Source organism: Lathamus discolor, chromosome 2, assembly GCF_037157495.1.
Source record: "Lathamus discolor isolate bLatDis1 chromosome 2, bLatDis1.hap1, whole genome shotgun sequence".
NCBI classification, from domain to species: domain Eukaryota; kingdom Metazoa; phylum Chordata; class Aves; order Psittaciformes; family Psittacidae; genus Lathamus; species Lathamus discolor.
Genome location: NC_088885.1, coordinates 51,154,217 through 51,298,395, shown reverse-complemented (window position 1 = coordinate 51,298,395; position 144,179 = coordinate 51,154,217).

Below are 144,179 nucleotides of genomic sequence, written 5' to 3'. Positions count from 1 at the left end.
ACACAACACAGCAGAGCACAGCAATGTATTTTGGGGGCACAGTTTAAAAAATCAATCTCACAGACAATGTCAGGACAAAGTTCCTTTCATCTTTCTACAACTGTCTTATGAATATTCCTTTATCTGTTGAAGGAAGTGGTTTTTATTTGTGCAAGTTAAGATGGGTCAGTATTTTTCTTTAAACTTCACAGTTTTACCTTCAAAATCAGTAATTACAGTGAGCATAACCTACCATAACACCTATGAACCAGACACTAAAATCTAGTCTGAGGCTAATTAATAGAATATTCTATTTTCAAAAGAAATCTTCATTTGACAATGACGTCTTAGAGCTTGATCTCATTTCTTTTGCCAGGTCGATGACAGTAGCATGGCTATACATTGGATTGTTGAACCTTGCAATGCCAAAGTCGTGGTTTTAGTCAGGGCTTCAGTCCTCACCCATGGAAGAACACAATGGGCAGATATGGAGACAAAAAGTTCAGAGAGGTTTTGAAAGAGAAGCAATATAATTTCTTTCTATGAATGAAATTGCTCTAAAAATGGTGAGAGACTTACAGGGCTCATTTGAAGATCAGACGTATTTGCTTCTCATTCATGAAATGTAATTTATGCCTAAAAAGACCCCTGAACACCACAAATCCTGAAAGAGAGAAATCACCTCTGAACATAACAGTCTTCAACAGATGTCATTTCAGTTCAATGCGATACAAAATAGTTTTTTTTTCACGTATTATCATAAAATTTAAATAGGCGCTACTGCTGCTGTAAATCTATCTTCATCACAAAATCAAAGTTCCCTTTGCATGCACAAGAGATCTTGAAAACTGCCTGAAAGTTTGACAGATCTTTCCCAAAATATGCAGTCTTAGTCGAGGTTATTCTCAGAGCATATTAGTGACTTGAAACCCAAATATACTTTCTAAATCTTAATGCGGCAGACAAAAAAATATCCATCCAAGGATCTCTCACAGACCTGAGATAGCTCTGTGTAAGTTGCAGGTAGGTGTTACATTCTTTAGTATGCCATCTGTCAAGTGACAGACATTAGCAGAGATTGCTTCTTTATTCAGCTTTCCTTCCCTCAAGAAGTTAGTTTCAGATTTTTCCTAGGTATTTGTAGGAGACAAACAAGCTGCTGTGGATTAATGCTTTGGTTTATACTGTTAGAGCTTTGTCACCATTTTTACTTCAGTCTCAGGCACTAGTGGTGGCCATATCTTGCCAGATTGGGAATGATGGGTCTGAGGGAGTGCAATGTCTCTGAAATGCAATCAGTGAAGAACGGACAGTTTAATAAACCATGACACTATGGAGCTATGTCAAGCCTTGTAAGATCTGACTGTAGACAAAGTGTTCAGGTTGAAGGTCTTTAAGTGACTGAAACAAGCAAGAGAAAATTTCAGGATTTGCAGTCCTTGCAGACTGGCCACTTAGTATTGCATTAAAACATTGCCATATGCAGAAGCATAGAGTGACTCCTCTCTGCTATGGGTCAATATTTGCCATGAAAAATCCCCTTGTGACAGTACAGAATTTCCATTATAGTGCAAAATTTCTTCTGCCTGATAAGTTTGATTTAAGCAGGTTGCCTGAAATGCTCAGGCTCTGTTGCGTATCTGCAGTAGGTTATATTGGAACAGATTCATATGGCAAAAACAAGCTAACATTTTGTCTCTGACCTCCAGTCTCCAGACCAAGCAGACTGGATCTTATCACTGTGTGTGAAACCAAATGAGGGCACAACTAACTGATGGTGACACCCTGCTTAGACTGTAAGGCCTTATGTGTTGTGAGGTTCTTTTGCCCACAATACTTGGTCATAGAAAATGTTGACCAGCGGTGTATTTCTAGTAATATTTGGCACATATTTGCAAAAAGGATCTGTCAAAAAATTGGTTCTGCCAGATATCTGTAGACTGTCACCGGTACTGCAAGAGGACATATCAGAACCAGCACCACTGCAGCATGTGGGTAAAATCTACCTAGTTCCAAGAACGTAAAGGAGGCTGAAAATATTAGCATACATTTGAATACTTTCCTATTTAGGAACGCTTTTTTCAGCTTGACCTTTGAAGATAATTATGAAAGCAGGAATCATATAATTTTTGATAAGGAAATGTACTCATTATGAATATCACCAGTACATTCTTTGTGACTAACATGATTTGCACGTAAGCCCTTTGATGATGTTTGTTACAATACAGAATGTACTTCTTTACATGACACCGGATATCGCAGGGCTTGATTGCTGTGGCTGAGGGCTTAAGGCATTTTATAATGAAGGAGTTATGATTTCAAAAATCCCCCAAATTATGAACAGAGTATCCTGGCTCCTGGTTTGCCTTTGAAGGGGATAAAATTGTTTTGCTTACATAAGCCACTAGGAGTAGCTCCCCTGTCAGACTTCGTCTGTTCTCATATTCACCTGTGTCTATGTGGCCCCCTTTTCGCATTCATATATGTCTGTTTTGGCACTGTGCCCTTCCCTGTGTTAGCATCAGCTCTGGCAACAGCAGCGTACTCGGGAGCACTGTCCTGTCCCCAGAGTCTACACAACCTCTCCAGGAGAGCTGATGGACCTAGCATCATTTCTGTGCATCTCCAGGAGCCAAGTTTGTACAGCTTTCATGAGGCTCATGAGCTGCTCTTTTAGTTTTCCCAATTAGGACTTTAGAAGAGCTACAAGGCTGAATCCCTTTAGTCAAAGTGAAGGGTGTGAGGCATGAAGCCCACATTTGGATCTGAGTTCCCACACTGCCTGTGAGGTTTTGGGTCCTGTTAATCAGCACGTGTCTGAAACAAAACAGGAGTGCTTGCCACCCTTCTCTGCATCCAGGCTACTTTCTCAAATCCCTCTTTTTTAAGAAGTGACACCACAATAATCAGCTGATTCACAGCTTCCAAAGGCAGTGGCGATGCACCAGATAAGAAAAATTGTATTTAAAGTGTCTTATTAGTTTAGTTGACTCCCATTATATATCCTCATAAGACTACTGTCCTGTTTTGGCTGTCTCTTTGTCTGGTGGTGCAATTAGAAAAATGAGCTTGGTTCTGGACACACAACACTGACAGAAGGGAAAGAGGAGCAAAAGAGCATTTCAGGGGAATGAACACATATGAGTAAGCACTAGAATGATTGATTTATGATGAAAGATTAAAAGAACTGAATATGTATAGCTAAAGGGAGACATGCTGAGCACCTATGAGTGAGTGGAGGGTGTAAACACCAGGGAAGAAAGGAGGTGGTTGCAGGGGTCTATGAAGGATCATGAAGGAAAATCTGAAACAAAGGATATGCTGGTGTTTATGGGGAAAAAATTATCAGGGAGTGACCTGGGAGAGACTACAAAACCATTGCTGCAGTGTATTTGTGGACAGTGACACTCAGAGAATATTTTTAATCTTTGATGTGGATTTGTTTAAAAGCTTGACAAAAAAAAAATCTTCCCAGTTGTGAAGAAAGAAAAAAAAAAAACAACAACAAAACCAAACCCAGACCCAACATCTTCCCCATAATTCAAAAGAAATTGCAAATTTGCTACTGTGAGAAAGCTGTATTTGGAAGATGCCACCGGTTAATCTCACATCCTTTGCATAAATCTTGCATCATCTTGCAAAAGCTTTGATAATTCCTTTGCTATAAATGCTCTTTCTTGGGGACACCTGAAGAAAAGGTCAGAAGTCTTGAGCTTAGAGTGTCTGAAAATGTTCTGTCTAAGAGAGGCGTGCAGCTAAACCCTGGAAATAAATTCTTCCCATTTACCATCTTGTTAGCATTTGAAAATGAAAGTACAAAGTCATCCAAAATGTATTTTTGTTGTTCAATACGTAATAAATGTATCTGAGAAAGGATGATGCACTGCTCACCTTCCGAGCTCTGGAGGGCCTCCTTTTTTCCTTTATTAAAACAAAATAATCCAGGAAATTAACAACTCTGTAAACAGACTTCAGTACTACACACTTTCATATGCCAAAAGGTATTGGAGTCAGAATTAAGGTCAAAAATGAACTTATCTGCACCCAGGAGTGAATAGCCAAAAAGGGCATATGGATTATAAAATACGATAACATATTGTCTCTGAACTAATATTTTTTCTGTATCTTTAGGTACACATGAGTAGTAACTTGTGGTTGTTCTTACTGTTTCTCAGATTAAGGGCAAATAGAGCTAGGGAATGTCCTTTGCACGATAGTTACACAGTAAAATTCTACTTCAACTACAAACTACAAGTGACGCCTGTAACACAGTAGTGAGTGAAACATTTCTGGGAAAACTATTTACCCAAGTTGCACAGAGAAGAGAGAGCTTATCATGTAAAAACATCTTGCTTTGATATGCTAGAACATGAGGACAATGAAATTAATTCAAATATACTAATATGGGAGGAGGCACGGTGGGGCTAACAAGGGATACAGACGTTAATCTACAGTTTAAAAAAAAGAAAAAAAGCAACAATACAATGGAAAAAAGGATTCAGTGCCATGCGTGAAGGAGGCAAAGATTTGCTTGTCTATTGCTTAACCTTAATGTTCTTTTAAGGTCATTTTTATATGTCATAATAAGAGAGGAGATAAGCAGCACCTACAAAAACAGATGCAAGCACCGCACTCCTCTGCCTATACTCTGAGCTGGCTGGACATGAGTTGGCACCAACCCACATGCTACATTAAAGTGTGGGCAGCAAGGCATGGACTGAATCAGGACTGTCAAATCCCAACCAAGGAGTCACAGACAGGCTGCCCAGAGCCATATGTCACCTTACCTCTGCTTTTGTCTTTCTCTAAAGTGACCCTTTAAAGGTTCTGAGGGAATACCACTGGGCATGAGCAAACCATGTGGCAAGGAGAACTTTGTGCCTCTAGCCCTTTAGTTTCCCCAGCTGTGAAAGAAAAATACTGCCCCTGTTGCTCAAGCACCTTGTGCAGGTTCTGTAACTTGCATTTTGGAAGCTGGCAGAAGTCAGGGTGGAGGAAACCTTTCGCAGAGCTGAAAAATATCTTTAACTAGAAGTTATAATACTCTGTGCAACCTGAGTAACAGCTTTGCGACCACATCTATTTTTGCCTGGAATAAAAGTAGTCAGGAAAAAATGAGGAGCTTGTTTACAAAAAAATGTTCGTGATATGGGGTAAGATGTTCTTCATTTTCATTTTCTCTATAAAAGCAGAAATTCTATTCTCTAAGAAATGAATTCAGAATGACATCACGTGCTGGCAGGCAAACTTATCAGCCTCCCCACACTGCACTGGCAGTGAAACTGACACATCTGTTGGTGTTTTGCTCGAAACATTTGTTATCCCAGTTATTTGCACAATATAAATGTGTGTTAGCTATGATTTTGGTTTGTGTCTAACAAACAAGTGTACAGTTTGGGGTCTGCTGTCTGTATGGAGGATTATGTCAAAGAAACAAATGGCAAAACTGAATGATTCTCCTTTGTAACAAGCACAATCATGGGGAGGGAAGGAAAAAGGTTTGACAGGTACAAAAGCCGTCAGTGATGAGGCATAGATATGTTTAACTATGCAGCAGTACCTACCTGACAATGACTACAACCTTTTCACAGCAGTTGCCTTTATGTGTCAAGTAGACAATACTGGAAAATGCATGATAAGACACATAAGACGTGGACAGCTGCCAGGCCTCTGAACAGCTGTGTGGTGTATAAGGATTACTGCAGCTGTATTTAAACTAGATATTATTTTTTTATTACTATTATTTAATGTGTTCAGGCTTTTTACTGATCCAAAAGGAAGTATTAGCAATTATGAATTGTTTATTTCCCCACAAGACGTGTTGTTTTTGTTTCTGCTGTCTGTGAGCTCTGATGTTCAGGAGATAGCACTGTTCATTCTTAAGACTGTGTATGTGGAGAAGGGGGGATATTTTCTTTACGTGCTTTGGTTAGTGGGAGCAAGGCATTCAATCTGAGCTTTACACCACTTTAGTAGCAGCTTGAAAAGGAATAAGAAATCAGGTCTCTTCCGGTGTTTTCGAAACATAGGAAAAGAGTCATATATCAGTGTGTGTTCAGGATCTTTAAGAGTCCACGTACTTTCAAGTTAGGTTCACGCAGCATGACTGATCCTCTGAGCTTGGTGGGTGTGCAGGAGGTGGAGCACTTTTTCTACAGCTTTGGAGATGCTTCCCTCACACTTGTGAATATAGTTTGCTCAGATGAAATGAACTGATCACAGCAGAGTTGGGCTAGATGCAGTTTTGCTTGGTTTCCAGTCACAGAGATTCCTTTTTATTTTATTTTCTTTTTGGTAAAAAAAAAAATAGAGAAGCACACGAAGTCAGGAGGAAATACCTCATCTTGAACTTTCTCTCCCCTTCTCTATAATTCTGCACAGAAAACTGGGGCACATGTATGTGATTTGTTTCTAAAGAAGAAGATAGAACAGCCCCATGAATTACATAAATTACTGGGAGTATGAGGTTCCTCAAGGGACAAGTTGTGACAAATTTGGCTATTCATTAAGGCCAGCTGATGAATGGGATATTAAAGGTCTTCCACAGTGTGGACATAGAGTTGCTGGTTCCCATGCAAGCTGTCAGTTTTATTGCTGGTAGAGCTAAACAAGATAGCAGTAGGTACCTGTGGTTTTGGAATGAAAATTCCTGGGTTCTCCCTACAAAGCCACATCTACGGTGTGTGGTTTGGCTGGCAACCCATGGGTTCTGATTTGTATGCAACCTTGTGGACACTTCTAATTTAATGTTTGTCTGAAAGGCTAACTCTGTGGCCACTTTTAATTAAGGGAGATTTCCGGTAAAGTCAATCAACACCTTCTGTTACTGGAGGGAGAATACAGAAAGAATTTTTGGAGAACTGCTGGGATAATAAACGGTATAATATTTGGGAGCAACTGTGAAAATGTGTGAAATTCATATGGTGTTTTATTGTAAGAACTAAATTCAGAAATTTTCATTTGATGTGAATTCTCAAACTTTCTTTTTCTGTTTTTCATTATTCTCTTGTTTATTAAGGTTAGATCCACTGGAAGGGAGAGGAAGAGGGGTAGAGACGTTACAGCCCTAGGCTTGCGAAACATCACAGTCATTGTCAGGTCACACCTTGAGTCTACATAAAATTTTGATGCCATAACATCTATGGTGAGGAGATTCCAAGTTCACTGCTTCCTGCATAGAGAACCTTGGGTTTTTGCTTGATTTAAACACATCTCCTGCTAGATTCCAGTAGGGATGTCATACTTTGTTGCTGGTACACTTTCCTGTCTGAAATCCTAAACAGTTCTTTTGATGAAGGCTCATCACTGGACAACTAAATCTAATTCTTCACCCATGATAATATTTATACCTTGCAAATGAAGCATGATACATTTCTTATGATCTAGTAGACATCAGTCTGTTCTGCAGAGCGGTAAATGGTGTCAAAAGAAGAATGTAAAGGGAAGGCAAAGTTAGTCTTTGGGTTCACAATTAATCATCTGAAAGTTTTTACAGTCTAAATTAAAAACAAAACTCTCACTTTGGTCAGCTGCAAATCAGAGACAGAGCAGAAGCAAAAGGGAACATTTAATCTGGAGTGGCACTTGATTTTCTAGATTAAAAATATTGAAATTTTGAATAATGTCTAAAAATAATGCCTAGTGAGTCAGGAAGAATGGCAAAAAATCATGTATTTTAACAAGAATAGAGAACCTATAAAAAATTACATTTCAATAAATAAAATAAATTTCTTTTGATAATTTCAAAGTGCTTTGTTACAGCTCTAATAACTTCTTTTTTCTCCTACTGTAATTAGCTGATCTTAAGGATGTGCAAACAAGTTGCCACAAGTGTTAGGCTACTTAGTAATAACTGTACACCTTTTTACCCACCAGTAAATGTAAGATCATTTACTTCCAAGAGGGGGAATTCAGAAGAGGGATAGGCAACCTCAAATTACCACACATTTATAACCATGTAAAAGTCTCCCCACAGGCAGTTACCACAGATGAGCTAAATTACTGCAAATTCAGACTCAGCTTACATCATATTAACCGCATTATGTGCCTATCTTTACATTTTAAAACAAAACATAATTTCTACCCAGAAGACATCCAGTTCTCATATAGTTATGTTAAACTGAATTGCTCAGACAGATGGAAACAAATAAAGCATCGATTTTTTTGTGAATTTAAGAAATTTGTTGATTCCACTTCTTTTCTGCAGAAAGTTTCAGCTTCAATCACTCTTTCATTTCCTTCTGTCAGATATTTATTTTCTTTCCTCCCAAGTGATTATTTGCCATGTCAAAGTGAAATCTTTATTATTTTTTTTTTCCATGCAAGTCAATGGAAGAATATCCATTATTTTTGTCAGGAATTCCTGACATCAGGATGTAGATTTTCTCATTCGTCTTCTGATAAATACTCGTGCTAGAAATCCTAAAGAGTTTTGGTTTGTTTTTTGGGTTGGGTTTTTTTCTGTGACTCTAAGGTGTGTGGAATTTAGAAACCTTCACTGAAAAGTCTGTAAAAATTCAGCTTACTAAAAAATCAACATAAAGACAAGAATCTGAAGAAAGAGGAGAATTCTGATAATTTATGAAAAAAGACTTAAACCATTAAGGCATCCTTAAGAATACTCAGCATTCTTTGTACCAAAGAAATCTGAAACTGGAAAAAACTCCAGAGTCCTGTGTCATTACTGAACCAGATGCTATTAGAAGATCATCCACATTCATTTTCCAGTGCTTCACCTTCCAGGGTGAGCAAAAGAAGAGGTGAAGTAGAGACCAAATCTCACAACTCAGAAGTGTGAGATCAATTAGGTTGGAGCAATCCCAGGCACGGCTACATGTTGGGCAGAGAAGAGATTCAGAGCAGCCCTGCAGAGAAGGACTTGGGGGTGCTGGTCGATGAGAAAATGAACATGAACCGGCTTCAGTGTGTGCTCGCAGGCCAGAAAGCCAACCATATCCTGGGCTGCATCAAGAGGAGCATGACCAGCAGGTCGAAGGAGGTGATCCTGCCCATCTATTCTGCTCTTGTGAGACCTCACTTGCAGTACTGTGTGCAGTTATGGTGTCCTCAACATAAAAAGGACATGGAACTGTTGGAACAAGTGCAGAGGAGGGCCACGAGGATGATCAGGGAACTGGAGCACCTCCTGTATGAAGACAGGCTGAGGAAATTGGGGCTGTTCAGCCTGGAGAAGAGAAGGCTGCGTGGAGACCTAGTAGCAGCCTTCCAGTATCTGAAGGGGGCCTATAGGGATGTTGGGGATGGACTCTTCATCAGGGACTGTAGTGATAGGACAAGGGGTAACGGGTTAAAACTTAAACAGGGGAAGTTTCGATTGGATATAAAGAAGTTCTTTACTGTGAGGGTGGTGCGGCACTGGAATGCGCTGCCCAGGGAGGCTGTGAATGCTCCATCCCTTGTGGTTTTCAAAGCCAGGTTGGACAGAGCCTTGGGTGGCATGGTTTAGTGTGAGGTGTCCCTGCCCATGGGAGGGGGGTTGGAACTTGATGATCTTAAGGTCCTTTCCAACCCTAACTATTCTATGATTCTATGATTCTGTAATTAGGGATGCACATTATATCATTTTTGTTCTGTAAGCCATGTCATCTTCATCTGAATCTTTTGATTTCTTCCTGGCCATGACTATAGCTTCTAACTGCAAATCCATCCTTCAATCAGGGAATACCTGTGGGACACTGCTGGGAGAGGGTCAATCCACTGGCACAACTAAGGCCATTCACTCCTTCAACTGTTAAAACACGAATCATAGGTTTTCACAGTCCACCCCTAAAATGAGTTTTGTACTGTTCACTTTGTTAGTCTTTACCAGCAGGTAGCCTATCATCCTGATTCAAAACGCTGGACAGCAGACTTCTCAGGTACTGCTTGGTTGTTACTGCTTGCCCCATGCTGACTGATGAAAAGTAGATCTTCACCAAATTACTCCCCCATACACCTAGATGACTGTGAATTGTTTACTTTTGTCCCCTCAGTTAAATGCATTCTTGGTTACTATTTTTAAGACTTTGATGTATGTGGGAACTCTGCAATTCTAGTGTCCACATTCACTTTTTATTGTGTGAGACATAGAATCATAGAACAGTTAGGGTTGGAAAGGACCTTAAGATCATCTAGTTCCAACCCCCCTGCCATGGGCAGGGACACCTCACACTAAACCATCTCACCCAAGGCTCTGTCCAACCTGGCCTTGAACACCTCCAAAGTTCTTTTCTACTACGTACTTTTTCACTCCCAGGAGAGGCAATGTATATTTTTTAAACAGGAAGCATTAGTCAAAGAGTCATTTGGGCTGGACACAAGCTCAAGAGGTCTCTCCTCCAGTCGCCTGATCAGAGCAAAGTGAAACCAGCATTCAGATCTCCACAAAGCTGTATGAATCCAGAGACTTAGAGTGAAAGTTACAAAATTCAGGAAACTTTGGGGATTTACTGGCATCTCCATATAGTCATTGCCTGGCTAATGGCGTTTGAAAAATAATACAGGCGCATGAATCATAGATAATCTACCCATGTACTTGCCAATCCGTTTGTTACTTTGATTCACTTTAATAACACCCATTTTTTCTCCAGTTTTTGTATTTTACTGTTCACCTGCTGTCTCCCTCACATACAGGGAAAGAAAGAAATGAATTAAGTAGAATCAGTCTGTGCAATCAGAGCTGAAGCCTCCTGAGCTGAAAAATGACTCACATATATCTGCTGGCATCTCTCCTCACAAATCTCCTGCAGCAACATCTCTCAAAGTCTCTACTAATTGAGCCATTTTCTGAACGCTAGCAGCGAATGGGAGTTAGTGAGATGGAGACCAACCAGCATATGAAATTTGTCATTAGTGGGAATGGCAGTTTTCCTAGAAGATTTTTGACAAAATTGTATTGAAAGTGCAGTTGAAAAAGTGTAATTTACTGCAAGCCTGCATTAAACACTGACCTTCGTGCTACTCAGTAGTAAGCCAAGAAGCAAAGATGTTAAAATGCAATGGAGGGCTTAAATAGAAGTGACTGTGATTAAAAATATATACTGGATTTGGGAAATGCCTGGGTATGGTTTTAGTAAAAACACTACTGTGTTGCTGATATAAAGATTTAAATCCCTCTGAAAGAAATCACAGACATACACATATGAGCTAGTTCTCTAGATAGCTGAAATTACAAGCTCCTGCTCTTTTTCTCCTTCATTATGTATCCAGATGCATTGTCTTTCTTATTTGGTGACAGCCAATATGATTTCATTAAGGGCAAATTGTGCCTGACAAATTTGGTGGCCTGGGCCACAGTGTTAGTGGATAAGGGAAGAGCATCTAACATCATCTACCTGGACTTGTGCAAAGCATTTGACACTGCCCTGCATGGAATCCCTGGGTATCAGCCCAAACTGGGGAGATATGGGCTGGCTGGATGGATCACTTTGGATAAAAAGTTGGCTGGACGGTCTCACTCAAAGCACTATGGTAAACAGCTTGATGTCCAAGTGGAGACTAGTAATGAATGACGTTCCTCAGGGGTTGGTGTCAGGGCTGGTGCTGTTCAACATCTTTGTCAGTGATATGGACAGTGGGATCAAGCACCCCCAGCAAGTTTGCTGATGACACCAAGCTGTGTGGTGCAGTTGACATGCAGGAAGGAAGGGATGCCATACAGAGTGACCTTGACAGGCTGGAGAGGTGGGACAATGCAAACCCTGAGAAGTTCAACAAGGCCAAATACAAGGTCCTGCACCTGGGCTGGGGCAGTCCCAAGCACAAATACAGGATGGGAAGAGAACGGATTAAAAGCAGCCCCGAGGGAAGGACCTGGGGGTGTTGGTTGACAAGAAGCTCAACATGAGCAGTCTTCAGTGTGTGCTCTCAGCCCGAAAAGTCAGCAGTGTCCTGGGCTGCATCAAAAAAAGAGTGTCCAGCAGGTTGAGGGAGAGGATTCTTCACTCTCCTCTCTTGAGACCCCACCTGGAGCATTGTGTTCAGATCTGAGATCCCTAACGCAAAAGGAATGTGCTAGTGAGATGAAAAGGGGTAACGGCTTTAAACTGAAAGAGGGTTAATTTAGATCAGACATTAAGAAATACTCTACTATGAGAGCAGTGGGACATTGGAACAGGTTTCCTAAAGCAGTTCTGGCTGTCCCATCCCTGGCAGTGTTCAAGGCCAGGTTGGATGAGCTTTTGAGAAACCTTGTCTAGTGGAAGGTGTCCTTGCCCATGGCAGGAAGGTTGGAAATATATGATCTTTAAGATCCCTTCAAACCCTATACGTTGTATGATTCTCTGGTTCATTTTTGTAAATAGTTTAATTCTACAGCCCCATTTTTTATGGTCTATTAATATGAAGCAGCAGGTGCTCATCAAAACCTCTTTGTGTCACTGACAGCACTCATGACATACTCAAAACTGTGAAAGACCAATGCATGTATAACAAGGCTGTTTCTCACTTGTGTCCAGCAAAAATCCCCCTGCCCTGACAGCTAAAAGAGCTCTAGGAATGCCAAATGGCAACCAGTACCTTTTCTGCTAGAAGAAAAATATCAGTACTGGAAGGAGTGTGAAAATCAAATTGTACTGAAGAAGAATACAAAAATCATTCTGCCAGGTTAAAGAAAATGCCTGTTTTGCCCAGAGCTATGCTTGGTATCAGTAGCTGGCTGTTGGTGTCTGCAGAAAGCGAATAAGAACTGTACCCTCCCAGCTCTACTAATCTGCATTTTAGAGACTTCCTGAGCCAGAGGATTTTCCTGTTTCTTGGTGTTTGAGCGACTTGGTTAATTGCCCCCTTTTTTAGCTGTTTTATACATTTTGCATACAGAAAATCCTGCAGCACTGTGTTCCACAGTGTAACAATTTGGTAAGTGGAAAAAATCCTTCATTTTCTTTGTTTCGAATCTTCTGATTACTGATTGCTGTGTGTGCCCATTAATTTCTCTTTTGCCAGTAAATCGTTCTGATTTACTTTTCTCGTGCAAGGTTTAGAAAGTTGTGTAAACTTTGCAGTTGGATTCAATGAACTTGAAGGCCTTTTCCAACCTAAGCTATTCTGTGAGTCTATGAAAGCTTTATTTTTGCTTTTCTTCTTAGTGTAGGCAGAAAAGCTCCTACTCTAACTAACTGCCATGAATTTTATGGGCAAATACGTTTATACACATTCTGATAAGAATAATTTTTTTCTTCAATCACACCATGGTATCTTAGAAGAAGGTAACAAACTTATGGAAGTAAAGTCAGTGAAGAAAGTGGCCTGTACTCTCAGCAGCTTTCTATGCTCATCTGATCCATATCTCTGATCAAGCTGCAATTTACCACACAGTAGCTGCGAGTTTTTTTTTCTACATTGCTTTTAATACTGAAGGAAAAAGTCCTGACTTGTTTTTAAACATACTTCACCTTTCTTTTAATGAGTATTTGTATATATTTACGCAGCTAAACACTCCCACAAACTGAAAAAGAAAATAGATTTTTTTTTTCCTCTTTCTTCACAGTTTGTCTATGATGTGTTCATTCTATGTCTTTGCATCTCAGTTTTGCAATTGAATCTCATAGAGGAGATGATCTTGGATTCTGCAGGTGGATGGATTTTGGATTGATGTGAATAGGAGCAGATTGCACAATGAAACAATCAGTCTTAGAAGCATATATTGGATGTACAGTGAAAACTTTACCTAGTCTGTGAAAGCTTCCTCAGACGTTGTCACTGCAGTTTTCTTGTGACTGGAGCCATCCTTTTAACTATGCAAACTCCTGTACTGGTGGAAGCTTGCCATGCAGTGATGCTGTGTCACAGTGCCATAGAGGATATGGGGCACTCAGCTGCAGGGAGGATAAAGTTAAGGCTCTGAAAAAGCTATAACATTTTTCTAGTTAATCAGCAGCTAGGTTTGACAGTTCGATGGTTTTGGGGTTTTTTCCAATCTTGTGGAAATGACGGTGCTCCTTACAGACTATCACATAACTTCATTCTTTTTCCTGTTCCAAGAAACAATTTAATCTCTATTTAGAGGTAAATAAAAGAAAACTGTGATGAACTGAGAGTTTGGAGATGGTCATCAGTTTCATTTGTGGTTTCAGTTTGTATTATTTGCATCTGTCACTGATATATATATAGATAACTAAGAGTAGGGCTAGAAACCCATCTGTGTATTGGTCCTCCAAACCTGCAGCTCAGGGGACTGTATAGAGGTGTGGATCTCAGCTGCTCATTGTTGCCCACATATCTTCCCCCCAGCCAGGCACTTCGGGCTTTTCCACTAGGTTCTTTGTCTCTTGAAGGTCACAAAAAATCACCCCACTCATCTCCTACAAGCACCGCAGGCTGCACTGATGCCTCTATAACCTGTGATCCAGGTAGGATCCAGGCTGCAGTTGAGTGATAGGCTTGTCTTTGCATGGTGATAGCAAACTATCTACATCTCTTGGGTTTCTTTGAGGAACAGCTTTTCAAGCTCACCAAATGTATACCTGGCATGAATAGAGGTTTGGTGCTTGGTTTTGTAACAAAAGGCATTTATTGTTGATGCACAGCAGAGATGAAGGACTTTCTGCTACCTCATGCACTTCATAGAAATTCTGGTATTGCAGATTGAATTTTTGTTGGTGAAAGTGACATTCTCTGCTAATACATTACATAACAGAGCACATTCTGCCTTCATTCCCATCGGCTGCACTGATGGTTGGATGCTTTCTCTAGAGATCAAACTAAGACCTACATGAATTTTGTTATCCAGACTACATGCGTAACATGATTTTGAAGGGCTTGGAACATTTGAAAGAGGATAAGTAAGTTAAGGACTGTATTATTTGCCCACATTCAGTGGACTATTCTTGTCAAAATTGGTTGAATATCCAAATTCAGTTGAAGCTAATCCCTGGACAAGCCTATAAAAGCTTGTTTCTAACAAGCCTTCATAACAAATTCTTTGTACCAGGAAATATGAATTAAATTGTTTTAAAGCAATAATGTTTAGGTAAGTAAAAAAAAAGTTTCCCACTGAGAGATATTTTATGAACAAAATTAAATATTATAAAACCATATTATTAAATTCTGTCAAAAAGGTATTAATCTTGTTACCCTGGCATTGGTACCTCAGCTCTCCATAATTATGGATTATGACTTAGAACAAAAATATAGTGTTAAAGGCAGTTGTCAAAGTTCCTGAAAAAGAAAATAAAACTTGATAGTATAAACCTTTATACTCACAATATGTCATTCTATCATTATTATTAACTTAGTAAGTGCTGACTTTCTGATCAGCACTGTATAAAGCTCAGCAGGAATACAGTCCCTGCACAAATGAAGACACATTTAATAATTTCAGATGGCACAATACAGGGATATCTCTGTGTGCTGAGGTTAAAGAAAACTCCATTAATTTCTGTAACTTGCATGTGGCTCCTTTGTTCCTCTTGATCTCATTGTAGGGGATCCTTCTACTAGACCAGGTTGCTCAAAACTCCGTCCAACCTGGCCTTTTTTCTTGTTTTAGTAAGATTTTAGTAATTTGAGTGAAATTTTCATTTAAAAATTATTTTCGTCAACATCCTGTTTTGTACCTTTAATGAGAATGCACTAGAACAGTGAAGATACTTCACAGACAATAAAATATCTTTAAACTTTCAACACAGAAATATAAAAACCTATTCCATTTTCACTGGGATCTTGGACAAGTTTAGTGTATGGTCTTCACTGTAATATAAAAAACTGTCAGCCTAAGGCCTAGGGTTGACTGCAGCCTTTCCGTTCAAGGGTGAACTGTTCTAATTTATTACTTCTTCCTGTTGTTTATTTCAAATGCCAGGCACCTCTTTGCCCAACCTCATAATTTAGATTACAGGATGATAAACCATTTGTACTCAGACTTAACGTGGTGAACTTCAGAGAGGACAAATGGAAAGGAATGATTTGAGTGTCAGTGAATCAGTGAAATTCTTTGACCTCTGATGTAGCTACCAAATCTTTGACACCATCTAGAACATATTTTACTTGATTTTTTCCTGGTAGAAACACACACACACACACAAAAAAAGAGACCTGTCTCTAAAGCAGAAGCATTGGCTCTTTCATAAATAATGTGTCTCTGGATATTTTATACAGAGAGAGGACTGGATCGATAATGGTTTAAAATTTATCTGTGTTGCCCCAGCTTGAATACACAGTTTGACATTGTTCAGATCAAACCACAGTAACATTTCTTTTTATTTCTTGTAAGTGCCGCTAAAGGGTGTTTGGCTTTATTCACATTTGTTTGAGTTTTATTCCTTTGGAAAAAAATGGTGTCTTTCAATGAAAAGAAATGTTTTTTTCTGAAGGCCTTACATCATCTCATATTTTAGCAGTTGTTCATAGTGGTCAGAGATCAGTCAGTAACTCAACAGGAAAAAGTGAATTGACTCTGCCCATTTTTTTTCACTCATATCTTTTGGGAAAATCAGTTTGGTGGGAATGGCTGAATGTGACAGCATCTTAAAAAAAAAAACAAAACACACTTTAAAATACATCCAAAAGTCAGCAAGTAATGAAAGTCAAGCAAATTCCAGAAGAAATGTTCACTCCATAAAATGGCGTAGAACTCTTGTATGCAGAACTCTTTTCTGTCTAGAAGATCAAAAGTAGTAACATAGCTGGGATATAGACTATAGTTTTACTGGCTGTGTTCCTTCTAAAGGAACTCTGAGTGCCAAATACCTGACAGTGGGATCTGGATGGGTAAAATCAAAGAGGCAAAAAATCACTTCAGATATTAAAATCATATTGTCAGGACAATTTGTTGAAAATTTATTCCTGAGCCACTGGGTATCAATTTGGTATAGAGTATGTTTGCTTCACTAACACCTTCTTTAAAAATGCTCCAGTCTTTAATAAATGAAAACTGAATGCCTATGCCACCTTGTGATTACCTCCCTGTCCTGTTCAAGCATCCACTTATGCTGACAGAGAAACAGACAGAGGGGAGATGTGGGGCAGTCTACAGACATGTATGACCTAACTGTTGAAAACAGATGATTTAAAAGTTTTGTCAGACAGAGTATATATTAGTTATGGATAAAATTTAGCAAAATATGTATTAATTGTTTGAATCCTTAGAAAAAATTATTGTGCTTACTATTTTTGCAGGAAACCTTTTTAATTTTGCATTGAAAATTTGAGAGAATAGAATCCTCTGTACTGGAAAACAATTAAAAAATTGTTTAAGGCAAAGCTATTTTCTGAATTACCAAGAAGCAGAGAAAGTGTTTGGATTTATATTTTGAACCAGCTTTCACCAGTTTACATTTGCAGTGACAAAAGACCTTACTTGAGTTTTCGTTCTCCATACCTCATCTTTGCCTTCATCTCAATAACTTCATTTTCCAGTCTTTTTATCTCTGCAATTGCACTTCTCTGGCCTTGCTCTTTTAGTCACTCCAAGTCATATTGTGTTTTCTTGTTCCTGGATTTTGCATTGTCAGGAATTCTCCCACCTTACTGGCCTTTCATTTTTCCGGACCATTGAAACAGAAAATTAATACAAGTCAATTGCTGTGCTCATCTGCATGGTGCTGTGATTCTCGGCTGCGGCGGGCCACTGTTTTTCAAGGCAGGACTCACGGGCCTCTGAGCTCTCCCAGGAGAGATTCTATGCGTACATCTACACAACTGCATCAGACAATGCCAATGAACAGTTCAAGCAGTGAAATCTGGTAATCTATACTGTGAAACAGTCATCAAATCTCAGAAAAATTGAGGTTGTGGGGGAGCCCCTTTGGTCACCTTGCCCAACTTCTGCTCAGTTCACAGGTGTGGTTTTCTCCTAAGCTAACGAACATTTTCCCAAACAAGTCCTGAATATGACTTGTGGACCAGAAACTGCTTCCAGTAAGGGGCTTGCATGCAGTCACTCCACTCTGGAGGGTAAGAGAGATTAACAGTGTGAATATTTGCCCTTCCATGGAAGCTAAACTTCATGCTGGGGGTTTGTGTCAAGGCCGTTTAATTTATTAGTATGAAAGTAACCTCTGTTAACTGTGTCAACAACGAACACTTGCCATCTACAAAAATATGTTGTTTAACATCTGTGCTGGCTTTACAGTATTACGTCACCAGTCATCTTCCATCTTCTACACTGCTTGAAAAAGGAAATTATAGTCATAGAGGAGCTTCAATGAGGCACTGTGTTTAAAATAAAACTTTCTGATAAAGGTTTAAACTCTCCAATACCTTGTCTTCCTAACATGAGAAAAGAAAGTATAACGAATGGCACCTCAGGACCACATTAGCACATCTTGCTCCTGTGTTTGCGTTAAAACCATTGCCAGATTTGGAGGGAATTTCTCTGCTCCCCAGGCAGACCTGGCAAAGAATGACAAGGGTTTTCATGGTCTTCTTCTCAGTGGAGAGTGTGGTCATTCAGATCACTAGGCTGATTTAAACCCCGAGGTTTTTTTCTGATCCATCTTAACAGCATCAATCTTTGTGGCATGGATTATCTTTAAACTAGCTTTAGGTGGTTAAGAAGTGATTGTATCTAGGCATGCAAAACCAACAGACAAACCACATCACGGCCTGGATTTGGCATGCAGGTTGATTGGCTGTGTAATCCCTGGTCTGTGTATTCCTCTTTTTCTGTTCCCCAGATACCCTAACTCTGTCATTGCCAGCAGAAATTAGAATGCAAACTCTTAAGAGCAGCTACCATATTTTTTCTTTCTCCAAGATTTATACTTATGTATAACCCTCTATATGATTTTTTTTAATAGTATACCTCTGTAAGATTTTTTTTAATAGATTTTTTTAAAAGCAGAGAACCTAAGTTTGACTTGTTGAAAATACAATTTCTTGTGGTAATTTTTTTAATATATTTTTCCTTTTTTCTTTTTCCAGGGAAAATCTTTCCTTTTCAGCAGTGGCAGGGTTTCTGTTAATGCATTTCACCTTGGGAATGTTTTGGGGAAGGAAACAACAATTTAGGTGAAGAGTATTTTCAATTAGAAAAACTTTGAATAGCTGGAATTGATAAAAAAGCTAGACACGATTGAGAACAGGAATGCACAGTGACATTTCAGTAGAAACCCATAACTCCTAGATCTGCTGTGCCAAAATTCAAGATCTGCTTAAGTCCAGATGTTGGGAAAAGAAATTCAGCAATTCATTTCATGTACAAACTGATGGACTTCTCTCAGGAGTGATGCTTTTTTGATATTGCTGCTACTGACAATTGCCACTATGAGAAGTGAGTGCATTAGCATTTTTCTGTATCATTCGTCATGATAATTTCTAGAAACAGTTCTAGGTAGCAAAATATGCCAGGATGATGCCACGCTAATTACGGTATTGCTCAGTGTAGTACCATGTAGAAATGCCCAGCTGACTTTCAATCTTTCAATAAGCCTGTAAAAGATTAAAACAGATAAGGCAGAGCAACGTGCTAGCATGGCTTAACTGCCTTGAACAGAAAGAATCATTTAGCGCAAATTTGGGTATCACTACATGAAATTGCATAATATGGTGCGCAGACATACCCTAGGAGTTTTAGTGGCCTAGTTAAGGTGGTACAGCAATACCAGCAGAGTTATGCAACCAAACTGGGAATGCAGACAGCTCCCGCAGCACCGTTTCTCCCAAAACATGCAGATGCTCCTTCCTATGTATAACCTACCCTCTTCGAGGCATGTTAAGCAAAATATGTTACCCCTGCAACCCCATGCAGGTTGACAGTTGAAGCAACGCTGCATTTTTCTCATAGGGAAGCCTGTTTTTGTGATCTATCCATCTTAAATGTGAATGGTGAGGCAGATCTGAACCTGGTGGCTTCAAACTGATCTCCTTGGAATTCATGTCCTTTACACCAGCACAAGCACCTGCATTCTGCTGCTAGGCAATTTCTTTTTCTGAGAAAAATTATTCTTTTTGGTATAAATGGCAGGGTTCTGTACTTGCAACTTTTGCCCTTTTAATGTTCACTGTATTCTCTTTAATAAAACATTTACCATATTGGGAGTAAAGAATTTCTCCCGTCTAATCTAATTAAAAGTAATGTATGCCTGAATGTCAATGTATGTTTCCTTTTTTCCTGTAGTCAAGCAATTAATATGAGATTGACAATGGTTACTGATTTCTATAAAGCTTGTCCTTGAAATTACTGCAAGAATCCATTTCTGTGATATGAATTTGTTTTAAATAACCTGGAAACTGTCAAGAAAAGTGATCAAATCTTGTATGTACAGTTTTTTCTCTCCTTCTGTTAAAAGTTAATTAATTAATACTTGGGTTTGTAGTGCTAAGAATTTTCAGGTTGTCATTTGCTAATTATTGCTCTTACATATTTAAAATTTTTAATTTTTTTCCCCGTCTGCATTAGTACTCTTATTTTTGGCATTTTAAGCATCTGATTGCATGTCTGGTAGAAACTTTTGTTGTTATGATTTTATAAAATAACTTTGCTCCACAGGTTCTGTTGAGCCTTGAATTCAACTGCAATGAAACAACAATCTCCCAGGTACTGAGAGGCATTTTCCAAAATGGGTGACTCCAGGACCAGTGTGTTCAGTGTTCTTTAGTCATAAACATGACTACATATGTTTGTACGCATAATACGCACTACTGGAGAAATCTTGAACCCACTGAAGTGAATGGGAATTCAGAGAGAAATGTTCATTAATACTTTTGTGGGGTTTTCAAAAAACTAGGATAATTTACCAAAGACAGATAGGCATACACTCACGATGACAGAGTATTATAAAATAGTTGTGTCACAGCGTAGAATTTATAGAATATATGAAGCATACAAAACATTTATACAGCAAATGGACAGCTGTAGAGAATGCCTTATGTTTTAGAAACTATTTATCTTCTGATATACGAACTACACACTAGGAGATACTGGGGTTTGGAGCTTGGCCATCCTGCAGTGAACAACGAAAAGGCATTATTGAATGGTTAGTTTATATTAAAAATACCTACAACAAAAAAAAAAAAACAACACAAAAAGAAATAGTTCTGTGGGATAGCGCTGGGATTCAAATCTCTTTCTACAAATACACAGTCTCACACCAGTTTGGCTATAAAATTTCCCAGACTTTACTGTACTTGCTGGTACACGTCTGCTTGGACTTTCACTCGTGACATCCAGTATCCTGGACTTCCATCAGTCAGCTGGAGAGATGTGCCTATCCAGACATGCCTAGGAAGACAAGGACATGAGCAAGCTTTGTGATCTGGTCTAAATCTAATGTAGTCCAATAGAGAGATAATTCAAGGCTGACTTAAACATCCTTCTCTTACTCTTGCTCTAAGGGTATCATAGGCATCTTACTCTAATTACAAGGCATTTAATCACCTCAGGTTCTACCTCAGGTGTTTAGCACATTATGATTCTTACAAGGGGCCATATCATGAGGTGTCATTCAATGAGAGTTTCAGTTATTCTTTTCGTCTTTTTTCTGCTGAGTTATTTCATCTATCAAATGGAAGTCTTTTTTTTACTTTGAGTTGCCTCTGAGTCCCGCTGAGTCTAATAGCGTATGAGACTGAAAGATGGATTTATGGCACAACGCAGGTCTCTTAACCCTAAAACTGATGCAGGAAAAAACTGCTCTGTTGGGGGGCTGAAGACAGATACAAGTTGCTATGCCTATAGTCTGCAGGTGCACAGCTGGGCCTGGGCAGCCAGCAGTACCCGTAACACTTTATTTCCCAAAAAAAAGCCTGGCCAAGCCACATCATCAATCTTTTTAGTCCACTGGCTTTCTTCCCATGGAAAATAAGCAGAGAAGACGCAGGGGGATGTGTCACTATATTTGTCCAACAGGCACTCTAGTGACAGCCAGAATATGAATCCAGGCTAAAAGCCAGTCAGGCCAGTTCTAGAAATTCAGAACTAGTGGTGATCTTTTTGATGAGGACTCGTGTCTCTTGGCACAATTGCTTTATAAGATCATGTTCTGTAATCACACCTTTATCTTTCCTTGTAGGTTACATGATTCAAATTCTAGACCTTTAGGACAATGGTTTATGGTTTGCAAACTACTGTAGCAGGAGCTCTGCCCTTCTGAGGCATGTATGTAAATTCCTCCAATTCTGCTAAGAGAAGATCAAGAATAAACCTTCTGCCTATGTGGTCTGAAACAGCAGAAGTTGTAAGGTTAAGTTTTCAAGGCACCCAAGTGACTGGATTTAGAAAACCTTGCAATGAAAATGTATATACATACTATTAATTTTTATCTATACATATACATTAATGTGCACTCCAACCCATAGACACAGAGTCTTTGCCCACCTGAGATATGTTGTTAGCTGCAAATATTTTGTAAGTTATACTTAAAACTAAGCATAGGAGAGAAACAGTGAGAAAGAGGAAAAAGCGAGGCTGGATTTCTATGTTCATTCAGCCAATCAGCTTTTTAAGAAAATATCTTTAATACATGACAAACATACAGTTTGTTAGTTTTCCCCACAGATTACTCAGAGCACATGGGCTTTAATCTGATTTGACAGCCTTGTGATATTTTCTGCCATTCTTGTTCTTAGCAAAGTGCTCTAAAAATGCATCCATAATTTATTTATGGGACCTTCTTTAACCCTTGAGTAACTAGAATATACACCATACCTTTCATCCTTGAACTGTCAGTACTGATTGCTGTAAGTGCCATCAGACACCTCTGAGGTTAAATGGCTGAATGTTACTCTTTCTTTCTAAACAATAAATAGCAAAGAATCTATCATTTTCTTCTCCAAATGCTGAAGAATTATCAGAAACCTCTACCACACTAAATCTCCATAGAAAAATTCACTAACACCAAGAAGACACACAGCTATTAATAATTTTGTGAGATACTTTAATTTCTAACAAAGGAAAATCCCAAGCCAATTTATTTTTGTCTGTACCAAGAGCCATTTTTTCCACTAGAAACATACTGAAGTCCTTTTAACATGAATATACCATTACAAATTCTATACAGAAAGCTCTTCATAATAGACATGCCATATTTCTTGCAAAGCTCTTAACTTCCCTTGTATTATACGCCTCCCACTATATTTAGATTTGTTGTAATTATTTAATATCAACTAAATCTTCTATTTCTGTGATGCCAGAAGGAACTATTTGGTGGAAAGTTTTCAATTACTAAACCAACTGAACCATTGCTATGGCAATATGAGGAATCGCCCTAACTTCTACACATTTTTCTGGATTTGGCTTCACCATCTCTTGTGAAATGATAGGGTATAATTTCCCTTCCCTTCAGGCTGAGAAATATTAGCAGATTAGCACTGTGCCATGCATTCCTGTTTGTACTACATTCCTATCCCAGTGCTGGGTGGAGTCCTAATGCAAACTTGGATTTCATAGACTCACAGAATAGTTGAGGCTTAAAGGAATCTTTCTAAATCATCCAATCCAACCTCCTCCATAAAGTCCCATCAGATCAGGTTATTCAGGACCTTGTCAAGTCAAATTGTGAATATCTCCAAAGCTGGAGATATCACAACTTTCCTGGATCCTCTTCTAATGTTCAACTGCCCTCAATGTAAGCATTTTTTTCCTGCTATTATCTAATCAGTATTTCCCCTATTGCAATGTGTCTTCATTGCCTCCTGCCCTCTTGCTATGTACCACTAAAAAGAATCTATCTCCTTTTTTGAATTCCAGGAAATGTGTCTTTATAGCCATACAGAAATGGCTGGGACTATTCATAGCTCTGAACATTCTCATGCACGGCTGGTAATCATCAACCAGCCCTGCAGGTGAGGAGATGGTTGTGACACCTTGGCTATATGGTTTTGCAGTGTCTTTCACATAAGTGATGCTAGCCTGTGGGCATTCCCATTCTGTGCCAACTAATGATGTTTCCCATCAGAAATCAAAGAGCCCAGCTAAGATTCAGGATGCTCAAAACATCTTGTATGCTGTGCAAGCATAGGTGCTGGGACAATGATTCTGCATGATTTGGGAAATCTTCCTCCTCTACATGAGAGAGATGTTTTGAGCTGACATTCTCAGCAGTCACATCAAGTTATATACCAAGGATTGTGCAGACTATGCAGTTTTAAATGCAGGAAAAGATTTGATCCCAAGAAATGTATCTACTAACATCCATTAAAGCAACACATTTGTCTTCTTTTTCCCATGGTTGGCACATTTTGAACTTATGGCTAGTGGGCAGTGCAAGTGCTCCTGGAAACCATAATTTTGGAAACTACAAAGTGGGGAGTAGTCAGCATGGATTTGTGAAGGGGAAATCACACTTGAACGACCTGATAGCCCTCTATGCTGAAAAGACTAGTGTAGTGGATTGGAAATTGACTGGCTGACCTGCTGGGCTCAGAGAGGTGTGATCAGCATCATGAAAGTCAGCTGAAAGCTAGCTGCTGGTTGTGTGCCCCAGCTGATTCTAGGGCCAATATAGTTTCATACCTCCATTAATGACCTGGACAATGGGACAGAATACACATTCAACAAGTTTGCAGACTACATGAAGCTGAGAGGGGTGGCTGATGCATGCAGTTTTGCTACCATTCAGAGGAGCCTTGGTGGGCTGAAGAAAAGGACTGCCAAGAACCTCATGAAGATCAACAAAGGCAAAATCCAAGTCCAGCCCTGGGAAGGATCAATGCCTGCAACAGCACAGGCTGGAGGTCAATCAGCTGGAAAGCAGCTTTACAGAGAAGGAACTGAGTGAGGGTTCTGGTGGACAAGTTGAAGATGAGCCAGTAATGTGCCCTTGACACACAGGAGTCCAACAGCATCTTGGCCTGCACCAGGTAGAACTTGAACTTGGGAAAAAAAGGGAATTTATCACCTGTGGAAGAAAGGAGAGTCATCCCATGAAAAGTACAAGGATGTTGTTAGGTTATGTAGAGATTAAGTTTGAGAGGCAAAGGCATAGATGGAACTAAATCTGGCTACTGTAAAGTACCTTTACAAATGTATTAGCAATAAAGGAGGGCCAAGGAGAACCTCCATCCTCTATTGTGCACTAGGGGAAACCTAGTGACTGAGGATAAGGCTGAGGTACTTAATGCTGCCTTTGCCTCAGTCTTTAATAGTCACACTTGCCATCCTCAGGGTATTCAGTTCCCTGAGTTGGATGTCAGAGATGAGGAGCAGATTGGAGTCCCCGTAGTTCAGGAAGAAATGGTTAGTGACCTCCTGCTCCACTTGGACATACAAAAGTCTATGGGGCCAGACAGGTTCCACCCAAGAATGTTAAAGGAACTGGCAGAGGAACTTGCTAAGCCGCTCTCCATTGTCTATCAGCAGTCCTGATCTAGTGTGCAGGTCCCAGAGGATTGGAGGTTGGCCAACACGACACCTCTTTACAAAAAGGGCAGGAAGGAAGACCCTGGGAGCTACAGGCCTGTCAGCCTGACCTCAGTGGTGACCTTGGCAGTCTTGGGGTAAAGGTTGGACTTGGTGATCTTAAAAGGTCTTTTCCAACCTAGTTAATTCTATGATTCTATGATTACCAGCCATAAAGTAACACCAAAAGGTAGTCCTTTTCCACTGCACAGTACTGGTGAGGTACATCTGGAGTGCTGGGTCGTGTGGGGCTCCCAGTGCAACACAGATGGGACATGGTGGAGTGTGTCCAGTGCAGTGCAGGACCACAAAAATGGTGAAGGTTTTGTAGTAACTTTCGTGCAATGAGAAGCTATAAGAATTGGGGTTATTTAGCCTGTGAAGGAGGTTCCGGGACGCTCTTATCAATGTGTATAAACAGCCGAGTAAAGAATGTGGAGTCAGTCTTTTTTAGTAGTGCCCAGGGACAGGACAAAAGGCAATGGACACAAACTGAAACACAGGAAATTTCACTGAAACATAGGATTTTTTTTCTACTGCTGTAGGGGTGGTCAAACACAATAGACTGCACAGAGAGGTGGTGGAGTGTCCATCCCTGAGAAAATCTGAATCCAGGTTTCTCCAGGAGAAAACCTGAATGGACACAGCCTTGATCAACCTATATTAGATGATCCTGCTGTGAGCAGGAAATTTGAACTAGATGACCTCCAAAGGTGCCGTCCAACCTCAGCCATTCTGATTCTGTGATAATTTCCCTCAATTTTGGGACAATATTTTTGGTGTGTTAACTTTTTAAAATTAGTTATGCTTTCTGTGCTTTGGAGAGTTAACACCTTTCTAACATTTCATTAGTTAGTACCGTTCTAACCTTTCAGTATCTTAGCATACCTCTGCTTGAAAATATTTCTCACAATCATGTAGAAGTGACAGATTCTCCTTATTTGCCTTTTCACCTTTTTTTTTTTTTGAATCTACAGCATATTTTTATGCAGCTGTGTGATGAAAACCAGTGCTGTAATTCATTGTAAAATGTGCACTACAAATAACAATATATGCTTTAAACTATAATTACTTATCAGGTGCTTATTTGAGTAGTGCATATCGGTTACAGGTTATCTAGTAGTATTGACTAGCTTTCTAGATTACCTGGAGCCAAAACAGGAAGATAGTTCCTTTGATATTAAGTTATTATCCTGATTTTGTAATAGATCTTGAGCAATCCTGTCCCTAAGCAGTAGAGGAAATTACCATCTTGGTACTCTATCAGATACAGAACTACCCAGGTGAGCAAAAATTAAGAGCTTTGGTTATTTCAGCAGTACACTGTCCACACCCCTAACGATTTGTCACCTCTCAGTTCAATCTTCATGTGGGGATTTTGTCAAACAAAGATTTAAAGACTTATATTCACCTCTCCCCACCTCTGCCTCCATCTTCCTGTCTTCTGATTATGAAGCAGGATTAGTGTTTCACTATCTAGCATGGAGGCAGCATCTTCGGAAGACCCTCATGCCATGGGTGAGTATGTGTATTTGCCTAGACAGACACAAGCTCAGGGCCAGGCTGGCCGAGCATGAATTAACCCCTTACAGAAGTTCTGTAGGTAGAGGAGCACAAGAAAATGTTCACAAAGCCAATCAATCTCTGAGGTTGGCCCCACAATGCAAGTATATAGGTAGCGCTTCAAACTGTCCATGTCTAATGGGCAAGGTGCACCCCAGACTCAGTGCTCCTACCCAGCTGCTCAGTTCAGTGTCAGTAGTTAAGGCAGCCCCAAGTCTGCAGCAGCAGCCACAGCTGTTTTGGGGATTTGAAAGGAGGAGCCAGGAATTCCCCATCACAGCCCTGATGCCAACTCTTCTATAGCCCTGGGCAAGTCATTTAACTTCTCTGACTCAATTTCCCCATCTGCTAAATGTGGATAATAGCAGAGGAGTATTGTAAGGATTAATTAATTAGCTAATGTTTGTAAAGTGCTTTGAAGATCAAAAGCACGAAGTACTATTGTTGTTATCAAGGGTGTTGAATTAACTTTCCTCATTTTGGCACACAAAACCCCAGCACTTGGACCATTGCCACAGGGCATGTGCTGGCATTAGGAACATAATGATGATCATCTGCTCATAAGGAAAGATATCAAAGCAGTCTTGGAGGTGCTGGTAGTCACTAAAACACAAACTCCCCAGACAGATAGGCCGTGCTGCCAAGCAGCAGTTGGAGAGTGACCTCTCCAGGCCTTCAGTAGGTCAGGATATGTGTCAGCAAATGCTTCTCACTGCTCCTCCTGCTTGTGCAAATACATCTATGATGAGTTTGGACTTTTTTCACAGCCCATCAGGTTTCTGGGGTCTCTGGTCCTTCCATATTTCTCTATCCTTCTTTCAGCCTACCCCTGAGTGTCTGATTTGTGGGTTAGATTGTCTCTGTCAGCTCTCGTTTCTTTTGGGCTGGTTGGCACCTCACAAGAGTGGAAGCACATCCTACTTTCCTGGCACTAGTGGGAGGGATCTGTCACTATCATAATACAGCTTACATGCATATACTCTTGTCTCCAAATGCCAAAATAGTGAGTGCACCACCAGGTTTATTGACTGTCTCAGCTTGGGCTGAGGACACTATGAAGTCTCTTCCATTGCTGGACTTGTGCACTCATTAGCACAGGATCTGCCTTCTGGTGCTTAGGATCAGGCACCTGAGATATGGGTGTTCTACGACCCCTAGGGAAGCGCACTGCTAGAGCCAGCTGAACTGCAAATGCTGTTCCTCCTGAAGAGGAAACTTATATCATCTTTGCAAAGCCCCCAGAATAGATTAAGAATATACAAGGGTTGTGATAATTACACAAAGTGAATATAAGGCAAACGTTGGTTGATAATGGAGAGAGTTATTGTCAAAGTGCCATTTTAACTTGTTCATCAACAGAACAAGCTCAGTTATTATTAACAGCTAAGGACTGTGAACTCCAAAAAATCATTCATTTCCCAGAAAACAACCATTTAAATGACTGCAGTGACATTTTAATACCACCTTTTATTACTGCTGAAAAAATCATTCACACCAACACACAACAGTCTCCCTCCCCCTAGCCTCTATAAAGACAGCAATTATAAAGTGCCACAGATAAGATTTTTCTTGGGTGCTTCTAGGGAAAAAATGCACCATTTCTGGTAATACAATGATGTGAAATACTTCTACATATGGCCTTGCCTACATTTGCTCTGTAATGGGCTGTGGGTTTTTTCCATAAACTTTATTGAGGGGTTATTTTAAAAATGAGGTCTTTGAAACAAAATGGCATGCTGGTTCTCAGTATAGATGAAGAACAAGGGAATCTGGGAACAGATAAAGGTGCTGAGTTCATCAAAGCTCTAATTCAGTTTGTAATGTTCTTTGTATTAAAGGTGCCCACTCAGTCTGGCACAAAATATATGGTTTTGAAGTTTCCTAAACACACTTGAATTACTGGGATCAGTCCTATAAAATTGTAATACTAAAACAAACACCTGCATTGATAGTTTTGCACCCTTTAATGTTTGCAGAATATACTATAAAAATAAGAGGTTGGAAGACTTATTAGATTGAATTGCAACCAGATTAGATGTTGATAAAAGAACTTTTTATCTTTCATTTTGTTTTTACAAACTCATGAAAAGAGATAAAATTTTGCTCTATCTGTCTACTAAACACACCCTGAAATAGCTTCAAAAAAGTAATTTCTTCATTTGACAATGAAGAACGCTGTTAGACATCTCTGTTTAGAGAGGGAGTATTTTTAGAGGACGGTTTTGGTACTTACTTCCAGGAAACTCCAACAGACAAGTGCAAAGCAATTACTGATGAAACTTAGCTCAGCTCAGCAACCTGGCAAGTTTTTCTCCAGGCTTAAAAGGGTGGATGTGCACTTTGTCTTCTATGTTCTCTAAATAAGTGGTCCTGAAAAAAATACATATCTCCTAGGAATATCTATGTGCATTTCTAACAGGAAGTGTGAGATGAGGCATCTAACATGATTGGAAATTGTATCAGGAAATGCTGTGGCATAAGATCCCTCATAAAAGAGTGAGCTGCACCATAGCAACTCCGTCAAAACTCTGGACCTGTATCTTACAGTGTATTTGTAGACTCCTAGGAAAAAGGAGTCAGCTCCTTATATTTAAACAATAATTCATCACTATACATATCATACAGCCCTAAGGCCACATGTTCACAGGTTAACTATAATTTCAGTGATGTGCAGATTTTTGTGTCAACCACCTGCAGAGGGATAATATTCATCCTACAGCAAATAACAAAACATAAATTTAGGCAGGCAGCAAGATTTGGGTGTTTTGCCCTTTTCCTTGCAGAAGGGTTAGCATGATTCGTCTTCTCCTGTAGTTTCCCAAGTAAGCCTACAGCAGGCTGTGTATATAAATACACCTGTTGAAGCATCTGTACTTTGCTCAGGCTCATAGAAAGGTTATATATAATTTGTGGTCCACAGAGTTAAGGGTGACAAAGAAGCGTAGAAAGTCAAGGTAAGGACTTCTGTCAAAATAGAGACACTGTGGGAGGATGTAACTTTAGTCTGACCAGGACAGATGGGCAGGGATTGTGGACGTGTAGCAGACGTGCATCTAGGAGTGGAATAGGTGTGTTGTATTAATATTAATTCTTTGTTTGTACTGTGGTAGTATCAAAAAGCCTGTATTTGGTTATCAGCCCCTGGTGCTGAGCTCTGTATGAACACATAGGTAGGCAGAATCCCCGTCCCAAAGATTATACCATCTAATTATAGTAAATGTTTCTACTATCCCTGAGGGATCATGATTGCAGAGTTCAGGCCCCCGAAACCTTGAGACTGGCACAAAAATAATGAAAATGAAAAAAATAATAATACTGCAACTGGGATTATTTTTATTTGCCTTCTGGTATCTATGCCTTTTCAATACACCTGAGTCATGTTTTCTGCACAGCCCTAAAGCCAAAAAATGTAGGTCTTGCCTACATAGGATTATTTTTTTTTTGGCTTAACCTTACATGTGAATTTAAAATGATATTGTTAGATCAGTATAACCCTATCTTCCAGCTGGCCACTCACACTGGGACCTAGATGATGTAGTTTAGGCAAAGTTACAATTTAACTCACTGCCAAAAAGCAGCCCAAACACTGCCTTGTAATGGAGTCCCTATCCCAGGATAGTTCTATCAGTACCATTTTGTGTATTCCGACTGCCATGAAATACAGCTGTGAGGACCTTTTGCAAAACAAGGTGCTACTTAAACACCCCCAAGAAACCCAAGTCATGAAAAACACATGACTCCAGGAGGTGAATGCTAAATGCTGAAGAAAAAGACTTCATGCGAGCCTCAGGAGAGAAATCTCAGATGTCGGCAGTGCCGCTGCTGAAGGCAGAAAATGAGTAGGAAGGAGGACAACATGAACTGCGATTAAATCCAGCTAGGACAGAAGCCAAACTGTTCTGGGTCACTCACACTTAGCCTATTTATAATTTTAGTACAATACAGATCATGAACAATATCAAAAGAAGTAACATGTGCTTTGATGACCTCTTCTTGTCCCTGAATTCTCTAATTCTCTGCCTACTGTCAACCTCACGTTTAATTGCTTTTACACCCTGCCCTTAACTACAACTCTGTCTACCATAGTGGTATATAGATTTAAATGTTCACATTTTCACTACATTTAATTCTAGCAATACGTAGAACTTAAATTATCCTCAACTGGCAAAACAAAATACTGATACAAGCTGACAAAGACTTTACATTTCTTGCTGGGTTCTGAAACAAAAGGATTTCTAATTCATCAGACTTACACTTTACATTTGGCTTTAAGATCATGAATGCTCTTTCCCTTTGTGACACCCCATTCCTCCCTAGCAACTGTGGATAAAAGTTGGTTGTTTTTCTGTTTCATCCCTCTAATCCTGTGCTAGTATAACCCAACTGATTGCAGTTGGATGAACCTAGAGGCAGAGCGTGGAAAAGCAAGCACAATGTATTTCAGAGAGAAATCCTAAGGTTCTGAGTGTGACCAGGGTTCACTGACGATTTGCTATTTCTTTCTTTGTCACCTCATACCATCATTTACCTCCACATGTGGATGCCACACTCCCTTGTTCTTATCACTCTGTTAAGATGCTGTAGAGACATATTTTTTATGAGTTTTTTCACGTGTTATTTTCTTCTATTCTCAAAGTGGCTGCATTGCTTTTTTGGAATTTAGAGTCCAGTAACAGTGATTCTTGCCCTGTGAAGTTAACATACCCCATAAGCCTGCCTAGAAAACAGCTAGGGTTCGCAACAAACCCCAAGGTCATTTTTCTAATAAGCCAGATATTGTTTGATAGATGGGTAAACAATAGATATTTATAGTTAGGTTTTCTTTCAGGTTACTTACCTAAACCTCATTCAAATCTCCTGGCACTAATTGAAACAGGCCAGAAACCTTGCAAAAATTTCTTTCATATTTCTTTTGATGGCAAATACAGCCAATACAAGCCTGAGGTTTTTTGGATATTGCATTCAGGCATGGGGTTTCGAGTAACACAATATCAGGAGAAGATAAACTGGAGGCCAAAATCCTCAGGTGTCCTCACCTTGCAGCAAAAGTTTGTTCTACATGTTGCTACATGAGACTTTCTCCCTTCGGTCATCTACCTGTCTTATTTCTCCTTTCTACTTTTTTTTGTGTGGTATTTTATTTTGTAATTTACATATTTATTTAGGCATTTTTTGTTTTCTGATGGGTAAATGTGCTTCTTACAAATGCTGTAAAATAACATGATGTTTACATAAGAAGAACATGTGAAATAATGTAGAAAGAATAGGTGCTTACAATAAGAAGTCTGTTAGAAATGTTAAAGTCCACTATGTTAAAGTTTGTTACCTATTTCTTAGCTGTCACACAGAGATGACAGGTGAGTGCATGGATCTCAGCCAGCCCTTGTAAGTGACCTAACGCCCTCTATCAATGCCTACCCTGTAATATTGCTCCCACATAATGAGTATTTGTTAATACTTCAACACTTGTACCAATGTGCCTCTAGCATAGCTTACAGCTGCGAACAAACCAGGGCTACACTTGGAAGCACTAACTCTCAGCGTTTAATAATACTGGATACAAACTTAGTAAGAAAGGTAAAACACTAGAACTTAGTTACTTGTCTTCTGAATTTCCCCCCCCCCCCCCCCTTTTTTTTTTTTCCTGGAGTTAAGTTGCAGGATGGCTTAACTTTGCTCACAATTTGTCTGGGCATGTGAAGATGGAAAAAGCAAAAGCATTCGTTGTCTGATCATGAAAACAAATTACTTTCATTTAGTATTTGGGTTCTACAGGAGCTCAACTGATCTGACAGAATTTTACTGTAAGAGAAGCTGCAAATATCATAACCTCTGCAGGGGAAAAAAACCCCAACAACAAACTGCAAAGCCTGGGCAAATGATTAGATATATTCAGTGAGGTTTGAATTTTTCAGTGTCTCAACAGAAAATGAAGTGGTTTAAAAATAATAAAAGAAATCTGAAAATAAACCCCTATCAAAAGTGATCAGACTGCATTGCACAAGTAAGACTGGGTACTCCTCTCCTAGTGAGCTCCCACCACCACCACCTAAGAAGTCTAAGGATCTAAACATTCAATTTCCAAAAGAAGAGATCTCCAATGACTGGTTATCTAGATCTGAAACTGCTTCTAGTGATTCTGTGGCAGCCTTAGAGCAGATCAAAAGTTCTGTTTGCAAAGAATAATAATTCCACCCTGCTTAGTTATGAATCTTAAAATTAGGAATGAATGCAAGTAGTTCCCTGTTGTCCTGATATTTTTAACTTGCTGAAGCTGGTTGGAGCTCTTCACCTCCCTCTCACAAGTCACACGAAGGATGTATCTAAATATGAGTAAGCACTGAGGCTCTCAGATTTGGCTTTTAAATGTTTTGGGGTTTGGGGTTTTTATTCCAGATCAGTGAGACTGTGATAACCTATTACTTTCCTAGGCTCCCCATACACATACAAAAGAGGATTTCAGTTCATTTGTTTAAGACTAGGCAACCCTCTGTCTAACAGCATTAAAACCCACAAGTTTCTACAAGAGGGTGTGACAAAGGAAGGATGTGGATAGCATCCTATCTGGCCACCTGTGACTCTCAGATGAGACCATTTACCTGTAGGAGGAATAGCAGCCACTGCAAGACAGCAAAGCTGAAATGCACATGCTGAGAGCAGCAGCAGGGCATCTCATGCTCTGCACTGGACCCTGCATTCAAAGCTTGTAAATCTTCTTCACTGTTTTATAAAGGTTCTCTCCTATTTAGTACTACAGAGATAAAGGAAATTAAATGTGTGTGTGTTATTATCAAACAAAAAGGTCAGATTAAGTTTCTTCATGTATCAGAATATGATTTCAGCATCAGAATCTCTCGTCTTTTATCCGAATTATTCTTTCAGGAAGACAGAGGGGTCCTTAACTCAAGCAGTCATCATTACATGCTTCAAATATTCTCATGCCTGCCTGCTTTGTCTACCTGAAGAGAACACTCTAATGTTAGATTGGCATCAAGATTTCCCGTAAGATCTGCAAACTTCTGTGGAAAAACAGGGCAGCGGCTATGGGACTTAATGAAAGACACTAAACTCATTCTGCTCTCAGAGAAGGGGAGTCTGAGAGGATGTGCACATTGCCAAATTATTCCACTTGCTATTCAAACACATGAAGAAAAAATGGGCTTAATGTTTGGAGAAAGGGGCTGAAAAATACGAAAGCAAAATTGAGCACAGAAAGAACAAATCACAAGCTAGTTTACTTATTACAATGATGTAAATCAGCATTTAGAATAATGCTGGGGAAAAAGAAAAAGAAAATAACAACACAAAAAAATCTAGTGCAAAAGGACCTGTGCTATAGAACAGAAAGAAGCAGCTGAACGCTACACTGCAGCTCTCCTAATATCTGTGGGGACTTTCTTACACATTTATATAATTTATTGTGCTGTACGTGACCAGACACAAGTGAAAAGAAAGACTCAACAAAGGACACTGCACAGGGGTTGATGGGCAGGAAGAAAGTCCAGCAGGGCTGCACGGTGTCACAGCATCAGCTCTGTCTGTGCGCTGAAATGCAAATGTGCGTCGTTGTCAGCTACAGTGGCAAGACTGAAATTGGAGGAAGCAGATGCTCTAATCTGATGATGATGTTGTTCTTGCTGAGTCTGAAGAATCACTTCAAGAGCTAGTAATGAGAGTCGCTGAAGCTAGTGTTGATTACAGACTACATCAGAATGTAAAAAGATAAAGGTGATGACACTTCTGAAATGGCGTATTGCAGCCACAATATAAAGAAAGAAGTTGAGCAATGAAGGAAATTCTGTTTCTAACAGACAGTGAATAAAAATGGAGAGTCACAGCTCTTGAAGAAGACGTCTCGTTCTATATTCATGCATATGAACATTTGACTATTAAGGATCCCCAAAGGGGATGGTGAACACAAGACCAGGTGAATCTCTTCACCTATTTACTCTGCTCTAGAAGGGAAGAATATGAATGTAATAGGAACAAAGCAGTTGTTAGAAAAACTGTGAGGATTTGTAATCTCAGGCTCCCTCCAAATGCCATCGGAGTGGACTCAGGGGTAAAGAATACTTTAAAATGCTTTTATAGTATTTAATACTTTAAAACACTTTAAATACTTAAAAAAATACTTTTAAAAGGTTGTCTTCACAAGGGGGCAGAAAGAAGCAATGCAAGAAGGAAGCAAAGGGGAAGTCAAGCGCTGTTTTGAAATGTCTACATGTTAGCTGGTTTAAGCTGAACAGTGATCTCAGATGGAGGCTGAAGCTGTTTCTAAAAAGGCTCTTGGACAGGTTTTACAACCAGAAAACCCCTTCCCTCATGGACACATGAATTTTTCAGACAGATCCAACTTTAACAAAAGCATATTCCCAAGGATCAATGGACAATCCTGACAAATCACCTGCTTTTCCAGGGACCTAAGATGCTGCTGATGCCCTGATGTCTCCAGTCTTTCCTGTGACAGAGATGCGCACACTTTTTTCCTTTGCCATAGGTTAAACAGGAGGTTGTTGAAAGCATGGAAGTGCTTGGGTTGCTACAAGGTAGACATGGGAGACTGGAGGAACATATAAAGAAAAATAGTAAAAGCTAAGCAAAGGATTATGGGGGGCACCTGCTTCAAGAGGACACTTGAGGAAGTGGTCAAAAGGCACCAAAATCCACAACACCACAACCAGTGACTGGAGTAGCTGAATATTTGGGCATTAGGATTGCTCCTGCTGTCCAACCTTGATAGTGCTTTGTGCCTCACCTTTTTTATTTTGTCACTTGGATTCTTGTTCTCAGTGAGGGCTGTACATGGGCACCATTGCCAGCAAGAGTGGGTTTTCTGCTTCTTTAGCTGTGAAAGATTAAGCCTCTACACTGTAACATTTTATCATATTCCACATTGGCCAATAGCCACATAATTTCCAGTTCATAAATGCACCACCATCAATCAGACATGAGTGCTGGGGAGGTGAAAGAGCTTTTGCAAAATTAAAGGGATTCCAAAGTCCTTGTACAATAAGTGACTCCTTGTTTCTACTTGACCACTCGTGAAATGAGGATTCTCTGGGAAAGCTCTAGAACATGAGTTCTAGAAGAGCCGATGGCCTGGCTCGTGTCCCTTTAAATGTCACTGCTGTGTCACACTACTTCTGACACATTATGTCATGTGTGGTGTGATTTCAGAGAGCTGGCAGTATCTGAGCCAAGCACATAGCAGATGTTGAAGAGACCAGGTGCCATAAGAAATGGGTAATTTTAGATCTCTTCAAATAGTTCAACAGTCAGGCTTCTTCACTGCTTGTGTATCTCCAGTCCAAATCTCTGACAGCAGACAGCAACTTTGATTTCCCAATGAGCACCATCAAACACATTTAATTGTCTCTTGATCCTTAGGGTTTATCCACTTGGGTTCATAGCAGAAGAATAGGTGAGGAACTAGCAAGGTGGGTAATAACAGCACAAGTACCTCTTAGCTAGCTACTTGTTAGGTTAAATGCTGTCACAATTGCCAACCTGCATCTGTTGTTCCAGCGAGGCTGATTTAGCTAACTTTGCCAGCTTCCCACTCTCCACCCTCTCCAATACAAGCAATTTCGATATTGCCTCTACTCCCACCTTCCTGCAGCTCAGTCATTTCTTATTCTCAACTCTAGTAGGTTTCAGGGCAAGACACTGCTGACCATTTCACTCCCATCTTGGTGCTATAACAGCTATGCTTATCCATACTAGATTTGTTGCATGAAATCTCTAGTATGAGTGGAGTTCAGCTCATGTAACTGCAGCCATCTAAAAGTCGGGGGTTTGCTGTAAGCAAGCTGACAAAGCTCCCTCTGTAGTCCACAGAAAGAGATGTTTTAAATTTTCACCCCACTTATCCCAAATATCTAGTTTAGGAGATGAAAATTATCTCTCGCCTCCATAGAGAGACTATAGAAGGAGCCTAGATGATAAGCACAAATTCAAAGCCTAATTTTTAGAAGTGCAGTAGGATAAATCCTGCTGCATCCTGTCCTTCATAATAATAGTTTCCATGCTGCACTCTCTTGTTGATTGTGCAAGTAAAGCATGTGCAGAAATGACTTCATATCTAGCTTCTACTGGCAAGGGGTTTGTTAATAGTCACAGCCAAATAAGAACCACCAATTAGGTACTGATCTTTAGTTGGCTGAACCAGTTTTCAGCAATCAGAGTAGCAACTGCTCCCAGAGAATGTTTCTCCCCTTTCCTACTCAACGACCATACAGCATGGCAGAAGCAAAGATTCAGAAAGTTGGGCAAGTTGATGGTTCTGCAATGCTCAATAAATCTGAATTGTACATGTGTTGATTTAAGCAAAGCTCCCTGGATTTGCAGGAAATAGATTGGGCTGCACCAAGGTCTATCTACACATTTGCTACCAAGAGCAGAACTCCTTTTCATCTATAAATTTCAGCTGCTTTAAGTTGTTCACATCCCTGCCCAACTTCTGTAGTTATAGAGGTATTGCTTTACTTTTTCTTGTATCCTGGAGCCCAGGAGTTCATTTTAGGTAATAAATCCTGCATAACGGTAGTATCATCCAAGGAAGCAGTAACTGCAGTGATAGAGAAAAGGTACTATTTTTCCCAGTCATGATTTAGGTCACAGCTTCATCAGATTGGTTATTGCTATAGCAACCACAGCTTTTGCTTTTGTACAGAGACTTCTAACAGTATTCCACAAGGTAAAAGAAACATTCTGAAACACAGGAGATAAACCAAAGACATAAAGGCATACAGGCATCAAGGTAAAAAAACAAAACAACAAACCAAAACAAAACCAATCTACTCTTTCCTTAAAGATGAAGTAACGCTTCATTGCAAAAGAGAAAGAATGGCAGTAATAAAAATAAATATAACAAGTGTTTCATGGACTCTGGCAGAAATGAAACCATGGTAAGGCTATTAGAGCTCAGAACACAAAGGACTCTTTCCTCTGGTACAGAAGGTCATAGACTTAGCTCCTGTGAAGGGAAAATCCAAGCATACTTCATTTACAGAGCTAGTACACTGGAATAAGTACCTTTAATTATTTTAGTCTCTCTCTCTCTCTGCTTTCTAGACAATGACAAAGCCTTGTGAAGGCAGGGTTTTTATTTATTACCTCTCTCCTGTGGGACGCTTTATTTAACCAGCCTTGTCAACACAATGATTTCCTTAGGAAACTTTGTCCCTCACAGCAAATTACAACCTATTAATTTAAAGGAGCAGAGACAAAAATTAGCTTTCTGCCCTTTTTGACATCAACTTCTTACAGACCATGAAAAATATACCAACTGTACTTGCTAAATATACTTTAAATTGGCTGGTTTAAATTGGCAAACCCCTGCCTATAATGGAAAAGTTTTTTAAATGCTTGTTAGTTGGGCTAAGGTATGAAAAGCAAGAGAGGACCTAATACAAGCTAGTGGTGATCCTTTACATAGTAGAGGAATTTTCTTCCCTGCAGTGCTTTTCAATATTAATTAACTAAATTTAACCCACTCCTGGAAGGGGGACATTACGAATTTTTTATAGAGCAGATAAATGATGGTAAAGGTTTGAATGGTTTAATCCCTGAAGTCAGGTAAAACCAGTGAGAGCCAAGGCTCTGCAGTGACTTATAAGATGTTCTCAACATCTCAGGTTCATCCCTTCCTAAGGTGGTAACTAGTGAGAGACCTCAATGGCTCCCTTGGGCACTTAAACAATGGGAAAATACAAGTTTGTTAAAAATTGCTACTGAGAAGTTTTGTTTTGCAGACAATGAGGCCACAATCCAGCAACGAAATCTGAGTACTGTATTTATCCTGTAAAGTCTGCGCTGAAAACTTAGCACTTGGCAGAGTGCTGCCTGTGTCATACAACCCTAACAAAGTACAGGAAGCATACCGCTTAGCAATGAATATCAAGGGATGAGTCCTACTCTAGTCATTTCATATAAAAATATATTTCTGCAAACATTGACTGAGGTCTGGGCTGAAATAATTGTTCCTCAGTATGCCATCATTTGCAGCCATACTTTCATTCCTTTGGCCAGCTGACATTTATTCAGATTTCATAATATTTACTTACTCATGTTTCCTTTACTGGCTGTATTTGCTGAACTACACAACTTTTATCTGTAGATGTAACTGTATGCATTGCTGCAAATAGGTAGATAATCTAAATGTACCCACAGCTCTAAAATCTTCCAGCTGTTACCTCAACTAGATAAGAATTAAAATAGTTATATTAAACTGTTTAAGTATTTTTCCAGTACAATAATTCTCAGGAAGTGCCCCAGGACTGTCCCAGCTTGTTTGCTGAAACTATCACAAGCTCATGTTTGTATTACACCCAGAAACTAGATTTTTTGCTTTATTTAATGCACTGTTGTCTGTCAGCCCACTTGTACTGTATCCACTGTAATTACCTGCCTTCCTGACACAGATGCATCAACGTATATTTTCAGTCTACATACCAGTCTCTGACTGCAGTGGTCAGACATCACCCTGATTCCACAGATTTAGACTGTTGTAGGAACTGCCATGAAACACAATTTCCATTTAATTAAAGGCAGTACAAACATTCCAGTCTCTATGGCTACATATATCCTACTACATAAAACGGGCCAGGGCCCGTTCTTTGCCCTGATTGCAAGTGGCAAGGCATGGCTTGTAACTGTATGGTTGCATCCTCCTTTTTCCATCCTGCCTACTGGGAACAGTCCCTGGCTAGGGCTTTTGACTGCATTGCGTCTGGGCATCATGTGGAAGTGTGATGGCATGGGGCAAGAATGTGCCAGGGAAGTTGCTAATAATTAAACAGTATGGACCACAGCAGAAAAGTGCTTGAATCCCTGCCCTGCCCCTCTTAACTGTACGAGTATAGACATGGGCTGTGGCTACATCTGAGTAAATAAAACAAACTGGAGTTCAGAGAGTGACTCTCATCCCCACAGCAAAACCCTCCAGGTCAACCAGGAAGGGCTGCTAACCCATGCAAGTCCCCCGTCATGCCCAGACATCGAATAACAGTGTGGATCATCAGCACCTGGCCTCCATCAGCCATGTTCAGTTTACTTCTACAGATGCAGCCTATGTGTCTTTTCAGGCCACAAGACAGAATGGCTGATTTCAAAATAAGGAAAATTTTATGACAAGTTTAAGACAAACATAATGCGCTTTAAGCAATAAACACATGTGTGTTGCCAAAGTTGTATCTAGGCTCCTTGGACAACAGTCTGAGAGATGACAGACAGGACATCACATTTTGGTTTGAGCAGCCTATATCATTCAGTATGAGACAACAGGTTTCCAAATTCAGTAGCACCTGTAAGAGGATGCAGGGATATCTTGGCTCAGCAAAAAAAAAAATAATATGGAAAGTTTGCACACTGCATTGAAATTTCCATCAGGATGGAAATGAGGCTATAACCACTGATAAGTGCCTTTTGGGTAGTCCTGTAAGTGCTGTGGAAATCAGCCTGCCTCTGGTGAACTTCTAAATCATTTGTCCTTCTTCCAAGGCAAAAATGCATTACAGCAAAGACATCTCTTATTCATTCTTCATCCCTTATTCAAGTCTTCATTGCCATGTGGCATCACTCTTTTACACCTCGCACTTGCACTACAGATAATGGTGTCAACCTGGGATTTGTCCCTGGTCACATAGTAGCTGGGTAGGAGGATTAAGGATAAGATCCCCCAGTGCAGATGCTCAGCTGCCAGAATGTAAGAGCTCCCTTGTTTTCAGCTGAAGTGGTTTACTATGCCAGTGCTCTGCATTTGTGCCTGGTCTTTCAGCTATCAATCTGTTTTTGCGCAAGTATCTGATTGCTGGATGTACCTGTGTGGTGCTGGGTAGGACAGGGCTGTTATGAATGCTAAACAATTGAAGAAGGAAAGGGAAACTGAGAAATTACAGGCTCAGCAGTAGAGGTTTTTCCCTCTGTGTTTTAAAAAGGAACTTCAAAGCTAACTTTAACAACTGAAATCACAGGCGGATATGATTCAAAACTATTCTGGGCTTGTTAAACTATTTTTAAAAATGCAAAAGCTTTTATTAGCTTAACATACTATTCCAATCCACATGAGTAAAATGAAGCGTGTCTTCGTTATTCAGTCAAGATTATGCACATTTCCCTCCTGACTCACGACCACACTGATCATAATGGCTTTAATTGATATTCATGTGCATGCCATATTTACTTCTGCAGAGTTCCCGTGTAATTGAGCAATAGTTAATGGGCACTTAGGACTCTATTCACAAGAGATTACAAATGTGTGTGCAATGGGGAGCTTTTCCCTGTGGAGTTTCCATGTGTCTGGATAGGTGCATAATCAGCGCGCCAGTCATCAGACAGAGCAGCTGACACTCGTGGCCCTGGTGAGGGCTCAAGCGAGACAAATTCTCAGCCCCTTCCCAATTTGGATGAGGAGGGGGAGGGACGGGGACTGCAGTGGGGGGAGATGATTACGAGCTGGGGCTGCTCAGCAGAGCCAGAAACGGCATCCGTGAAGATTCAGGATTTAGGTGAATCGTGGCTACAGCCTGTGATAGAGCAGGGCTGTCTCCTTTCTCCTCCTGGGCAATCAAAACTCTCCTTAATTTTCTCTGTTTTAGGCAAACCTATAGCCTGCGTGAACATCCCCCATGGTCCTGTCAGTGGGGCATGTGACATCTCTCAGATCAGCCAAATGACCTGTTCCCCCCCATTTTCAGTCTTTAGACATACCAGCTGTGCACAGATGTCCTTCTCCGAAACACATCAGAAAAATCAGAAGCACCAGGAGGAAGCAGTGCTCCACTGCATAACCTTTAAGATGTAGCAATAACACATTTAGATAGCAGACTTCACTGAGTGGAACCCCAAAGCACTTTATGAATTACAGAGAGAGGAATCACGTTAACTCCCTCCTGATAAGCTGTCATTCCTGGTCTGCAAAGCAGCAGCTGGTTCACAGCCCACAGCAGCACTCCACAACAGTTCTGGGCAGGCAGTGGGGCTCAGTACAGCATCCAGTGACACAGCAGGAGAAAATAAACCAGGCATGGTGTGACTCCTTGGATTGGGCAGTGGTTTTTATGCATGCATTTGGGGAAGGTTTCAAAGGAGGTTGAGTGTGATCGGGTGGTGACTTCCCTGGGATTTGTGAGTTAATGGAATGAGGGAGAAGAATGAATAAAGATGAGTTTGCTAACGCTACCATATCAGTGTGTTAAGTGGAGAATAACACAGTTACTAATTTTATTTCCTTTTTTTTATCTTCTTTTCCTTTGCTAACCAGTAGAGTGCAGAGCTCATTCTGCTTTGGTTACTGGAATTGATAATATAAAACCCTTGAGGTGGTAAGAAGGGAATTTTTATTCCCTTTTTTAAGTTCAGTTACAGTTTGTGTATCAGAGGCTACAGATTTTATTGTGTGCTTCCAGACTGTTTCTGTCTTGTAGTGCGGCCTCTCAAGCTTAACAAAGCTTAACACCGTCACTCCAACCTGAGACTTGCTCTTTCCTTAGAATCATAGAATTATAGAATCAGTTAGGTTGGAAAAGACCTTTAAGGTACTCAAAGACTGCCAAGTACACCACTAAACCATGTCACAAAAGGCTTTGTCACGGAACGGCTCCAACAAACAAGAATGAATATGGAAAGCCTTTCTTACATTTGTCATGTTAGAAATAAGTCTCCCTTGTTGAAAAGAACAGTAACATCATTTCTTCCTAGCCTACATAGCATTATCTTTATGACATCCATCATGATGCTAAATGCAAGACCAATGTTTTGTAGAACTTTTCCAGTCCAAAAAATTGATTGAAAATTAAACCACTGACACTGCATATCAAAATCTTGGCTGGATGAGGTATTTTTATGGCATGGAAGCATTTAGGATTCATCCAACAAAGACTGACAATGCTGTTTGCTTCACCCTGAGACTAGCAATCTAGGTTTCAATGCAGGCTCTGATGCAATATCTTCCCCTGCATTAGATTATTTCTACCTTCACTTTCCATTTGAATGCTGCACCCGTCGAGGCAGAAAGCATTCTAGGACCAAATTTTTCTCTATCCACACATTTAGAAAATTTCCTGTGAAAGATTGATATATTCCCTGGATATTATGGATTCCACAGGATTTACAACCATACATTTATGAATTATATATGACACCACTCAGGAATACCATGCATACAACCCCATCATGGATGTATCCTAAAGTCTGGTGACTAAACTGTGCTAAATTATATAGCTACTTCATAATTATCTCTAGTAAATGATTTGTTTCCTTTATAGAATTATCTCCAGGGATGCTAAATGACAGTTTGTGACCTTATCAAGAGTTCTCAAAGGGAATTGTGCATCTGTTCCAGATCCAGCCCAAATGGGCAGAGGCATTATGCTGTACAATGTTGGTAATGATTAGTATGGATAAGTTATTCATGGTTAGGTGATGACCTTTAGTAGTGACAAAATTGAGGTGCTCATGGCACATCTAAACAATACAAACCAATCACATCAGTTGGCAGAGTTTCTCCTCACTGTGTAGGCATAGCTTCTTTTTTATTGAGGATCAGATGTTTGGGAGGCTCTCGTGCATGTGGTTTTCCTCTCAGCATGACAAGTAACAGTAGTTTCCAGGATCCAGCTCATCCCCATTGAAACAAACCAAAGCCTTTCCAATGGCACGGACGGAAGAGGAAGCAAAGGCTGAAAGCCTGGGATTTCAGCAGGGGGGTGAATGTCACCCTAAGAACACTGAGCCCAGGCTTCAAGGACAACCAGTGAGAGGCTCATATCAGTTTACTTCCAGGTTGTTTCCAGGGTTTGTAGTCACCAGCACTTACTTGAATCTCAGCTCTTCCCTCATCAAAACCTAAACTTTCCTCGGAGCAACTACATTTTTTACTTGGCCAGACACACAGTTTTGGCAATAATTATAAAATGAAATGTTTCACAATGACGGAATTGACTTTTTTGTCTCCATAAGAGAAAAACTATTTTAATTCTTATTTTGCTTTGGCAGTACACTGAATACTGTTTAGCATAATGTGTATACAGTTATCAGATTTTAAATGTGCTAATCTCTTTGGCACAGTAAAAAATTTTTTCATTCTTCCAAATGAAGCACGCTTAGGGAATCAATTTCTGTGAAACATTTTAAGTTTAAAGATTTTGGGGAAAAAAATTAAAAACCTTTTAATCAAAGCAAAATGGCAAATGTTTGCATTTCCCAGGAAGGTGGAATCTTATTTTTTGCAATCTTTAATTATATCTACCAGAAGTTTTCTATGCCTCTGTGCAGAACCTGAACTCTTACTGCACTGAGAGATGTGAAAAGGTTCTCCGTATCTAAAGCCTGACTCAGATCGAAAACTTTTCAGAAGTTTGAACAACAATATAAATATCATTGCTTTTTAAGATTGAGAGAAAAGAAACCTTGTAAATTATTCTTTCCACTTTACAAAGAATATATCTGTAGACATTTTGTTGAGAAGATCTGACATTTCCAACTGTCAGAAGGGATTGATTTATGGGACAGTCCTGCACATTTGTGAATATGGTCCAACCAATGAAGGTGAAAGACTCTGGGCAATGAAAAGTGAAAGTTTGGATGTGTTCAGTGGATAATTGTTAAATGCCAGCAGCTGAATTTGCCAATGCTCCTGCCTGCTTTACTGAGCAGCAAGCAGAGGCTAACCGAGATCAAAATGTTTCTCATAAATCAGCAATGAAATTCTGCGTGCATTTCAGAATATGGCCAATGTTTGCTATTTCCAGTGGAAATGTTAACAGGTCATCCCATATCACAACTTATCTTGGTTACCCCATGATCACAGTATCCGTCCATGCTACATCACACACCTACCATCCCTCTGCAGATAGGAATAGTGATAGCAGGGCAAAAATGGATATTACTAGAGCTATCCCATAGTGGTCTTGATTGAACATAGCATTCCTGTGAAACAAAATTCAGCCTCTGGTCCCCCTCTCCCTGACACATGTCCAAATCTTCAGAAATTATTCATCACAGATTAGGTGATGAATTGAAAAATCTCTTTTTCTGCCCTGTAATGCACCTTACTTAATCAAAATTCTTTCATTTAATTCAGTACACTTCTGCAGAAGCTCCATCGCTCTCACACTCATAACCTTAAAGTTTAATGACAGAAATTGTGGTTCAACAGTATCCTGAAGCTTTTGTTTAGCTCTGCATGCAGGGTTTAATGGTGTTGTTCCACAGAAGAAGCCAACTAACTACCCAGCTGCAGGGAGCTTCTAGTACGTTAAAGAGGCACTGCAGAACATTATGCCCCAAAATGGGAAAAGGGCATATGATACATTAGGTGTACAGCCAGCTAAGTGTATTTGGCTATCTGCTCCACAGAAAGGGTGTCAATATCAATTAATTGAATCTTTATAAAAAACAGAAGGAGGACATCCTGGTTCGAAAGCACTTATATTCCCTGAACATTGACTATAGCATACGAAGGTGGTCAACAATGCTTCCTCAATGGAAGTTGTTAGAATTGTAAACTGGGAGCTTATGATTTGTATGATTTCAGGGTACTCCAACTTAGCACGATATAAAGTCACAGAGGGCTGCATGGCGTCCATGCATAACCCCAACCTGTTTAGAATATAATTACAAAGCTTAAGGAGTTGAATGAGTTGTGTAACTTAGTGTGAAGATAGCTTCTAAAGCACTTTTCCTGCAGTGCTACCCACCTATCTATAAATATTTGTGTATATATATATATAATGCAATTAACAATTAAAAAATGCATCTAATGCTCTTTCTTTGTGTAAGTGTATATAAACATGTGCAAAGAAGGAGTGAATATATTTATATATGTGGTGTTTTTTCATTTTGTTTTAGAACAACTTTTTGTTAATGTGTTTGAACAGTTCCTGGGAGTCTTTAAATTTGAGACAAGTGGATTTTGTGACAATAGCAAACATTAAACTACTGTCATTTAACAAAGTTGGTTAAAAGTAATTCTAAACCCATCATATTTCTAATTAAGTTTGAAAGTGATTCATAACAAAAGGACTCAGAGAAACTTTAATTTCATATTCCAAACTAGTTAGTCCTATTTGTTTGCTTTGAATCACTCATTTCAATAAGGTGAAAACTTGTGTTAATCCTCCATTCATCAGTTGCCTGGGTGCGTGTGAAATGAGTCATGTGGACAAAATAAACCACTGCTAGCCGCAATATTCTATTGTCTGCTAAGCTTCTTCAAGGGGCCTCTTCACAGGTACCAAAAAGCCACTCTAGACACTTCACATATTTTTGAAGATCGTCCCTTTTTTCACATCGCACATTACTCACTCATTGAAGAATAGCAGAAAACAGGCATAAAATGAAGGAAAAGCTGAAGTAGGCCAAACTCATTTTCTACACAGAGAGAGATAATTGGCACTGCAGTAATTTTGGAGAACTGAATTAAATGAATAAATTGTAACATGGGAAAAACTGAAAAGGACAACAGTTTCCTGGCTTGCACATAATAGTTACTTTGGGCAGCATTTTTCCTGGAGACCAATTGATAAAACAGGACAAAAATGTTTTTGCCATTAATTGCTTTCAAACATTGTCCTGCTAAATGCCCAATTAAAAGGTAGAAGTGTGAGCTTCTTTTTTGCTTATAATGACCACATATTGGGGGGAAAAAATCAGTAGCAATGTCCTAGCATTTTCTTTTGTGGTTGTGGAATAAAAAGATCAATGGAAAAAGGTTCTTGGCTTACCTTAAACTAAAACAGCAGCCTCAAAGCCTGCAGACCAGCATGGGGATAAGGATGGGGTGGTGGATAGTGGAACATATGCAGTATCACTGCTCTGTGCCCAAACTATCATTTACAACAAAAAACTTAATTTCATAAGTGGGTAAAATACATAAACTTAAGTTCACAGATTGCCAACTGATACTTTGAACGGATTACTGCATGTATAAAAAACAAACAAATAGGCATAAAAACCTTACACATAAGTTTTCCCTCATTTGATTTTTAAAGATATGGTTCTCTGATACTTAAAGAAAAAATAAATCTAATGGGTCAAATGAACAAAAGACACTGGAGTCAAAGTTATCTCTGAGATAACTACTGAATTAGAAGAGGGTCAATTCATCACCTTCTTATTAATTATATTACTTGAGCTTTCAAAGAGCTGTCACTGGCAGTCAATGTTATAAACATTCATTACTTTTTGCAATGCTATTTTTAACAGCAGATTCACCAGCAGCAGGAAAATCTTTTCTAGATGGGACTAACCTAAATCTACCAATATAATTTTTAAAGGAACATCTTGATAACAAAGTAGCTTTTATCTGCCTGTACATCTCATCTGTGCATCAGTAATACCTACGTTTCACAGGGCTTTTAAATTTCTTGCAGACCAGCATGCACACTAATCACTAGCCTTAAATTGAAAACATTGTGAAAATGAAATGGTTGTACAGATTAGTTGCAAAAGACCTAATGCAACCTTGCGCCAACTGGTAATGTGCAGGGAATCAATAATGTGTGCAGTTCTACTTGGCCAAATCTAGTAACAAATCCTGCTTCTTATGAAAACAATCTCTAATCTTCAGGTTTTTGGGAACTCTCTGGAACAGAAGATACAAAAATGGTTTTCCAAAATGAGGCAGAACCCTCATCTGCTTCCAACTGTGTACAGGCTCTAACTAGAGCTGTCTCTGGACTGCACCACAGACAAACCATTGATGGTGTGCATCTAAATCCACTTATGCTCTTGCAAGGAAGGTTAGAAGATAGGTAAAGTGGAAGGACAGTCCCCTCTAGACAAAGGGAAGTAAGGGGTGAGAAGTCAAATCTTTAGAGCTCCACATTTTACAAAACTGATTAACAGTTTAAAAACTCAAAGTCCAGCCGAAGGGAAGGACACTGGGAGATACACCTGCTCCTGGAGATTGCATGAGGCTGCTGTATTCCCACTTGAGACCTCCTGTGCATGTACTTGCACTCGCACTTGTATGGACTAGCCATGCAGCCCCAGTACCATCATGTCAAAGATGCATCCATGGCCCTTTTATAGCCATTTCTAAGCCAGAAATAGAGAAAGTTTATAAAGACATCCAGATTATAGTTATCCTTCCATGTCTGTGTGGGGTTTTTTTCTCAGCACTCTGTGAATTATCTGTCCTTGTCACAGGAAGAAGACTGGTCCCTCTAGGGCAGTGGATTTTTCATCATCCTTGTTGCCTGAGGCACTGATTAAATGGAGTACTTAAGCACCTGAGTGACTATAAGCAAATGAGCCATTGCACTGAGTCAGTTAAAGTTAGTCAAGTGCAGAAAAAAGACCTTGCTAAGAGAAAGTTGCTGTGCAGGGCTATCTATTAACAGGAACACAAGGCAAAAAGAACCTGCAGGGTTCTACACTTTTTTGCACTGTTTACTGGGATTTAAAGAGCTCTGTGAACAGACCTTGATAATGAATTTTAAACTCTTGAGCTTTACAGAATAATTCTCTTTTGTTTCAAGACAATATAAATAGGACTATATGAATACAAAACCACAATATAAATCATAATATATATTCAACCATGTAAAGTTTTGGCTCCATGACTTAATTTTGAAAGTCAGACATCATTCTCACGCACAAGATGGAACAGAAATATAATTATTAAATGTTGTAAAAAGTAGGCCAAAAGGAAGCTGGGTAAAGAGTTTTTAAAATTTATGTACAATTTATGTGTTACCTTGCTGTACTGCATACCTCATTTGGAACAGAGAGTGAGCAAAGTATCACAGCAAAATGCCATGGCAATTCCATCTTGCAGCAGTCATCCTCGCCTGCAAATGAAATGGTTATTTTATTAAATCAACTCATTTTCTTTAAAAAGATATCATTAAAGCATATGCTGCCTGAATCTTCAAGAGTTACTTCGGACGCTGCCTGTGCTGGAAGTAAAACTCTGCTTTGCCTTCCCTACTTACTCTTCTGAATGAATAGCAAAGTGTCTCTTTGCTGTTGTGAAAGATGGATTTCTCGCTGAAGCTGAGAAATGTGCTAGAAATTTGGTTCTAATATTCCAATGGGGAATATTGATATTTCTAAAAAAATAACCAATCCAGGTCATTTTTACTGCTTGTGTATTGCATGGGAAGATCTGCGTTAAAAAGTAATGTGCATTTTCTATACTTGAAACACTGTCATGGTACTAATTTAACATTTTTTCATATACAGTTTCCAAAACCTGTGCTTTGCATGCTTTGCCCTCAGCTGCTTATGAACACCTTTTGATGGCTGTAGATCACTGGATATCTCTTTTAAGTAAAAATCTACTGACACAAAATGAGGAAAAGTCCAGTTACAACTCATCATTAAGGTCTCCTGTGCCATCGGATCCATTATACATTAATGAATCCTCCAGATAGAACTGAAGAAGGTTGAATTTACATGTACATTGTATATCAATAATAATCACAGTAGATACTAAAATTATTGCATGTCCTTAACAGTATCCTGATGGAAATTATAGCTTCTGTGGGAATATAAACCAGATAATTTGTGTCCCTCAAGCAATTTATACCATATGATTTTTTTAATGTTTCTGCTACTTCAAATGAAATTAGTGAAGGTAGTATGTTATCCTCAGTCACTATCCATCAGAAGTTATGTTAAAATTGATTAAAGTATTACTTCTCTTAAGTACTGTTGACCTATTTTCTTTCAAACCTGTCACACATACATATAAGATTAAATATACAGTAGGAACCATGCAAAGATACGGGATGAAAACTTAGGTTTCCTAACAAAATGTAGCAGCTGGCTGTTTCCAGAAGAGTAACTTTTTGAATGTTCAGGAGCTGTTCATAGGGTGCAATTGTAACACAAACAAAACACAAAGCAGAGGTTTTCTTAGGAATTCATATTTCTATTTCTATCCTCCATATTCTTAGTTTGCTCCTTGCCCTGTTTTCTATGCTCTTGTCTCTTGCTATCTCTCTTTGTGACTACAAGCCATAACTCCTCCTTTGCTTTTTTAATAGATACCTGAAGAAACCCTGCTCCTCACATTCTTTCCAAAAAGGACCAATCTTAGAGCAGGGTTCATGACCACAGTAGGTTGCCAAAATGAAGGATCAACAAAAAAAAACCTGACCATAAATAAAACCAAAACTCTCCATTGATCCATCAATTGCCTCTTCACAGCCACTCTTAGACACCACGTAGTTCCTGTAGAGACAGAAATCATAACCTGCCATTCTCTTACTTCAAGGCAGGCCCCCAAAAGTGCTCCAAAAGCAGACATTTATGAAAATCTTGCAGTGAGAATAAAATTTTATTTTATTTTATTTTATTTTATTTTATTTTATTTTATTTTATTTTATTTTATTTTATTTTATTATTTTTTAATAAGAAGAAATGGAGCAGATGATGAGAGATTTTAAAATATTTTCCACTGTGGCCTACCCTTACAATCCTGAAGTTAGGTTTTTTAATGTTTCCTGCCAGCTTTGTGGACTGCAGATGAAGATGTCTATTTTACACATTTCTGAAAACTCAAGACTTTTCAGAGGCATCTCTTGGAAGAAGCATCAAAAACTCAATAATTACAACAGAAAATTGTGGTTATATTTTTGTCCCACAAATTTTTTAGGAGGCCTGAGGACATACCCCTATATATCTGTAAAATACTGGGGATCCTTGGAGAAAGGCATGAGTGAATTTCAGTGTTGGCATTTTTCTTTCTCATTCTCCTACCTGTGCTAAAAGACAATGTCTTCTCAGCTTCCCTGTCTTGTATCAGCATAAGCCAGTTCATTAGATTTCACAAATTACACTCTCTGTCTTTTCAGACACTATCTATCAAAACACAAAATAAAATTGCTGGGACAATGGACACCTTTTGGTGACACTGCAGACATTCACAGGGCATTTTAGTCCTGCCTGTGAAAACAGAGATGCCAGACCTGTCCCACCACATCCAGAGACTGACACATGCTTTGTTACATGTTTAACGTGTTACCCAGGTCAGAAATAAAAGCTAGTTTACTTGCCAGCAGAAAAGCAATTTAACATAAAACCCTTAAAATAAACCATCAACTTCTGCATCGTCTTTTTCACAACAACCGCTAGCAACAAGAAAATTACTGTCTGCCTCTTCTGTCAGTAGGTAAGAGGGGTTTTAAAGCAAAATACTGGTAAGTTAATGACTTGACAATGCATCAATGACAGAAGTAGAACAGAACTTCTTTTCCTGGTTAGTGTGAAAACAGGCTTAGACTTAATATGCTGTAGGCCGAATCCTTGTGAACGCTATGGCTAGCAATCCTGAAAAAATATCCTGCAGTATTGTATCAGGCACCTTAAAATTATTACCCTTTTAATTATTAATTTGCCTGAGTACTCTTTATATAAATTCATCAAAGCCTAGAAATAAAACATTTAAACAGAATTTTTAATATAACTTGAAACTTTTTATTCTGCTTCAGAACTGATCAATATTTTTCTCTGAACATCTCAAATTTTCCAACACACAAACTAGTCTGTGTAGAGTCAAGATCTCATACCAGCTCAGCAAGTCCTTCCTTGAGGCTGCACTGAACCAGCCTAACACCATCAAAGGACAACAGTCACAAAGCTGTATGCTAACTATTCTTACACATTTTTGGTGAAACATTTTGAAAAGGTATATTGAGCTATATCATAGAAGGGAGTTTATGTAGCCCATTCTGGTGAAACAAGGTGCGTTGCTCTCAATATCTCAACTGCATAAAGGTAAATCTTCAAACTATGGATGCAGATATTGGCAGTGTCCTCTAAATTGGGCTCAAAACTTCAAATGCTTCCCACAGAATTCTTCCATATATGTACTTCAGTTTCTCATATTTACTTGCCATAGCCCAGTGTTGACGACCTGCAGATCATACTATGTATGTTTTACCTAAACAGTACATGAAGAACATTCCAAATGACTAGTATGAATTACTTCCTAGTGAGACAGTAATGTGAAATCAAATACAGCTTCTCTTGTGCTGGAAGGACATATATATACTTCTTTTTCTCTCTTACTTTCTTCAACTGTCAATTCAGTGAGACGTTGTCGGTTTGACAGGCTACCCAAGCATTGCCAAACACACAAGAAAGTCTGCCTGGGTACCTGGCAGACATGATCATGTGTAGGGTTTTTAGAGCAGGTTGGACAAACATCTGTCAGGAATGACGCAGGCAGACGTGATCCTGCCTTAGGGCAGGGAGCTGGACTAAATTGCCTCCTGTGGTCCCTTTCAGACTTTTATTTAATGATTTCACTGCCTTGAGGTAAGGTGACACACTGGGTCTGATCTTTTTCCTGGAATGTCCAAAAAATTTTACATTGGTTACATGTGGCTACATAACATCATGCCTTTCTGGCCACCATTTCTTTATTTCTCTGTCTTTTTTTTATCTAGGTTCTATACACAAGCTCACACTCCTCCTCAGACTTCTTTATTAAACTATTATTAAACCATTCAAACAGAAAGCATAATGACACAATGTGAATATTAGGAGATGAAAATAGCCTTCGGCATTCCACCCATTTTTCAGTCTTTATTTTCCCTACTGGAGTTTGCTGTCAGGAGCACTACTCACATTTTGGATTTTGACATGTTTTGCAGTCTGCAGTGTCCTGTAGGTGTTGCAACATTTGTGAAGTTTCCTGGCTGGTTCTTACAGTTTATTTTGCAGAGCCAGAGGTTTGTATGCTGGTATACTAGGAGACAGAAGACTGCAATTGGGTGAAGGTAATGTATTTGTCAAGGGGACTCTGTAAATGCTGCTTCTGCCCTCTTTTGGAAGAATTCATGCATCTCTAATGTCTGGAGTGCTTTAGGTGCTCAGTGCTGGGAACAGAACCCCAGGTTTGACAATGTGGGAACACCTCTCTCTCATCTCTTTATGGTCCACAGCACGGTTATCACTGACTTCAGGGACTGTAGGTTTCACTTACTTACACTGGTTTTCTTACCGAGTGCAACTACTGCAGATACAGAATTGCCACAGAATATCAGGACTTCACACAGGGCCACAATGCAAGTAGGCAAGAGAAAAATAATAAAATACAATTAATTAAAAAATATATATAGATGAGCTAAAATATGTCCTATTTATTTCAGTTTGTGAAGTACCTGTTCATAGGCCTATCAGCAGGAAGGAACCTGCATCACACTGTTTTCTGACAAGTGTTTTCTCTCTAACTGGTCTGCAGTCTGTTCTCCTTCAAGCACATGGTTATGAATATTCAGTTCTCACATATAGTGCCTGGTATCTGGGCACTCATTCTGAGACTGGATTATTCCTTCATCTCCCTTTTCCTTTAAAATAACTACTGTCCTAAGAGAAAAAAAGAAATTAATTTACCATTCAAACTCATACAAACATTGTACTACAATTAACTGTTTCAGATTAAAGCCATAAAAACCCACCTGTCCTGAAGGGAAATACACTTTTCCTTTTTTCAGAAATAAATAAATGTAGATTCATTTGCAAAAGAAAGTGTTTTTATTCTGTTCTTTAAGTCTTGATTCAACCCCTGACGAGGCACATCACTGTCATGGCATTCAACTGTCCTTTGCTTCTGCGTATAGCTATTTTTTAATGTGTGCATTTATTTTTATACTTGAGTCTTGAAATATGTCCAGTTCGCATTTGGTAAATGCTAAAATAGCAATACAGTAAGATAAGAGAACAGACTCTAAACATAATATAGCTGCTAATAGCAATAGCACACTTTGTGGAACAGTTATTGTATGTTTACCTCTCCCTGTTTCCCTTTATTTTGTTTCTTGATCACTGGAGAACTCACATCTATTTCTGGTTTTATATTTGTAAGTGTTTGCAAAGTACTTTTTGAGAACAATTTAAAGGCTCCAAGCTCTTTCTCTCTTGCTCCCTGTAAGTATTCACCAGACATTTTCCAGGCTGAATTGGATGGTAATTTAAGACATGTGGAATTATTTAAAAAGACGTAATAAAAAATGATTATCAAGTGACACGTTTTGCCTACCACTTGTAAATATTCATTCCTGGCTTGTATCCATGAATCCTACAGAATACACAGTGATTTCATGGTCATGAGAGCAACCATCTGAAGATTCTCTAATACCCTGGATCGCAAGGAGCAGAGGAGTGAAGTGATTATATTTATGTGCTTTTATTTTTTCCATTTGTCAACAAACTCTGCTTTTAAAGTATGATAAAAAGATACACAGATGCTCTGTATGCTTATTTTTTTTATTCCCTCACATTCTAAAAAGCTCACTGGAAAGGCACCTGCATAAAACAATATCACAAAGAATGGTCAATAACGACTGAAAATAGTGTTAGTACAGGTGTTGTATGAATATCTTTGATCTTGAAAGCTCTGCTTCTTTTAAAAGCTTTAGGAAGAATGAATGTGTTTAAGTCAAAGAAAGAGCCTACGAGTATTGTTTTCTAAAGTAGACAGGAAGAAAAATCACTGACTTCACTCAAATACCTTCTACGCTACAGCAAGAATAAAGGCTGAAAAGAAGCTAAGTCTTTATATTTATAAAAAGAAATATGAGTGGATTAATTCAGCTAACACTGCCTTACCAATGGCAAAAAGTGTCATACATAATTCATAACCCTTTGATGAGCTACTTCTAGGCAGCCTCAGAGATGTAATTTCTAACATAAACCTGTTGCATACCCTTTTCTAGGTTCATATCTGTTAATTTTCTAGTAGTGTGCATAGTAGAATAGCAAATATGTTTTCACCCTGAAACGCTGACTCTGTTCCCCAGGTTGTAGTGAGATCTGCAGAGGATCTGTACATTTGCAAAGATCTCTGGGCTCATATGGAGTCCTCATGAAGGCTGAGGAAGTGAAGTCCTCACAGTCAAGAGCTACCTGTGTTCATTTCCTAGAAGCAGCAAGGCAATACAGGTGTGAAAGTGCCTGTCTGGCTTGTAGCAAAAGCCGCATGATACTTAAGAGTGTATAGATTCAAACGGTAGAAGGTTACTGGATGATGTAAGCTGTAGGTGTCTGTCCAGGATTCCTGTTTTCTCAAGTTTGAGTTCTAGGTGGATGGTTGAGGTCAGGCATCCAAACAATCTAGATGCCTGTTTCCTTGTTTTGAGATATTAACGTGGTGTTTAGGGCATTATTTTTGCTGACATCTCAGCCATAAGAACATGGTGCAACTGCTCATGGCACAAGTACTGAGGCACAGTTCAGGGGGGTTATTCACTTGTATCCTATTCCTTTCAAACCCACACTACTGCCTTTCTTCAGTTAGTTCACCCTTATGAACAGGGTAAAATATCAGACATTAAAAGAGACAAATAGTGTAGCCAGTTCAGGGTTAGAGCCTAGGGGCTCAGCAATAACCTGTAGCTCCACAACATGTCATATCTGATGGTTCATTTGAAGACGGAAGTTGCTATCTCCCTTGAAGAATGAACTTAGCTTAATTCTTACATCTCTTGACAGCAGCTTTGGCCAGAGAATAAAGGCAGAGGCCTTCTCCTGAGCTATTTGATCCTTGATTTTAGTAGCTGAGATCAGGGACCAAACCCAATCCTCAGACCAGTGAGCTGAGAAGGTTTTTTTGTTCACTTCAATCAGACAAGACCACAATCTAATTCCCAAAAAGCAGAGGAGTGAAAAATAAAAGGCAGATATAATGGCTACTTTTCCTGAATCTTTCCTGTAGTCAAACACTAGATAAGTAGCTTATACATAAAGTTGCTGTTAAAAATTTGGATATTGGTACATCTTGAGAAGGCATAATAAAAAATAAACAAATAAATTAGTTTGGTTGAAGTTCAGCCCAAGTCAAGAACAATGGTCAGAGTTTCAGAAGAGAGACAACATTATCAACCGGGAATAATATTTATTAGAAAAAATAAGCAGACTGATTTGGTTCACTGCATAACAAAGTAGTGAAGTGTGCAGAATGTCCCTGTGCTGAGATCTACCAGCAAATGACAGAGTGTTGTTAGTGGGAAATGCAACCAATCTGGCATCCAGCTTTTCAGCTGAATTTAGCCACTACTAAAGAAATTTGGCTCCAGAAAGAAAGAGAGGAGGTGGGTGTTGAAACACATCAGCAGTGAGTCAGCAGCTTGTGGAGCTGGCTACCAAAGACCCCCTTTTAACAAGCCAACTGTATGGTGACAATTTCATTTAAATTAATTTATTGTTATGATCTTGTTACTATTTCTGCTAAAGGGTGAAGTTACAGCTTCAATAAAGCTTAAAACAAAACTCTACATTTTCAACAGTAGCAACACACAAGAAGAAAAGGAAAGACTTTGCATATCTGGCATTTGTTTCAGAAGGAAAGGCAGGCTTGAAAACAAGAAATCAATTAGTTAAGATTTAACATTTAACTAGAACTTTCATCTAATTGCTTTTGTTGCCTTCAGAACTGACATTTAAAACTCCTCTTTATAGTTCAAGGAACTCTGCTGTAAGTTTCCTTTAGAAGAGAAGCTGCTTTTTAGGATCCCAATTGTAACCCTGCTCCATTGTCAGACTAATTCCCAACGATGAGATCCTCAGCCTCAATAGCAGGAGAAAGGTTTTGCAACACCAAATTTTCACAAAACTGAAGTGGCTAAAAGCTACTGTAACTCCACATTCCCTGAGGTGTCTTGTGAAAACATTCAGAAGCTTAGCACCGTACTTAGTTGGGGGGTTTTTGAGTTTTGTCTACTCAGCCCATGTCTGCATTAAAAACAACATTCAGCATCTTGGGATTACAAGAGCAACAATTCAAGTAAAGCCTAAAAGCTGACCTCTCTTCAAAACCTTGAGCTATTGCTGTGCAGGGAACTATTTTATACCTAGGTGCCAATCTTTGCATAAGCCTTAAGCTTCCCATAAGCAAACAAAGACTAAAGAAACATTCATCTCCACCAAACACCAGTGGCAAACATAAACATAGGGGGGTTTTGTGTATCTGGTGAAAAGATGGTTGGGGAACGGAACCATAATTCACTCTAATTGCCAGATCTGACTTCTGCTCTTTCAGAACAAAGAGATAAATTTGAAGCCTTGCAATCCCTTTGGTCAACTCACCTACACCAGACATTAGACTCCCTCATTTTCACATAGGCTTGTGATAAGTTTAACTTGAAAGTGCCCTATAGCATCCTGAAAGAGAAAAGCAAAGTGAAGAAATATTTCTGACACTTTAATGCTAGGCCTTTTAAAGCAGGTGGTATAACAACTAAAGTCGAAAATAAATCCTGGCCGTCGGCATTTCAAAACACATCTTCATACGATACAAACCAATTTTTACTCACAAGTCTACTGTAAAGCAGTTGCCAAGTGCTGTGTAAAATTGCCCTTTGTTAATGAGAGGGAAAGCTCACAGAAAAATATTTTCACTGAGTTGTAATGATCAGGGATAGAGTCCAATGAGTTGCAGACGTCAATGTTGGAGAGATAAGAATTTGTTGGGTGACCCAGGTACCATTGTCCTTCACAGGGTAATGATATTGGGAAAGAAGGAGTAAACCAGAACATGCCTTTTAAGTTAATACAATAGTGATCACCCACACAATTTAAAGCTACCTGCAACCAGTGGTAAAGTCAGGTTGAATCTGACAATTAAACCTGGATTCCTTATTCTTTTCACAACAAGAAAATCAGAATATTGCATTGTAAAATTTTTGAATAAGCCATTTTGCTTATTCTTCGTACAACATTTTCTGGTTGTGATGACTGAGGAATTAGCTGTTCACAGAAATGGACCATGTTAACCTGTAGAAGAAAGCCCCATTCATGAGGCATGTTCTGTCCAGGAGGTGGATCCACAGCCACTCTCATGTCCCCCAGAAAAAGTCCTATGGAGCCAACTCCCCCAAAACCGCTGACTGCTGCGTGTTGAGAGGCTGCATAATGCCATACACAGACATTAGCTATAAAACAAAGGAACTTTGGAAGCCACAGGAAAAAAATCAAGGTAAAATCCATTGCTTCCCAGTCTATTTCTGACCCAACCTGACTGGGTAAGAAAGAGTCAGAGATCAGAGAAGACAAGAGGCCCAACAATAATGTTTATCCTTCAGCTGCTTCATAGAAAAAAGAAATAGTGAAGAATGAAATGGATTTAGCTTGATTTCTTCTTTGTACTATGAGTAGCCCAGGATTATAAGCAAGGTTCACTTACAGACAATACACTATCCCTGATGGATAGTTTGAAGAAAGGTTGCTTTCCCAAGTCATGGAAGAACAATAGTTAGAATTTGGATAGCACTTTATGTTAGCAAAGTGCTCACAGAAATAGTACACCAATATTAGGCGAAAGAGACAAAATGTTTTGAAGGATCGCTTCATTGTGGAAAGCACTGTTCAAAATCAAAGGATTTTCTATGGCAAAGCTAGCATATAGGATATTAGGCAAAATATATAATTTGGCTTTGTTTTCTGATGCTTGCCTCCTGCATTTTAGTTGCAGGTAGTTTTCAGTCATATCAATCAAAGAAGGAAAAGAAGGAAAGTTAGTATAAGTAACAGTTTATAGGTATGAAGTCACACCAGCCGGAATAGGAAAACAGTCATTTAAAATGCAGCGTATGTTGTATGCAGTTAGCACATTCAGTCTGGACACACAGGGGTAATTCTTCTGCGCATCACTCACTTCAAATACCTGAACTGGGGGATAATCAAGTGGGCAAAGACTGCCCACAAGAATTTCCCTTAAGGCTGCAGGTTATTATATAAAACAGCTCTTCAGACATCTTTTACAGCCAAGGAAAAGGAAACATTCTCAAAGGGCAATTAATCTCACTTACTTGAGGTAGCTGAGGATCCTGGAAGCGAATGTCACTAGGAGTACTTCTTCCCCACCAGCCCGGGAGGGAATCAGATAATCTAACTGGGGTATCTAATTTGTGGACCGAGAAAATAAACTCTTAGCATTTTGGTTAGCATGATTGAGTTTTAGGGGTTTTTTTTCTGAGGAACGTTTACACACTGTCTTTAGCCTGCAAGGAGGTGTTAATGAAATTATAAATAAAATACAGGTTTTTTGTTTGCTTGTTAGTTTATTTTCTTTTTTTTTTTTTTTAATTCATCTCATAATACAGAAAATAGAGTTTTTTAATGAGGACAAGCTCTCATAGTTCTTATGAAAAACTGTTAAAATTGAGGCTCTATCTTGTTTTACTGTGTGCAGTTATTTCATGATAAATGTTTGCCTTTAGCAATCTTTGTCTAACTAAATCAATGCACATCTTTCCTGATACTTCCACTTTACACCAGCTCATACTGTTGTTACAGTATTGCTTGATGTGATCATCTCCTGTGTTCGGATCAATGGCAAATGAAGGAAGAGGCAGGGATGTTCCCAGTACTTGTCTTCACTTCAGCATAATGACCAACAAGAGATTTCTTGTTTTTCCCAAAGGATTTTGACTTTTGTTTGCCTTGAATAAGAAGAGGAGGTAGAGCAGAATGTAGAACAAAAATGATCACCAGCTTCCTGGGGTTTCAGAGCAAAGATAACATTTGCTATTTATTAATTGAATTACTTATACTATTTCTACTATAAAAGCTTCCATTTGAAAAATGTGATACAAACGTTTAAAATTTCAAAGAAAAGGCTATCTTTCCCAAATGTGTTAAAGCATATTGAAATAGTCTGGCAAATCAAGCAAACAGACAACTAACAGGCCAACAGAATATTAATATCTTTCCCTGACAAGGGAACAAGCATAAAGGTAGGCAGTAAATGTAACAAAAGCAAGAGGAAGGAGAAGAAAACACTCCAATGAAATAACAACAAAGGATGCAAATAAGGACATTTCCTCCCTCCCACTCTCATTTTCAGAGAAGCAGCCTCTCACTTTTTACTAGCGAGTTACAAGAAATAGAAGCTACCCTTTGAAAACAAAATAGGTTGTTCTTGTGCTGGTCTACTGCCCTTCACATACCTAAACTGATAAAGGCTGTAGCACCAAAAAAATGTGAGTACTGACATTTTATAGACAGTCAGTTGGAGCTTTTTAATGAATACATATGTAAATAGACTGTAATTCCAGGCATGCTAAATTTAGTCCTAGGGACAGGGTTCCTGTACAAATTTGAAGACCACTCAAAATTGGCTAATCGCAAACTACGCATTTACTATTTTCACACAATCTGCAAAGCAAAATGAAATAACCAGTTAAGGTGGGATCCACTTACATACTAACTCTGTGTGTTATTATCTGGTCATATGCCCATGCTGCTCTTAATGATGGAGTGTCCTAAGCTGGCAGAGGCAAAGTGGTTGCATTGAGAGTGCACACCACCTCCGCGCTGTGTGAAGAAAGAGACATGGTCTATTTACCTGAGTATAATATCAAGCTTTTGCAACATTGCTGTGCCTGAACAGTGAGCAGATATCTCTAGACAGAGGTGTGAAATGTCATATTGCAGCCAGCATGATGTTAGTTTGAAGGTCTCTGCAGGATATCCATTGTAAAGTGTAAGCATGATGTAGAGATTGAGTCTGAATACCATTCTTCAGCTAGCTAGCTTGACATATGCATGCTTGTTGTCATATCTGCTCACATGTATGGAATCAGACATGGTTTGCTCAGTCGTCTCTCAGACGAAATCATATCTCCCCATACCAAAGAAGGTCAGGCCTCCCATTTTACCTCACCAGAAAAAGCCACCAGACTGCAGATTGTGACAACCCCACTGTGACACTCAAGTCAAAGAATATCAAGTCCCGGAGAGATGATAAGCTATATAACAGTAAAAGGCCTGGCCCACTTGTCCCATGTAACCAAAGAACATTTTGGCAGAACATCTACAGACAAATATGCCTGGATGTATTAAAGCACCTAAGTTGTTCCTGAAACTGCCAGACTTCAGTCCTTATAAATTCAACCCAATACCTTTGATGTACTCAGAGATCTAACAGTGAGTACACTACTATCAAAAGCCACAGTTACAGAATAAGCTATTATATTTTTGGCTCAAATCCTTACATCTACTCCATTTGCACCCAAGTTTTAGAAACTTAAAATGAGGTAATCGATCACCTTTCATGCTGTTTTGTCCCCTGTTGTATTCAGGGCTTATTTTGGGCTATGAAACCACAAACAGCATGTAATTTGGAAAATAACTACCCATATCCATATTTATATATATACAGCTATTTACAAACATCCATTGTTTTAGGACAGCCACAGTTTCTGTCTGACATAGGATTTTCATTAACAAGATCAGAAAACCTCCTACTCTTCCTCTTCACTATTCTGTTGCTAAATTGTAAAATACATTGACTTGAAAAGTGACACATGTGGTACAGATTATGGAACTGCTTCAAGACTAGTCAGTTTAGAGTCAAGACATAAGAATTGGTATCTGTCTACAGCCACCTTTGTCAATGTACTCTTGTGATGATATTCATCTCACATAACTTGAGGTATCTAAAATTTAAACACCTAGCTCAAGCTAGGCTGCTTCTCTGGCAGTGAAAAGAGAAGCACAGTTACGATTAACAACCAAATTTCTCAAGGTGCCAATTTCCAGCTGTGAGTCATTCATTGACCATTAACTTAAAATTAAGGGATACATTTGTTCTGTCATCTCTTTTCTGATATCTAGATAGATCTATTTTTTCTGAAGGATCATGAATTTATGCAAAACATCTTGAACCCATTTAGTCTCTATGTATTAATGGAAAATTAATGTACTAATATCAGATGTCATTTTTAAGGAAGCCCATCAGTAAAAGAAGATGATACAGTCAACTTACTCTTATTGGCTCTTAACTTAAATATTGTGGAGTTCATTTAATTCTTCTCAATATTTTTTACAAATTAATCTAGAAGCTGGAAATTAAAAAGAAAATAGGTATTAAAAAAGGGAAGAAGAAAGACCACAAGATCCAGCTGTGCTTTCTTAAAAATAAGACAGATGTTTCTTGTGCCACTTGGGTGTGCAGATAGAATCTCAGATATCTCTGTATAATTAACAGCAAAGATATTCAATGCAAAGTGGTCACAGAACCCAGTGACAAAGTTACATGTATGTCTCAGATCTGTGTGAATTCCAGAGACTAGAAGTTGGGAGTAGGGGACAAAAGGAACAAGGGGGTACGTTCAGAAAAGAGGCGCCTACTATGAACATCATATCAGCTCCGCAGTACATGGAAGATTTCTTGCACAATGGCTACAGAATTATTTTTAATAAACAGTTAAAAGAGAATGAGTGTCTGTATAGCACAGGTACGTAATTAAAATTCTTGACTGTGCAGTCAACAGCACATTGCCAACTACAGACAAAAGTAGGGCTGTACAAGTCTGAACATGCACCTATTTATTAAATCTTATTTAAAACACTGAAGTAAGTGCAGTGTCTGATGAAATATTTAGGGTGTTTAAACGTGCCACAGCTGACAGAAAGCTATTTTTTTTTTTTCTACTGGCACAAGGTTATTTTGTTTTGTTTTTTGCCTTTTTCGAAAAAAGACAAGGTAAATGATTTGAACAGCGTCTAAGTAGCAGGTAGGATTTTCATGCCTCTAGTTTCAGCATGGGGCTTTCTAAAAGAAGTGCTGCTGATTAATTGAATAACTTTTTGCTTTGCTGGATTTTAATCCACAGAATTTCCTTTGTATTTCTAAAGACACGAGCGTTTGCATACAATATGACATTGTGCTACTTAATATCACTGCATAGCTGTGGAATTGGCCTCAAGTATAATTTAAGCCTAGACAAACTATTCTTTTGAAGTGGATGTCCTGGTAGAGTTTCTGGCAAAGCACAAAAAAAGGACATTGTATTATAAATTCTTCGAATTTATATAGTGGGTTTACCAACCCCCACCCTTCCTTCAAGTGATAGTAACTGTTACTACTACTGCTAACAGTCCTGAACTTTCATATCACCTTGCCATAGGATAACAGCCCTACCGATACCGTTTTGGTAAGTCTCTCATGACCTCCTCTGCAAAGCACATTATTCCTTTTGCATGGCACAAGCTCCCAACAGAGGCACACGCTTCCAAACAGCTACTTATTCATTACTGACCTATTACACATACCAAGAACTGAGCTGATCACCACAGAAATTGCTTTTTGTAACCTTCCTCTCTTGTTAGGCTACTGTCACTTGGCCAGCCTGGGCTTTGTGAGCCCTACCCAGAGTGTCACTCCATTTTTGACTTTGTGTAAAGCTGCAAGAACCCAGAGGTTATTATCATACAACAGATAATGGTCTTTTCTGCTTTGGTAAGTGTTGTTTCTTTTACACTGATCAACAGCTATTTCATGCCTCTATGCTTACAGAGAACTTCCTTTGAATGGTAACGGTTGCCTTGGTACGTACTCATGCAAAATATATACACATGACAGCAATGAGTATTATTTGCATGCACGCACACAACCTTCTATTTGCTTTTTCTTGCTAGCTTACAAATTATTCTTGATAAGGTTGTTAAGACACTGCATTTGAATGTCATGTTTTTAGTCACTCCATAATAATCACTCAAGTTCCCTCTTCAGTCTTCCTGTTACTCTGCCTATTTTGCAGGCTATTAAGCATGCATGTAGTGCAAATTATCCAAGAAAGCACAGAGCATCTCTTAGGTCACTTTGAGTCCCTTCCCATTTACTGAAATGTGAGTGGTCAGCTTTCTTGCCCATGTGTATCTTGAGCAGCAGCTCCCACCAACAGGAAATAAGGAGGAGAAAAAGCCTCAGTGAGCTCTGTCAGGCCATGCCACAGCCACTGCTGTTTGGAGCTGGTCTTTTAAGATGCAAAAACAAAGATGAGGAGATAACAAGTCAAGGTGGAGAAGCAGGACAGGGCTAAGGAAGGAGACGGGAATCTAAGGGATGGTGGAAAGCAAGTTAAGGTAGAAAAAGTAAAAAAAAAATAGAAATGTGAAAAGAAGCTGGGAATGACCATCCAAATAGCAATGCAAAGCACTGATCCAGAACTCCTTTTTCCACAACTGACTTGGCTGGATGCAGAGGTAGGCATCACACCACACAATGAAAGCATCAGAAGAAGCTATGGCTGAGCTCAATGGCTATTTCAAACCCTTTAATAAAGTGAAAGTCTGAAGGAACAATTTCCACAGCTAAGAAGGACTCATTTCTACTCTGAGTGTTGTCCATGGGAGCTGTGGACTTCAGCACAAAACACCTGAGAGATGTTGTGTTGAAGGCCCTGAGGGATGTTTGTCAGCAGCAGCAGCAGCATCTTGGCATATCAGCCACTGAAATGACATCTAGAAAACATGGTCCTATTTCATTCGTGACATGCAGAATCATCAGTGGGCATTGCTAGTCCATGAAGTCCTATCCATAAAATTTGCTCCTATCTTCCTTGTTAAGTCAATGTTTTTAAATTCTGAATAAGCTTCTTAACAGGCTGGATCCTACACGTAGTGGATTGAATGGAAAGGTTCACTTTGACTACAGAATGTACTGGAACAGATCTTAACAGAATACTCCAAAGACTTTCCCAATTTACAGCAAACAGCCTAAAAGACTGCAAAAGGTGAGGTTTTCTTTTTTTCTTTGGACACTTTGTCAATATATCATAATCTTATAGATGCCATCCTAAATTGAGAAAGTAATTTATAACTTACACATTTATTTCAGTCTGGTCTACTAAACTTTTGCAGTTTTCTCATGATTCTTCATCCTTCAGATTAAAAAATATCTATTTATTATTGGATTTTTGTGATGGCTTACTCATATGAAATTTGGGGTATTTTGTTCCTTTGTGACTAGTCATAAAAGTCACACTTTCTGTGCAGTTTCAAATTCCAGATTGGATAAATGCAAAAGCACTCACATGATCAGTTTTGAAACAGCTTTTATAGTTGGCTTTTCACAAACATTTCTACAAGACAATTGTCCACTTGGAAGTGAAAATGAACTTCTTTTCCAAATTTTTCAATTATAACTAGTTGACATAACAGCTGTTACCCGAAAAGTGTCAGAGATAGATAGATAGACCATATTTTGTGTTTTAATAGCCTAATGAAAATTTCAGATTTTACATAGAAAATATCAAAGTGAGAAAACAAAAACGATATTTCATTCTTGTAGTATTTGCCAGCACAAGAGTACATTTAGATTGACACATGAAATATGAAATAGTCTGAGGATAACCCAGTTTTACCAAACATCAAGATAGAATGCTGCTTCTTGTATTTGCTGGCTCCCCTCAGAAATGACAGTTTCAATCTTTCCTCTGCAAAGAGGTGGACAAGAAACTGGTGAAAAACTGAAAGCCTCACATAATAATGTAACACCACGACTTAGAAATCTTAAAAAACAAGTCTATGTTAAAATGGTCACAGTTGTAAAGCAAATATCCACTCTGCAGCAAGGCAGAGATTATTATTTAATGTAGATTGACAAGACTTGGAGAGGAATCAGGTCTGCATGCAGGCTGGCCCTTGACACAAGAGGGACTACCATGCTAAGTCTACTGTAGGGCATGAAGCACCAAACGCAATAAAGCAATGTACACAACATGCCTCTTGATGCTGCTTGAAACTGAATTTGCTGTGGGCCTTTTGGCAAGGATACCATGCTTTGTGTTGGGAAAGCTGCTTCTGCGCCACTCGTCCATATGCTGGGGAAGGGAAAGGCTTGCAGGGGCAGGCACCCTGGGGCTGCTAAGCAAATGCCTGGAGACCTGCAGGCAGAGAGAGAGAGGCTTGGGTTGGTCACAAGTAAAGGGGAGCAGCAAAGGGATTGAGAAGGTGCCACTGATCCCAAATTTACAGCAATTGTCACTGTTCCTCTCCATATAAAAGGACATCCTGCTTCCCTAGCAAAGACTGAGATTTTCTGCCTTCCTGGTTGTTTTGCAATGGGCAGAGCAGATACTGATGTAAACTTTGTAGGGTATTTGGAAATCATATGGGATTTATATGAGTTTAATTTATGAAAGAATATAAAACTGCTAAGATAATATGGCTGTAATCATTCATATTCCTTCATAAGGGGAGACCCTACTCAGAGAACCATGTCGCGGTAAGTGACATATATGTATTTTTCAAAAATCCTAACAGTTTCTCCTCTCAAGATCTCACCATTTTAGCATGGGATGAAAACAACAGGTGGATACAGTGAAGAGGGAAATAAAGGAGTCGGGATAACAGCGTATTTATCATCTTCAGAAGAATAAGTGGCAGCACACCAGCTGCTGGGCTATTGTCAGATGTTTTCCAGCCACCACAGAAAAAGTGAGTTTTAAGGAGGGGTTTGAAGAAGAATAGATTAGCAGCCTTATGGCATTATTATGAGGAGTTATGCATATGCATAAGTAGTAGCTCTGAGGAAGTAAGAAGGCTCTTGGACTAACAAGCGGTGAAGAGAGGCATCATGGGGACGCCACAATGCAGTGCATATTGAACCTGCTTTCATATGTAAACATACAGCATGCTACAGTCTCATTGTTGCCTTTTATTCAGCATCGCAGCACTGCACACAGTGGTGGCTGCTATGCCAGTGATATATTAAATGCTATCAATCAGTTAAATAAATATAACTAAAAATGCCACAGCATTTTTATACAGAACACAGCTACAATGTGATGAAGAAAAAGGAAGAAAATGGTAACTATGACACTCTAGAGACATTGGAAATAATGACCAATTTGCTATTAACATCACTGGAAGCTAGATTTCACTCTAAGCATTTTGGAAGGGATATAAACCTTTAAGTTTCAGGGCATAAGCAAGCTTGCAGCTGTACTTAGGGAAGGTTTTCCTTATTCATTGGTTATTTTACAGGTACCTTTTGGAAGATTTCCACCTTCCACTTGAACAGGAATGTACAAACCACAGCGTTGTCTCCTTGCAGTGAGCCTCATGCTTCCAAGTAATTTATTGATATAGCTGCCTCTTAGCATGGAAATTTAGGAGAATATTTTGGAATAAACTCCCAAAGAATTAGTTGAAAATTTCTCAATTTTCAAGATAAAGATGATTTTTTTTTTTTTTGTCAGTCCTTTGCATCAAAAATATTAGGAAAATTAGGTGGGTTCTTGATGACAACATTTACTTTAGGTCAGTGAATATGCTTCCCCATGAAACATATGGGCCATGTCAGTACATGTTCATGTACTGCACATAACCTTTTTGTTTGAATTGTACATGTGTTATGAACATATTCGCTGGGGCTACAGTAGATGATGAACACTAATATTTGCACAGGAGGTTCTGTTCCTGCATTTATTCCTCAGTGGGCAGGCTACTGCCTTCCTTTGAAGCCATTTATAGGAGTGTGTTTCAAACAATGCATACTGCAGACTGAAATGACCTAGTGCAAAATAATATATGAAAGCTATTTGCTGTACTGCGTGAGCCTGAGACTGGATCATATCACTGTGGGAAGCCATGGGGACTATGTTGTATTTTCATTAGGTACTTAGGTTTTGAATTATTTCAAGTAGAAGGAAAATTTACTGAATGGCCTCTTTGCCTGCATTGGGAAATCTGTGAGCTTTCCAGCATTTCAGATATTTCCACAAGCAAATAGGCACTTCTAGAATATCTCTTATAATTTATCATCAGCAGTGCTCTATGTAGAAGGCCACTGGAGTGCCTTGGCATTCTGCAAACACCCTGAACAATTTAGAAATGTTATTTTGCCTCCTTATCAATAGATGGAATACATTACAAAGCCCAGCCCTGATAGAGAGCTGCTGCTCACACAAATAGTGGACCTAGCGTTAAAAAGAGAAAAATGTTTAACTCTTTCCACTCCCCTGTCACATACAACATCAAGTTTTTACTTCAGGGCTTTTACAGACAGGTGAAAAACAAAGAGAGACATCTGGCATGGTGACAAGCATCCGCTGACCCCATGAAACGTCATGCTGCACAGCCCCCTCTTGGGCTGCCATGCCACCCCTCCAAGGGAGATGTGCAGCAGGGAGAGAGGGCAGGGGTCTGTTCCCTTGCACCACCGGAGCTTGGGCATGAGGCCAGAACTGCAAACCAAGCAGGGATTTGCCTGCACCATTTTCAATGTCTTTTCCGGGCTTCTTTATCGTTCCAGCTGACCCGACCCCTGCTGTGTTTCCTAGCAGTTAACACACCTTCTCAAGTAGTTTGATTTAGTTTTGTGTGCATCTTTCAGTTTACTTTTACTTCCAAAATGGCACAGGCTGCATTTACCTCTCTGATATATCTTCCAGAGCAGCTGACTTATTGAACAACAGTGCAAGCTATGAAAGACCAGGGGATTAGGCATCTCTCTTTATGTTTAAGAATGCTATTTAATTTCCCTCCAACAGACTCAGGGGCAGTGTCCTATAGAAGCTTGAGAAGGAAAACTGAATTTCGGTGTGGACAAAACTAGTTCATCTCAGTGTCTTGCAGTGCTTTGTTGGTTTTGTTTCTCTCTAATCAATGTCATGGCCAGTATCAGTGGAATAGCCTTATCAGTTTCTATGTGGCACTGAAGGTGCTCGAACCACCTTATCATCCTCATGGCCCTCCCCTGGACTTGTTCCAACAGTTCCATGTCCTTCTTATGTTGAGGACACCAGAACTGCACACAATACTCCAAGTGAGATCTCACAAGAGCAGAGTAGAGGGACAGGATCACTCCCCTCAACCTGCTGGCAGCTCAGTGTGAAAGCTGCAGAGCCACGTGGCTGTGGTAGCAGGCACGGGATCCAATTCCAGGCAAGTGAAGGGCAAAGTTGGACAGGGAAAAAAAAACCTTCTTAAACCCCCTTCATGAAATGCATGCCAGTTTGCACAGAAAAGTCCTTTTGTTGCTCTTCTGACATGACCTCCCTCTGTCCACCCAGAGACTGAAAGTGCCAAGTCTTCCTGAAAGCCTAGAAAGTGCCTATAACAACATTGTGGGTACTACCACAAACAAACATTAGCAAAGACAAAGTCCTGTAAGATGTTAAAAGGAATGTGAAGGCAAATAGTCTTGCAAAATGCAAGAAATCAGACTCAGTTATTCAAAGAGTCTTTCCTGGACCTCGTTGTTTATCATTCCATGATAAGGGATATATTTATCTTTTAAATTCTTACTAGTCAAACAGAAGAGCTTTGCTTTTCCAGAGGAATGATTTCCCTCCATCCCACCGTGAACGCGGCAGCCTCCTCCTGCCCTCCCCTCTTCCCGATACACACAGCTCCTGGTGCGTGGCAACAGCAGTGGAACATGTCAAGTACATTTTTTCTCCTTAAAGCACGTGTAGCTGGGAGGTCACAATCCTTACAAAGTCAAAGTTTTGTGTGTTTGAGAGCTTTGCCCTACTACCATGTAATTGAAATCAAGCTTTTAAAAGCTCATGGCAATGTGTTTGTTCTTTAACCTCACCCAGCAAAAAGAGAGGGCTTTGCTGAGAGAACCCATTGTTAAGCTCCTGCACTTAACTGATAAGGCACTGATACAACCAGTAGCAAAGAAAGAAACTAATAATAAAAAAGAAAAAAGATTCACATGCCTTCCTTCCCCAGTACATTAATGCCCTGCCCAGATTAATTTCCCAAGTTCTTAACAAATGAGGGTCAGCATCTTTAATCATATTAAAATATTGTTATAAGACTTATTTAATAACAGTCAGAGGTAATGAGTTCTCATGTCAGAAAATGGAGGGTTTCATGCCATTTCAAGGTCTGCTCATTACCTATTCTTACATTTTAATGATAGATGTGTCTGTTACTGAAAGAGGTAGAGGATCTATTTGGGAATGTTGTGAGAATAAATGACTGGAACAATACTTAAAACATCTCATGTCATCTCTCATGCATATGGGACACTTACGCTGTTATGTGAAAACCCTGAGCACATGGGGATGCAATACAAAGATTTAAAAGGGACTGAGGTGCTGTTTCTCTGATTTCAAGGAGATGACATACAGGTTGTGAGAGTGTTTACAGCGATCGAACCAATTACATCCTTTCCCGTCCGGTAACTAGGAGCTCATGAGTGAACTTTGCAAGCATCTGGATTCCATTTTTTTTTTAATTCATGCCAAAGACTGTTCACAAAAGCATTTGTTTCCTCAGTAGAAAGTTTGCAGAAGCATGATCCGACTTTACCAAGTCACACCTCTGGCGTGCCACGCAAGTTGTAAACCCAGAGAGTTCCACTGGCATGAAAACACATCTGCAAGGATCCAACCATTCCCAGCTGGCTAGCTTGCTGATCCACAAGTTTTAGCTTCCTTACATCAAGGTGTCTCTGTGAAAAAGGAACAGGATTTCAGTACATAGTTTCTACTGGCCTCTCAACTTTTGGTAACATGAAATGACCCCTGAGATCTAGCAGTGAAAATCCTAGAACGATGGTATCTTTAAAGACAAGAAGTTTCCAAGGACACTAATTGAATTCAACTGGCAAACATTTTTTAATGGAAAATTGTTAGTAGCTGAAAGGTTTTTCCTGGGGAACCACCCAATAGAACTTTGAGCTGACTTCATCAAAGGAGATTCTCAACTGTAAAAAATGATAACACCCTCATGGGCGAAGTGATTCAAAATCAAATAAGCCTTGGAACAGTAGTAAGTGGAATGGGAGTTTGTTGTAATACAACAAATATCCGTGTGCTGCATCTGCAAAGAAACACTACAACATAGTCTTTGAAAGAGGAAACTTCCACATCGGTGTAAAGCCCTTCCAAAAAAGTAGTGAGCGCTAAGGACCAAGATGTTTTTACTGAATGGTAAGCCAAGCCACTTTAATAATAACAAAAGTCTATCCAAAAATATATTCCTCTTAGCATAGTAATTTATAAAAAGGAAAGAGAAAGCCTAAAAACAGCACCATTCCCAGTAGCTTGACCCATCTTTACAACTGAAAGCTGCACATGTCCTTATTTAATGGCTAGTCATATTATTGGAATGCTACATTTTTCCTTCTCGGCCAGTGGGTGAGGAAGCATCCTCAGAAACTGACCACTTAACTCAGGAACCCAAGTTGGAATTATGCTGACTTATACAATCAGAGAGAGATGTAGGGAGGCCTTTTTAATTCATAACTTTATTTGCTGCTTTATCATGGCAGCAGTGTAAACACAACACAAAATGGTCTGGTTCCTACAAGGATGCCATCTACCTCCACAGCTCAAAAAACAGGTGGATGCAATGAGCAGTAATGCAGTTTTGAGCAGCCTGTTAGGCAGCAATCACTTCACACCACCTGTCTAAGTGTTATCAGGGATTTTAATTGCATCATGGCCTAATGGTAAATAATTCAGCAGAAACCAAGATTCACATACAAACACAGACATAGCCAGAAACATAAAATAAAACAGATCAGAGGAAAGATCCATGTCTGGATTTGAAAGGTCATCTGTAAAACCCTATTTATAGGCATTTCTGGCCAGCTGAAGCTCTGACCCTGGAGGTAAAAGCACTCTGAAATGTCCCCATGTGGGCAGAGCAAACAGAGCCATCCTAACACGTGAGGAAAGGTTAGGCCCAGGGATGAGCATGAGTGAAAAATATTTGGCTAGACTCCTGGTACAAACTCCCACACAACGCTTTGAAAATCTACCCCTCTGTGTCCTTAGCATTGGTTTTCAAAGTACAGCAGCCTAGAGACAGATGTGCCATTATTGTTTATGGTTCAAAGGCAGAGAACTCGTTTGGTGGGGAAATAAAATCCATACTAATAGAGCAAGTACCAAAAAATGTTCTAAGAGGGAATAAGCATGTTCTAAGGTGTTTTAACAATCTTCTGGCTCCTAGCCCAGAACTCAGTTGGAACAGTTGTATTCATCTCCAGGACACCATTCTTTGAACTTATGGAAACCTATGGTTATATTTAGCTAGTTTAAAGATATATGGCCAGCGCACTGTAACCCTTTTGTCAATGACTCGCCATTACAACTCTTAATTTTATTGCTTTTTAACCACAGTTGTTTAATTCATGGGTTCAGCTAAGAGGACGGAAGGCAGTTGATGGATGGTGTGACAATGGCAATCCTGGCTGCTGTTAAGTTACTCATCATCTTAAGAAGAAAAGCCAGCTTGCACCACTTTCCTCAATGGCTCATCTCAAAGTTACACATGCTTTGGACCAGCCCAGTCATGAATCCTTGACAACCAGCCCATTTATAGTCCTATATTAATTTGGGACTATTAATAGATCTGCTTTTAATAAAACAATTGGCAGGCAGAAAATCCCCTTAGATATGCAGTGTACAGAAGACATTGATGCTGACAGATTTTAGAGTGTAAGCATGAGATTTAGCAGTCTCTAATACTGTACAGGTGCTCATTTATATGGGCAAAAATAAAAAAAATCACTGAAGAAACAAGAACAAAAAAAGAACTCGTACAGCAAGCCCATGCCTAAAATTTTTCAGTTATCATGAGCTTCATGTTCTTTTGGTTATACAGGGGTTAATCAGGAGCAGATGAAATCTTAATGAAGAGAGAATAAAGCAGAGTAATTTCAGAATATTCATAGAGCTGGCATTCTCTGCCTGTATGATTGTAAAGATCAGTTCTGTAGATAATGTGCCAAAAGGTCAAGCAATTAAAACCACTGAAGCTCCAGCCTACTAATAGGTCTGGTAAAAGAAATGTTCAAGTGAGAAGTTGCAGAAGGATCATAGCTGCCCAGCTGGGTAGACCAGGTTTCCAGCAAGCCCAAAATAGCATTACAGATAGTAACACTAACCATTTAATAGTAATAGTGAGAACTTGGAGGATAAGGGACAACTTTTCTCAATTTAGCCTTCCAGTTCTCAGTGCCAGCCCTGAACAGCTAATTTCATCCAGACCACTGGTGTTATGTAGCTACCAACCAGGACTGGGTGGCATCACAAAGGATGAAATGGAGATTTGAGGTTGAACATGCCACAGGATTGACTGGCCTTTTGTGTGTAGCCTTCAGGCTTGTATTGTGTCATTTTATTGCTATAAAATTCATTTTACAAGTCCAAAGAAAGTGAAAGGAACCAGAGGAGAAAAACAGATCTTAGTTAGGGTGCATCACACATATGGAGCAAAGCAGCTGAGACTGGAGGGCTGTGGTTGTTTCAAGCAGATATAATTGGAGGCAGTTGTCGCAAGATACTTCTTTCCTTCCCCTCTCACCTCCTTCCTGCTGAGGGCTCCTATACTGCCAGGATCAGTGTCCATGCAGGTAAGTGAGGAGACAGATAAGTTCCCTAAAATCAGTTGGGGGAGCAGGGTAATTTTCAACCTTTACTGTGGTTTGCAGGTGTATGGGCTCAATGGATGCAGCAGGAACTCATGTTTGAAGGAAGGATAAGATGAAATTGCACCTTTCAGCAACAGCCCACACAGGTGTGCTTAAAGCAGTCATGAAATCACAGCTTGTTCTTCATTAGACCTACAGATCCCTAGAAGGAGGAGTATGGCATAAACAGAACATGTGCTGTAATTCTTTTTGGTGTTTTACTGTTATTGATCAATGAGGACAAGCAATCTTGCAGTTACCATACATTACCTGCTTGAGAGCTGAGCCCATCAGAGCATTCAGAGAAATGGTTATAAATAGGAGTTGGAGGCAATCCTTCAATTCAGTGCCTAAGTAACAAAGCAGTTAGACATATGTCTGCTGTGAAGACTGTGTCTGAGTGCCAGCACCATGTTAAACTTCACATTCCCTGTTTCACTCAAAACCAAGAGGTTCATTAGTTGTGGGTTCAGCAACTGCAACCACAGCTGTCTACAAGGGCTCCTGAACTGCAGCTTCCTTGAGAAAGCTTGGAGGCATCTAGATTTCCTTTTCTTTTGCAGATACCTAGGAAGATGTGCAAACCACCTCTGCACTAAAATCAAGTGGGAACGTATATCAAAGAATATAGTAACATATAAACATTTTGAAACCATATCAATATGTTTACTGCTTTCTATTTTCATATGTTTAATAAGCTAACCCAAAGCATTCCTAAGACTGCTTGCTTATGTTTTTGAGGAAGTATTAAATGCTCGCTAGCAGTTCGTCTGCGGCTCTTTCTAATGTCTTTCAACATAAGGTATTAACAACTAGGATAAGGATTTCACATGGAGCAACCTTGAGATGTAACTGCACATGCAATCCATAGTTCAGACTGTGCTCATTAGAAAGGCAAACTAAGGTGCAGGGAAAAGTAGACAGTGAGGGCGTTGCATGTATTGTTTCAGTTCCCCGATATCCCTTGACTGTTGTGCATGCTTACTCATAATTATATTCCAAAACTCATGAGTGTTAATTAGTCTTCTCCAGTGAAGCACAGCATATGGCAAATGTATCCACCTCTCCACATCTATCACTTGTAGGCAGCTGAGACCTGTCCTTTGAACCTTAAATGTTTTTTCTCTGTTTCTCCTTTTACCGCTATTTCTGTCTCATTTCTTCAGTTCCAGCTCATCTTCCTGACCTTTGACATTCTTTGTTAATGCTGACACAAGGACCATGCATTGTGTGACAGCCAACACCATGTTACAACATGGTCTTACTCAGCTTTTCTTTATGTTATCATTAAAGAAGGTGCCCCAGCAAGATTTAAAAAAAAAAAAAAGAAATAGTATCTTTTTCTGTCTGTCTGCATACATATTCATGTATCAGGCTAGGAAAACAGGTGAATATTTTAGTCCCTGTCTTACCCCCAAAGCCTGTATTATTTTCATGAGCTGTCAGAAGCCTGAGATCCTGTTGGAAGAGAGCCAGAACCTCCACCTTCAGAGACAGAGGGTGAAAATATGTCTTTCCCAGAAAACTTTCATTTTCTGGTGGTTTCTTTATAACCTTTCCATAAGAATGTACCACATAATCCAGACAGGAACAGTGTTTTCCTTCTCACAGCATCGGGCTAAAGCAAACTAGTAATTCAGTTCCTGCCTCTTCTTCTTACCTCTGCATGATGTATGCAGTAGCCAAATTTCTTCTCCACCAAATGTCCCAGTGTATTAAATAGGATATAAAGAGCTGTGCACTTCAGTGAAAACTGAGAATATTCCTACAGGATTTTATCTTGTGTTTAACTATCTAAGAGAACAACTGCAACAGAGATATATTCTCCAATATCAGTCAGAGCAAATCTAGCTATTTGACAACAGGCCCCTGATGGGGAGCTGTGACAGAATAGGTATTCAAAGGAGATAGGATTTGGAGTAATCACATCAACATCTTGCGGTGAGGAAAAACCTTTGGTCTCACCTGGATTATGCACACAACCTATGAAAGTAGAAACTGCTTCATGATTTTATAGCCTAAAACCAATTTTAAAAATACATAACAAAGGACTGTAACAACTCTATCCAAGTTAAACCAGTGAAATCTGCTGCCACTGCACACCTCTGGGCCCTGGGGAAAGCACCTCAAGAACCTGGGATTTGAGTCCGAGACAATTAAAAAGAAGTTTATTCATCACAAGTCTGGAAGCAGAGGGTGGGATTCAGCTGCCTAAACATACGTGTCTAATGCCATTTTTGATGCCTTAGGGTATCGCGTCTGGCCCCCAGCTGCTGCTCCAGAAGGGAGTAGATCTTTCATTGATCATGTCTCATATCTGCCAGTCCTGTGTGAATGCCTCAGGTGGCCTGAGGCATTGAAAATGACACTACATGCTTATGTTTTGGCACCTGAATTGCTCCCATACTGTCTATAAGTAATTTCCGGTTCCCTTTATTTAGGGTTTAGCCTTTTCTATTGTTGTTGTTTTCCCCAGTCTTCAATAAATCATGAAGATTAATTGTCTCCCTCAGAGCACCCTTTTTTGTGCACTGGCCTGCGCAGGCTGTCTTGGTGCAGAGGTCTGGAAGGAGCAATGCTTCACCACTTCCCACATGTCTCAGCCCAGGAGAAGCTGAGCTCTTCATGTTCTCATGGACTTTGGTGGAGCTGAGGCAACTCGGCGCATCTCTGAAGCCTTCTTTTGCCCCTGGAGAGATGCGGAGGAATAATTCCAGCATGAATCACACACAGGCAGCACAGAATCACACAGCTTTCAGTGCCATAGAGCTTTTTCAAAGGACAACATTTTATTTCCATCTGTGCTATCTGCAGTTTGGGCATCTGCTGCGGGCAGGTCTGGCTTCTGGTTGTAAAATATATCCCTTCCTCACCTTTGTTATCAGAACCTCACCTTTTTGAAAGTAAAGTGATGATGACTAACCCTCTGTAGGTGTTTGAGCCATCATCTCTTTCTCCCAGGAAACTGACTTTTAGTTACAGATACACATGCGGGTGACATTGGCTGATGTAACATGGGCACAGGGATTTCCCTTCTGTTCCCAAAAAGTTAAGTTACACCTTTTGCTACAGACAATTTAGGTAAGCTTTTGACACACAGGAGTGTAAAGGGGTGGTGTGAGGAAGATCTTCACCATTTCATTCAGTCTGTTTATGTAGAGGGACTTGTTTTTCAACAGGGACTTTATTACATCAGAATAAGATATGATGTCTTTGAAGCAGACACGAGGACGGTGAAGATACTTATTGACCCAGAGTAACTTTTCATAGACTATTTCCACTACAAATAGCTACAGAACAGTGAAAGCCTACTCTGACCTGCTAATTAATCACAAAAAAACCACATCAGGTTCTGCTACAAAAAGCACATGTTCAAAAACAAACCCTAACATACCAGTGAGTTAACCTCCGTAAGCTACTTCAGTTTGATGGCATGAGGAAAGCTTCATAACACCACCTACAAGTGCCAGCGAAGGATCCCGATGCATCGATTTGCCAAGACTGAAACAGAGCAGTGATCACAAGTGCTTATTTTGCCTTTTTGCAGTTCATCAGTGTCATGCAACTGTTGGCACAGTCAGCAAATGTGTCAAGTCTTGGAATAACATCTACTTGTGTAGCTTAGGTACACTGCCAAAAGGTGTTTTTAAAGAGTAAAATCATAAAGCATTATGGACATAAAGCCTGTGATAGTAAAGGTGACTCCTTAGCATTATATGCCATAGCAACACATTTTACCAAGGGCAGGAAAAGTAAGCCTTATTTTCACTACAGTCTTAAATATTGCAGTTCTCTTTTGGATTTAGATGGGTGCTTTTCCAAGTTATAATTTTTGCTCTATTAGTCTCTATTAAATGTAGGGTTCCCAGTAAACAGTTGTGAGTTGCTCTCACATGGCACAAACCTATGACAAACTTGTGCAATAATCCATGACTGTGCTCTGGGCGGCACTATGTGCATGTTGGTATAGAAGCATGAGGTTAGGGACAGTTCACAAAAGAGGTGGGAAGCCTGTAAAAAACCAAGCAGAAGGCTTACAATGTGGTCAAGGGCCAAGAGCACATGACTTAGAGGGAGAGGCTAAAGGAGCTGGGTTTACTTAGTCTGGCAAAGAGGATAAGGGGCAATATAATAGCTGTCAACATCTACTTGACAAAGAGTTACAAAAAATGACAGAGCCAGACTCCTCTCAATGGTACTAGACAGTATAACAAGGAGCAAGAGCCACAGACTGCAGTTTGGCATGTTCAGGTAGGACATCAGAAAAAAAAGTGCACTTGAAGGGGGGTGCAGCATTGGAACAGGTGCCCGGAGAGGCTGTTGAAACTGTGCCCTTGGTGGTTTTTAAGACTCTGTTAAAAATCATGGTGGAACTCATCTCCAGCTGGCAACAGTCCCACATCTCATGGGAGCTGAATAAGATACCTCAGAGTTTCCTTCCAAGCACTGTTTCTGTTTCCTGTTTCAATTCTTCATCTTTATGACTCTGTGGGGACTTACACTTTAGCAGAATAGTTCACACTGCTTTTTTTCACAGCCAATGTGAGCCTCTCAGACCTCAAGATTTAGAGTAAGAAGGTCAGGGCTACTTCTTCCTCTAGGTGTGGTGTACATTGTATGAATCTCCATGAAGTGCTCATGTTCAGAGGACGTCTTTCAGGGTTGAGCTTTGCTGTGAGGACGGACTATGCTCATGTATAAATAATCTGACTTGCTGGATGTCATTATTAGGACCAGGATGATTCTCAGAAGCAAAACTTTAGATGGCTGCTGCTTTCAATCACTTGCATCTTTAGGTAGTAGCAGTGCAATGTTGTTAGATTTAGGCTACTGATGATCTTGTTCAGCTATGTGTGATTTAGCGAATAATTTAATATGAACTCTTAGGAATGAACCAGTATATGATAGTGGTTACCCTGGGTCCCTCTGTCTATAACATATATGTGGTCTGAGAGTTTTGCCTTGAAGAAGGTGTAGCCTGATCTCTGATCTGAACTGCACCACACAGTCTGAAATATCAGTCATTGGTTTGGACCTTTACGTCGTCACTGGGGGTTGGTGCATTTTGGAGGCACATATTGGTGCTTCCGTTTTCATCTTTGAAGGGAATCTAGGTAGCATGTAACAAAACCACACTTTCAACTCCAAGAGTGATAAGTTCATTGCAGCAATAAGAGCATTTGTCTCAAATCCGCACCAGATTTTCACTTCCAAAGACACACTTCAGACAGTCTCCATTTGCTATATGCACAGCAAGAGTGTTCTTAGAGCAGAGGAATGTAAGAACAGAATGTACCTAAAACATAGCATTTAGGTAATACGTAGTGTTATGTAGCATATTAAACATTATGTGACGATGTGGTATTTTATTATTACTAGTAAGCACAGAAAGTCACACTTCATTATTCATAATAGCAAATCTTTATGAGTTTTCTTTGGTATTCAAAGGGATGTAAGAGTAGCTGTACAGTATCAAAGAAGTCTAGCCCAGTATCCTGTCTCTGATGGTGGCCAGTAGGTAAAGATTGTATAGATAGATAAAATACAGTTCTTCCCCAGCATAATTCATTCTCCTAGTCATTCTGGATTATGGTTTCCTTAAAAATGTGACTGTATCAATGTTGCCATACATAGTCACTAGAAAATCTATTCTTTACAAATTTATTCAATTCTTTCATGATTTATACTTCTGGTTACCACAATTTCAGCGTCAAGGTGTACCAAGGTGTACAAATTTTCATCATGCTTCCTAACAGAAATGAAAGTCCAACTTCTTTTTGTATGTCCTAAGCTTCATAGTTTCACTGCATACCCTCTAATTCTTGCATTATGAGAAACTGTGAAGTATCACAGAGGAGTGCTGTGATGACTGCGCTGAAGTGCTCAAGATGAGTAATTTTGAGTAATCTGTCCTTTGATTACATGATATTAAAGCAGAAGGAAAACCAGACTGTGCAAATAATTTATATCAATTTGCTGGTAGCTTTGATTTTCTGAAGAACATATTCTGCAACTAGATTCAGGCTGACAATGAAATTTCTCTTTGTGAGAAGCAGCATGAGCTAACAAAGCATGTCTATGTAACATATGCACAGCAGTTGCTTAACCGTTTCAGAGTGCTACCTTGATGTTATAAGATAAAAAAGAGCAGAATGATGAAAAGAGGAATGATGAGGATGTCAGTGCATTGCAAACAAATCTCTAGAATGGCTTCATTTAATTTCAGAGTTGACACTGTTAAATCACACCGTAAAATCCTCTGGTGTCCTTTATTGTGCAGTTTTGTAAATACCACAAATTTCACTGCTTTTCATCCCATACCTGTAAGATGTATGTATATAAGCTACTGCTCTTTGTGTTTTTCTTCTTCATAAAAAGCAATACAAGTTTTAGAGCATCCCTTTCACTCCCACACCAAAATCTGACCCAAAAGAAGTCATAACACTCTTTTAGTGATATTAGTAAGTGCCAAAGGTCATGGTGAAACCTCTCTCCTGAGGTATCACTCTTTTTTTTGCAATCTGTTTTGAGCACAAGCTGAAAGCAAAGCGCATCCACACGACAGTTAAAGGTTAGAATGATTCATGCCTGCTCTTTAACAATAAATTACCTATGGATTTCTGAAGACCCCAATTCAATTTTCATTATAATCTCACAATAAGCACTGCCATCTATGTCCTTCAATGTTTGACATAAATTATTTGAGGCAGTATGTGTTTCATCTTCGTTGATACAAGAAATTACAAGTGGCCTAATGGTTAGTGACAGAAGTTGACATATCAAAGGATTCAGAGAAACATAAACAAAAAATAAATCACCATCCCACTGCCCCTCCCCAATGCTAAATTCCTCATTTTACAAAGACCATATAATCCTTTCATTTTCAAACAAATACCACTGTATCACTGTTATTCTAGCATAAGCTAGCATAAAGCTTACAATAAGGACATGTTTAATGTGCTTTTTAATAGCCCTGTTTGAAGGACTTCTTACTGACATCATATCGCTCGGGCGATCCAAAGGGGATTACATGTGTCAGCCCAATCAATTGGTGGTAATTGTAACACAAAAGACCTATCTGAGAGCTCACACAGACATTGTAAACTGTGCTTCTATATTCACCTATCTTGTTTAAAAAAATAAATAATTAAATCAGCTATTAAATTAATTAGCAGTAAAAGCATGTAATAGTTATCTAATCTATTAATTTTTAGTTTAATATTAACTAGGGTGTCTCCTATGACAAGTATTTGACCTGTAGAGAAAGAATGGAGTAAGATCACCCGTGCAGCCTTTCAAGTTAACAAAATAGTTGCTTGAAGGAAAAAGGTGAAGGCATTCTTTAGCCTCTGCCTTGTACTCTAAGATTTTATTTGTTTTCATACAAGTATTGACTTTATGTGGGGCCAGCCCAGTTGTGCCTGACGCAGCATGTTTCTCTGCAAACTTCGGACCTTTCAGCCCAGCCTGGGGAATAGCAGAGGCCACATTGTCACTTTGCAGAGCGTAGAGGGTGCATTCAAACTCGTGTCGACTGTTCAGTGGCAACTGACAAAGAGGCGACCATCCTGCTTGTCAACAAGGTCTGTGTGCCTTTGGCTTGAAGAGTGGGCTCAGGAGCCCTCACTGCCTCCAGGATGTCGGTCCATGTGCAGGGGCCAAGGAAATAACCTAAGCATCAGCATCCTTTCCCCATCTCCATCACTGTGCTTTTCTACTCTAACCCCAGGGTTCAGGATAGGAAATCACCAGCCTGACCACAGGGCCTGATCCTCAAAGGTGCTCAGAGCTCACACATTGTTGCTGTAGGTACATAAGTTGTTCCAGCATCAGCTCACTATGGCTTACTGTTTCCAGCTCAGTCTGTGGCACACCCATCACACAGGTCAGAGTCAGCTCTCAAAACCATCACAGTTATTCTGATTTATATTGGTGTCACTGAGGTCAGGTTCAGTCCCACTAATTCTGAGCAATGCAAGATTAGACCTGACACAAGTCCAAAAACCCTTTAGCAGTCAATTAGTTCTAATTATGACAAAATTATTTGCTACCTTCTACTCCCCTTCAAGGAGAGGTTTGGAGAAAGCATTAGGAAAAGGAAGATAAATATCCAGAACACAAATCATAGTTTCACCCTTTTGAAAAACAGCATTTAGGAGGCTGACATGATTTATTGATCTCGGTAAAAGCAGCGTTTCTGGCGGGAGTGCTGCAGCTACAGGGGAGTGGCTGCCACAAGCAGTGCACGCACCTGCGGTGTTATCCGGCATGTCCCCATCACCACTGTGATAATGCACCCTGGGCAGTTCCAGCCTTGCCATAAAGCTGGCAGAGCTGCAGGTTAAATGCAGTAACACGTAAGTGAAGGGTTTCAAAGAGATAAATACATCCTCTAAGAATACTCAGTCACCAACTGATCTCTCCTATTTCGAACAGTTTTAAAGAAGAATATGTTTTATTCATATGCAGCCTACCTGCCAAGGCTTTCTAAATACCTCACAAAACAAACAAAAACCATTAAAAAGAACCAAAATGATGGCACAAGGCGAAACTTTCCGAAGTGCCAACACTGCCCTAGCAATAAAACTAACACCCATTCTTGCTCTGCCGTTCTTGGGCAGAGAAAGTCAACAAAGAGGGTTAGAAGTTATGTCCTCTTTAGAGGCCAAGTTAAATGACCCTTTTAAAAAATATGCTCTTCTATTTGTGCAAAAATATACACTCCTGTGCTTTGACATTGACTAGGACTGAACAGTCACTTGTGGTGAGTACAACAACTGATCATCTCTTTCCCTGGTGATGCACAAGCAGTTGTCCTAAACTTGTCTGTAGTGATGAAAAATGAGAGTGGAAGTCAGGTTTGCAAATATATCTCTTGAAAGCACATCTTCCACCGTTATCCCAGAAAGGGAAGAGTAAAAATAAAATTATAATTTTCAGAAAACTAAGTTGATTCATGTGTCTGAAAGCCCTCAAGCCTTCCTGTGGCAGGGCAGCCTTAGCTTATTCATCTGAACAATATTACTGTTTTTTTGGTGACCCCACCACCTGCAAAAATACAATCCTCTGACACTGTTTCAGTGGAAAATGAAACTTAAAATAAAACCCAAGTATGGGTACAAATGTGCCAACATGTCAACTGTACTAAAGAAACACTGAGTGCTGCTGGGATTGGTGAATACCAGGACCATATAAATAGAACATGAAAATCAGAGCCACTGAGAAGCATCGTACCTGAAAAACATGAATATTGAATAAACTGGATAAATTTGTCAGGTGAAAGGAAGACACAGAATATAGAACTGGTTTTGTTTGTTTCCTTTAGTTAGATGTTAAGTTATTATATTTTTTCCTAAAGGTTCCTTAATGGTGACGAGCGTGGGTGAATGGTGAATTTTATCATATTCATGATTTAAAGGTAAGGCTTCCAAAATTTTACTTTTTCCAGAAAGGAATTGGAAGGTATAGTGCAACAGGCAAAATTATTTCTGTGTTTGTCCCCATTGCAATTAATTGTTTCACATAGATTGCTCTTTCTAAAGCTTGGCTGCTTCATCATTTTGTCAGATTTTTCTTTTCTTACCATCATCTCATGCAGTGGACACTATCATTCATCCCTCCAAAACCCCAATTTAAAGAAGACCAGGCAGGAAGTTTTAAACTCTGTTAAACCCAACTCAGCGGGCAGAGCAGAAGGCTGTAAAAGTGTAGAGAGAGCTGATCTTTCACAGTGAAGAGCAAAGACTTCTCCTATGCCTAGCAATGCCTTTCTTGCTTCTCTCTGAGCACCTGCAGATTGATCAGGTTACAGTCTGGACCGTGGTTTGGGAGAAGGAGCTTGAGAATGGATCCAGCCTTAACTGAAGCTTCAAGGGCTACTGCAGTGTATAAAATAAAATAAATATAAATAAATAAATTTATTTATTCTTATTATTAATAAAAATATATCTATATCAATAATAAGTTTATTAATAAATTAATTAATTTTTAATTAATCTTAATAGTTTAAATTTGTTTTAATTAGTAAATTTAAAATAGTTAATTAATAATATATTAATAAGTATTAATAAGTTAATATTATTGTTCAAAAAGATAAAAAATAATAATGAAATACTAAAATAAAATAAATAAAATAAAATAAAATAAAATAAAATAATAAAATAAAATAAAAATATGCAGGGTGAAAAAAAATGTGGTAAAAAAAACAAGCAAGCAAAATAGAAGCAAACAAAAAAAAACAAACACAACAAACAAAAGAAACAAAAACCACACCAAAACCAAAACAGGCTGTAGTCAGATTTTAGACCATCTAAAGTGGAATTACAAACCCTCATGGCATTTCAGCCTAAGATGTCAAGGAGCAGATTGCAAGACCATCTATTCAAGCCACTAGACTTTGGTTCACTTGCAATCAACGAACATGCAAGAACTATAGCTACACTGTCGGCTGAGCACATATAGCACAAAAGCCACACTCCTTTTCTCCATTAACTTCCCAGAAACTGAATCCACAACCCTGGAGAGCAGCTAATCTGAATTGTACATTCTTTGCTTGAGATTCAGTTCTGTGCTAAGCACCATGCCATTCTCAGCCACCACATTAAGCAAATTAATGAAGACCAAGAACTAAACATTTCAGCATTGGGTTTGCAGGTCATATCTTCATATCCTGTGGAAAAGGCTTCAACCTTATTTGCTATATTGTTTGTTTGTCTGTAATTTATTTGCCAGATGCAGAGGAGTGTGTTTTATTGCAGGTGGGTATACTATAGACAGTCAAGACGAAGATTTAATAGTGTAAAATTCCTCCATTTCCCACTAGTAATGTAGCACCCAATGGTCAAAACAATTAGGTGAAAAACCAGAGATTAGTGGTGTATCTATCGCAAAAATCAATCAAAATCGACCTCACTTTTGATCTACATGATAAACAAAATACATTTTCTTATACAAGGACTGTAAAGCATCTCTGTTCTGCTTAGAATAGTTTTGTTTTAACTTCCAAAGAACAACAGGGCCAGGATCTCAGCAGCAGAACTTTCTTACATTCTTCTCTGTTGATTTGCTAGTGCTCTTGAGTGATAAAAATAATGATTTTTATAATATGTGGAGTTAGTGAAGTATGTTTGGAATTTGAAAGAGGCTTTGAGCTCATGGTGTGCATCTCGTTCCAGTTAGGCAGCCCTTTGCAAAGGAATGAAAGGCTCAAATGCAAAGTACAAATTATTCCTTGTCCTTCACAAGTGCCTGACAGCATTGATTCCTTTGAGACTGCAGCACATCATTAGTTTCTTTGCAACACCAGTCCTAGCTGTGCAGTTGGCACCAAGGTTATCTTGGTAAGTGACATTAGCAGTGACATTAGCTAATGTCACTAGAATTCCAAAAATGTAGAAAATAAGCTTCATTAAAACAAATTAAAACAAACCACATCAGGATTAAAGGGCATAAGGTCTTTGCTTTTACTGTTTCTTCACCATCTGAACATTTCTGCACAGCAGAATTTCCCCACATGATGGGTCAGTGTGCTGTCTTACATGGTCAGCAACTGAGTATTATTTTACGCAGCAAAATGACAGAAGGGGAAGACAGGGAATATTGTGATACACCACAATACAGTTCAGGAGATGTATGTAAAACTCGTTCTACCGTAGATCAGCTCCTGTGATCCTGAGCGATTCCTTTCTGTTTTCTAACTTCACACCATTGCACTAGTGCTTTCTGCTCCTTTCTCCTAGTCTTTGCATGGCTGGCTGAGCCAAATTGTAGCTGAATCTGAAACTGAACTTCAGCTTAGTATATTTTTTTCTATGTCTTTTATACAAGGCATCCCTTCCTCTAGGCGCTGCTGTAGTACAAATTATCATTAATAATAATATGTGCTTTGCAAAGAGTCTTAATTCCATAATTATATGGTTAATTATATCAAGAAAGCGAGTACTCTAAATAGGTCTCATTGTGTTCTGGCTGGAAAAGCAGTTCTCAGACTTCAGAGCTTGCCTTTTCTGGCATAGGAGATGCTCAGGTAGGAACCATCCATAACACGCACCTCAAAGCAAGATGTGGCACTGTCCCCACACAAGACCCAGATGCAAAGGGGAGCAAATAATTCCCAAAGTAAATAGAAAGTAAGAGGATTGCCATTATAATGATAATAGCCCGTACTGCTTAAAAATTAAGCAGGAGATGGACAGTTGTGCTTTGTCTGATAGCTGGAAATTAAGTGAAGTCACAGAGCATAAAAATGTACTTTGGCTAGTTTCTCTTTTCCTACCAGACTCACATACTTGCTTGGTTGTTCAGCAACCAAGAGCTTGGCATTAAGAAAGCTGGCAGCCCTTGAACTTTTTGTTTGCCAGCCAACAAGTCCATCTATCTCACCAGCACTCAGCATGGTTAATGGAGAGTTTGGTTTGATGTTTCCTACCATAGTGCAACTGCCCAGCTGTGTTGAGGAAGGTTTTATGCCTCTCCATCATTCAGCAGCTGAAATGGATAAGTTGGAAGAGAAATTAATGGCAACTTGTGTTATTAAGGAACACTGGTCCTCAGCTAGTTCCCCCAAACCCATACACTACTTGTGGAATAGTAATGGAGAAAGGACCAGAGGATCCGCTCATACAAGAGTGCTGGAAGTGGAAGAACTGGCATGGATTTGGTCTGAATCAGTTATAGGTGTTTGCATTCATGCACCTACCTCTAAGGTCAAGAGCACCAAAAACCATGGTGAGGTTAAGAAAACTGAGCAGGAAATCAATTTTCACCCACCAGTTAAGAAGCAAAAAAATGCAGACCAAGAATGATCACCAGCCTCTCTGTTGTACTGTTCTCAGCAGAGAGGATACCAGGCACTGGTAGACCATAATACAGAAGCTGAAAGAGTCTCCAATTTGAAGAGAGGGAACATTAACTGATGTCATTGGAATGAAACATAATTCTGTGAACAAGTATCTTTATGACAGGACAAAACAGTATAAAATACAATAAAGAAGAATTCTATCAGACTTTTTACTATTAGAAATAAACTTTGACTATCCATTGTGAGACCTGTTGTCACAAGAAGACAGATGGCGTTGACACAGCATGTGGTTACTGAGACAGATTTTCTTGGCCAAGACAAATATTTTAATTGAAGAGAAAATAAATATGATTTTCATTTCTTTTTAGGGCTGCAGTTGTTTGGAATCCACTGGGTAAAAACAATTATCTCATTACTTTTTTTTTTTCCTGCTTCTTTACCAAAGGAACAGTGACAAAAACACATTAGAAATCTGAAAAATCCAACAAGCTCTCATGTTCCCTCATGTATCCTGTATTCCTGGATTGCAGCAGCTATGATAGCTGCTCAGATATGGCGTGAGAAGGGTGTGGAAAATGGAAACAGAACATACCCAAGCCCTGCCTTCAAACATCAGGAGCTTCACCTGCGCTCAAAGGGAAGATCTAGGAAACCTGTCAGAGGAAGGTAACGCATCTGGAGTGTTTTGGCTGTCATGTAAAATGTGAAAAATGTATAACCCTGTTACAAAACTTGTGCATTTTAACAAGCTACTTTATTAAATTCTATTGGTTTCTGAAATTGCCTACGGACTTCTGTTAAACATATAGCAGCTCCTTCTTGTCTCTTTTCTTTTCTTTTTTTATCCCTTATGGTTTCTATCCAAAGGAACATATAGCTCTCAAGAAAGATGTGGACCTGCAGCTCATATCCCTTTGGGTGTCTGCTCTGATGCTCAGAGAAAGTCTATCAGAACATACTGAAAAAGAAACTTAAGGAGAGTTTCTTCATTCTCTGCCACAGACTCCCACAGATGCCCTCAGTCAAGTCACATAACAAGATGCATCAATTTATGGATTGGAAAGATCTGCAGTGCTATTGTGAGGCTGCAGGTGCAGTTATGCTCTTACTGGCCTCTCAGGCTGTGCTAGGGAGCCATGTGTCAGGTTGTCTCCACTGCAGGGATTCCTTCTGCTGCAGCATCCCGCCACGTCCCTTCGAGCAGCACCTGACAGGATTCTAGTTGGAGCTTGCACTTTCAGTCAAAGGCTTTCAAGTTTGATCCCTTCAAATCTCTGAAGTTCACCCGTACAATTACCTCCACTGTTCAAAGCAACCCAGGGCTTAGATGGAAATAAAGAACACGAAAAGATTTCCCAGGGTGCTCTTGGAAATGTGAAAAAAATGGGGAAAAGAAGAAAAGAAGGAAAAAAAGAAAAAAAAAGCAGCACTACTCCTTGAAGTTCTTGCAGTAGTTAATGTTCATCTGACATTAAAAGGCCAAATTCTGCTTAGGGTAGTTGTGGCCAGCCTGAGCTGCACTAATCTGCCATAGACATCAGTGCATGAGCCACGAGTCCTGATCGGTCCACATGCACAGCAAGAGCAGCCTCCAGGATACCTGAGGATTCGGAAACTGAATTTGCCCTAAAAATCCCAGAGGATCCTTGGTGGCAAGCAGACACCCCCTCTCAAAGTGTGTGTCACATTTTTAGCCAGAGACATCAGAATTCAAGTTCTGTCAGACTGAGGCTCCAGCACAGTGATGGATTGATGTAAAAATACCTATTTATGTGACATACCATGTATTAAACTGTATTGTAACAAGCAGCACCTTCCTTTAAACTGCTACCAATGAACCACAGATTTTAAATATTACCTACACTTTATTCACTTGCTAGATTCATCTGTCCTGTTTCCAGCTTTGACCTTACTTCCTGCATTGCTCTTTCTTCTCTTGCTAATTAGGGATATTTGTATTTCTTAGGAGGTCATCTGATCTTGCTGCTTATTTCCCACATGGATCAAAAGTCTTAAAATAAAGGTTTCAGCTTTTAAAACATATGCTATGATATCTATATATATAACTAACCTCTTAGGATCATTTTTGACCTACATCTTTTATTTTATCATAATAGGCTTATCTTTACCTGATGCTTAAAATATTTTTTTCACTGGAGTGATTCCGTCATTTACACTTTCTTTCTCTTTCTGTCTGTTAAAAAAACATTACAAGGAAAAGAAAAATCGTCTATTGGATACAGCCTGTTTGCACTGGGCACACATGTTTATGAATCAGATAAGGCCTTTGTGTGTCAGGTAGGTGGTGGCACTAAAAGCTTTATATATCACGACATCAAAGCACTGAGGAGATGAAAGAGCATATTTTTTGCATCATAAACAATATTTACATATTGTGATATTCCAAGAATCTTTCATTTAAACAGGTGGAAAAACAGGGAAGCAAGCACACATGTAAAGCAAAGTCTTACTTGTGGTTGATGATTAAATTTTATATGGCTTTGATATAACCACTGCAATTAAGTGCAGTGATGAGCAAGGACTTGTTTTGTTCTTTATAGGGTACATATTGTTTACTAATCCTTGGTTCAGATGATAAATCAATCATCATCTGGGCACAGCTGCAAATAAAATTTTAAAAGGACAATTTTCACCCTATGGAACGAATTTCAGACTTTTTCTCTCTCCTGTGTGCTCTTCGTCTCTTCTTTCCTTCCTGCCTTGAAATATGGTATTCTTTAAAAAACTCAGCTTTTATATATTCAGACTTTCTGGATGGCGGTAGCTATTTTATATTACAAATTCTACCATTTGTCAAGAGCCAAATAACACATATGCAATGTAAACAGAGGCTGGAGATTCATTTACCATTTCAGACGAAGGGGGCTGTTAAAAACTGGAACATGCTCAATCACTGCAAATCAACACACTGCAATTTTCACTTTTCCTGATTTTGAGCATTCATCACCACTTGCTCTTCACCCTTGAAAAGAAGGGCAATAAGACAAATTACTTTAATTAGGAATTAGTTATGAGAGAATGAGGTGTTCTAATTATATCTAGAACCTCTTAAATAGTTTCACTAAGGCTTATTTGATTTCTTAATTACTGAAAGAGAAAAGCCACACACAAATTGCACCAGTTTTTGAAAACAGAAATGCTGTCATTCGTTTGCTCTTATGGATTAGTCTACAATGAACAGTGGTAAGGCAATAACACCTCCAAGACAGCACATGCATTAGCACAGGATGTATTTTTTTTTTTTTTTTGCTGAAACATTAGAGAATCACCTTCTTCCATATCTCAAAATACATAATTTTATACACTATGGTGTGAAACCATAGATGTGACAGGCTGTAATGATTTATTTATGAGACATTATTCTTTGATGCAAGAATACATTAGGTTATAGATCCTGTTTCCACAAATATAATATGTCATGCACCGCATCTGAGCTCCAGTAAGATACTGTAAGATGTGAGGTTCGCTTTATGTATATATAAAACTGTGTATAAATATATATTTTATAACTGTATCAGCAGCCAAAGTTGCCCAAGACTTTCTCTTTTAACAGATCCTTCAAAACATATTTTTCTCAAGCTCATCTGAAAATATGGTGATAGGGTCTAGAAGAATGTGTCAGGGACAGTATTTGATTATGAATGGTTTGAATATTGTTCTTTGTTACAGATCTTGGATGTATCTAGTTTACCCATTTCAGGAATTTTTACATTGTTTTGAAAATAACTGTTCTGATTTCCAGCAACGTTTTTTCAGCTATACCCTCCCTTGTCTGAGCAACCTGACCAACCACATCTGGGTCACAGAGAGCAGCTCTAATTTTAAACCTCTCTAAAAATTACCTTTTTAAAAAAGGAATTTCTCCATTCTCTTTCGAAGAGTCCCCAAAATTCTCACTGTTGGTTGGAGTCTTCTCCCAGCAAAGCCACTGGGCAGCATTTACTACATCTGCAAGCCCACTCAGGCCAGACCAGGACTCAATGGCCAGTGTCTCTGTATCAGCAGTACGGAGAGACTGCGAGGTTCTAACATGTCATCTCCTGTGGAATATTTCTGTTTGAGCAGTGGCAAATGGAAAGGCTCATCACAAAGTGATCCATGCAAGGGAAGGAAAATGGGCTAGGAAAAGGTCAGACACATGTCATGCATCTTACAGAAATTTTTAACATCTTTGGAAACTTATTTTGAATTTGTGATGCGTTCAGAATTCAGGATGAGGTCCACATTTACTCAAAAGATCTCTAATTAATTTGCTTTCTTTTTATGTGTGTGTAGTGATTTAGGGTCTTGTGATAGAGCAGCTTGATTCAAGGGATGTCAGGATCAACTACTTCCTCTCTTTATCACCGTTTGTTGTGATAAGCAACATGTGCAACTGGAGGCGTGTTTATTTTCAAGCCTAACTTAAAATACTATTTATTCTTTTAACGTGTCTAAGATGTAATAATTGCAGTCATTTATTCCCAATGAGCTAAGTACGTGTGACAAATATTTCTGATATGTGTAATAATAGAGGGAGAAAGGTTCAGGTTTCCTCAGTCATTGGAGCTGCTTATGTAGTTCAAAAAAACCCCAGTGAAAATGAAATGTCCACTTGCACAGGAGAAGGCACTGAAAGGCGACACTGCCAGGAGAGGATGAGAAATTTGCAGCATCAGCTCTGACATAGCAACCGTCCTATAATTAAAAATCTGGAGTTTATAAACAAGAGCCAGAGTGGCTGAATGAGGCAGACCCGTCATGTGTGGTTCACGTGTGTGTGCTGGTGAGAGTAAAAAGCCAATTATAGATTGCTTTATTTCACTCTTGTGTTTGGAAAAAATCCTTAAAACTGAATATTTTTAATTTTCTTTTTGGCAGTAGAATTATCGTTTATTTTTTGCTTTGATCTTTTATTTACATGATTTTTAATTTTTCCTTCAGAACAGCTTGATTTTTAAATGTAACAAATTCCATAGGAAAAATATCAGAAATAAAAACTGCACTGAAATATGCCATAGTTGTCAAATCAAAACATTTTATTTATTCATTATTGACTCATAAACTTGTAACAATTTCTGTTTACATTGCCGTTCAGACAGGAACATTTTCAAAATGCAAAACTATTTTCCAGATAGGGGAAAATTAATTCATCTCAAAGCTTTAAAAGCCTAGAGGTGAACCAAAACCAATTTATTGTCCCTATTAAAATCTTCCTATGAAAAACATCTATCTAGGCATCTTCTAGAAATGTGTACTCTGACTTCAAGCCCCTTATAGTTTATACTACTCATTAACTTAGTTTTGGGGTCACAGTCTCTCTATTACTGTTTACCTAAAGACCTTGTGCTTTAGCTTGTCTGATTTCCCAATACATCAATCAATCAGGCTAATAAAATCTATTTCTTCCTCCTAAATATATCTTGCCCTCTTCATACCTTTAAACCCTCATGACTTCATTAATGCCTCTATATTAAACATTATGAACATTCATGGTGCAGTTTAAATTAAAAATAATTGTCATAATTCATCAAAAACCTTTTTCTAGGCATCATTTGGGGCTCCTGAGGAAATTTCAAAGTCTTCCCTTGAAGACCTTCCATTGTTTTAAGGGCTATTTCTTATTCATTAGAATATCTAAATGTACACACAAATATAATGTGCTTCCCTACAACAGGGTCATCCAAACTTTCAACATCTGTTGTATACTTCAGAAAGTATATATTGAAAAGTATAAAACATAAGCATAGGATACAGAAAATCAAAACCAACTGCAAGACGCCATGCACCATTTGATACTCCAGGTCCCTCACACTTTGAAGGAAAAAGAGGCCAGAAAGGACCATCAATGCATCTTAGGATGAGTTGAAGGGTGGGAAGAGTAGGCTCAGAGGTAGAAGCTGGATTTTGGAAAGAGCTGAAGGTGGGTGTGGGGGCTGTGGTTTTAGGAGCCTCTGAGAGACTGGAAACAGGCAGTGGGACACATGGAGGTCTTGCACCTCTGGAGCAGGCATTGGTGGGATCTCCACCTTATCCTTCAGTGCATCCCCAACCAGGTCACCCACGTCCTTCAGTTCTTTGAGTGTCAGGGAACCCTACTCTGTCCCTAACTGAGCCCTTCTGGCCTCAGTTAAATCCTCCTTCCACAGCACACACAGTTGCCGCCTACCTCAACGCCCCCTCTTTTCACATTTGCATCTTCCATAGGGGATGGAAAGAGGAGGAAGAAGGAATAGGGTACATGGAGTGGGGCCAGGCCCTGTTCCTATCATAAGCAGCAGCTATGGGCCATAGGAAACCTGCTGCTCCTGCTCCATGTAGGAAAAGGATGGGCAACAAGATGTGTAACTGAACCTTATACATTTCTGTGCAGGGGCTCCTTCTGTAAACAAAGATACTTTCCTGCCTCATGGAAAGAGGACGCTTCACCGCCTGCTTCAGCTTGCTGTACTTCTGCAGAAACTGTCTATGTCACCTATATTCAAAGCCAGCTCTGCAACAGGCAGTGCGTGTTTCTCATATAATGAAACAGAGGTACACAAGTCTGTCTAGTATGCATTTAAGCTAGTAACCCCAGGCTGTCGGTACAGTCAGTGAGAACGTAGGCAGGCTATGCATAGGAACCTTGAGTGTGATCCATGCTGTTCTAAAGTAAATGTCCATAACAGGTCAGGCAAACTGCACCTTAAAAGCACTTATTTCTCTTTCTTGAATCTAAAGGGAGCTTAGAGTGATTAGCACAGCTGTAGACATCTACTTTGTAGATGTTGAAAGATAAATGACACAAATCCCACCCTCACGTCTGTACAAACATCTGAAGAATTTGCCATAATGGTGGTGGTTTAGCTGCGGCCTGCAGAACACATAACAGGAACATGTGGAGATGCTTCTAGTTGCTCTCTGATTATTGCTCAATGTCAGCAGTTTGCAGAGGTGTCTCAGGGCACCTGTTGCTGCAGTCACAAACAGCCTATGATTAGGAAAGGGCCAAAATGTCAAAAGGTTTAGAGATTCCTGAAAGGGATTCAGTTCTTGGACTATGCAGGACCAAATAGGGACATTTCATTTCTGGGTAGAGATGTCAATATGCTGATCAGAAAACATTCTTCTTCTTGAGAAATCCAAGGCAATTTCTCACGTGAATGAACAAATTGCTAGTACTTCCAGGAACTCCATAGAGGCTGATGAGAACAATCTCAGTTCTAGTCTTTTGAGCTACCTAAAGGATCCGACCAGGGATGCATCTGTAATTGCACCATCCCCGCTCTGAGAAGCTGGGGTGTGCATGGATACAATATGTCAATCTCACCAAATAAATGGCAGAAAAGAAAAACCTCACTGCGTTCCCAGCTACTGCCTTTCAAGCATCATTAGGTATTTTACAATGGTGTTATAATGATCTTTACAATGATTTTACAATGAGAGGCTCTGGGATCTAGCTACCAACTGCTACTTTTTGTCCCTTTATTTTTAATTTCTCCAGCATCTTGTACCTTGACAATCTTCCCCCAAATCAGAGCCCTGCCTGTGGCTCCTCATGGAGCCTTGCAATGACATCTCTTCGTTCAGATGGGGGCATTCAATAGAGACTTAAGGCACTCCCTTCTCCCTGGGAGCTGCAGGCATCGACTCTGGAGCATATCCCAGCTCTTGCCAGCACAGTAAGTGAAAGATTTCATCATAATCATTTTAATATCTTTCAAATGGCTGCATGGATGGATAGCAGTCCTGGAAGAATATACACTAGAGGGTAGTCAGGGAGCATGAATTAGTATTGGGAACAAGTATTTTTCTTGGCATAGGACGAGCATGCCATTTGATAGATAGTGAAACACAGCAAGAATGCTGCTCAGTAGCAGATGCCAAACATTCTCTTGTGTGCATCGAAGAAAATTTGTTTTGTTTTGTTTTGTTTTGTTGTTCTGTTTTGTTTTGTTTCTAAAGACATAGGGGAAAGGAGGGGGCTTCCCACTGTCTGCAATAGCACACATAGCAGTACCTGCCTCCGCACTGTGATCCCAGAATCTAGGAGCATTTTCCATGTGTGGTACTGCTTCTCCTAGCCTTGTTTTTCAGGGTTAATAAACCATTTGAAAGCAGTGACCTGGCTTTGATTTTTTTCTAAGACCTCCTTCGAGGAGCGCTGATCTCCACCATCCTTAATGTGAATATATATTCACACATATACATGCACAGCACCTTGTTTTCCAGATCAGAATCTTTCTGATACAAAAATTTGCAAAGAAAAAGGGAAGGTATTTCTAAGCAGTTTGTATACTCCTTTAAATTAGAACACAGATCTGTGTTGGCACAGTTTTAATTTGGTATGTTTTAATCTACCACCATGTACTTCAGAATAAAGTCTTCAGGTATCTCAACAGAAAAAAAAAAAAAAAGAAACCAGCAGTTATTTAATTTTCAAATCATGTCTGGTGGGCATCCAGAGCAAGGAGCTTTTGATAAATATTTCATAAAGATTTTTAGTGAATGTGTATCATCTGCTTTACAGTACAGACCCAGACAACTTCTTGTCCATGGTGTCGATGAGTTTTAACCTAAGGCATCTCAGAGCACAATGTGACATGATACCCTGCAACTCTTCCTTTGGAGTAATTGCAACTTATGTTAAGAAGTTACTGGGTTATCTTTAGTGTTATAAAATATAATAGATCTGCAATAATGCACATATTAGAGGTCCCAAGTAAATATTATAAGTAGTATCTAATACACTTCTATTAAACTAGCACAGGCTGTGGAGGATGGCTCCTTGAAATCTCTGTGGAAAAACACTGGGACTTTGCCATTATATTAACTTGTTGACAGCATTTTATTTCTTATGATATGAAGTGCCAGAATGAATAAAAAAAGCCCTTGGCCCACAAGAGGGATTGCCTACTCAAGTGCAATGCAGCTGCTCTGAATCAGTCAAGCAAAGCATTTCACTCCTGTCCTGAGTTGGCTCTCTCAGCTGTGGTTTTTTTTTCCCCTTGTGATGGGGCAGCTAACTATGCTTTACTCTGAAACACAGATTAGTGGACAAATCTGGAAGGCTAAACAAATCCTTCTTCCTTTTGAACTGAGCCCAAGAAAAACATCTGGGTGAAAGAAGAGCCATCATAAAGCTTTTCCCCAATTCAGACTCTCCCAAAGTTTGGATATGACACTTCATTCTTTGTTCTTTCCTTCAGGCTTGTGAAAGTAGAAGTGTTTTCTCCTCCTCTCTATTTTACATGTTCAATCACACTACCTGCTATACTTGGAACAGTCTTTCACATCGTTTCATGAAATCTCCACCCACCTCTCTGTACAAAGCACTCCCACAGCAATGCTTCCCCTTCTTTTCCTCCAAGGTCAATGCTTTCCCGAGAATTTGCATTACCTGTGACCTGCTGTGGCATTCTTCATTTTCTCCATATTAGCCTGTGTGTTCCTCAAGGATACCTACCTTGCCACATAGTTCATTACCAGGGAAGTAAATAGAAGCCCAACTGAAGTTACTGGCAAAATTCCCATCAACTTCAACAGAGCCAGCATTTTGCTCAAAGTATTCAAATGAGGCCTCAGTTGGATGTCTGTGCTGCAGGTATTTCTGTGTGCAAGGGCAAATCACATCTGCTGTCTGCATTTAAAACACATTGAACAGCTGATATTTTCAGTGATGTATTTCTTTCTTAAATAACCGATTTCGTCTGACAACAATGTAGAATTTTAGATAGCATGAAAAAATCAAACTTAAGAAACAACCTAATTTATCTATATAAAGGTTTTGTTTTTTCTCTTCAGCTGGCAAATACATATATTTGCAGATATCTTATCTACATGTTGCCATTTCCTTGAGCGCCTCAAACAATAAATTGAAACATGCCTCATGGTAACATTGTTAGGTATTTTTCTCTCACCCACGTACATACCTACAAAGGTTTAAATACAACATTTGAAAAGATTCAAGATTGAAGGGGGAAAATAATCTTATTATGCAACAATTTATTGTCCTGCCAAATGTGGGTGCTTTGGAAGCTTGAACAACCCACCAACACACCTGTGTACATTGGCATTAAGTTAAATCAATAACAAAAACCAGGCCTGCAGCCAATTACCTGTCACATGGATATTCATTTTAAGTGGAGATTTTACAAGCATTACTTGATCATATCTAAGTTATAAGATACAGTCCATATAAGATACTTACAAAGATGTTTGAGTTCAGAATAACATTTAACAAAAAAACATGTATAAGAATAATATTAAAAAGCACTCAATAGCCATAATAACAATTGATTTTTCTTCACAACAGAGTAACTTACAGTAATGCAGATATGAGGAATTAAAAACATAAGTATTTTCTTTAAATTACAGTTTCTTATGATCATCTTATATCAGATAGGTCAGAAAGATGTCATTATCTGATTTCAATTTTTCATTGCCTTAATGCACATACCTCGCATACAAAACATTTACTGCTTTATAATGGTTTTTCAATTAGACCTTTGGTTGCTTAAACACAATTGAGATCCATATTTTTTTATATTTTTTTCCAGTGCATGAAGTCATTTCATCAGCATTCCCTTATTTACAATAGTTGAAATACAGAACAGGTTATCAATTCAGCCTCTTCCAGCTCTGCAGAGAGAGCATATATTGAGGCACACCAGGATAGTCTCCTCCACTGTCAAAGACACAGATATCTGCAGCATGCAGTCTTTCCATGATCCTTGCAAGAAATAAATTAAGCTGATACATTATTTCACCTTCAACACAAGAGATCCTGCTGTACTCTGGTTTTCACTTCTAAGGGACTTCATGCGTAAAACATTTAGGAAGATTTGAAGGGGATACACAGCTAAATCTTATCCTAAGGATGGTCTGGTAGGTACTTAGCTTGTATAATGGGAAAGGAAGCAAATAACGGTGACAAAACCTTGATCTGTGAGGTGCTATATGTATCTTCAGCTCCCATCATTTTCAACAGATGTTAAAGGTACAAAGTATATATTGTAATTCATCTACTCGCTTTTCTTACTTTTTCACCACTGAGCAATTCAGAGACTTGCTGTGGGTATTGAGATTTCTCTATAATCCTGTATGCTAAACATTAATTGCTTAAGGTATATTCATTTATTATTATGAATCACGGTGGATTTTAAAAGCCATAGCTTTCACAATAAAGACATTACTCATAAAAGCTATAATTGATATTTCATTTAGAACCCATTTTCTGGAATCCTGAAGGCTGGTTTTAAACATGACAAATCAACAGTTTCTTATGACAAACCACTGTTTCTCCACCAAGGTTGTCGTCAAGAGCAGAACTGGCTTGCAGATTTCAGGACATGCTGTCCCTTGAGTTGCTTGAAAGAGAGGACATCATATTCTTTTCTCTTAAAAACTCTCTCAGCTATGTTGTTTCAAAGTGTGTTAATTTGATAAAAATGCCATTTAAGTCTTCTTGAAATTTATCTTATAATGAAATACACTTTTCCACTAATAATCATACAGGTTTGGGGGTAATTGTCCTGGGTTCAGCAGTAGCAGTCATTTTTTCTCCTTCTTAGTAGCTGGTGCAGCACTATGGTTTTGACTTTCGGCCTGGGAACAGGGCTGATAACACCGATGTTTTTAGTTACTGCTCAAATGTTTAGTCTGACCAAGGACTTTGTGAGCCTCATGCTCTGCCAGGGAGGAGGGGAAGCCAGGAGGAAGCAGAGACAGGACACCTGACCCAGACTGACCAAAAAAGTATTCCATACCACAGCACATCATGCCCAGGATGTAAACTGAGAGTTACCCGGAAGGGCTAGTGCACTGCTGGGTTGGGCTAGGTATCAGTCGGCAGGTGGTATTGTATTCTCTTCCCTTGTTATTTCCCTTATCATTATTATTATTGGTGGTAGCAGCAGTGGTTTGTGTTATACCTTAGTTACTGGGCTGTTCTCATCTCAACCCATAGGAGTTACATTCTTTCGATTCTCCTTCCAATCCCTCCGGGAGCTGGGAGAAGAAAGGGTTGGGGGTGGAGTAGACTGTGTGGTTCTGATTTATGGCCTGGGCTTAAACCACGGCAGTGTGCTCATTAGATGCTGGTATTAACGGTGGGATACAGAGAGGTGAAAAATCTTCTTTTGGAGTTGGTTAAGGCACCATATTGCTTTTGTGAGCTGGGAAAATTTACTTCACCAGGAATTTAATCAAGTTACATTTGGATTAGATATGAGGAAGAAATTGTTTACTGTGAGGGAGGTGAGGCACTAGAACAGGTTGCCCAGAGAAGTTCTGGATGCTCCCTGGAATTGTTCAAAGCAAGGTTCGATAGGGCTTTGAGCAACCTGGCCTAGTGGAAGGTGTCCCTTCCCCTGGCAGGGGCATTGGAACTAGATGATCTTTAAGGTCCCTTCCAACCCAAACCATTCTATGATTCTAAGAAAAAAGATAATGTAATATTGAAGATATATTAAACAGGATCCCACTGCAGTAAGTGCTGTATCTACTGAACTAAAAGATTATTTTACCTTCCTCTATACACCATTTTCATTTCCATAAAAGTAAGGATGAAAGTACATGGAGAAAATGAAAATGTCAATAAAAAAAGTCTTAGTATAACTTTTGTTTTGCAAGCATCATAGAAAAGGAGATCTTAGAGATGTTGAAAATAATAGATCTTTTCTTTTACAAAAGTTGATGAGAATTTTCTCCCAAGAATTGAAATTATCATAGAAAATTGATTTTATGCTTGTGAATTTGAAGAAGGGCACTCAAGACTGATATCTGAAAACAACTGAGGATTTATACCCATTGAGATGAAGGGTAGTAGGTAGGCAGTAACTAGTAATGGATGACTCCTAAATTGAGCACAGGTTACATCTGAAGTAATTCTGAGGAGGAAGTAGAAAGACTCAAAGGAGAAGTTACATGGTTTAAAGCTGAGTTTAGGAAAATTTTGCAATAATTTTTTTGATGGATATGAGAAAGAAGAGTTTGCATTTATGGAAACACAATAAACAACAACAGCAAACAAACAAAAAAACCACAAAAATGAAGCAACAGAACAGAAGGAAAAAGAAAAAAAGAGGAGAAAGGAAAAAAGGGGGGGGAGGGAGAGAAGTGTTGATGACAGCAATGGTAAAGTGGAAAGAAATAGGAAGAAAGTACTGGAAGTAACAGGAAAAAGAAATGGCCAGCCAGGCGCTGTGTGCTCAGGGAACATGAGACAACCCAGGTGCACTCTGGGATATATAGGAGTTGGAAGGAGAGAGTATGACCAAGTTCCATATAGTGGAGAGACTATAAAATTCCATATAGCATGACCACTTTTACACCAGTCATAGTGCTCTGGAGTTGAGTAAAGTGGCCATATACCAAAGGCAATCCATGGCTGGGGTGAACAAAAAAGGCACAAGACTACATGGATGTGTGAGGAGAGTGAAGGTTTGGATGAAGATTAGGCAAAAGAATGAGAAGAGATGGTGGAGATGGAGAAATTAAGTAGGAAAAACAATGGAAGACAGCAAACGAAAACACGAGGGCACAGAAAAGAGAAAAAGGATGACAAATGCTCTATTAAGAAGTTTAATTTATATTCCATTGAGCAAACCACTAATTATTAAGATGAATTTTTAACTTTATAATTTATTTTATCTATTTTTTCTTATTTTCTTGTAAATGTAGATATTCTCAGTGACTGTGGATTATCATAAAATATGACATTTGAGAGGACATTTTCAACTATTTGGAAACAATTGTTTTCCCTGTCAAACCTGACTTTGTACACGCTCATATTTTTTTACCATAAACTCTGTGTTTTGTAAGATTGTCTGTACATTTGGGGATTCTCTCCTGAAAATGTTGCTATTCTTTAAATATTAAGAGGAAGAAAACCAAACATATTTAGATCCTTCCTCTCAATTCTGATTCTTCAATAAACATTTAGAATAGTGTGAATATTTAGTAAACGTGTAACATTTGCAGCTTGAAGTCACTGCTAATAAATGAATACATTATTTTCCTGTGCTAACATAACAGAGTAGTTGTTGCTTTTTTCTTTTTTTACTATTTCAGATCTTAATTAGTGTAGGTCATTATTGCCTAACTATTATCTGAATAATGATACAAATTGCTCCAGGATCATAAAGTGTGTGTCCATTTGTAGTTGGTCTGTCACTGGGCTTTACAGCCCTGGATCCTGGTTCTGAACTAGGACTACACTCCTGAAGACCTTAGTTTCCAAAACAGTGATAAATAGTTTCATCAAGGGATCCTTGCAGCCACTGAAGTGAGGTGTATCATTGAGGTTCTAATTCTTACACATTGCCTCAAAGTTCTTTGATCTGAAAAATAACCGCAGCACTTCTTGTTTGCCCTCTGCCTATATTCCCCTAGCCAAGAGTAATCAGCAAAAGAACAATCTTAGAAGAACAAACGAGAAAATTTCTTCTCCAAAATTAAAAATTAAATAAAGATAAATATTTTAAAGCTGATCATTTTCCAAGGGGGTATACATATATATACATAGATATATACATGAGAACCCTTACAGTTGCCTCTTACAACTTTAACACTGGAAATTAAATTAAACACTGGAAATTAAAAATCCTACACCTCACTACCAGATAGCTTCTTTGAAGCCTCTATTTATTGAATGCAATAAATACTTAGGAATTATCAGTATCTGTTGTAACCTGGCAGTATTCTCAGAGAGAGGATTAGTAATTAATTAATGAAGAACTACTCAGAATACTTCAGAGTGTGTCCCAGTTAGAGCATTAATAACAGTGTGAACCAAGCAGAGGGCAGGAACTTATCCTTGAGATCCAGCCCAAAGGTGGCACTGAAATGCCAGCAACTCCTTTTACCATGGTTCAAGTTGAAAGGGTTGAGATCTTTCGCCTTTGAAAAAAAAGCTAACAGATAAAGATGCTTTAGTTCAAATATGCCAAGTGTATATGTAACACCCCCAAGCTACAAAGATTTACTCATTGTTAAACCAGACCTTGACCTGAGATATACTACAATACACACCAGTCAGGCTCAAAGTAAGTTTCAGCTCTTAAATTAGATGTCTGCTAAGCAATTAAACACAAAAATATGGCCAACATAAAGCTTATGGACTGGTTCAGAAATTTGTTTGAAATCAAGCTTTCCTAGTTGTTTTCTTTAGAATGGTTATTAAAATTATCTTCTTTCTGTTCATTTGTTGCCCAAGAAGCAGGTAGGATTTTGAAGCACAACAGAGATGGAACTAAAGACATTTTGAAATCACAAGTGTTTCATGTATAGTTTCTCTGTAACAAACCGGATTTGAATTTTGGTAGCAGGTGTTATGACAAAATTTTTGAGTGCAATGACTGCAAGTTAACAAACGCAACTGTGCACTGTAAGAGAGGCAAAACCAGGCAGAATATTTACAATGACATTAAAAGGCTTGGAGCTGTTTTCTACGTTTTGTATCACTCAAAACAGCGCTTATAATGATAACACATGTTTATGTGTTTGTTTTTATATTTGCATGTTGTATATTGTACTGTGATGGAAAAAATCTGGTTTTTTTTAAGTGAAGCTGCTATTTCGTTATTCTTAAGCAGCTGCGCTGGGGCAAGCTTTTCAGGGTGAAATCGATATCACCAAGGCGTTTAACATTAATCAGTAGATGGTGAAACTACAGACACTTTCTTATAAACTGCCATGGAACAAAGTTACTGCATTCTTCTATATTCTTGCTTGAGACCACTTCTGACTTTTATGATCACCCTAACTCAAACTTAACTAATAGAGAATGTGTCAATACAACTTTCCCTTTAAGTATTGCTAAGGAACATGCAGGAGCCCACATGTTTGCTTAACTGGCCCTGCAAGCAACACTGCTAACAATAAAACCAGAAGTTCAAACTCAGTTCCTTGCTTTCAAGTACGCCCTTCAAACAGCAAATACCAGTTTATCATCCCCCTAAAACAGGGTGCATGTTAACCAGGAATAAATCCACCATATCTGCGCCAAGGTTCTTAGCACACAAGATACCAAATCATTTTACCAACTTCTTTTAATATGTACTTTCTACCAACAGTAATAGCTACTTATGGCATATATATGTGTGATTGTGTGAGTGTGTGTTTCTAAGACATACAATCTCCCCTACCCTGTATTTTCAAGGACCATAATATACTGCCTGCTTCCTAGTCCTGCAAATACCCTTGAAGTGGAATAATGTTTAACAGAGGGCAATGCTGCGAGAAAGTTGCCAAAGAAATGAAGGGTGGGGGAAGTCAGTCAAAGCATTCTGATGAATATTTTTGTACTTCCAAAGACACAACTATTATACAAACACTGACCTATTTGTCAAGCAATCACAGTTTACTATGGCTTAAAGGTCACAGAAGTTTCCAAGATTATTAAATAATGCATGGAGCCAGAGACCGCAGATATTATTTAAACAGTGGAGGTAACTTTTGTTAGTGAAGGACAATATGATGACAATGTCCCTTTACTGTCCCTAGAAATTATGTAGAATTTGCACTGTAGTGTAGTAATGGCCGGTTTCAGCTGAAGGGGGGAACTCTGCTGTGGAAATGGGGCTCCACACTAAATCAAAATATTAGCTGGGGTTTTCTCCCCTTTTGTGTACATTTGTCAGTACATGATTTATTCTTTTTACAGATATTTCAATGTTTCTAGGAAGTAGCAGCCTATCCACATACACAAGTGAATGCAATGATCTCTCCCTGTTTGTCTTTCCAATGTGAGTTATGAGTCAATGCAAAAAGTGCTTTTCAACAATTTAGGGTATGTGCTGTGTATACATGGACAGGAAAGAGTAGAGGTTTGTAAACCTCAGTATCTACTGAGGTTCCTGTTAAGACAGCCTCATTCTAATAAATACTGTACCTACTGCTTCACAATGGCTGCAGTTCCTTTAGTTCTCCGTAGGTCTTCCCGGTCACCTCTTCACAGACCTTCAGCAGTGCCTAGCTCTAGCTATTCCTTAGGTCAAGGGATTCAAGGAGGATAAAAGCCGTCTACATACAGCCCAGCATGTTTTCTACTCCTCTGCCTCAAAGTAAGTTTCTGCTAAGTGACAATCATTATCCTGCTGTCTTTGTCCTGGAACAGAGCCACATACAGCTCAGGGAGGAATGACTTAGGCAAAATTGTATCCCAAATAGCTCATCATCAAATTATTCTTGTTCCCTGCCCAGAAATACCTCTCAGGGTATTGCCCCTGCAGATGTTTCGTGTTGAAGGGCTGTTATGCTGTGGCGCCCTTCAATGGCTTCCAAAACAGATAGTCCTCTACCCTCTGGCAGTACCTCACAGCACTGTAACATGAAAGCTAACAAGGGTCCCTCTGATCGCAAAATCCATATCTGTGATTCTTCAGTGTTACAACTCAGAAATCAATGTGGTTCTGAAAAGGCAAGACACTCAGAGAACAATGACTTTGCTAAATAATCCTCTTCCTTTCATCATTACTGATCTCAGAGCTGTAAGAAACTGGTTAATCTGGTTAATCAGGGACATCATCTAAAAGAACACTAAGTATCAACCAGGGCACTACCCTCTCATAGGGTTGGTCCCATATGACACCAAGGATGATGCTCCATGAGCATCAAGTTCCAGGCAGCTGCCTTTTTGACAAAGAGATTGAGAAGGGCATGCTTCTTCATCTCGCTAAGCAGCCACAATGTTGTTCTGAGATCTCCAGTGGGCTGGACCTGGGAACTTCACCAGAAACCACAAGCAAGATAATATAAAAGGTTTTGTTTCATTGCCAAAATAATCAATAGTTCTTTTTACATCTGAAAAGTGCAGCCATGTATAAATTGGAAGATTATGGACATGAATAATTACTGACAGAATTTCTGATTTAAGCAAAATTCCAAGAAGAGCAGAGTCATGATTTGGGATGGATTCTAGCACCCAGTACAATATTTCTAGTTTATGGTGCTTGGCTACTCTTAGTTTATCTTATGAACATTTATTTTTGGAAGAGTCACCATTAATGGTCTGCTTGATTGCCAAAGTGAAAGGGTCTTCAATGACAGATTCAAAAAGGGAAAGAAAAAGAGGAACCTTCAAACATCTACTGAGAACTGAAATTTCAGACTTACTCTTCTGCAAATCATGGCTGCAAATATACGCTCAAAATGCCTATAGGTCACTTAAACTAAGATGAATAATGTCTTTCTTTACATGAAAGACAGCTATCTGCCGAGAAACTTTTGATCACATCATGGGGCAACTGAGATTATCTTCAAGAACAAAATTTAACTTTTAAAAAAATCACCAGTAAAAAGACAATATCTTTGGACAATAATCTGACATTACACATGTAACCAACTGATAGAATGGCTTTGTTGTTCAAAAAAGCTGCATTTCTCCTGGAAATCCAGTCATTAGCTCAAGTGATTTGTGGAGTAGGTAGGTAGGAACCTAATGAAGTTGGCAGAAGTTTTGCCAGGACCAGAACCTTACTTCTGATGTTACAACTGAAGCGAGATGCCTTCAGAGGCAGAAGAAAGAATTCACTATTAATAGGGCTGAGAGATAAAGAATTATGCCTGGTAGACCCAAAATACTGTCTTGAGAGTCACTTTCTTAGTGAAAACTTACAGGCATTTGAAATGGAATGCAGTAACTTTATTCCTTATCCCAGTACAATACAAGAGGTGAGCATTCATTTTTATACCCTGCAGACTCCTCAAATAAACCATTGCCCAGGGCACTGTCTGTCAGACCCACCCTTGCCTTCCCTATGATCTAGGGGAGAAAAGCATGAAATGAAAACCAGTTCACCTATCTGGATGCAACCTGATGGGATTGCAGCAGGCATGTTTATTCTGGCAGCAGCTATCCCCACACTAGCTCCTGGCTCAGTGCAGTGCCAGGAGGAGATACCATATGAGGTCATGAATGCAGGAGATCCATATTCATAGACTACTGAACCCAAATAACAAATCCCCCCTCTCAGCATCCAACAGTAACACGTGGCACAGACCTGATGGAGCACCACTCTCCAATGAATTGTACAGCTGTGCGTGGTACTTAAACCTCACTGCCGCCAACTCTCCACATTGACTAATCTCAGCAAAGAGAGGGAAACATCTATGAAGGTAAACTAATGCAGGGGAATTTAATAAACCTTGAACCTACATGAAAATAGACCAGGATTCCCTTATTATGTCTTATCCTCAGTGTTCAATAAAAAAAAATAAAAAGACCCAAGCAATCTGTAGAGTATAAATCATGACTTGATAAATGTAGGTCCTTAGAAGCCAGTTGTGTAAATACAGATACACCTGCAGGCCCTGATAACCAGATTAGCAGCAACAGCTGCCAGACCACGCAGTAACAACCAAGAGTTATTGTTGTGTTCTGGCCAACGAAGTTTCCAGATTGACTCTCAGGTGCTTCCCGTACATCACTGTTAGTGAGAACAATGCACCATGAAAGTAGATGATCTTCATTGATCTTGAAAATTTAAAGTTTTTCTCCTTGGATGTACACAATGAAGTTTGATACTGACATTAGTTCACAGTACCTCCTCTGTACAAAGGGATTGGACTTTGTCTGCTGGCGGCTGGGAATGATATCTGAACAGCAAGGAAAAAAAGGTGTCTGGGTTTGCTATGACCTCATATTAAAAACCATATCCTTATTGGATAAGAACCCAGATCAACTGATTCGTAGGTGTCCTGCCACACCTGTTCTTATTGATGATTAAAAAGCAAAATTAACGTTTCTTCTTGGCACAACTCCACTTGAATCACACAACAAAATCTGATGAGCCTCAGAGCGACTAGTAATACAAGCTAGACCTAAAAGAACACAAAGGAGGCACAGACTTGGGGGGGCGGTTGGGGGAAAGATAGTTGTCTGTGTTTGGGAAAGAAGCTTTGGGTCCCTGCAAAGTTTGGAAAACAAGTCTAATGCTACTGACTGCATTTCAGCACTCTGCTATATTTCTTTCTAGAAACAGGGAAAGACAGTTCATAGAAAATATCACAAAATATGGGTGGTTTTGCACTGCTGGGGCTGTGGAGCTGAGCAGGACCTAGCACAGTCCCAACCATCCTCAGTGGTGCCAGTTCCATCAGGGTGTATGCAGTGGGCAGAGCCAGGTCAGCAACGAAGCCCATTGGCAGCCCCCTACACACCAAGCCATGGAGCAGAGCCAGGAGTCATCCAAGGGGTCTATCCAGGAGCAGAAGGAGACAGGGCCAGAGAAGGAGCTGGAGACGCACCCTCCTATGGCATTGCTGGAACAAGGTCTCACAGCCTCAAGGCTGGGCTGAAATAGGGCTCCTGGATCATGGGCAGGGCTGGATAGAAGCTGGGCAGGGCCAGTAAATGCCTTCAGGGTCCTAAAAGCTTACTTTACAGAAAAATACTTGAAGACCTTTATAAACTGATGCACGTGAGAAATCTCCCCCAGAAGATCCAGGCATGAGCTAATCATCCATGAACTTATCTTCCGTGATGGGTGTGAGGACTTACTTAGACAAGAAATCGTGTCTCTAATTATCTCTAGCAATTCAATGACTCCCTTCTTGTCAAGAGCATCTACTTCAACTTAAAACAACGCAAAAATGATTGAAGTTGAAATGCTGACGGAATAGTAAAAGCAGACTGGACATCTGGTCAAGCCAAAATAACTGAAAGAACTTTAGGATTATTGGGTGCTGAATGTCTGAGAGGTCTGGAATGGAGATGTCTGAATATGGGCTCCCCTCCACTGGTGAACTGGTGTGAGGCCAATTCAGCCCTTGCGTTTCCAGTCAAGTGTCATTGCGCTGCAGACACACTGCTGGGGAATAATAATTAATATGCAGCAGAGAAATTGCTTTATTAATAGGTGTATAATAATAAGTTGCAAAGGCATGTAAAAAAATAATTTTAAAATACTTCAAAGAAGATGCTATCTTGTTGTGGCCTGTTACAAAGCATTTATAAATTGGAGTACTTACAATAGTTCATGCATGTCTCTGCATGTTAGAACAGCACATCAGAGATTTATTTATCAGAAAAAAAAACAACTTCTGCTAAGTCATTTTAGTTCTTATAAAGGTTACTGTCATTTACAATTCTTCCAGATTTTATAAGGCGCAATACCAAATTGTCATATGGGAAAGGCTTGCAAATTCAAGCCCTTATTCTTCCCTCTAGCGAGTGCTGGAACCAGCACATTTGGGACACAGAGGTTACGTCAAAGCCTTCCAACTCTTTGAAGGATAATTGCCATACCTGCATAATCACATGGTCTACCTTCTATGCATTCATGTTAAGGAGAGGACATTAATCTAACAAACACCCAGCGGCTGACATTTTTTTTATATATATCTCTAATAGTTCCCTATAAGATATAGCACTCCACCTAACAGCTGCAGAAAACTCCTTGATGCATTCCTAATCCCTCCATAGAAAAGTCTGCCATAATAGGTAGGAGTGTTCTGCTGCAGGATATGATGTTGTTGATTGTCACTTTCTGTTGTTTCAGTAGACAATCTAGACCACTATTTTATTATAGGTTGTATAAGAATTACAAAAGGAAACCAATAAACAAACCTTACTAGAATGATTTATAATCTGAAATGTTTGAGAGCACTTGCAAATATGTCTAGAGGTCATCTAAAACAGCTGTCTGTTCAAGAGGATGGTATGTGCTGACATTTATGGCCTGTGCAAGACTCTTCTCGGCAAACAAGACACAAAACCAATAGTGGATATAGGAATACTGGCAGCTTTTAGTATAGTACGCTTAAAAGAGCTATTTCCCCCTTCAGCATTTGGTTCAGTATCCAAGGAGACCAGAGTGCGATGCATCAGCAGTGTTCTCCTTTTCAGTGTCTGCATAAAGGTTTGGTTCATGTACAGAGAAATGATCAAACCAAATGGCACATACCACCTGGCCCTTTCTGAACAGTTGTCCCTCTTTTTGCTGGTCCAAGTTTTCAAAGCTGGAATCATGGAAATCTCAGCAGTGTCTGGATGTCCAAGCAAGCATGTGAGCCTTGCTCTCTTTCTATCCAACACACCAATAACCAAGAAGTTTTGACCCCTCACATGAATTGCAGACCCTTACTGCTGCCTTTAGTGCCCTTGTCTCCTTCCATCTGTATTACCAAGGTCTATTCTGCTTTGGCCCTTAGGAGCCCACAGCTGCTTTCAATCTCTTTCTGGGTGTAATCCCAATATAACCTTTTATCTATAAACAATTCACGTGCCTTGTGTATTAGATCTTTCATAGTGTTGAGCTGCCAGGTTGTCAAGCTTTTGACACTAGAAACAGGAATCCACAGGAAGAGAGCACTCTTGGGTACAACTCTAAGCATGCTCATGTACCCCAGAAAGCGGTGGGACAAAAGAAATGTTTTGATGGAGGAAGCAGGAAAATTACAACATATAAACCAATAAATACAAGACAATTCTTGGTCTGCAACCAGAATCAATAGCCATATATAGCTGGATTGAGATCAATTTATGTTCCCATGTTTCAGAGACCTAGTGACAAAGCCTGTGCTATTGTAATACTGTGTTTTCATAACCTCTATCCAGAGAAGATTATACTTCATCTAAAAGCCATTATCAAACAGATTCTATAAATGGATAATAACCCTAATAAATTTTATTACTTACTGTAAGATCTGTGACTTAAACAAAACACATTGAACAAGTCCTTTTACCTACAGAAAACTTATCACACTATTTTCCTCCAAGATCTAATTAGATTAAGATTTCATTTTCAAAACAGAAAAAAATAAGCCTTTTACCAGGGGAGATCTGGCTATAAGTCAACAACGTACTTGTTGTGGTTTTTGTTCGGTAATTTTGTTTGGTTGTTTTTTGTTTTATCAAATGGCAAATTTGCCCAGGTAATAAACACAAGGAGCACACTAGTGATAGTACCTACTTAAAAGGAAGAACTCAACTACACATTAAAACATCAAAAGACCAATTGTTTGCATTTTTTAAAACAATTATATAGTTTTCTTTAATGTTTCATACTGCACAAGGATTTTTACAAACATGCATGTTAACCCAGTAACATGCATATATGCATGCAAATATTGAGGAGCCATAGATCCTAATATCAGTCTCTTAATTTCATATAATTATAACTACGACACCTAAATAAGTTCTAAACTCAAATCCAGCCTATGCAAGCCTTGAAACAGCATCTTGATTTGGGGAAATAGTGCCTTGGATTAGTGCTGCAATGGAGGCATGAAGTCACATAAGCTCTTTGAGATTTGATTTAATATCTGTAAAATAGGAGATTAATTACCTCCAACTGCTGAGCATGTTACTGATGTAAAACATCAGAAGTCCATTGAAACCAAGGAGAGTCCCCACTGTGTTTGTCAGGGCCTCACTGTTTAAGCAGGACAAGAAATAGAATTTCCCTGGCAATTAACATGCTGCAGCAAGAGATTGAAATTATGGGGTGAAGGATCTTGGCATGAGTCTGATCCAAAGATGATATCTAGTTCCATACTCTGGACCACATGGTGAAAGTAGTGATTGACTTTCTGTCATTTCTGGGAGCCTATCATCTATTGCCCTCATCAATGAACTCTTGGAAACCTGTGTATGCTACCAGTGGGAAGGATAAGGCTAAACTCTCTGGCTGCCCATTTTCATGAATGAGTCAACTCAACATGCACCACTTTAGCATGTTCGAGTGGCTGCTTTAACCTTTTCTGTGAAGAGGAAGCCACTCAAAAAACCCTAACATGAGAAAGAGGCAACAAGGAACCTTACTGGTTTTCTGGTGGGAGCCGTCTTCGGTGTCTATATGTCCAGGCTTCAGCATACCTAAGATGTTTGTAGCTCATCACTGGGTTTGCACTTACCTGACTTGATGAGACCCTTTATTAGTCAGAGTGCAGCTCCTTCCAGCAGCTTCAGTCCCAAGTTCCACTAACTTGGATCATGGTGAAAGCCATGGTGGAGTGGTCAGTGCCATTTGTCTAAATATGCTTATAACACACTCAAATTCATATCCAGTGTGCCCAATTCATTTTTACTTGGGTCCTCTAGGTAGTTTCACCAGTTTCTGTTATTGTTACTCATTTAGGGAAAGAAATTTTTATTGAAGTCTGCTTAAAAGGAAGCAGTCCTTCAGCTCTGGAAGACAAAAGTGTTTTCTTCGTAGCTGAGAACTGTTTCAGTGCTGTCTACTTATTCCCTTATTAGACCAGAAGCAGTGTGATAGATGTACAATCCCCTACAACACTAGAGAATGGACTCGTGCTGGGGCAGCACTGGAAGTACAGTCTGAGTTTACTCAGGAGTCCAGATTTCCCTACGCCCACATTATCATTAATATTCCAGTTGTTCTCAAAGTCAAAACACCAGAAGAATATCTTTTTGTCTTCTCATGATCCAGCAGCTCCTGGGGTCGGGGGGGGGAAGAGCAGCTGAGGAGAACCCCAAATTCGAGGTGTTTCACTGAATATAAGCTCCCCTTGCATTTTAATTTACTCATCACATAACTGGAGGGAAAGGGATGTGGGAAATACTGGTGAGTAGCAACACAAAGGATGAAAGCCAAACTCTGTAGTCTGCTGAATTAAGGAAATGATGCTACAAAGGGGCAGAATTACCCTGCACTACAGCTGGTAGGGGGGAAAAAAAAAAGAGTTCTTCTCCACAGAACAGGGGGAAAACCGATTTTAACTTTCAGAAGGTGGTAATGTTTTTGAGTGCTTTCATTTTTTTTTTTTTTACCTCCAGATTTTAGACAAAAGTTGAAAAGAGAAGGAAGTGATGGAATGAGTGAGATGGAAGAAACTTGTGTTAATAGGAGTTATGACAGTCTTCCAATACTTACAAGAAAGCTGGAGAGGGATTTTTGACAAAGGTATGTAGTGATAGGACAAGGGGGAATGGTTTTAAACTGGAAGAGGGAAGATTCAGTTTATACATTAGGAGCAAATTCTTTACTATGAGGGTGGTGAGGCACTGGAATGGGTTGCCGAGAGAAGCTGTGGCTGCCCCATCCCTGGCAGTGTTTAAGGCCAGGCTGGACAGGGCTTGGAGCAACCTGGTCTAGTGGAAGGTGTCCCTGCCCATGGCAGGGGGGTTGGAACTGGATGATCTTCATGATCCCTTCTAATCCAAACCATTTTGTGATTCTATGCTTAATGTGCCAGACTTCCTAAGAGTAAAGTGACAGAACAACCTCGTTCTTATGATAAACCTAACAGGTGACTGAAGAGGACATTTCAGCAAAAAACAAATCAACAAACTGTTAGGTAATGTAACGAGATGGAGTCTCCTCTCAGGACATGACACAGTGAAGAACTTAATATCTTGTTTTATTCTTGCTGGACATGTATTAAAGCAGCAGTCCAAACCTTACCAAAAAAAAAAGGAAGAATGGTTTTCTAGCAGGTCTCTGTTACTTCACCTTTTCTCTTTATCTGACCAAAACCAGAATCTAGGTTTTGTAAAATCACTATCTATACTGAGTTCTGGATTTCAGAATTCCAGACCAACATTCCTATGTCCATCAGACTTAGGCATTTCTCTAAAGCCATACACTTGACAGGTACCCTGCAATCTCAGCTTTCTCACAGTACTGTACTTCAGGCTGCAAACTACGCACACCATCAAAGCCTCACTGAAGAGAGGTTGCAACCCACAATATGAACTGCTCTGTTGTTTTTCTTAAGAGCAAGAATAGTATCAACATTTGAAACTTGTCTATAGCATATCTGTAGTGTAGCATGAGTGCCGTTTTTGCTTTTTGCTATTGTTTTGTATCAGACCCACACTTCTTGTGACCTCTTTTGTGTTTAGCCTTCTGAAAGAGAGGAGCCGGCATCACACAGCGGGGCTGGAAGGAGCCCTATGACATCACCTGCGCTATCTTTCTTCCCCAAGGTATCAAAATAAGTAATTCAAGGGCACTCTGCTAGATCAGAGATAGCCACCCAATTTGTTTGGAGAAAGCATATGAAAGCTTTCCTACTTCAGAAGACTAAAGAATCAAGCTAAACCTTTCAGAGCAATAGTCTTATTTCTTGGCACTTCCTTTTCTTATTCAAACCCTAAACTACCAAAAGACTCTTTTTAACATGACTTTTGGTCTCAGGTTTATCAAGGAATCACATAAGAAGAGAGACACATGGAAACATTTCAAACTTACGGAAACTATCTGTGCAAGATTGAGCTTAAGCGAAGATGCAAAATCAAAAATGGGCAGTTGTATTCTTGTTTATCCCAATCTCACCCCACCCACACGGTAGCAAAATAGGCACCATGCCAAAACTTTGTGGCAAGAGGCTATTGTGTGGGCTCGGAATAATTTAAGAATTGATTGTCAGCCTGGTTTCTTGGCTTCCAGCTATGAAGTAATGCTCTGACTGAAGTGCAGTATGCTGAAGGACTCATTACAGACTTTAAAGTCGTCTCATTTTCAATTATGAATATTAAAAAGAAATGCTCTGACTCCTGTGTCATAATTAATAATCCAGGTTTTGGGTTGGTTTGGGTTTTTTTGAGGTCTATTTTTAAAGACACTTTCATTAATTATTCCTGAGTTAGTTCCGAAAAACCAAGCACTGCTCCTGTTTATATCAGTGGGGAAATTCCCAGTGAAAAAACTAATCAGACCCAAGTTAATGAAAACAACACCCCCTTTAAAACAAAGCCTTAGCCTTAAACAATCTTCTAGCATTGACTACTTGTGTACATCCAAGACAAAATTTTATATCCTACATGTTCCAACCTTAAAAAAAAAACAGAAAAAAAAATCCTGATTATTTATTTATGCCCTTTTTGTTTAAGAAGTTAAATCCCCAGAGCATCTCAATTTAGATCAAAAGCAAGCTACCAAACTTCACCTGGCACACCTGTGCCGTGTGATTTCTTAATTACCTGCCTAACATTCCCAAAGCTACGAGGCAGAGATGCAGGACTCGTTTAGCACATATTCAGATCTCTGAAACACACCTCGGGTAGCAGAGCCTTTCCAGAATGCCCGAGGTGGTAACCAGCGCTAAATGATCCCGCATCTCCACAGACACTTGCCTTGTAGCAAATTGTTTTCTCACAGGTCTCAGAAAGCAGGGAGCTAAACATGAGGTGAAAAATCTGGGGAAAGGTAGGGATTTATGAGTTTCGATGAAAGTTTTTCCCTGCTTAGCAGATGACACAGAGTATCCATATGCCGGTAGGCTTGAGCCTTGTTCCACTAAAAACAACAATTAGGACTAATCCTGTTCACTGTGCTAGCTAAAAGTTGTTACTGCTTACACTTGCTGTGTACCTGCGTAGGGACCAGGGGAGAGTATGTCCATCTATGCTAGACACCAGACAAGCTTTCAGTTGGTAGTCCTGGGTATGGAGAGTATCTAACCTAAAGGGACACACTAAAAGCAGCAGAATGTAGCATAACAAGGAAAAGGCTGACATGAGGGAGCACACATCAAGGTATTTTTGAGATAACTCTTCTTCTTGGCTATAGGAAGCTTCTGCACAGTGATGAGGAACCTAGCTCGTGTGACTGTCACTTCATTTAAACGCTGGACTGGCCATTAACTTGCCCCTTGTCTAGCTGATGAATCTGCACACTTGGTAATAGATGAGCTCAAACTGTTCTGTAATGTTAATTTTGCATGTACACTGACAATTATTTACATGCAGAAGAAGATCAGGCACGTCTTCAAACTCCCTAATACCAAGCACTTATAGTGTGTCCACATGTGTGCAGTTTTATATTCTAATAGGGGATTTACTGTAATTTCTCATTTATAGTGGTTTGGATAGCAATTAGGCATCAAACATTACAGGTTCTTTGGCCATTTCTCACTAGTGTAATTTTATTAATTGGCCAAAGCACTGACTTTGTTACCCTGAAAGCAATTTAAACTGCCAGTAGCTGACGGCATCTCTGCTGGTACAATGAAAATATACATCTCTGGCAGGAAGTTAAAGGTAAGCATTAGTATAAATAGTTAATATGTCTCTGTAACAGACACAAGCCCCAGTACCATCAGGATTCTTTACATGTAAGGGATGAGACAGATGATTTGAAAAATATGCAAGATAATAGATGATGCACTAAATGTGACAGCATCGTTCCATTTACAGGCAGGCATTCATCATCACCCTCCATGAAAGGAGACAGAAACGTTATATTTCATTACAAAAATGTTTGTGTTTTTCACAAAAGATCTTAGGAGAAAACATTTTTCTTTATTTATTTCAAAATTTCATTTCTGGTTAAGAAACATTTTCATTGCAAAAAAGGAAATTGTCAAAAACTGCGAAGTCTCAGCTGGGATCAGAGACACACTGAGAAGACTGTGCAGGACATGTTTCAAGCAAAAAGAAGTCTCCAGTGGCAAAACCCTCCTGATACAACTACAGGAGCATGAGCCAGTAAACCTTATTTTGCAAAGTCCTCAGTCAATGAATATTTCAAATAATTTTTGCAAGGGATATATAATATCAAAATATCAAAACAATTTTTTTCAGGGTCTCTTACAGTTAATAAAACCGAGAGGTTCAGACACATGGAGAACTGTTTGATCAGGAAACTACGTAATATTCTACATTAAATTTTAGAGTTTCAATACCTTCTTGAAAATGCAACCAACAAGGCTTATAAATGGGTTTTGAAATCACAGTATTTTTCAGAAATACTAAGAAAAATCTTGGGATACTGAGATCTGTTTTGAAAACTATGCTTCACAGCAAAGCGGTTCCCAGCTTCCTCCATGTGATAAAAATAACCTGAGTTATCAACAAGAAATCTATATGCTAAAAGTTAATGAGGAACATCTGCTGGTCTACTGGGAGAGACGGTGGAAAAATGGGTGGGAATTTCCAGCTTTAACTATGCCGGCACTCCCACAATATTCAAGTCAACAGAAAAACCATTCAGCAGAAGGTCAAAGTAATTAGGAGATTTTTTTTCACCTACAGAGAGATAGATGAGATATCCATAATTTCAGAGGCATTATTTAGGATTTTTCCAAAGTTCTCACGTTAAGCTAATTTATCATGTAGACCCTATCTTTTTGAGCTATGTTTTAAAGGCTTGTGGGACTACCATGTACCCAGGACAATAAGTGAACAAGAGCTCAGATTCACGAAGTAATTCAGTTTTAAAAGCCTCCTTGCACCAGCCAAGTCAAAATAATTGCCAGTGTCCCATAGGTTCATGATCCCAAGCCTGTTGCGAGGCATGTTATCTTAGGTAACAGTTTTTCAGAGTGGGAAAAGTACTAGCGAAGACCGTACGTATGAGCTATTATTACTGCTTAACTGATGCACAGTGGTTTGTTAGATTACCATAATTTAATTGTGACTCTGAGTCCTAAGAAGTCGTGATCTAAGGCAATTAAATTTCTCAATGTATGGTAATGCAAAATGCTTCCAGCATACAGAGGCAGTCAACACGTGGGTTAATGTGAAGTTCTGCAAATTATCTTCAGAAAGTCTGACCTGAAAGACACGGTAGAGAAAGTGTTTTAATGACTGAAGATGAGAAATGCTGGTTTGCTGTGTTTCATGATCTGAATAATTTTGAGAAATTTTGAGAAATTTAAAAGCTTTTTTTTACCCCACAGTTTATGCAAAATTTGGATATTCCAACCTGTAGACCAGGTTTTTACCTCAATTTTAAGTAGCATTGACTGTAGCATGATTAACACTAAAAACAGAGAAAAATCAATTTCAGCTTTACAGTTTTCTTTCTTGACAAACTAAAAACAACATCAGCAGATACTATTTACAGGCCTGACCATAGATTTTGCTAGCTCTGGAATGGCTGTTGAAGTTTACATCTGTAAAGATAAGTCTAAGTTTAAAAACCCTTGTGAAAATGTTTATGGGATTTAAAAAAATATCTGTGGGGTTTCTTTTAAGCAGACATACCAGTCTTATTCATGACTATTTTTGAATAAATATCATCTGTCATCATGTGCTGATATCCCTACCTATCAGATATCACAGATATTCCACAGTTCCCATCATTCTGTATTTCTGTGGATTTAGATCATAACAAAACTGGATAAATGAGAAGCTGAATTAGGCACAAGGCTTATGACTTTCATAGGCATTGCTGGTAGCACCAACAATTATTCAGTTTACTTGATTCTTCCCACATGAGCAGGCAGTGTGCGCTTGCAGCCCAGAAAGCCAACTGTATCCTGGGCTGCATCAAAAGGAGTGTGACCAGCAGGTCGAAGGAGGTGATCCTGCCCCTCTACTCTGCTCTTGTGAGACCTCACCTGGAGCATTGTGTGCAGTTCTGGTGTCCTCAACATATAAAGGACATGGAACTGTTGGAACAAGTCCAGAGGAGGGCCACGAGGATGATCAGGGGACTGAAGCACCTCTTGTACGAAGACAGGCTGAGGAAGTTGGGGCTGTTCAGCCTGGAGAAGAGAAGGCTGTGTGGAGACCTCATAGCAGCCTTCCAATACCTGAAGGGGGCCTATAGGGATGCTGGGGAGCTTCATTAGGGACTGTAGTGACAGGACGAGGGGTAATGGTTTAAAACTTAAACAGGGGAAGTTTAGATTGGATATAAGGAGGAAATTCTTTCCTGTTAGGGTGGCGAGGCACTGGAATGGGTTGCCCAGGGAGGTTGTGAATGCTCCATCCCTGGTGGTGTTCAAGGCCAGGTTGGACAGGGTCTTGGGTGGGATGGTTTAGTGTGAGGTGTCCCTGCCCATGGCAGGGGGGTTGGAACTAGATGATCCTGAGTTCCTTTCCAACCCTAACAATTCTATGATTCTATGATTTCAGGCTCTCAGTGTTGCAGAACTCAGACGACAAGGCTGAACTCTGGCGCGTCAGACACCCATCTGAACTTGAAAAATCTTCTTTCGAAAGAGCTGGAAAGCCAAAAGAGTTCAGCCATCTCGAAGAACAAGGCCATGGAAAAATGCCTGCCTTGTCCATCTTAAAGTACTGTGGTGCCCCCATGTTTTTTTGAACTTTAATGCTTATATGCTTTGGAAAAGATACTTGAATTTGAGCATTAAGATGTTGTTTTTCCATGAAACACAACCTTTATAACTGTTGTACACCAAGGAACCACTGCAGCTGCAGGTCACACACAAACAGTGGACACTTCTAAGACCTCAGTTTTTCACATCACAAATATTTTAGGTTGGAGCTAAACAGATCTGACACTGTGTTGCTGCTCTAAGTGCTGCTTGAGATAACTCCAGGATATTTCCAATCATTTGGGGGTACTCAAGGTGCAAGAGAACAGAATTATCCATGCTTTCAAGTTCCTTGGGGAATATTATGGAAACAAGTCTCTGAGTTGGAAGTGGGGGAGTAACAGGGTGAAGATAGGGGCCACTGAAGAAAACTAACCTAAGGAACAGACAGGAAACCTAAGGGTAGTCTGACATTTGTCTGGGGAGACAGAGAATATGGGGAGCTTAGAACTTTATGCCATTTTATGAGAGGAAGCACAGTGTGCAGAGCCAATGAGAAAGGGGACCTTGACTTATGATTGGGGAAGACTTATTAAAACTAACAAGATCTGAGGGAGGCCTAGAGATGACAAAATAAGAAGCCTAGGTCTTCCCCAGCAACTGAGAAATCTGAAGGAAATTGGATGCGGCTGGGTGAAGAGGTTAGGAGTAGTTAAATGTTCCTTTCCCAGTCTCATTTGGGTAGGCACAGTAAAAGTGGTTCCATCTAGAAAAACAGGACAATATCACACTCTCCTCATGAACTTGGAGTAGCAAACACAGCTTTGGGTCTTTGCCCATCCTCTGCTGACCTGAAGTACCTGTAAGATCCACTAACAACTTGTCCAGCCTGCCTCATAGGAAACAAGCCTTTTTGTGTTTTCAGCAGGACGCTGGTAACTAGTGATTATTAATGTTGCTTCTCTACTAACTGATCTAACACAGCTTTGAGTGGCCAACACTCCAGCCCTGCTGGCTCTCCTGGGAGCCAATGTAATCCTGCATAATGAAATGCTTATTTTGGTAGTCTCCTCTTTTTTCTTTTTTTTTTTAATATGGGAAATTACACACCTCAAACTGTGCTAAAAGAATCTTGCAGTCGCAATCAGATGTGAGGAAATGCCAGAATCAAATTGCCTCTCTAGCCTTGATTCAACCCCTTTTTGCATAGGCATTATCTTTAATAGCATGATCATATACTTCTCCCTCCTGCCGGGCACAAAATGGACAGCACCAATGATAGATCGGAAGATATAACAAAGGGAGACTGCTGCCTGTGGGATATATACTTCAAAAGATAGGTATCTTAGAATGGAGGAAAAAAAAAAGTACAAAAAGAGAATTCAGATGCAGAAATAAGAGATGCACTGCGGCATGGCTGTTCCCCAGGTATGACGTGGACTGTAGGCATCACATCAGGGAAGGTAATAGAAGGCGGTTACAGCTCACAGCTTCTCTTGCTAAATCTGCTCCTAGGGCTTACCAGAAGAGGCAGGATGGTTTCACCATTGTCCTTGAGAGCTGATTGTATTTCTGCTGTTCAGCTCCTATGCAAAGCTAGGCAAGCAATTTAAATCAGCTCTTTCTCTCACAGTTATAAATTGTGCAGCTTTATTTTCTGAGTCCCTGGCTGGATACAGTGGGGTCTCTGAGCTGAAGAAGTGCTGAGCACTCACAATCAACTATCACATAGAATATGGCTCCATGCTGTGCAAAGTGAAACTCTAACTAGCAGAAACTGGGCACTCAAATTTAGGAAACATTTCTGGCCTGCCACCATGCCCCACCTGCGGAATCAGGTTAATACCATATCTCATCTGTTGGGCTGCTGTGAAAATAAATCCATTATTTTTTGTGAAAGTCACAGACAACAGAGAGCTGAAAGCTGTAGGAAATCTTAGGTAAAAAGTAATAATGCAGAATTCAGAACAGAAACTGGCAGGAGGGAGCAAGGGAAGACTTGACGTCACACAATGAATAGCGAAAAGAAAATGAAATACAACTTACTCATTAAAGGAACATGGGTCAGTTTATACACTGAAAGGGGAAGGGAAGCAGCAGGATGACAACATGTAGATGCATAATTAAGAATTACAACCCACTCATTACACCCAAAGTAACCAAATTAAGATTGCAAAGGTAACCTTAGTTCTGTTATTCCTTGACTTTCATGGTTTGACTTCACAGATTAGCTAATACAGTTTCGATGAAGGCTTGTGTTCGGGTTTTCAATTGCCTGTGTGTACACACAACCAGACTTTAAAGAATTTAACATTCTAAAGTCACTGCAATTTATCATAGGAATAATCAGCATGAATTGTGATACAATTGAGCCCCCAACTAGCAATTGTATCTAAAACTTTTCCTTTATTATTCTTCCTGATAATGGAGCTTGCATTGTCACATGTGACACTGGAGGAATGGGACTTAAGTTAAATGGAAACCGGTTTTTAATAAGTTAACATCATCTGTACTTAGGAAGAATGCGTAAAACTCTAAAAAGTAAGTTTTAATTTGATTAAGTGTATCAGTAGCTGTAATAATTAGACAGAATTATAATTTCACATCCAAATCTAGGTTTAAAAAGTTGAGTAGATTAGCAGATTTATTGCTTTTCTCTTCTCTATTTTTGCAGCAAATATCTATATTACTACGTTCCTTGCAGCTACTTTTGGCATCTAGCTTGTTAGTACATGAATTTAACTGTAACTCCCATTGAAAGCAGTACTTTTTCAGGATATTTTGTCACATCATTAATATCTTTATCCATAGATCATTCTTCTTCAGATCAAATAAAGCATTCAACCATACAATAAATATCTTGTTGACCTCACTTCCAAATAGCCATTGACAGATAGTAAAAGATTGAATGATTGCATAGCACTTGGCCTAACCTTCAAGAATATTTAGTTATATTTCATGTGTTATCAATTTCAACTCCTTTTCTATATGCAGAACATTAGTGCCTAAGCCTAGCAGTAGCAGCTTTTGCAGACCTGTTAGATGTCATCACCCTTCAGTACTCAGATTTGGTTTGGCTTTTAAGCATTTCTCTAATTCTTTTTACAAGGAAACAAAATGTGATCCTTCATAAAACTTCAGCTTTTAGGATGAAACTGTATCTGCAATAAGAGGAAATTAATAGCAAATGTTTATCCAGGCCACTGGTGAGTGAGTGGTAGTTTCCCTGCCTGCAGCCAGTCCATAAACGATTTCAGCTTTTATGGCCTGGGGCTGTTAAATCTTGGCTCTTCAGAAAATATATACATATTAAACACGTGTATTCCCTTAGCCCATTTCAGTTATTAGGTTATAAGATGTACCTTAATCCTCTTTGACTGTGGCCAGACATTTACTGAAGAAATAGTGGTGACAGCCTAAGTTGTTAAGAGCTCTTCAGCTGCTTTTTCCTACTTTGCTCTCCATTACCACCTCCCAAACAACTCCTGAAATATAGATTGGATGACTAGTTTAAAATCAATGTGGGGAGGCTTCAACTTCAGACATTGAAAACTGCACATCGGGAGTATTTTAGGTTCCTCCAAAACTCATCAGAGCATGAGCTAGGGTTGATGAAGCCACCCCTGATGTCTCATTCCAGCATTGGAGGAATCTCACTCCTGGGTCATTTGGAATAAATCTATCACAAAAAAATAGCAAGGCACACAAAGCCGCCTATTACTTTTTAAACGGTAGATGTGGGTTTGTCAACCTGAATTAGGGTTTAAACTTTTCTTATTGAAACCAGCACCAATTTGCAGTTAAAATGAAAACAGTGCACTAAAAAAAAAAGATAACTGTTAAAAGGTAGGATTATTTCATCCTGTGTATGTTAAAAGCACAAAGCTTATTTTAGGACCTTCTTTTGGACACAGTTAACAGCAATGAAAGGTGGTGAACTCAACAGAGAAATGAAATTTTAATCAGTTTTGTGTATGATATAAACACTGTTGCCTTCCTGTCTTCTTCCCAATAGGTTGCTACTTCTTTTTAAGTAGAGATACTTGAATCATTAGCTAAAACTCCCTTCTGCCATAATTTTTCACATCCATGGAAATGTTTAGCAACAAAATACCTTAAAAGGATTGGCAGTGGAGCATTGATACTTCCAGCAGGGTATTTGTATCCTTTGAATAAAGCAATCAAACTTCCACCCTCCTTTATCCTCTCTTACCTCTGCTCAGTTGGCATGGTTGAAATATTGGAGCCAATCTCATCAAAACAATCTGAATGGAAAGTCAGGATCCTTTCAAAGCCCAGAAATATTACTGGAAGTACAGAAAGCTCATCTTTACAAAAATTATTAGATCTGAAGTTTGCTTCCTGCAAAAAGGTTAAAGGGCCTACATCCAATTAATAGTATGTATCTACTTCAGTCCAAGACATAATTTAGTTGTGACTATACTTTATTGTACCCCAGTCACTTCTAGACTATAACTACTGTGGCTGTGTTTTTATCTTATCCTAAGTATGCCTTTGGTCTAAGTGTGATTATCTTCAGGTTTATTTGGAGCTGCTTAAACAAACTCTACAAAAGCAGTGCTTGAATTGCCACATATAGGAATGGCTGAAGGTTTTATTGTTATGTGAGATGTGTATTTAGAAACAGGAACAAACTTTCAAAAAGAAAAATACTGATTTATGAACAAATTTGAAAGGACAGCTGCCTTTGCTAGACAGTTTAGCTCTCCTTTTTTTAATTATTTTTCTCTTTTACAGCAAACAATATCATGGTTATAATTAAAGTTTCCATCAGTCCTTAGCTGCTTCTAAATGCAGGACAGGTTTCTCTTAGTCGGAGTTTTACCATTAGCTTCATTAGGACTAAGGACAGACCCGTAAAATGAGCTGGGGCATAAAAAACTCACCCTGAAAGAAAAAGAGGAGCAGATGCAGAGAAATTACAAGGCAGCTCGTTCTTTAGCTCTGACAATCAACCTTCAGGACTGCAAAACACCCTCTGAGTCAGTATTTCCCATTTCCGTGCTGCTGTATGCCTGGAGGGCTAAGCAGTACCATGGCCCACACCGCAGCAGAGGTTTATGCCCCTGAGTTTCAGCTCCCACCCTAAACAAGTCCCAGGCCCTTATCCTGAAACCTTTGATTTCCAGAGGAACATTTGTAGGCTGAAAACCCCAGGACAGGTTCCTGGAGCATCCAGCTTCAATGGACCTTCAAATCCAGCAACAAACATGGTGACATTCAACAAATCCTCAGAAAACTCTAGTGAAAGTCCAAATTCCCATCGGTTCCCACTGGCAGCTGTAATTCCAGACATGCTATTGCTTATTCTCTGTCATCCCTGTATAGAGGGGAGGCCAGACACAACCTTGTTCTCACCTGCAGCCTTCAGAGCCAGCTTTGCAAGGTGCCAGACTGTAAAGAGGCCAAGTCATGACGTTTAGATGAATGTGGAAAGCTGAGGTATTTTTCCCTTCCTACAGCATAGGGATTGCTTTTTATCTAAATTCCTGTGCCCTCCTCACAGATCTTCATCCTGCCAGAGCAGGAAAGAGAAAAAACAAAGATGCCCGCAGCAAGCCCTTGTCCACAGAGATACATTTCACTCTTCCCATATATCTTCACAGGCCACTGTGAAATTCAGTGCAGTGACAAAGACCCATGGCTTGTGTATACCAATATTCTGGATCTTTTTATACATTCTCTGTGATGTTTCATAAGATAACAGGGTTTGCAAAAAATGGATTGAAAAAAATACACTATATACACTTCATTCCTTAGACAGCTTCTCAACTCCAACAAAGAGAGACATAAAAAGTAGGTTTTCATAAACTGCGGCATTGAAAATACTGTGTGGAAAGGGTACATGTCTAAATAAGGTGCTATAGGGAGGAATATTTTTATAACCCAAAAAAATGTTAAAGTAAGTTTAAATTTTACCACAAAGTCCACCTTGCTTATTTACTGTGCAAGGCGACGTACCACTTCTATGAGAGCAATAAAGATAAATCATGTTTTAAGGCAGGACTATGAAAATTACAATGTGGATACAACAGTCCCTTCCCCTTGAAGCATTCCATTTCTTCGTCTCATTTCATACACAAACTATAAATGGGAATATTGGAAGCAGTGCATCCTTGTGAGAGATTGAGGCTAAAGAAAGTGGAGTTCTTTTCTCTCCCATGTTACAATTGTACTGCTTGTATTTGAGCAAATTGTTGAACAGCTTCTATTCTTCCCTGGAGACAATATGTAAATAAATATGTCCTATTAATACCTCTGTGAAAGTGCACTTTGATTACCCTGAATGAACTATGTGAGTCCTGGGGTTTATTATTAGACTCATGTATTATGTATACCGCGTAGTTATGGTCAAGAAAAAAGCAAGTCAAATTGGAATTTATCGCATGGTACTTCTCAGAGTCCATGGTCAGAAATGGTGGCTGATGGTGTCTTTGTGGCTTTTAGAGACTTTCTCTCATTTGACGCAAGGGAGGTGTGCTAAGTCTTTCTTAAAAACAATAACAATAATAATAATAGGAAATTCTTTAATATATAATATAACACAGTATTATATTTTTCCACTTTTTTGTGGGTGTGTGTGCTTCTTGTGGGAATAGAAGAGAATGGTTATCAATTGTTCCTATTCTACAAATTAAAAGGTAGTTGCCATCTGTGCCATAATTGAACCTGCAATGCAGTGCCATCTGGTGCACACACAGAGAATAGGCTGCCCAAGGAAGGGTGTTGAAGTTCCTTTTGCAAATAGCTACGTGGGGACAAATAGGTAATCTGCATTACCAAAACGACAGAGGCAATCAGTGTGGAAGTCAGTATCAGATTCAGGATCTTTGATTTATAAAGAGGGATTCCTCCCAGAAAGAGGGAGTGTGGGCAGAAGCACAGGTCTCATGGTTGGGTGTTAATGAGTGAGCTGGGAAAATTTGTTCTTGCTGCCAGAAGTCCTGAGGAATAACAAGTGTTCAGTGAAATCAAGACATAGAAAATTTGTCCCTGCCCATGGCAGGGGGGTTGGAACTAGATGATCTTAAGGTCCTTTCCAACCCTGACTATTCTGTGATTCTATGGAAATTCAAAACTGGTAAGAGAGAAAGATTTTTCACCTATTCTGCCTGTGGAACTCACTGCCAAAGGATATACCCAAGGCCGAGAACTTAATAAGATTAATTGAATTTTCATACAGTTCATGGGTCAGAATTATTCAGAGCAGCCATTTTTACTGACAAATTATGAAAGGCCTAATAATCGTGTGCTTTCAAGTTTAAAATATTCTCTGATTTGTAGAAAGTAGGATGAGCTGGGACGGTAGATAAAGCAGATTATCCTATACCTGTGGAGAACCATCACTGCCCTTTAAACTACCTAATCCTGGCTGGACCAGTAGAAGATCCTGCAATTTTGTGGGTACAGCAATTTTCTCGCTCTTGCAAGGGAGGGGGCGAGCTTTCTATTCTGCCACAGATTTCCATGTGATCTGGCGCAAGACATGTAGGATGTAAGCGGATATGTTTGCTGGTGCAACACATTGCCACCAAAGGAGACCTCTTCCTCCCTTCTATTCCAATGCATGTTGTCAGGAGTTTAGCTCACCTTTTGGCAAGCCATTTCATCTCATCAAACTAACAGAAATCTGCCAGGAGTCCAGAGGGGAGAAGGAATCAGAAGTGACCTTTCCAGAAGAAATAAACTTGCATATTCAAGCTACAATTCAAAGGCACAGAATGAGACATTCTTAGTAGCTCATTGCCACCAAAATAGAGAAGCTCCTCCTCTTCCTCAATCAATTCCTCATCCTTCCTCACTGCTGTTCTTTGTTTGACTCCACTTCTAGTGTCACTGACCCCTTTGAGCCTGTCTAACTCACCCAGCAGAAAATAAACTTCACAAGAAAACCAAAAAGACTTCTGCAGGGTTAATGAGTTTTAACTGGTTTATAGCAGAATCAACTATAACAACCCTGGTGTCAAAGGAGTGTGACTTTGCAGCTGGGAAAGGGAAGAAGGGAGGAAAAAGAGGGAGTAAGTGAGGAAGGTGGTGGGAAATTGGCTCCCCTTTTGGTCAGTCATCAGCTCAGATGCTCACGAAACCAAGCCCAAGCTGTCATCTCACACTTAACGATCTTCAGATGACCATGTACAAGAAAACAGGAGTATAAAAATCACTATAGGTTTCCTCATTCTTTACTTTTGACTTGTCTTATTTGCTTTCTAACTGTACCATAGATTTAAACATACCAGAAAAATTATGTGGAAAATACAATATTTTCTTGTCAATAGGATTCTTCCGAGGATTAATAAACCAAATGTCAATGAATTCACTTATACAGCCTTATTACTGCAATGACACATAACCAAATTTAAGTCTATTCCAATAATCTGTTGATGGAGCCTACATCTCCATCTTGATCAGGCAGACAGCTGAAATGAAGCTATGAAGTATATTGTAATAAACTGTTAAAAAGCAGCACGAATAAATAAATGTTTCCTCACCCTTAACATTAGTAGAATGGAATTGCTAGTTTGTAAGTGAAAGAGACACAGACAAGGGCATAAGAAGGAGTGTGGAAACTTTCTTATATTATGTAAGCTACCTAACATATATTCATTAGTGCCTCTTAACCCCAAACATAATTTATATCTCTATTTATACTGTGACTGTGTTTGTTCTACAGTTTCATCAGGATTATTGCCTGCTCTGACAAGGGTGTGGGGGAAACTGAGGAGATGCTACCGGCAAAACTCCTTCTGACTTCAGTTAAACCATCATGTCATCCTAGACACTCAGACGTCCAAACTCCTGTAGCTCTTCTGGGGGTAAGTGAGACACAGGGTTCTACTAACTACATAACTGACCATGAACAGGGGAGAAAATCATCTGGTTTTACACAGATAGCACAAGTTCCCAGGTCTCGAAACCGAGCTTCCGTTAGTGTGGCCTAATTGTTAATATCTCTTTTAAAGGATCTCAGTATTTTTCAGAAAGGAATTACCTGTCTATAATTAAAAATCCCCACAGCTTCAAAATAAAGACGTGTAATATTATGAGTTACCTGAGGTTGTAGCCATGTCTTACACATGGGCTGCCCACAGCAATGTAAAATACAGCCATAGTTGAAGTCAGACATCACCACACGTTGTGACAGCTCATGGTAGACAAAAAGGACTGACTGGAGAAGACTTTTTGCGGGGGTTGCTAACCTATGCTTCTCTGCAGGTTATGTAGACTTTGGGGTCTGTGAAATAACATTATAAATCTCAAAGAACTCTTCTTTGGTGTTTTTTCTACTTCCTCTTCCAGTTTGTACCAGCATCAGCAGCTGAAGACCAAAGCTAAGAGTTTTGGGGAAAAACGTTAGATTGGTTTTTATTATGAGTAATAATATTTACAGTACAATAAAGCCTGGAGGCCAACAAGATTGGGATCCATTGTAGTAAATTAAAACCACTTGTCTCTGAGTAATTAAATAATTAAATTACTAAATAATTTTTAGATCTTCTTAAAAAGTCTTTATTTTTGTCTACACATCAAACCAAAACTCCTCCGGTATTGGGGTAAATGAGAGGGAAACACCTTCTGCAGAGAATTCAATGGCAGCCCTCAGGACCTCTGCCACTGCCACATGGCTCCCTCGTGATAACTGGTTCATCCTCCCTGTCCCTTAGAAAGACACTTCCCTGGCCAAGCCAGTCTTACTGATACAAAAATGGGGTGCAGACCAGACCAGAGATAAGGAAACTTCACTAAACAGGTGTGGCTCATTATTAGACACTTCATGCTTTCTATTTTTACCTTAATCTCTTTGCTCTTCCCTCAGGGCTTGTATAGTCTAGAAAAGATTTATTTTAAAACTTATTAGCTCAACCATTTGGGCTAACATATTTAAAATCCCTGGTTTCTGATCTCCATTTGAACCATGGCTACTTAAATCCCTGCGAGCAGGGTTCAGGAGACCCTTTTTCACCATTATGTCCTTTAGAGGACATGGGTGTCCTAACATTCCCTCGACTCCTTCACCTGTTAAGCCACTTTTCAATCAGTCGATGGAAAGAAAATACCTTTTGCTGCTGATTCCAGGGCTCTAACAGGTGTTAATTAAAACATTTTAGCTAGCACATTTTAAAAATACACCTTTTATCCTAGGGCTCAGATATGGGAGCAAGTTCCTGCAAGGCAGCTGAGCCCCTGTAGCTGCACAGGCACTGTCAGCCTCCTGCCTTCAACCTCTGCTTGTCTCTCTGGCCCTAATCTCTGCAATCTCTACACACATACAATCCACGAACCAACAGCTAGACTATATTTTGTAAAGAAACCAATTATTTAAATGTTCCCCAATAAATTTTTAATCCTATTTCAATTAACATACATAAAACTGGCTATAATGGTGCCCTGTATCACTTTAAAACTGCATAGCCACAGTTTGAAGGATTAGTTATTTGCCATTAAGAGAATAATGGCACATCTGCCACCTTGATCATTGCGTTTGTATTATTATCAACTTCTGTCTGAGTGCCAAGTAATTTAATCAAACTTGAGAGAAGAAATAATAATGTTTCAGTTGAACAATGGCGTGGCCCTTTGAAAAGGCAAGAGATTTGCTCTAGGGTACACTAAAAGAGAGAAGGTCTATAAACAAAGAATAACACTGTGAAAAATTTATCTGTCACATCTAGCTACTTTTTTTTTCCCTACTTGCAAATAATTCTCCAGCAGATTACAACTGCTATAGATGTACCACCCTTCCACAGATATGCTATGGAACACATTGCTTATTTAGAGATTGTTGGCAGTTAGTTCAGCTGAGCATTTACAGCTTCCTTTTTAAGCTCTGTGATAGGTTTACAGCACATTACTTCGTTTCTCTGCTCCAACTGGACAGTCCAAAAGGAAATGCAGAGCTGTCTTGAATAAATAAAGACATTTAGAAAAAGAAACAGAGGGAAAGAAGAGCAAGTGAGCAAACTGAGGATATGTTAAAATGTGTGAAATCTCTCCTTGTCTTTTACGGTGTTGGGAAGATCATTGTATCTGGTTTTGCTCCCAGACTGTTTAAACTATTGATGGAGGAAGAGAAGGCATAAGTCATATTTACTGACTGCCTGGAAAACTGTTCCGCCAATGTAAATTCTTTGCATGTGAGTGCATGTCCATGTGCCGTGTTGTTTGCAAAGGGTGCAGTCCCTTATCCTTGGCCCTTTTGTTTGAGTAAATGCTTAAGTGCCAAGCCTTTGGCCACAGACATCTGGAAACTGCTGCCTATCCTCCTTACAGCACATACAGCGCACACTTCTGCAGCTAAAGTCAGTTGTCTTTCTTTTGTCTGATGCTACCACTGGAGAAGCACAGCTAAACCACAGTGGCTTCTTTTTCTGCCTCTTAGGCCTTCTCTGGTTCTGTAATTCTCCATTGCCAGCCATATAATACAGAACTCGAGCTCCCAGAAAATATTACCCCAGGTTGTAGACTCGCACGAGCAGTGTATGACAATGCATTGGTAACAATGGAGAGAGAGTACAGGCTGCTAATTATCAAAGGGCAGGCACTAACCAACAAACATCCAGGAGTCTACCTGTGGACCAGAGAGTTTCCTCTGAAAGAGAATGGAAATCCCAATAGCTCTGAACAATGGATCTATAAAGGTAATGAGAACAATGGATCTATAAAGGTAATGATTGCAAAAATTTTCTGCCTTTGCAGGATGGTATGGCTGCTCTAAAAAAGTGACCCAGCAGTAATCAACTTTTGCGCCCCTACTTTCTCCCTCTGCTCCCTTGATAGCATGGGTTATTAGGGTGGGATATGCTTTACGGGGGTAAGAAAGCCAAATCTCAATGTGAAAATGCTTTCAAATGATCTGAAGAGAGCAATATGAAGGTTAGAGTTTATATGACTGTTTACAAGAATGTTGTTATTACCATGCTATAAAACAGAAAGGAATGTGACCAGACGAGTACAGAACATCAAAAGAATTGTAGAGTCATTTTAATGAGTTACTAGAAACTTAGTCAGGTTCTGCTGTTTTGAGGCTATATGGTTCTATTCTGTGCAATGGATTTAAGTCACTTAGCAGCCTTTGTACAAGTTGTAGCATGTCTGGGCATGCTCCCAGCTGGTGTTTAATGCTCCCAGCATCCCCAGGTGGACAGGCCGTCCTATCCATGTTTTACAGTGTAGGAAAAGACAATTAGAGCTGAGAGGTCTGCTTCTTTTCCTCCTCTGACCTTGCCTGAACAGTGACATCTCAGTGAGAAAAGTGAAAAGCAGAGTTTATGGGTGCCTCACTGTGTACATGGGGAAAGAGCAGCACAATCAAGTCAGGAAAATCAAGCCTATGTGGATTTCATACACATCACATAGCTACAAGGAAGGGGAGGCTTAACCAGACGTAGTGGGAAGTTACCAGAACACCATTGTCACCATATATAACCCAAATTATTAGGAAATCTAAAGAAACTTTAAAAGTTCATAGAAGTTCATCATCAGAAGATTACTTTTGTGTTAGAAAAGTCCCTGTCATGTTTGTAGAGTGTTATTTGCCAGCATTTTCAGATTCTGTTTGTTTCCTAGGAGTAATTCTTTTTTATGATATCAAAATATCACCTGCACATTGAGGAGACAATGCACCTCAGAAGCTCTAGAGATCTGTCATTTAATCTAAAATATCCATAATGACATTTCAATCAAAACGCCCAGTTCAGAACTACTCTGAGTACTTAAGCTGATCCTATAACTATGTTTTCGGAGCATTCTTGGACCAGACCCTGAGACAGGCTGTAGGGTCTTTTAAGTATAAATCTTGATGTATATATTAATGAACCAAAGGATACTGAAATGTGATGTCAGCGAGATAATGGCATGTGACATAAAATAAACTTTTTTATTTCACTGAAGATAACACTCTGTTACATTAATGAATTTTGTGTGAGCCGTAAGATTGCAAAATGACTTTTTGGAAATATAGAGCTGGTCTGTTTTTTAATAGCTATTATTTAGACTTTAATCTCCAGGCAGCATCCAGATTTGTATGATTCATGCACTGTCAAATTTTCAGGAGAGGTTTTAGTGACTCTGTGGATACTGTAGCTGATGAATTTCAGAAGGAGATTACTACCCTCCCTGGAATACAGAGCTTCACCAACCTGTGAGGGATCTCTTCTGGAAGCCGGAGAAGAATTCATGTGATTTGTCAACTATTTGCATGAGCTATCACAAAGTTACCTACTGAGTCTTTTACAGGGGGCATGGAAAGCTCCTACTCCAAAGGAACCTGAGAGCTTACAAACACAACCCACCAACTCCTTCCACTAACTGTCAAGCCCTGAAGAAAATCTGTGGCGATGCAACTTGTCCAAGTTGGTCCACTGTAAGTCAAAATACATGAAAGAGGGAAGCTTCTGGTGAAAGAGGAGGTGGCTGCATTACCAGTGCTGGCTTTTGTCACCTACTTCTACCAACATCTTAATTCCTCAGTAAAATACCAAGAGAATCATGTTCCCCCCTTTGTCCTTTTTAACAGGAAACAAGTGCTAGTCATTCAAAATGGACCTTATTTGTGAATGTGTTTTTCCTCCACCCCATACTTCTTGCTGAGAGTGGCACTTACCCTCCCTTGCCTTTGAAGGCAGACGGCTGTGTTACTGCTCAGATAAGCACACATCTGCGTTCCTAAAGTTCTCTGACAGGTCAGCAGAGACAATACTGGTTAAGGTGTCTCTAGAACAAAATATGTGAAAAAAGCCATCCCTGGTGCTACCTTAAACTTTTTTCCATTCAAAAGCATCTGAAGCAACTCAGAAGTCTTCAGTCAAGTGTCAGGGACAGACTGTCCACGAACATCTCAAAGATTCATAATAAATACCGTGCATCAGCTGTTTGAGCAGTTTATCAAATGCGTTCAAGCTTCTGTGTGCTGTGCTGTGGAATACATACGCCACATTATTATCCACCTAAGTTATATGATTTACAGCAAATTAAATCTGACATTGTCACAGACAAATATTTATGCTATTGAGTCGTGTTTAGGACCATGGTATTATCACAAATGCCACACAGACATTTCAGATTTCCATCCTTCTACTTTTAAATAAGTATGTATTTGATCAGTGGCTGCTTTGGGTGTTCTTTCTATTCACGCATCAAACGTAACTGGAAGGAAATTTTTTCGTGCAGTCTTTTGCTTATATACCTCTGTCTTCACCTCAAAAATCACCTCAAACTAATACCCAGGCTCCTTTTATTATGTTTTTCCAAAAGTACACATGAAATAAATGGTTCTGGCTGTGAAAATCTGTCCTGGGAAGCTGCTCGAAATGCAATTCTCCCTGACATTTGCAGCTGCTACCACTGGGAAAAGTTCCCGCACTGTTTTGACCTTCTGAAGTCCAGAAGCAGAAATCTCACCCCTCTGTCAGCTTGACGATGCACCATACAAGTGTAACGGTGCAATTTACTGCTGCAGAGTTCTACCCCTGCCTTGTTGTATGAGAAATATCAGCTGCCTGGTTCAAAAATAACATTTAGATAAATAAAATCTGTACATGTCAAGTGTACAATTTTTAAAAGATATATTTAGATTAATATGTACATCTATAAAAGCAAGGATTTAAGTATTTTTAGCAAATGTTGCATTCCTTACTGCATATATGAGTCTGTACAGGAGGGCCTTGACACAGACTGTCACCTTACTCAATATCCAAGATGCAGTATCAAGGAAAGTGCTCTTAGACTTGTCAAATCTCAGGCACTGAACATTCAACTCATCAGGTGGGCTCCTGCCATGTGCTCCACCACAGCTAGACCTGAATTTCATACTGCCCTGTTCTATGGTCTTTCCTCCTGCTCTTTGACCTTGCATGCCAGATGTCCTGATTTGTGGTCCAGTACCCAAAGATATGGGGAGCAAATTGGTGATGATGGCATGCTCTCATAGAAAGAAAGGCAGAGGAGGCTGGAGGGCTGTGTGCTGGATCAGCTGGTGGGTCTGTCCCATCCCACAATCTGATATAATCGTGCCATACGATTTTAAGAGAACCTCCCATTCACACCTAGGCATGAGGCTTGCACACTAGGACATAAGAAATGTTGCCAGATGCTGGATGTGCCAGTGGACCCACTGTTGAGGAAGAGGGTGTGCTCTTACAGGAAGTAATGAGCTGCCCCTGGACCAAGCAGGATTTTCAGAGTTGCTCTCTCTTCACTACATTTGGCCAAGGAAGGCAGGCTAGCCGTGCATGGGCCTCTGGCTCAAGGGAGAGATCCACATTAAGATTGCCGAAGGCACGTGTCTTAGAGCAAAACTACAGGATCCATGATTTCAGTTGTCCAGAAATACTTACTGTCAAGTGTACAGATGGCACAGCAGCAGAAATTCTGGGTGGGATGGGGGTTGTAATAGCAGAAGGTGTTAGCTCAAAGCTCCAAAGACAATTGTAAGTCCATTAAGCATGAATTTCGAGCTCTGCAAGTTCTTTGACATGAACATCCAAATGCTTCAGTTGTGGAGCTTACCATTAATAAGAAGAGATCTTTATTACAGCAAATTTGACTTAAGTTCCTAGTGTCTTTAGGTGACGACATGAAATCCTAATTATTGTCTAATTTGAAGTTATTATATCTTGTCTTTTCCCCAGCTAGCTGTAAGCAATACCCAATGGAGTATCTAGACAGGATTTCTTTTCTACAGCTGACAAATGTCCAGGATCCACAACTATGCCTGAAGAAGAGCTCAGCATGCTTGTTATGCAGGAAGCCACTCAATTGACACTTCTGGAGACTATACCAGGTCATGTAGACTTATGCTGCATCTCACATTTTAACACAAGTCCCAGAGAGCTAGTCTTGACCTGTTCCATACATGAGTCTTGGGAGGGGTGGAACAAAATGATGCCTGGAGCCCAAAAGGAGAGAGAAGGAGTGGGACCCCTGGGCGATGCAGGAGGCACCTGGAATTCCAGGACTTGCTGGCCTGCGATACACAACAAAAACACAAACCAGCTCCAGGTCGCTGGGAGCTGCAAAGATTGGCAAAAGGCCTCTCCATCCCTGAAGCTAGTTGGTTTCCTGGGGTTGGCAACAGAAGTTCCAGGGGCATAAAGAAATGCCGGCGAAAGAGGCTTCCCCTTCTGTTTTTATTTATTACAGACATTTTGCACAGCTCTGCGTGAAACCACCTGCCCCACACAACCACAAATACTGGAGCAGTAGAGCAATTTTTCTACCACCCACATAAGATAAGGAATCAGGAGACACAAAGCCTTCTTATATCCAAACAAAAAACTTAGAAGCAAAAACATAAGTGCTAAAAGGAAGCTGAAAAAGTAGCTGAAGAAATCAGAGATTGTGCAATCAAAAACAAATTGAATTCCAGGGTGTATTTTTGTTATTAACACATCTGCTAAGTGAAATCCATGCTCAAGTTGCATTTTGAAACTCATAAAATCACCATCACCATTGTAACCTAAAGCTAAATTCTGCCAGTTACTTTTAAAACAGCTTCTCAGACTTCGGTGTGTTAGTCAGCATAAAGAGAGCATACCAGCAGATGTGGAGGAAGACTGGACCTGAGGTAGGTGGCAGCTTTTTTAAGCCAGCTAAGCACATGCCTCCTCTCAAGAGCAAGTGTGAAGACAAGTCAGCTTCACAACAGCATCAGCTTTCTCATCAGAGGCTTCCTTTTAGTCCTGAAATAACAGAAAGAGACTTACAAGATGAGAGGTGGAGGTGAGAGTGCACATGGCTCTACCCACTTTTCAAGTATAACTAAATCTTGTCTTGAAAGCAAGTCCCAGGGATGGATGTCCCAGCGCGGAAGTGGAGACAGTGCAGTTTGACACAATCTGAGGGCTGCAGGCCGTTTCGAGGTTTTACAACATTATTCTTAAAGCAGACAATAAATTAAGTACTGCACTAAATTAAGTACTGCACTAACAAAGGGACAGCGTCTACTGCTCGTACCTTGGTTGACAACTAAAACCTTCAGACTGGCATTCGCATCAAGGTCAGATGCTATGGGACCACTTCCCACAGCCCAGGGAAGCAGGTTTCCTGGAAAGACAAGCTTGACATCAGGGGAAGGGTTGAGTGTGACAGTCTTTGGACAGTTCACCCTTTTCCTGTAACCATCAAAACCTCAAAGACTGCTTTGAAATACTTCTTGATTTGGAGAAGTCAGAAGGTCGGGCAATTATTTCCTTTACCTGCAACCTTTTCCCGAACTATCCGAGTGCCCAGAGCCTCTTTCTTGTCGAGAATAAATGTGTACCTGGACGCTTATTCATTGCTCAGGCTGCAGTGCCACAGCTCAAGTATGCTGATAATCAAGTCTCTTGCTCATCAAAAATGAAACTTGATCTACCCTTCAATTCCATCCCTTTTTTTCTCAAATCGGCAAAAACACTTGTCATTTTAATTTACTTTTATGAAGCCTATCCATGACTTCTAAAACCATCTAATGCACACACCTCACCTGCTTTTCCAGACAAAAATAGAGTCAAATGCATCTAGCTCGATCCTGACATCAGCAGCAGCCATTAAAGACAGCAGCATGCTCTGAAAATCATGACACAGAGAAACACAGATTCTTAACTCTTGCCCTTTCTTATTTGTAGTTCACTCCTCTTTTGTTGTCAATGATGACCTTAAAGCCGGAATCATGCAAAACACCATCTGAAGGCACCATTTATTTTGAGCATGATTTCCATAGCAGTTTGACGAAGAAACACTACAGTACCATGCCCAGGATTAATAATGTGAGATGCTGAAATACAGAGGGCATCAAAGGGGGACTTCAGCTCAGCAGCTCCGCCTCCAAATAATCCTCCTGAGGGACTCCCGAAAGTCAACAGAGAGCTCTGCATCACACGGCGGGCTTGGGCCCACGATGAAAAGTGCTCTAAAAGAGTCAACTGCAAGGTCAATGTGCTTTACGCCCTCATGTTGAAAAATAAGTAAACATCAGTGTCCAATTTAGTTGTCATCACAGAGTGGGACTCCAAGGAAAAGGAATGCTATAAGCTTGTAAGGACCACGCTTCTCTCCTTCCCTTTGATGTGAGCCAAGGTAATGGAGATTCTGCCAAGGTGTGACTAATTCCTTGTTACTATATTGCATAATTTTCATATACTTTTGAAAAAAAGAAGGCCTTTAAGAATCGGAGGGAAAGAAGAGAAACTCACCCCTGACACATTCCACGGAACATAACCAGCAGTACAAAGCACGTTTTATTAACAGATGGTGAAAGCTCAATTTAAAAAGTACTGTGGGCATTAAAGGAGATTGTTTTATGTCTTTGACATGAATACTCAGGCTAGATGAACTATCAGGAGTTTGGTTTAAGTGAGATTAATGCTTAGTACTTGGAATCCATCCAAACTGATTAAATCTGATTGAGTAAGAGAACACAACTTTCTATATCACTTTCAAAGTGTGATATGATTAGGCTGCATATGTAGTATCTGAAAATGTAAATATAAACAGAAGGGAAGGGAAAAATACCCATCCAAAATTTTAAATTAAAAAAAAAAAAAAAAGAACCAACTGTATAAAACACTTAAAATTTAGATGACTATTAGAAGAGTGAGATAAGAGAAAGGGTATTGATGACATACAGAATGTGTTACAGGAATAACAAGCCTATATTCCGCCCTGCTGAGTGACTCATTCATCTCCTTTGAAGTCAGTTGAAGGGTATAAGTTTGGGTGAAGCGAACTTGACCCCAGACAATTTCATCAAGGAAAGTCAGGAAAACATGTAACTTTTCAGGTTGTTTGTAGGAATGACACAGATTTGCAGCCAGTAGTTTGAACTTGGAGAAGTTTGTCGTTATTTAAAAGTACACCTGTTTTTTTCACTTGGCAATACAAAAGTGAAGAGATATATCAGGATCTATAAACCTGTTTCAGAAGACAATAGCATAATATGAATACATGCCAATGAAAAAACAAAGTAATTCCAAGTCTAGCCTTACTGTCTTAAGGGGTCTTTATCTTATGTAGTTGGTAACAGTTCTCAAGTTATCACAGAGAGGAACTCTACCCTACTGACAGTGTGTAGAAGCAATGTGTGTGACCAAGTAGAAACCTAGTGGCCAAAGTCTCTGGGGCTGCTCAGAGAAGGGTGACTTCTGCCTTCCTTCTGAAACATTGCATCTGTCCCCAAACTGATGGCTACACACTTCCTCTAAGACACAAGTGACAAATGGCAAAGCCAGATTGAGCCTCTAGCACTGTCACCAGCAGAGCTAACACGTTGTCCTTTCTTGCTTTTAGATCTTCACTGATTTCCATTTTATTGTCTGTTGAAAAAAAAAATGTTCTCCTTTTTAAGTGTATGTATGGACACCACTTACTTATAGTCCTGCTGGAATGAACAGAAAGTTGCAATTGGATTACTGAAGTTTCACAAGTTACCACCGATCAGCTGAGACATGATAACTGTATATGTGTTATATATATTATATACATATATACACACACGTATATGTATAAGGGTATGGTTTTAATCATAAAAATGCTGTATTAGTAGTACTGAATAACACATACTCTTCTAAACGGCCACCATGAAACCAAACACACATGGTAACTTATTCTCCCAGTTTATTTCACATTTACTGTGGATAAAGAACAGGAACACATTAAGATGAAATAACTTTCCTGTCCAACCATGTCTCACAAAAGCTTTCCTGGATCTTGATGTGAAGGAATTGCATGTGAAGATATGGGAGGAAGTTTGGGATGGGCATGTCACCCACATAATACGTATGCAAGGCATCCAAAACCTTTGGGAATTGCCAGAGGAAACTATCTCAAACATCATCTAAGCAAATAGGTAAATTCCCCCATGTACCACATACAAACAGGTAAGGAAGAAGATAAAAATAAAAGTCAGAAAACAGCATTTTTATCTGGTTTTTAATTTCAGTTATGGCTTTGCAAATTATGCTGAAATCATTTTCACTAAAGCCACCACTTGTTCCCTCTCCCAGGGGAGGATCAGCGTGAGGGGAAGCATTTCACAGTGGATGCAGCCAAAACCCCAGGCACATCATTTTTCTAGAAGCAACAGCTTTCATTTTAGGACCAGTGGGATGCACTCTTTAATGCTCTTCACCAACAGCCAAGGTCAGGACATTGTTTTCCACTGGGCCTTTGGTCAATTTATTCCCTACTTTAAAAAGACAAGAAACACAAAAAAGGTAAGTGGGAACTGTCTGGCTTTTCATAGGGATTTTTCATGGAACAGCTCTGAATCCCTGAATGCTGGTAGCCATAAGAGAGAAGAGAGAATAGGAATCAAAGTGCAGGCTCTGTAGTCAGAAGCTGATGTATCTTGCAGCTCTACAGTGTACCAAACACTTACTATCCAGTAGGCACAGCACAAATGAAACTGATAGATAGATAAACAGATATCCTTATCTGGTATGGAGGTATACCTGGACATCTCAGCTAAGTTAGGTAGCTGTTGAGTTTTAAAGGCAATATAATGAATCACAAGTTTTATACAAGTCAAAGAGGTCTCCATTTGACAGTGTTGTTTAATAGGCAGTTGAGGAATGCAGTATACTCCCATGGTTTCTTAACGAAAAAAAGAATAACAAATGCTGTAAAACTCTGCCAAACAACAAAGCTTACATTTTATACACGCTCATCAATTTAACCCTAAAACCTTAAAAGCCTCAGGGTGATCCCAACGCCTTTAATACCAAAGGCCCTAACTATGCCACAGATCAAGCACCAAGCCCAAGCCTGCTTTGTCTAGAAAGATGAAAGCGCACTTAAACAGGTGAAGGCTTCTTTGGAATCATCACCTGCAATTAAGCAAAGGAAAACTAAGAGGAGAAGAGGTAAGCTGAACTTGCTTTAAAAAGACACCACGGGAGCAGGTGGATGCTTGCTAAGGATAGCTGTGGTGTCTGCTGTCATTCTTTCACCAAATGATGTGCATTCATTGGGATTTCCTGCACATTAACAACAGATCACTTGGTGGGAAAGTTGGGTGGGTGCTGCAAATGCAAAAAAAAATCCTTTTTTTTTTTCCTTTTTCCTTGTATATCGTTCTGGGAAGACTGTTGTTGCCAAGCTGCTATGGACAGAAACACCGGGTCTCTGTCTGAGTAAAGCACTGCCACAGGAGATTTCATTTAGGGGTATGGGTTATAATTTATCATTCTCCCTTGCCTTAAACCAAACAATTTGTAAATAACTAAACATTTTGTTTAAAACAGGGTGTGTAAAAACTTAATGTTTTCCTTCAAAGCCCAGCTCCTAGAGTCATATTATTTCAACTATTATTTTTGGAAAAGAGGAAGCTTTTAGACATTGCTGCCACATAGAAAATCTTGAAAATGCAAGTAAAGGAATAAACACCAGAATGTAAATTTAAAGAAGACTCTGGTGTTCTTTACTGCTGTTGTATAAATATTCCAGTTCACAATAAGAATTACATATAAGAAGGGAGAAAGGTAAGAGAGTGACTTACACCATCTTTGCGCTCTGCATTTGTAAGGCACTTTACACAGTCCCTGAGGAGAGATACTGGGTAAGCTGATAATACTATTAGTACAATTAATATTTATTAGGTTAATAATGATCATAGTAAAATCCATGTTAAAATTTTCAGTGTTTTTAATCATTTTAAAGCTTTGTGGAATGGCTCTATTAATGTGACTTAATTAATTTCACATATACATTTAGAGTCTATCTAAAATTCTAGGTACATTCTTGTAAATGTGCCAAGCACTTCTATTCCCATCAACATCAACTCCTTGTCACACGTCTTCCCCAAAATCCATAAAATTAACATGTAAGACTGAACGGTGAGAAAACATTTCTTTCAACTCAGCATTTGCAAAAACTTTGTTATTCACCACCAACAAAATCCTCTCTCTTAACACACTTCACTTCCTAATCTGTGGCCAAGGGGAGCTTGGGAAAAGAGCGTATCTGAGCAGCATCCTATGAAGTTCACCATCTCCTCTGTTCTGTACCAGAAAAAGACTAACTAAAGCTAAGGTCTCCCCACTGAGCACCAGACAGCCCACTTGGACTAATTAACAGGATTGTTCTGATTATTCACAGCCTAGAACCTCTGGTCCCAGCCAAGCACTGATAGAGTAACATGATCAGAAAAATATCCCATACCCAGGGTTCAGCCTGAACAAAAATGCTCCAGTAAGTGATAAGCAGCAGAAAGGAGCAAGTCATAGTATCAACTAGCCTAAAGCTTTTGTGCACAGCTTTTTCTTCCCCACGTGGGTTTGAGGTAGGCGGAAAGAGAAAAGGGGAAGAGATGTGTTTAAATTACTGGTCATAAGGAATGAGAGTGTGACAGCACAAAACAGACAGCCTGAATAAAACTTTCAGATGGAGATTACATAAAAAGAAAACCAGTGTGCTCAAAATACATAAATAAAGAATTAATGGAGAGGGCTTTTATGGAGTGCTCAGCTGCAAACTCACGGAACTAAGCAAAATATGAGAGCGCTTTATAATCTCTTTTTCTCCTTTGTATTTTTCAGGTCACCCTGGCTTACAAAAATCAAGTTGTATTTCTTCTGCTTTGCTTCCTGTAAAATCAATAATAACAATCAATTAAAACTTGTTTTGTGCCAGCAGGCTATTGTTTGTGATAATCATGCAGGGAGCTGAAAGAAGATTGCTTTATTTCCTTGACCTCCTCAAGGAAAGCACCCAAATAAATACGGTGTCTGTTCCATCTACAACTTGAAACCACAACCTTGTCCCTGGGTTGTTTTTTAAAATTATATGAAAGATTAGACGCTCTCACACCCTGCAAACAGTTTGAAGTATCTGCTTTCGGTATCACCATAACTGGCTGGGAGATAACATCTAATTTATGCCTAATTCAGCAAAAATTCCCAGTATCAGACTCAGTCCAGGTTTTATTTTGATTTGAATCCTCTCTGATTCCACTGACTTTGGTCAGTTTTCAGCAAATGCAAGATGTGAAGAGTCAAGGAAATTACCTGGCAATGAGAAATCTCTCACAATACATGCCAACAGCAGGCTGGGTTCATTTCACAGCATCCAGAATTTCTGTTGTGCTTCCCTGGTACCATACAGTGGCTGTTCAGATGTAGACATGCACAAACACAGAGAGATGTATATAGAAATATATGGGTATAGATATATACATATATAGATGTATGGAGAGAGACAAAGAGATAGAGAGAGATCCAGCACTGAAATTCTTCTACACCTCAGGTCAGTGCAAAACATGGTCCTGAATTTTTCTCATTCACTTGTTTTCCCAAAAGCCGTGAACATCAGTATGGCCACCTAAAGTGCCAGGCACTGTACAGATGTTGGAGCAGTGCTTTCCTCAACAGCTGGTATTTTAAGCATATATGAAAAGCAGACAACAAACTGCAGGAATAGCAGAAAAAAGAGGACGAGGTTAACAGCAAGATCAACTACGGGCCAGCTATGCACGCAGCTTGTCCAGGGGTGGGGTTGCATTAGATCTGAAAACAAAGTTATAAGGGTTTGTCAACTAGAGATGGGCAAGTTATGCAACTATTTGAACATGAGCATGCCTGCCTGCTCAGAAAGGAGATTAGGGACTTGAATACACTTTTATACCTGCTAAATAATTAGTATCAAATAACCAAGTCCATTCCGCACTTTTCCTCTAAATAACAAAATGTGAATGAATTTTTGTTAATTTAGACATGAAGGCTGAGATTTTTAAGGGCCTTGGCAGTGTTAGACCCACAGCACTCAACAATTGCCCCTGAGATTTGGCCACATGTTTCCAAAGTGAATCTTCATAGCTTACACTACTTTTACATGCTCACCAAAGAGGCATTACACCTATTTTACCTGGGAGACTCTTCTCCTCGCTCCCCAGTGCTGGTCCTTTCAGCCTAGTGAAAAGCATATGGCCCAGCCCTTGCCAGCCCCACAGCTCTAGGTGCTGATGGACCCTGGCCACAGGCCATCCACTTTAATGCTATTCCCAGCATAATGTCTTGTTGTTTGTCCTTTTTTCTTTTTTTTTTTCCCAAATAAATCCCCACAATATTTTACTTGGTAATATTAGGGTAAATAACAACCCCTGTGTTCTATCAAGGTCTGATGTCCGAAGGGTTAAACTTAGGACTAGAAAAAACAGAAGCAGAGTTGAAAAGACTTACACCATCAAAATGTCTTGTCCATATCCTTTTGGCACTTCTAACTCTATTAACAGCTGTCATTTCTGGTTTTGCTGGTACGGCATCCCTATGCTATTTACTAGTGGGGCAGATGCTAGTACATATCCAAACATAGCTGTGATCCAAAATAATGCCATTACTCTTTACCTGCATCCCTCACTCATTCCTCCCACCACTTACATGGGGTTACAATTCAGCATAAATGAACTTTCAGGTGCTGGTTTCCTTTTCTCATTTTCTTACAAATTTGTCAGCTCTGCTTTTCTTAATGTCCTAAGCACAGCAAAACTCTTCTGATCACAGTCACTCTCTTTCCTCTCCCACTTCTTGCTGCCTGTACGGGGAGGTCACCTGAAGCCGATGCAGGAGAAAGACTGGTCCTTTCTGGCATGAGACTGTTTCTCTACTTATTGATTGCACACTGCACAATGCCATTAGTTTATTTAACTTCTTGAATGTCCCAAGGAAAAAAAATTAATAATCAACACCTCCATAACACCACTGTATCCAGCTGGCCTCCAGCAGTTGTTGGGACCTCACTGTGATCCACAGATGTAACGAACCACAGAGCAGAGAACGGACTGTTTATCACCATTTCCAGACACACTCTTAAACAGCCTGATTTTATTATACTTCCACTGTTCATATGGTGAATCAAAGTGCTTTCAAAGAAACAAGAGTTACCCAATTAAGCAGAATGACACAGCAAGAAAAAACACAGTAGATAGGAAAACAGGCTTGCTCCCCACTCAGATCTATTAAAAAAGCCTGGGTGAAGACTTGCATTTTGCCCTGCTGCTTTTAACCTCCAAACTGAGGAAACTAGGGCTGGTATATATTCTTGGCACTAAACCCATCCTTCTTTGATAATTCCTTGATGCTATATTCAAGCATCACCTCTGCCTCTCTATGTGTCTATTATTTATAGCTGATGAAACTTCTAGAGCCCCCCTGAGTGAGCCTCCCATGAGCGGAACAGAGGCAGAGATAACCTGGAAGGAAAGCTTATGAAGTTTGGAAGTGGTAGACATCAGCAGAATGTGGTGGGCAACAACACGGTTGTCTCCTGGCTGGTGCTCCCTAGAGCTGCAATTTACCCAGCTAAGACCAGGAGTGCACAGGCCAGGCTGAATCCCACAGCTTTAGGGAGTGCTTTTTTAGAAAGAAAAAAACCAACCCAAAACAAAGCAAAACAAAACAATTCCCAATGTTTTCGGGTATCACAGACCTTGAAGAACTGGAAAAAAAAATTACTGAACATAACCTCTCTTAAAATCCTCTTGACTAGTTCATTTATGCTATCTCCCTAGTATCTCCTTTTCTTTCAATTTTGCTTTCAGTTTGTGAAGCTCTGATGGAAATATTTTCTGCACAGATGAATAACAAATATCCTCATCCCCACTTCACTCATATGTTCACCTGGCAGAAGTCCCAGACCCAAGAATATTAAGCCATCAAGCAGGTAACAGTACTTGGCTTAGGACTCAGGGTCCTTGCAAGAACTTGTGCTGGTTGTATTTGAAACATTAACAGAAAAATCAGTGGAACAGAACTTCACGTAACTGAAACCCCGTATCGCTCTCAAAAATCCATCAGAGCCAGGGACAAGTCAGTGAGATTGGATGACAAGGGATTTTTTTTCCAATGTTTGTCTTTTCTTCGTCTCCATGTCTTGTACTGAATTATGCTAAAACCTTGCAAAACTCTTTCTTTGCTCACATTTGTTAATCTGTTAAATAGCCTGGGCACCTTCTTAAGCTCTGATTGTGCGTTAAGTTCATTGTATAATTCTGTTTCCCTGAGTTTTATTAATGATTGATAACCATATTTCTAAACCATGCCTATTATATTTTTATGGGGAAAGCTGTTCTGCTTAGGTCCTTTTACTTGTACTTTTTCCCTTACCTGTTTTCAGTGTATTTCAGTTATGCTATAAATATTTTGAAAGACTTTCACTTGCTACAATTACATTTCTGAGAACCAGACTGTGTTTGTTAATTCCATAAAAGATTGCAAACAAGTGTCTCAACCCTGGAGTAAAAAATACAGACCTACTATCTCCTCTTGCTTCTGCAATCACAGCTCACCATATGATCACAAAATAGGTATTGGGTGCTCTCAGTAAAACAGTGTGTTTGATACACCACCTTTTCACCATGAAAAATATTATGTATACTGCCCAGCAAAGTTACCCAAGCAGTATGTGATTTGGGGTGCTTTTTATTTGAGTGTACAAGCTCAGACTCCTGAAAATAGTGTCATGTAGGCTCCAACATGTATACCGTTCACTTCTTATTTTAGGACGTTCACTGGTACTATTTCTCAGCACTCTTGCAGATATGTTTATTTCCCCTACAGAATCTGAAGTTTTAAGCGCAGCATGTGAAGCATCTTTCCCTTTTCTGCCATTTTTTGAAAGCTTTTTCCCCCACGTCTCTTTCAACTCATCAAAATCTGAGTTGCTGTGGTTTGGGTTTTTCTTCAGCTTTTCCTATACTTTGGTGGTGTATGTCGTGGTTTAAGCCCAGCCGGTAACTCAGAACCACGCAGCCGCTCTCCCACTCCCCAACCCCCTTCCATCCCCCAGCCCAGCTCCCGGAAGGATGGGGAGGAGAATTGAAAGAATGCAACTCCCATGGGCTGAGATAAGAACAGCCCAGTAACTAAGGTGTAACACAAACCACTGCTGCTACCACCAATGGTAATAATGATAAGGGAAAGAACAAGGGAAGAGAATACAACCGCTCACCACCCAACGACCGATACCCAGCCCGACTGAGCGGTGATCTAACCCTTCCGGGTAACTGCCCCCAGTTTATATACTGGGCATGACATGCTGTGGTATGGAATACCTCTTTGGTTAGTTTGGGTCAGGTGCCCTGCCTCTGCTTCCTCCTGGCTTCCCCTCCTCCCTGGGAGAGCATGAGGCTCACAAAGTCCTTGGTCAGCACTGTTCCCAGGCTGAAAGTCTCTGGGCTGAAATCCCACAGCACTGCACCAGCTACTAAAAAGGATAAAAATGACTGCTACTGCTGAACTCAGGACAGTGTATTAAGGAAACAGTGTTTATCCGGTTCCTCATTACTACTTAAGCTGCTGGAAATTTTTATTCTTACCTGAAGAAGGAGTAGTAAAGTCCACAAATGCCTTCATGAAATGGGCAATCAAACTGAGGACAGGTACGTGAATGAATCTTTTACTCCTCTGCAAGAAAGGATGTAACACAATTACATTAGTGGAAAAGCCAAAAGAAGGGAGATACTTTGAATACTGCGCTGAAGAAAAAGCTCCAGTTTTGTTTGTACGAGCTGAGAGATGGGATTGTTGTTCATTGTACAAGATAAAAAATTAAAGTAAATT